Source organism: Chiloscyllium punctatum, chromosome 6 (genome assembly GCF_047496795.1).
Source record: "Chiloscyllium punctatum isolate Juve2018m chromosome 6, sChiPun1.3, whole genome shotgun sequence".
NCBI lineage: Eukaryota > Metazoa > Chordata > Chondrichthyes > Orectolobiformes > Hemiscylliidae > Chiloscyllium > Chiloscyllium punctatum.
Genome location: NC_092744.1, coordinates 75158956 through 75280851, shown reverse-complemented (window position 1 = coordinate 75280851; position 121896 = coordinate 75158956). Strand labels below are relative to the sequence as shown.

At 44.8% G+C, this 121896-nt stretch overlaps 2 protein-coding genes across 2 annotated transcripts; both read right to left on the bottom strand.

The window, feature by feature from the left end:
- Positions 1–345: 345 nt before the first annotated feature.
- Positions 346–75500, bottom strand: LOC140479087 (espin-like protein). The gene is made up of 10 exons (XM_072572944.1): positions 74860–75500; positions 67598–67788; positions 48472–48658; positions 40876–41058; positions 38428–38559; positions 20553–20711; positions 19708–19828; positions 18260–18366; positions 15192–15392; positions 346–6657 (listed from the first exon to the last, which is right to left on the bottom strand). Exons 1-10 carry the CDS (start codon positions 75175–75177, stop codon positions 4936–4938), a joined length of 3321 nt encoding a protein of 1106 aa, XP_072429045.1. The 5' UTR covers positions 75178–75500; the 3' UTR covers positions 346–4935.
- Positions 75501–94347: 18847 nt separating this feature from the next.
- Positions 94348–119128, bottom strand: LOC140479085 (protein mab-21-like 4). The gene is made up of 5 exons (XM_072572943.1): positions 118505–119128; positions 107560–107782; positions 104430–104583; positions 101536–101901; positions 94348–95696 (listed from the first exon to the last, which is right to left on the bottom strand). The coding sequence occupies exons 1-5, from the start codon at positions 119016–119018 to the stop codon at positions 95595–95597; spliced, it is 1359 nt and encodes a 452-aa protein (XP_072429044.1). The 5' UTR covers positions 119019–119128; the 3' UTR covers positions 94348–95594.
- Positions 119129–121896: the final 2768 nt, after the last annotated feature.

Here is a 121896-nt window from a genome sequence, read left to right as displayed (position 1 = left end):
GTACAGCTAAAGTAGTATAGAGTACCATACAGCAAAAAATTCTTCTAAAATGAAAAGACCACAGCAGTTCCTTGATTACTGTAGATGCAGAGGAGAAACTTTGAAAAATGATTTAAATTAAGCTTATTTCAATACATGAAGAGAGAGATGTTTAAAAAAACAATGATCTTAGACTGCAGTGTACAGTCACAATTATGCCAACTCTAGAAGCACAGTAAGAGACATTTAATGATGCAGTGATACAAGCCACATGATGATCAATGAAGTACAATGACCTAGATAGCACAATATTGCAAGATGTGACTTGTTCAAAGGAGCAATGGTACTTTAAATGAGGTGATATAGACATTAAAAAGAAGGTTAAAACATAAAATGGATTAAAAGCAGAGATTTAAAATAAGGACTCCCTGTACTTATGTCTTTTAACACAGACCTTCAAGTTCACAGAGATCTTGTGGAAATGAGCTGAATTTGAAATGATTAATACTTTGACAATGAATTCACCATTACACAACCTAAGATATTGGTCAATGAAGCAATGGCAACACCTGGGAAAAGTTTTGCCCCACAGCAAGAGGTCAGTGTCTGAAATTCTCTGCCTGAGAGTACAGTGCAGTCAGGTTCAATCAAGGCATCCAATGGTCAATTGAATTATTGTCTGATAAGGAAGAATATACAAGATTACTGGGAGAAGTGGGTAAGTGGCACAAGGTTTATCATTCCTTGGATGGCTAGTGCAGTCAGAAAGGGCTGAATGGCCTTCTTCTGGGATGCAACCATCCTTTTTTTTGTCATATTAGCAAAGCATTGGCTTGGCCGTATTTTCAGTCACTGAAGTACTTTTGCAGCAATTTTCACCTTGCATTACTGAGTCATTATAATGGGCTTCATACTGAAGTATTGATTCAAGAAGGCAGCTCAAGATTTTTCATGATAGACCACCTGAGGAAGGAGCAGCGCTCTGAAAGCTAGTGCTTCCAAATAAGCCTGTTGGACTATAACCTGGTGTTGTGTGACTTTGTGTGACTTGGACCCCAATCTCAGAGGGTGTATCCAGAACCAATTATTGGATTGACATGGATTATTCATGTGATAACCTTCACATTTAACACAGGATAAAAAGAGCACAGGCAAAAACCTAGCTTCAGGTCACAGAATTTAAAAAAGCACAATAACCACCAAGAACATAAAGACATCCTATTAGAACCCAGAGAACAAAGCAGCCTCACAGCAAGACGTAGACAGGAAAAGGCAGCAAGGGTCATGCTGAGTAACCTTCTCCACACCCAAGGTTAACTAATACTTGTCGCAGCCAGTAAAGCTTGCTTGCTTTGTGAATTTTTACTTAATGTTTCTGAATTGTCACAAATTAATCTGACCCTCTGACCATGTGATTTGACAGACTTAAGAACCCTTGAAGTTAAATCAGATTCTCACAACATGGAAAATACTTACCATCAACATCTTGGTCATTGCAGACATGCCAGTCGTGTTGGATAGGTAGAAGAATCACAAAAATTAAATTGCATAGATTGTTAATCTTGGTCATCTGATTACTGCCACGGTCAAAGATATAGCCCCTTGTTTAAGAGTCTCCAGCCTCCTGCAGAACTTCACATTGGTAGGGTTTCTATTTGTCAGAAACCAAATGAGCCCTCCCTCGCTCTCTCCTACGAAGGACACATGCACATGTCCTAAACCAGAGAGTTTAAGATGTTTTGGTACAGTCAAGGCTTGGTTATGCAATGAAAGCTTTTAATGGGCCGCAGATTGTAATATTACTCAGTTTGTTACACATTTTTGATGGCTACCAAATTAACCAAGGGTCAACCGACCCCAAACACATGCTGTACCCCAGCTGAATTTCAAACCATACCACTGTAAGAGGTGATACATTCCATTCACAAGCAACAACTTTTCATTCAAATAATGAGAAGGATTTTAGAATCATTTACTAATTTTTAATTACTCAGCAATCAAAAACTGACACACAAAAACAAGAAGATCCACATTTTGCATGAACTGACACCACTGCCTCAGCAAAATCTTTCCTGAAACCAATCCAACCTCTTCATAATGACCCTAAAAGGCAATAATTTTTTAGAATGCTTGTGCTGTCAGGTTAAATTATTGAATAAAGTGGACAATATTCCTGATAATTGCCGTGAAACAGGTCGTGCCTACTTTGAATCATTAAATAGCCTGGTCCATTAGTGGTCTGAATTATGTCACAATAAGAGATCATCTGGCCATTTCTCTCAGTGGTGGTTAGGGATTCCTCTGATTGGAGAGTTGACATTTACAACTGCATTTCCTACATTGCAACAGTGACTGCCCTTCAGAAGTACTTTACTGGCTGTAGAGTTCTTCAGAATGTTTTTGGGTCAAAAAGGTGCTAGTTAATGGAAGTTCTTTCAGATCCTTCTCTCTTCTTATCTGTGTCTAGGCAAACTCATACATGCAGAGGTAGTGAACCACAGACAAACAAATCAAAAGGTTACTCCACCTTCTAATCAAATAAGTTGAAATTTATTTTGATTTTTTTTCTCAATTAATACTTTTTCTCTTACTTATTAATTGTAGTATTGAGCAGGACTTATACAATTAATGGTAAGGTCCTAGGGAGTGTTGCTGAACAAAGAGACCTTCGAGTGCAGGTTCTACCTGAAAGTAGAGTCACAGGTAGATAGGATAGTGAAGAAGGTGTTTGGTATGCTTTCCTTTATTGGTCAGAGTATTGAGTACAGGAGTTGGAAGGTCATGTTGCGGCTGTACAGGACATTGGTTAGGCCACTGTTAGAATATTGCGTGCAATTCTGGTCTCCTTCTTATCGGAAAAATGTTGTGAAACTTGAAAAGGTTCAGAAAAGATTTACAAGGATGTTGCCAGGGTTGGTGGATCTGAGCTACAGGGAGAGGCTGAACAGGCTGAGGCTGTTTTCCCTGGAGCATCGGAAGCTGAGGGGTGACCTTATAGAGGTTTACAAAATTATGAGAGTCATGGATAGGGTAAATAGGCAAAGTCTTTTCCCTGGGGTCGGAAAGTCCAGAACTAGAGGGCATAGGTTTAGGGTGAGAGGGGAAAGATATAAAAGAGACCTCAGGGGCATTTTTTTTTCACGCAGAGGGTGGTACGTGTATGGAACGAACTGCCAGAGGATGTGGTGGAGGCTGGTACAATTGCAACATTTAAGAGGCATTTGGATGGGTATATGAATAGGAAGGGTTTGGAGGGATATGGGCCGGGTGCTGGCAGGTGGGACTAGATTGGGTTAGGATATCTGGTCGGCATGGACGGGTTGGACCTCTATGACTCTATGACCCTATGTACCAAGTGGAGTTGAATGACTTAGAAAAGTGAAGGAGAGTTTCTGTGTTCGATGCACTTTAGGCATGACTATATTTAGAGCTTCAAATAAATTAGTTTTTTCTGGTATTAAGTTAAAGTTGTCCAACTTCTACCAGTGGTGGCATATGAATGGTCATTCATTTTTCTGCTGATTTTGAAGCTACCATTGTTTATAAGAAAGAGTGTTAGCTCAACTTTGGTTCGATTGGCATCATTCCCACCCAAGTAGGAAGATTATGCTTCAAGCCTTGTTTTAGTTAAAGGTTTCCAATAACACACTAATCAGAGATACAGTCTGTCAATGAAGAGATTTACCTGTTGTCCTAAACAATATTCGTGTGGAATTATTTGAGGAAACTAAATGGATTAATTAGACATTAATTCCATTTATTTTTATAGTATCTTGCTGTGTGCAAATCATCTGCAACGTTTGCCAAAATTATACTGACTGCACTGCAAAAAAAAGATTCCCAAGTATAATATGCTTCAAAGTATTCTGAATGAGGTGGTAAGATGCAATATAGATGCGTATCTCTTTAGTATGTAGCAACATGGATTCTTTTCACAGCTGGAATCCGAGATACATGTCTGGTTTTTTTAGATTAGATTAGATTAGATTATTTACAGTGTGGAAACAGGCCCTTCGGCCCAACAAGTCCACACCGCCCCACCGAAGCGCAACCCACCCATACCCCTACATTTACCGCTTACCTAACACTACAGGCGGGAATTGAACCCGGATCTCTGGCGCTGTGAGGCAGCAGTGCTAACCACTGTGCCACCGTGCCGCCCACGGTGTTGTGCTTAATCTAGAGTAATATTATTCCAGACCTTGAACAGTATTAAACCAAAGTACACTAAGGGACCAATGCATTTTTATTGTATCACATATATATTTTAACGGGTGAAACCAGAACCAAGTATGCGATTGCTTGGTTTCCATGATAGGTTACATTATAATAATAATGCATCTCATTGCACCAAGCTTGCAGTGAAGGAAGGCAGGTTATATTGCGATTTATGAGTTTGGTAGCGCGTGTATTACCAGGTAATTCTACTTAGTGCACTGAATCTTTTGGACCACTAACATTTGTGAAAAAGAATAGTTTTAGTAATACATGCTATTCCATTGGTGTTTAGTTTAATTAGCCCATTCTTACAAAAATAAACCATACTCGTGGATGTCTTGAGCAACTGGATGGCTATCATCAGGAATTACACAATTATTTTAGCTAGATACATGGATAGAATGCATGTAAGATTCAAGGTTATTGTAATGGTAGAGTCATTATGGAGAGGAGAGAACTGGCTTCTGTTCATTACGAAGAGTGAATCACAGGATTTTGCTGATTAGTTGGGGTTTGTTAACACTTCCATTGTAGTTAAGGGGGCACTAGTCAGGACTCAATATAATGCAGTCAGTAACAGACTATACTAGCACCAAAAAACGTGTCCCCTTTTTTTCTTGGTCACAAAGGTTCAACTTATAAAACCTAAGTCCATTTGGGCCAGAGAACTAACCCAACAATTCTCCCATGAGCTGTAGGAATTCGAACCACACCATCAGATGGACGATAATCCTGAAGCTACTTCTCAAAATCAAAAATTTCAGCTTCCTTGTCCTTCCAGAAAGTAAAGCTTCTATCAATGTATTTGCAAATCTCATCATTGCTGAAACCTCCGAGGTCAGAAGAATAGCCTTGCCCTATTGACATTTCATCCTCTTCAGGTGTGGCACTTTGCACGACAACTTTAGGCACTGCTCTTACAGCTGTCTTGGGCTGCGTGGGCGTGTTCATTGCAGCTGCCATGTTTTCAGGGTGGCTGAAGAACCTCTGCTTAATGTCGTCAAACCCATCTTTCCAGTCCCTTTTGCCAGCATCGATCTCCTCAATGACAGCCTTGTGGAACGCACGGACCAAGTCCCAACTGAACTTCCCCAAGTGGTCAAACACCTCGAAACACAGAAGATGCCTCATTTTCCTTTCATCTGGGGGCAGGTCTAGCTCGAGGATGTGAAAGTACCCCAGCATAAAAAGATCAAGGGTCAGACTGTTGTGATCGACAGGAACGCCATTGACACGTGGGAGAAACTGTTCAGGGGAATAGGTGATCCTTTGCCTGTTCAGTCTTCTAATCTGTCTGGATGGAACATGGGATATTATATTTCTCCAATTACTAATGAGCTTGGTGATAGTCCTTTGCTGTAGGAGCAGGTGCCTAAATTTTCCATTTTGTATGGATTGTTTAGATTGGGGCTCCAGTTGTCTTTCCAACTCTGGTGTTTGTCTACTCTCCCCTGTTTCTACCATCTTGCCATTATCTGGTAGTTCACTGCTGTCTTCAACACTGGCAACTTTACACAGGTTTCTGACTTTCGTTCCCAAGGACATGGCGTAAGTTGACTTTTTCCAGTGACCAAGGAATAATACAACAATTCTTTCTTTTCTCAGACTAGTTGACTCAGTCACTGGTGAATGTACAGTGCTGTCTTCAGCTATGTTAGCCTGTGAAGGGATTCTTGACTCACTTCTGTCCTCCATCCTGCCTGACTGCTCAGGGTCAGGCAATTGTTCTTCACATGATTCACTCTGCTGACCCCTGGTAATAACCTCATGGAGAGATTCATCCTCATCATGCGTAGCTTCTACACTTTGACTCCCATCTCCACATTCAGAAAACATGGAGTAAGAGCCACCATTGCTGTCATCCTCTTTGCCGATACCTTTCTGGTTTCCCTGTGTGTCAGAGCACGTCAATGCTTGTTCTTTGCTCACACATTGCTTTTCAAAGTTTGCTTTGAGTGTACGTACAGAGACACCGAACTGCTGAATCTCTTTCTCCACTTTGTTTCGGGAGGACGTTTGGTTGGGCTTGGATGAGAAGGGGACAGCTGCTAATTCCACATTTGGCATTCTGGTGATTTCCTTGCTGTCGTGTTGCTCTGCGCAGTCTTTCTCATTCAAATTTGACAGAAGCAGTGACATAGTCCTCACAATGCCAGATATCCTGCTGCACCACACGGGCAAAGGTGAGTGTTTATCCTTGCCTGAATCCTGACACAAAGGCTGAATACTGACTGTTAGGTTGACCATGGGAGCAGGGAGAATGGTCCGCAGCTGCACCGCCAACTGATTCAACTCCCCTTCGTATCCCTGGCACCTCTTCATGACTTGGACTGTCTCGATCTGCTTCTCCAGGTAGATAAGGTCTTCCTCAGTCAGAAGCTCTCCAAATGGACCCAGTATGGCGTTGTGTTCCTGGGAGTACCTCCATATCTCCGTCTGTAGATAACCATTGCCGTTGTGCTTGATGGAGCAAAGAAGATTTGAATGGAGCCTCAAACAACATCACAATCTATGATTAAGGATAAGACAATCTTCCAAATCAAACGTGACTGAATACTCTTAAATGAAATTAGAGTTTACAGAGGAAGTCACTTGATATCCTGTGTCTAGCTGAGGCATCTCAATTTTAATTTGGATTTTTTAAAAACATTTAAAGGTCACATGTTATGTTTCTCTCAGTTTTTACAGCTTCCAGCTTTACATTATCACTTTCTCCAGCTTACTCATGTCATATCCCAGAAAATATTTGTTCAATGTTAATACTTTTACTTCCTAAATTGCAAATTGTCAGAGCTCTCAACCCATTCATCATTCTAACTTAAGGAACACACTGGACCATCTTTCCCAAGTCACTCTAACCCAAAAATGTTCTAATTGGTGGTTTGCTGTCACTTCCAAATTTACTGTTGCATCCCCAAGTCACTAACTGTTGAGTAACTCTACTGTCCCAGGGTTACTCAATGCATGCTCTGGGTTATTCTATAACACCAAGCCATTCTTAGTCAAGTTTCATTCTAACCAAAAAGACACTTTAGTGCCTGCCCCAGTCTAACTGCCAGATCAAGCTAATCTAACAGACTAAGACTTAGTTAGTTAGACTCATTTTAACTTTTCACACACTCTAACCTTTGGGTCAATCTAATTCAGTTATTTTGAGAATTTAGATATGGTCAAATTATAACAATATGGAGGAACTTTAACTAATCGACACTGCATTCGCTCTGTAAAAGCTCAAATGGAGAGCATTGAAAAGATCTTTTCCTCTGATCTTTGCATGTGTAGCTTGCATGTTTTTGGCATTGAAAGTGAAAGCACAAGTGGAACAATTCTCTTTCCCAGTACAGGTACACAATCCTTTATCCGAAATTCCGAAATCCGAAAATGTTTTTGTGAAGTTTTTTTTTGCATAACAAAGTTGTTTGTACGAACAGGTGACCCAACTCCACACCCACTCGACCCACATCACTCAGATATGACATAGCAGTGTGGCTCAGCACTGGAAGGCATCAATTGTGTCTCAGCGTTCATATTAGTCACACGTGGGTCTGCTCTTTGGTAATTTTTTTTAATTTCACTGTGAAAATGTCACTTATTCTGAAATCCAAAAGATTGCAAAATCTGAAAAACAACTGGCCTCAAGGATTTTGGATAAAGGATTGTGTACCTGTACTGACATCTCCCCACCCAATACCATCCCTTGAAAGTGCAATGTATATACATCCTGTTATTGTATCATGTAGAATCCAATGTTTTGTTTTGCAAGATTAGCCTTATCCTTAAAAGTGATGCACAAATACAAAGCAAGGGTTAAAGAAAATACATCAAAATGCAATCTCAATTCAAACTGAAATTCCAAGTCAGTAAAACACGCAGGAACACACTCCAGCTGCAGATCTGCATAATGCACGTTGTAACTGGGTGTGTTTTGTGTGTTTTACATGTGTGCAGAGATGCATATCTATATGATGTAGACAAATCCCCAATGAAACATCAGGTTGGCAAACCACACAAGTGCGCAATGTGAGGAAATCCAAACATAACAGCAGGTATGCACAATGCATAGAAACACACAGCAACACATTCCAAGACTGCAGGTTTTCAGTACACAGAAAGATTGCAGCTTTGTAAATACCCAGTTAAGTATATGGGATGTGCAGCTTTGTAAATACACAGCTATGTCCATGAGATGTACAGCTTTGTAAATACAAAGTTATGTATATGGGATATGCAAGTTTGTAAATGCACAGCAATTCATATTTCAGGTGTACAAAACACAAAGCATTGACGATAGATACAGAATTTACATTATATACAACACAGGTGTGCAGGACATATCACCACACATCCCAATACGGCTGTTCTTCACTTTGGTCTTGCTTATGTTTAAATTTCATTTGACCCACATTTCAATTCTATTCACCCACCCCTGCTTCATGTCCCTTGATAACCATATCTAACAATAAAGCTATCAATTTCAATCTCGAAAACTGCAACTATCGCAGTATTCACAGATCTTTACAAAGCAAGTTCCAGTTCATTACTTACCTTTTGTGGACAAAGTATTCCCAATTTCAATCCTAAATGCCAAGCTTTAACTTTAAGATTATGTCTGTTTGTTCTTTATTCCCTTGTGGAGGGCATAGTTTATTTAAATCTTACCCCACTGAATCATGCCATTATTTTAAGGGCCTTAATAAATTTATACCGAAATTCAAAAGAAAAAAGAGAGTACAAAGTAAGTGTAAGCTGCCCTTCTACTTTAAATCTCCAAGCCTTGGTATTGCTACATAAGATATCAAAGTTATTGTGGTACTGTGATAGAATCCCTTCCTCTGAGCCTGAAGCTCTGGATTGAGTCCTGGCCTTGGCAGATCTGATGGTGAGCTGGCCAGATAGATTATCTTTGAGCTTATAAGTCCTTCAGGACTTCGCCCATCAAAGTGAACCAACCCAAGGGAAGTCTATGGCTCAACCCTTGGACATGAAAACAGGAGAAAAGATAGCCAGTGGAAAGATATATGGCACAGGAACAGTCCATTCAGCCCGATGGGTCCTTGGTGGTGATTACGCTCCACTCTAGTCGGCCGCCATCTTTGCTCAGCTAAATCTACCATTGTCATCCCATTCCTTTCTCCCTCAAACGCTTGACTTATTTCCCCTTAAATGAGTCTATACTATTCATTTCAAACTCTCTACGTGGGAATAGGTTCCACATTCTTCCTGCTCTTTGGGTAAAGGCGTGACTTGCAAATTCCCCATTGATTCCTTGATGACTATCTTATATCAACAGCCTTGAGTTACAATCTTCCCCCAAGAATGCAATAATTAGGAGCACGAATAGACCATTTGGCCCCTCAAGGCTGCTATGCCATTTGATAAGATTGCTGCTGATCTCATGATTTCTCATCTCGATTCCTCACAAGAGGAAATATTCTCTCTTTACAACTTTCAGTGAAAATTTCATGGCCATTGTTATTGAGACTAGCTTTCAATCAAATTGAATTGGATTGGTGGAGCACATTAGATGGGCCGAGTGGTCATCAGCTTCTCCACTTCCTGATCAGATTGTGAGCAGCCAAAACCTTGCATAATCTTTGAGACCACTATGAGGTTTCTTATTTGAAAAGAAAAAAGATCCAACCTCTGAATCCTTTCTAGATACCCTGGAAATACATCCAGGGAAGTTATTTGAGTGGAACTGAGAAATAAGAAAGGGATAATCACCTTATTGGGATTGTATTATAGACCCCCTAATAGTCAGAGGGAAATTGAGAAACAAACTTGTGAGGAGATCTCAGTTATCTGTAAGAAAAGTAGGGTGGTTATGGTAGGGGATTTTAACTTTCCAAACATAGACTGTGACTGCCATAGTGTTAAGGGTTTAGATGGAGAGGAATTTGTTAAGTGCGTACAAGAAATTTTTCTGATTCAATATGTGGATGTACCTACTAGAGAAGATGCAAAACTTGACCTATTCTTGGGAAATAAGGCAGGGCAGGTGACTGAGGTGTCAGTGGGGGAGCACTTTGGGGCCAGCGACCATAATTCTATTAGATTGAAAATAGTGATGGAAAAGGATAGACAAGATCTAAAAGTTGAAGTTCTAAATTGGAGAAAGGCCAATTTTGATGGGATTAGGCAAGAACTTTCAAAAGCTGATTGGGCACAGATGTTCACAGGTAAAGGGATGGCTGGAAAATGGGGTGCCTTCAGAAATGAGATAACGAGAATCTAGAGAAAGTATATTCTTGTCAGGATGAAAGGAAAGGTTGGTAGGTATAGGGAATGCTGGATGACTAAAGAAATTGAGGGTTTGGTTAAAAGAATGGAAGCATTTGTCAGGTATAGACAAGATAGATCGAGTGAATCCTTAGAAAAGTATAAAGGAAATAGGAGTATACTTAAGAGGGAAATCAGGAGGGCAAAAAGGGGACATGAGATAGCTTTGGCAAAAAGAATTAAGGAGAATCGAAAGGGTTTTTACAAATACATTAAGGACAAAAGGATAACTAGGGAGAGAATAGGGCCCCTCAAAGATCAGAAAGGCTGCCTTTGTGTGGAGCCACAGAAAATGGGGGAGATACTAAACAAGTATTTTCCATCAGTATTTACTGTGGAAAAGGGTATGGAAGATATAGAATGTAGGGAAATAGATGATGACACCTTGAAAAATGTCCATATTACAGAGGAGGAACTGCTGGATGTCTTGAAACACATAAAGGTGTATCCTAGAACTCTGTGGAAAGCTAGAGAAGTGATTGCTGGACCTCTTGCTGAGATATTTGCATCATCGATAGTCACAGGTGAGGTGCCGGAAGACTAGAGCTTGGCTAACATGGTGCCACTGTTTAAGAAGGGTGGTAAGGACAAGCCAGGGAACTATAGACCAGTGACCCTGACGTCGGTGCTGGGCACGTTGTTGGAAGGAATCCTGAGGGACAGGATGTACATGTATTTGAAAAGGCAAAGACTGATTAGGGAAAGTCAACATGGCTTTGTGCATGGGAGATCATGTCTTACAAACTTGATTGAGTTTTTTGAAGAAGTAACAAAGAGGATTGATGAGGGCAGAGCGGTAGATGTGATGTAGGGTGTTCGACAAGGTTCCTCGTGGGAGACTGATTAGCAAGGTTAGATCTCATGGAATACAGGGAGGACTAGCCATTTGGATACAGAACTGGCTCAAAAGTAGAAGACAGAGGGTGGTGGTAGAGGGTTGTTTTTCAGACTGGAGGCCTATGACCAGTGGAGTGGAGTGCCACAAGGATCAGTGCTGGGTCCTTTACTTTTTGTCATTTACATAAATGATTTGGATGCGAGCATAAGAGCTACAGTTAGTAAGTTTGCAGATGACACCAAAATTGGAGGTGTAGTGAACAGCGAAGAAGGTTACCTCAGATTACAACAGGATCAGATGGACCAATGGGCTAAGAAGTGGCAGATGGAGTTTAATTCAGGTAAATGCAAGGTGCTGCATTTTGGGAAAGCAAATCTTAGCATGACTCATACACTTAATGGTAAGGTCCTCGGGAGTGTTGCTGAGCAAAGAGACGTTGGAGTGCAGGTTCATAGCTCCTTGAAAGTGGAGTCGCAGGTAGATAGGATAGTGAAGAAGGTGTTTGGTATGCTTTCCTCGATTGGTCAGAGTATTGAGTACAGGAGTTGGAAGGTCAAGTTGCGTCTGTACAGGACATTGGTTAGGCCACTGTTGGAATATTGTGTGCAATTCTGGTCTCCTTCCTATCGGAAAGATTTTGTGAAACTTGAAAGGGTTCAGAAAAGATTTACAAGGATGTTGCCAGGGTTAGAGGATTTGAGCTATAGGGAGAGGTTGAATAGGCTGGGGCTATTTTCCGGGGAGCATCGGAGGCTGAGGGGTGACCTTATAGAGGATTACAAAATTATGAGGGGCATGGATAGGGTTAATAGACAAAGTCTTTTCCCTGGGATTGGGAAGTCCAGAACTAGAGGGCATAGGTTTAGGGTGAGAGGGGAAAGATATAAAAGAGACCTAAGGGGCAACTTTTTCACACAGAGAGTGGTACGTGTATGGAATCAGCTGCCAGAGGATGTGATGGAGGCTGGTACAATTGCAACATTTAAAAGGCATCTGGATGGGTATATGAATAGGAAGGGTTTGGAGGGATATGGGCTGGGTGTTGGCAGGTGGGACTAGATTGGGTTGGGATATCTGTTTGGCATGGACGAATTGGACCAAAGGGTCTGTTTCCATGCTGTACATCTCCATGACTATGACTCTATATGTATACCTACACATTGCTGTTCTCATGGTTGTCAATCATCTCTGCACACTCCCCAGATCCTCTTGATCTTTTTATGACAACCAGAACAGTACACGTACTATAATTGAAGTCTAATCAATTGAGACCGGTTTGAGACAGGTTTAACATAGCTTCCCCAGTAATTTCAACAAGAAGCACCCTGCCAGGGCTAATATTCCATTCCTAAGTGCAATACCCAAAACTAAGCCCAAACTAAATTCGTCTCGCCTGTCTGCTCCCAGCCCACATCCTTTAAAACCCTTCTTATTCATGTACTTATCTAAACCTCTTTTAAACATTGTAATTGTACCCATATCCACCACTTCCTCAGGAAGTTCATCCCCCATGCGAACTGCACTGTGTAAAATATTTCCTAAATTTTTAAATCTCGCTCCTGTCACCTTAAAAATGTACCCTCTAGTTTTGAAATCCCCCATCGTAGGGAAAAGGCAACTATCATTAACTTTCATGTGTGAGTTTTAAGTCTCTATGACCCAAAGAGCTGTCATCATCACTAGTGGTCCTGCTAAGGTGTGTGGAGCATGACAATCTGAAGTTCTCACACAGGCCGTGCACATGAATGCTCCTTTAAGCATCCGCAAACTCAAGCCTAAACGTTTCAGTATTCATGCACTCTCAAATATTGCCCACACGCTAATAAACAAATATTAGGCACTCATTGATCATCACTGGCTCTGAAAACAAAATAAGCTTTAATAGTATATGCACAAAAAAATCAGAAAATATACATTAAATCTGAGATTTTGTTTAACTAACAGAACTTATTACAGGAGAAAGTGAGGACTGCAGATGCTGGAGATCAGAGCTGAAAATGTGTTGCTGGAAAAGCGCAGCAGGTCAGGCAGCATCCAAGGAGCAGGAGAATCGACGTTTCGGGCATCGACGTTCCTGAAGAAGGGCTCATGCCCAAAACGTCGATTCTCCTGTTCCTTGGATGCTGCCTGACCTGCTGCGCTTTTCCAGCAACACATTTTCAGAACTTATTATAGGCCCTGACTATCAAATGAATTTAGTGATCAGTGGATGGTAAGTTTGAGAATGTGATCACCTTCCAATGCATTTCTGTTGTTTTTATGATGATGATTTTCTGATACTTTTTTTGTTTTCATTTCTCTCTTTCCTTTCTTCCTGTTTCTCCTCAGCACTCTTAGAGTCCCATCATGTCTTTTATTTTTCCTCTTTCCTTTCAGTGTTGTACTGTAGTTGTCAAGATACAGAATGGAGCTGCTGGGAAGGGACATGGTATCTGAGTGGTAATGTCATGGAACAAGTAATATGGGGTGGGGGTCCATGCCCTGGGAGACAAGATCAAATTCCACCGATTCAATTCAATTTGATTGAAAGCTAGTCTCAATGGCAATAGCCGTGAAATTGTCATCGAAAGTTGTAAAACCCTAATGCTACTCAGGGAAGGAAATCTGCCACCGTTACCCAGTACCTGCCTGTGTGTGACTCTAAGTCCACAACATTGTGGTTGACTGTTCAACTGCCCTTTGAAACAGTGGTGAGCCACTAAGTTCAAAGGCAATTGGGGGCAGCATAACGAATGCTGGCCTTGCCATTGATGCCCATATCCCCAGGAAAGAATACATTTAAAAAGAAACTAACAATTGCAGGCAGCATTTTCCAGGGAGCTGCAGGAAAATTGTGGTCTTCAGCAGGTTCCATCTCATTGTCAACCATTACTTATGTCACCTCAGCCGTACTTTCAAGCCTTTGTCTTCCCACTATCCTGCTGTCCTACTGACTTGTCACTTTTATTGTCCTCCACTCACTGCATGATTACCTCCACAGACATTTTCCCTTGGGACTATTCAGGCCGACTGTTGTATTATCCCCACTTCCTGTTTCTATTCCCCCATGGACCCATCATCTACTCTCTCCTTAATCCCACTCTACTCTTGATATCAAGTCAGCTGAGCTTTATGCAGAACCTTTGCCCCAAGGTTTTCATTGATCTTTGGCACATTGCTGTTTGAGGGGCTCAACTGAAGAATATGAGAAAAGCACCAAATTTCCAGTATGCTTGTTCATAGCGGTGATTCCAACATTCTTTTGGAATGCAGATAGCCTCCTTTTGATATCAAGGAAGGTTTATTGGGAAATCTTTTGTCGTCTACTTTAACAACTGTGATGCGAGTGTATGTCTTGTGTAATATCATTGTAGTGAGAAATCTGACACAGGCATGATGCCCGTGAATGATACCCACACTGTGCTTGATTATTTTGTTCATAAAGGTGAGGCTGCATTGTCTGAGAACTTACCTTTAAGTATGGAGTGATAAACATTTGATAAAGTACACATTGGACAGCAGAACTTCAAAATAAAAGCAATGCCCAACAACAAGCCATATCCATTTATAAAGACCAACTACATCTACCCACTCTTTCTCTATTCCCTCAGCCCTAACCCATCTAACCCAATAGTTGCTTTTTGACGATTTTCATTGACTGTTTGATTGTCCTTCCTATGTAACTTATTTCACAGTTCGATCACCTTTTAGATGATAGGGTTCCTCGTGGAAAATATTTGTTCCTGTGGTTTGAGCCGCTCACCACAGAAAAACAATTTACTTGGATTAGTTTCGCCAATTCACAGAGGTTCAGTCTTTTTCACTGAGTATTTCATTCAGATTGATATGGCGGTCTCACACACACACACCATGCTCCTCAGTCAAGCCTTCCCCTTACCATCTTCCGTTGCCTTTCCTCATCCTTGAGTCGTGCCTGTAGTTTTCGCACCATCACTTGACGTTTCCACTCCGGGATGGGATCTCCCCTCTCATCATGAGTGGGCACCAGCAAATCAACATCGGTAGTGGGGACCTCATCCACAGGGAGTGACGCGATTCTGTTCTCTTTTGACTGCTCTTCGGATGTTTGACTTTGGCTCTGTGAAAGAGGAGGGTACAACAAAATGCTTTCAAAAATTTAGGATTGGGGGAGAGAGAAAGAGGGGGATTAGATTGATTTCCATCACTCAGTAATTCTGGCCTTTCTTCTCACCTGCTGTCTTATGAGAAGCACTACACTATAAGGAACAATTGCATTTATGTAGCACCTTATTCCATCTCTTACAATTCCCCAAAGCACATCACACAATGGATTAACTACTAAACTTCACGCACATGTTAAATTGTAGACCCTCTTTGTTTGAGTAAATATTCAACCAGCAAGAGTGAACAAAAAAGGAGGATGAGGTTAAAAGCTGGACCACTGAAGAATGAGCAGGATTAAAATCAAATGAGGTGATAATGAAAAGGGAAAAAAAGACAACTGGCCTACATGATATTTTGGCCATAGGTACACTTGCATCACCCAGCCTCACTGGCATTTCTCCCCAGTTCCTCCCCTCCAGTCTCCTCCTTTGTCATCTCTTCCGCAACTGCTGAAATGTCAGTCTCGTAAGACCATAAGAAATAGGAATAGGAGTAGGCTGTTCAATCCCATTAGCCTTCTCCACCATTCATTAGAATTATTGCTTACCCAACATTCCTCATATCCATTTTCCTGCATTTTCCTCCAACCCTTGATTCCCCTACTGATCAAGAATCTCAGCCTTAAGTAGGCACAAGGTCTCTGCAGCCAACCTTCTCTCCATGGCAAGGAATTCCAAAGACTCTCAACACTCTGAGAGAAACATTCCTCGTCACCTCAGTCTTAAACTCATAGACCTGTGAGTTTGACATCGGAAGTGGATAAGTTGTTGGAGGAGATTCTGAGGGATAGGACTTACATACATTTGGAGAGGCAAGGACTGATTGGGGTAGTCAGCATGGCTTTGTGCATGCGAAATTATGTCTCATAAACTTGATTGAGTTTTTGAAGATGTAAACAAAATGATTGAGGGCAGAGCGGTAGATGTTTTCGACATGGACTTTAGTGAGCCAATGACAAGATTCCACGTGTTATATCACATGGGATTCAGTGTGAGCTGGCCAATTGGATACAAAATTGGCTTGACGGAAGGGGACAGAGGGTGAAGGTGGAGGGTTGTTTTTGGACTGGAAGCCTGTGACCAGCAGTGGTGGGTCCACTTTCGCTTGTAATTGATATGAACGATTTGGATGGGAATGTAGGAGGCATGGTTAGTCAGTTTGTGAATAACACCAAAATTCGTGGTATAGTCAACAGTGAAGGAGGTTCTCTAAGCTTATAAAGGAACCTTGATCAATTGGATCAATGGACTGATGAGTGGCAGATAGAGTTCAATTTTGATAAATGTTGAAGTATTGTATTTTGTTAGACAGACAAGGGCAGGACTAATACACTTAAAGGTAGTGCCCTGCGTAGTGTTGTCTAGGGGTTGACCTAGGGGTTCAGGTATAAAATGTATTGAAAATTGCATCACAGGCAGACAGGATGGTCAAGGAGGTGTTTAGCACACTTGCTTTCAATGCTCAGACTATTAAATATAGGAGTTGGGATGTCATGTTGAGGTTGTACAGAATGTTGGTGAGGCCACCTTTGGAGTCCTATGTACAGTTTTGGTCACCTTGCCAGAGGAAGGATATTATTAAATTGGAGAGGGTTCAGAAAAGATGCACCAGGACATTGCTGGCAATGGAGGGTTTGAGCTATGTGGATACATTGGATAGCTGGGATTTTTTTCACTGGAGCTTAGGAGATTGAGGGGTGACCTTATAGGGGTTTATAAAATCATGAGGGGCATAGATAAGCTGAATAGCAAAGGTCTTTTCCCTTGGGGATGGGGTTGAGTTCAAAACTAGGAGGCATATTTTTAATGTGAGAGGAGAAAGATTTAAAGGGGACCTGAGGGACAACTTTTTCATACAAAGGGAGTTTGGTGTCTGGAATGAACGCCCAGAGGAAGTGGTAGATGCAGGTACAGTTACAACATTTGGAAAGGCACATGAATAGGAAAACAGTGAAGGATGTGCCCAATCGCAGGCAAGTGGGACTACTTTTGGAAAACTTGGTCACCATGGACGAGTTGGACAGAAGGATCTGTATCTATGAAGTATGACTCTATAAATTGGTGCGCTTTATTCTGAGACTATGCCCTCTGATCCTAGGCTCTCCCATGAGGAAAAACATCCTCTCAGTTCTTAGCCTGTCAAGCCTTTTAAGAATCTTAAATGTTTCAAAAGATCACCTCTCATTCTTCTAAGTTCCAGTGAGTAGAGTCCCAACTTGTTTAACCTTTGATCATAAGACAATCCCTTCATACAAGGGATCATCATCGTAAACCTTCTCTTGCATGCCTCAATGAAATGATATCTTTTCTTAAATGAAGGAATTAAAACTGCTCACAGTGCTCCAGATGTGGTCTCACCAGCAGCTTGTACAGTTGCAGTAAGGCTTCCTTCCTCTTATACTACAACCCCTTTGAAATAAGGGCTACCATTCCATTCACCTTTCTGATTACCTGCTGCTCCTGTGTGCTAGCTTTCTGTGCTTCGTGCACAAGTGCCCCCAAGTCCCTTTGTGTTACAGCTTTCTGCAGTTTTCGTAAGATTTAAAAAAATGCAGTTCTCCCTCCAGCTAATTCCTAAGCATTTGTTCCTTTGGTCAGTCTGGAACAAGTGAAATAACTTTGCAAGACATCAACTACAGTCTCGCATACATTCATTCACAACTTAATGAACATGTGCCGCAGTACTTAGTCTGTGCTTGCGCGTGTGTGTGTGTGTGTATTTGTCTGTGTGGGTCTTTGTGTGTGTATGTGCCTCTGTGCATATATTGTAGTATATCACGGTTTTACAGAAGATGAAAGTACCTTTCTTCAAATGACTTACTGTCTGAGCCACAGTCCCACCAAAACCTGTAGACTTTAGTGTCTTGCCTGACTTGAGCTCCGCAATGAGGGCTGCGTAATTGTTTTCTGTGTCGAATGACTTCCCACCTGCAGAGAGAGAAAACAGAAGAGGTCTGCAGCTGAAGTAGGAACACAGTCTCAACCTGGCTACTCATGAGGCCTCCCATTAGCCTGGCCACAAGTAGTTGCAGCTTAGGCTGGATTCAGGAGGCCTCACATCAGCCTGGCTCTTCCTGATGAAGGGCTTTTGCCCGAAACGTCGATTTCGAAGCTATTTGGATGCTGCCTGAACTGCTGTGCTCTTCCAGCACCACTAATCCAGAATCTGGTTTCCAGCATCTGCAGTCATTGTTTTTACCTCTAGGAGAGCTGCCATTAGCCTCACTGTGGGCAGCTTCACATCATTCTGACCACAGAACACCTCACATCAAAGGTAATCACAGGAGGAATTCAAAGACATGGACTACCCATGGCAAAACAAAGGATACAGAGATTTTGTTTTCAAATTATGTACCAATGCACCAGAGCTCTCCCATTTGTTGTTAGCTGCCAGTGGCATTCGCAAGTGGATTTTGCCACAACTTGATCCAATGAATTAAATAAAAACAAAGAACTGTGGATGCTGGAAACCTGAAACAACAACAGAAATTACTGGAGAAACTCAGCCGGTCTGGCCCTAGACTATGGAAAGATGGCAGGGTTAACGGTTTGAGTACAGTGACCCTTCTTCAGAACTGATGGTAGCTTGGACAAGGTGGCATGAATGTTGAAGACAGATGGGTGGTGTTTGGTTGGGGTGGGTGGGGAGGCAGGAGAGAAGTGAGCGGATAGGGGGAGGTGTGGCTCTGAGAAAGAGAGAGAACAACAGGATAAAGAGATGGATGATAGTATGCCAGGGAGAAAGAAAAGCTGTTGATGGGGACCATACGTTGGTGAGAGTGGGTTGGCTGTGTTGAAAGCAGCCTGGTGACATGTGTGCCAAACTGACAACCTCAAGCTTAATCCTTCTTTAAGTCATAGGGCAGGACAAGTCAAATCTGTTTTACATCTGCAAGTGTATTCAACTTAGGCTCAGGCAAGGAAGCTACAAGCATTCAATGGTGAGTGATAATGGCAGGCTAACTGAGACCGACAATGCATTGCATTGCAGCTTAGTGTGCGCTCAGTTGGCTGCCCAGTTGTTTTGTGATGCAGTGACGCCAACAGTGTGATTCTATTCACGCTGAAGTCACCATGAAGGTTCTGCTTTCTCAACCTTATCTCTAGCCTGAGGCATGGAGAGATCACCAGTCATCTCTCTCCAAAGAGTGAGCAACACCATGGTCCCCTGGGACTATGGCGACATTACTTTTCCCTTCCCCTTAGCTGAGCAGAGGGAGAATCTGAGTCAGACAGAGACAAAGGGAGTTGAGCACTGATCCTACTCACCAGTTGGGTTTGGATGGTTCTGCCTTGGTAACTCAGGGGCTGCTGGTTGAAGGGGTGATAGTGGTGGGGCTGCTGGCAGCTGCTGTGGAGATATTTGAGTGGGTTTCACCAGAACTGTATTCTGAAATGAAATCAGATGCAGAATGAGACAGTACACTTGTTATGACAGCACAACCCTTGACAGGACAAGATCTGTAAGCGACAAGACTATCTGCAAATCTCTGTGTGAACGAATCCATCCATTAACTTCATTCAATGACAGCACCGGCTACTATAAACAGTTTGAAAACATTAAATTGGCAATGAATGCTGACTGCATTTACACACACACATACAGACACACACATATATACAGATACACATACACACATATACGTACACACAGACACATATATACAGACAGACAGACATATATACAGATACAGACACACACACATATACACATACACACAGACACACATATACAGACAGACACACATATATACAGATACACACACATGCGTACACACAGACACATATGTACAGACACATATACACATGCATACTGACTTGTATGCCCCCTGCACCCTCACAGACTTAAACTTAAACCCTCTTTGTCTAAGCCCAGGGAACGCAATCATCACAAGGTATCTCCTGATTAGAAGAGGTCAGTAAATATAAACATATGAACAAGAAACATGAATAGTCTTCAATCCTGATCCACCATTCAATATGGTCATAGTTGCTCTGATTTTAACATCTCCTCTACATTCCTGAATACTCCTGACCATCTATCATGAGGACACTGTGGAAGTCTGGTTACAGAGTTGACCTTTTAAAGATCCAGTTGGAAGCCCCCTTCCTACCTTGCCATTCTCCATTCCTTTCTGAAAGTCACGTGACTCCCTGCGGCCCTCGTTGATGGATCTGTAGTAGTCACTGTCGCTCTGCTGCCTCACAATGCTCTTTGTTTTCCGGAACGATTCGTGTCTCTGAACAGAAGCTGGAGGGTCATCTGGTACTGGCTGGAATTGAACGAGAAGCCAGAGCTCAACATTAACCTGCAGCCAAACCATCAGCTAAAAATCTAATAGTAATTAACAGCAATATTAACCAGTACAGAAGGGTGGTACACAACCATGACAGCCATTTTTAATGTGCTCATAACATTGAAAAGGGTGCTTCATTGAAGCCAAAGATATTCTTCTCTCTTTCCCCTTTCTCCTGTATATATTTTACCTTCTTCAAAGCCTTTGGACATACCGCCGACTTTGTTTCTGGCACCCAATGTATTGCTTTAGTGAAGTTTTTATTAATGCATGTGAAGTGGGCACCTTCTGGCAAGTCCTATTGCATTGCCAATCCCTAATTGCCTTTGAGAAGATGGTTGTGAGCTGCCTTCAAATCAGAGTTTTTAAAGTATGGAAAGAGGCCATTTGGCCCATCGTGTTCTTGCTGTTCATTAAACATCCACCTATTCCAATCCAGCCTTGTACGCTATAGTGTATCACGTGTTCATCTAATTAGTTCTATCACCATTTTAGACAGTGCGTTCTCTCTTGATTACAGCTGAGAGGTTACTCGGCTAAGTTGGAGGGCAGTCAAGAATCAACTACATTGTTGTGAACTTGGAGACTCGGTTAGTCCGACAGACTTCCTTACCCAATCAATATTAGGGTACACTTGCTGTCGTTTCATGGTCATCATTGCTCATACAACTGTTAAAGACAGCAGTGCTAACCACTGAGCCACTTTACCACCCTAAATGGAATGTACAAAGTTAAAAATCACACAACACCAGATTATAGTCCAATAGATTTAATTGGAAGCACTAGCTTTCGGAGCAACGCTCCTTCATCAGATGGTTGTGAAGTACGCAATTGTAAGACACAGAATTTATAGCAAAGGTTTACAGTGTGATGTAACTGCAATTATACATTGAAAAATACCTTGATTGTTTGTTAAGTCTCTCATCTGTTAGAATGACCATTTTAGTTTCACTTCATTCATAAGTAAATCACAAAACTTTTTTTTAAATGTTAAATTCTCAGGTTAACTGTAACAATTGGTGTCAGCGCAGATAAGATGTTGCGATGTTGAAGGTGTTAGCCCCCCTATGTTCCCTGTCTGTGCCACAATGTTCAGACTGATTCTAATCTAAAATGTGAGTTAACAGAGTCTTACATTGATTCATGTAGTTTTTGAGCAAAGTACAATGTAACGCTGCAAGTACAAATTCACCTCACAAACATATATGTGCGTGTATGTGTGTGTATATGTACATCCACGCTCACCCATTTACATCAAATCAGTGTACTGTCACATACTCAGTCTCACACACACACACACTTACACCCACAAAGATGGGATACAGATAATGACAGTGCAATTCTCCCTGAGGATTCTCAGCTCCACGCTCTCTGCCATTAGGGACACAAGGTTTCAACCCAAAACATTGACTTTCCTGATCCTCGGATGCTGACTGACCTGTCGTGCTCTTCCAGCTTTACATCTATTGACTAATGACAATTCACTTTCAGTAAATTCAATCTTTGATAAATGACCTCCAGCCTCATTCCTGAAGAAGGGTTCCAGCCCGAAACGCCGATTTTCCTGCTCCTCGGATGCTGCCTGACTTGCTGTGCTTTTCCAGCAACACACTCTCAACTCCAGTCTCCCATGTGGCAGCCCAATGGTTTCTTGAATAGATTGAATGCTTTAAAGTTCAAATGATGATTTGTAAAGCAAAGTAGGAGGATTCGTATCATGAAATACCTTGGAGGTTCCCTTTCTCGTAAAGTTTCAAACAGGAATAGTTTACATACTCTGGCTGCTTCAGGGTCTGGTTCTCTGACTGGGTGATGACTGAAGACTCTGATAAGTCTGCTCGGTGCTATGGAGATAGGGTACTGTCCCCGAAACTGTTTTGATCACATGACTGCTAGGTTAACGTGTCTATGGCGCACACTATCTATTTTGGATGGGAGAAACCTTCACGAAGCAGTGGGAAGTTGCTCGTATCATTACATTTTGACCTTTCCTTTTGGCCGGTATGAAATATGGAAACAGGTCATGTGGAAGCTCTATTGTCTTTAAGTGGTGATCCATCCTTAAATAATGATGCATCAGGATTTCACCAGATAGCTGGGAGATGCCCTTGCTGATGTCAATTTTTAATTAGACAATCACTAGAGTACAGACCATAGTCAAAAGTCACATGATTTGTGGCAGCTATTTTAATGGCTTGCTGTATCTAATTTTTACGTGTTGAATAAAAATTCATATAAGGACATACCTGTACTAGGCACGACACTAACTTTTTATTGTAGATTTCAATTAAACTTGGGGTACCTGGGGGAAGGGGCAATGTTATGGAGCCTGTGGTGGGAATTGTGAGTAATTAGCAATTAGTAATCATTAGTAATAAGTTATTCTTTTCTTAGTTAGGCATGATGAGAAATCTTGATTTTCAGCTTGTGGATTGCAATGTTGAGATGGAGCCAACATCGCAATCCACAGGCTGAAATTGTGGATTCACCAGTTTCCCCATTTCCCCTCCCCCATCTCATCCCAGATCCAACCCTCCAACTCGGCATCGCCCTCTTGAACTGTCCTACCTGTCCATCTTCCTTCCCACCTATCCACTCCACCCTCCTCTCCAACCTATCACCTTCACCCTCACCTTCATTTACCTACCACATTCCTGGCTACCTTTCCGCCAGACCCAACCCCCTCCCATTTATCTCTCAGCCCACTTGGGCCATCCCCCATTCCTAATGAAGAGCATATGCTTGAAATGTCGACTCTCCTGCTTCTCGGATGCTGCCTGACGGGCTGTGCTTTTCCAGCACCACACTCTTTGACTCTGATCTCCAGCATCTGCAGTCCACACTTTCTCATAATGTCAGACAATGTCCTTTACCTTGGACAGAAGGAAAGGCTAGCTGAAGCTACAAACAAACTGGCCACTAGCATGGACATTCAATAAAATGTGAACAAAAAGCATGACATTATTTCTCCCACAATTAAGGAAATATGCCTGGCTCCCCTATAACAATCAATATGTGTTAACCATGAGGAGAACCAATACATTTAGTTCCCTGACTCAGCTTTCTCAACAAATAATGCTGACACACGTATGAATAAACTGAAAACAGTGCATTGTGAAATAATTCCAAGTGAAATTTAATTTTGAGTCACACTGGTATCATCTTTGTGTTTCAAAATCTTATATTAATGGCAATGGGTTTGGGCAGGCAAGTTGTGTTTGTGATCAGAGCTCCTCTGTTTGACCAGGGGCCTCCATCTATAACTGTGTTATCAATAGATGGTACAATGAAATGCTTTCTCCACGTGATCCCGTCACCCATGTACACCACCAACACTTTACATTTTATTGTAGTTGCATTAGAAAGGAGATAAACATTTGAATCTTTGACCATAAGATATAGGAACAGAAATAATCCATTCAGCCCATTGAGCCTGCTCCACCTTTCAATCAGAACATGGCTGACCTGATAATCCTCAACACCACTTTCTTGTTTTTTCTCACCTATGATTCCCTTTCTGATTAAAAATCAGCCTTGACTTTACTGAATGACCCAGCCTCAACAGCTCTCTCTGTTAAGAATTCCACCAATTCTCTACCCTCTGAGAGAAGGAATTCCTTTGAGTTTGTCTAACTCAGAGGATTGCAGATGTTCCATCATTAATCACTGTAAGGCTGAGATTGAGAATTTTCTTTGGTCTCTCAGTAAATCAAGTGATGGAGGAGAGGGCAAGAGAGTAAAGTTCAAATGGAAGATCATCAATTATTACACAGAATGGTAGAGCAGGTTTGAGGGGCCTGAAGTGAATGGATCTTGGGTGAAAATCCTCTGATGTTTGAAGTAATAATTAGCATAAAGGAAACTCCAATTCAACTTCATTTTATGGTCCATATGGAAATACATTTTGAGTACATTGTTAAAAGTATTACATGTAATTGAATAATAACAATGAAAGACGAGAGTTACCCTATCGCAAAAATATAATTTTAATAAAATATCTATGGTTGGGGTTATTGGAAGTTAACCCATGGTAGGCTACTGCAGAAAATACAGAGATATGGCATTGAGGGTGAGTTGGAGGTTTGGATTAGGAATTGGCTCTCTGGAAGAAGACAGAGGGTAGTAGTTGATGGCAAAGGTTCATCTTGGAGGGCCGTCACTAGCGGTGTTCTGCAAGGATCTGTTTTGGGACCATTGCTGTTTGTCATTTTTATAAATGACCTGGAGGAAGGGTTAGAAGGTTGGGTGAGCAAGTTTGCGGATGATACGAAAGTCGGAGGAGTTGTAGACAGTGAGGAAGGATGTGACAGGTTACAGCGGGATATAGAGAAGCTGCAGAGCTGGGCAGAAAGGTGGCAAATGGAGTTCAATGTAGCTAAGTGTGAGGTGATTCACTTTGGTAAGAGTAATAAAAAGATGGGGTACTGGGCTAATGGTCAGATACTTGGTAGTGTGGAAGAGCAGAGGGATCTTGGTGTCCATGTACACAGATCTCTGAAAGTTGCCACCCAGGTAAATAGTGTGGTGAAGAAGGCATATGGCGTACTGGCTTTTATTGGTAGAGGAATTGAGTTCCGGAGTCCTGAGGTCATGCTGCAGTTGTATAAGACTCTGGTGCGGCTGCATCTGGAATATTGTGTGCAGTTTTGGTTGCCATACTATAGGAAGGATGTGGAGGCACTGGAACAGGTGCAGAGGAGGTTTACCAGGATGTTGCCTGGTATGGTAGGAAGATCCTATGAGGAAAGGCTGAGGCACTTGGGGTTGTTTTCATTGGAGAAAAGAAGGTTTAGGGGTGACTTGATAGAGGTGTACAAGATGATTAGGGGGTTAGATAGGGTTGACAGTGAGAACCTTTTTCCACGTATGGAGTCAGCTATTACAAGGGGGCATAGCTTTAAATTAAGGGGTGGTAGATATAGCACTGATGTTAGGGGTAGGTTCTTCACTCAGCGAGTCGTAAGTTCTTGGAATGCCCTGCCAGTAGCAATGGTGGACTCTCCCTCATTATGGGTATTTAAGCAGGCATTGGATAGGTATATGGAGGATAGTGGGTTAGTGTAGGTTAGGTGGGCTTGGATCGGCGCAACATCGAGGGCCGAAGGGCCTGTACTGCGCTGTATTCTTCTATGTTCTATGTTCTATGTAACATTTTAGATCCAGGACATCTCTGTATGCATTCCTCAGGTTAGTGCCCTAGGCTCAACCAACTGCAGTTGCTTCATCAATGATGTTCCCTCCATAATAAGGTTACAAGTGGGGATGTTTGCTGATGACTGTACAGAATTCAGCACCATTCACTGATACTGAAAGACTCCATGTCTAAATGCAACAACAGCTGAACAATATTCAGATTTAGGCAAGTGGCAAGTAACATTTGCAGCAGGCAAGTATCAAGCCATGACCATCTCGAACCAAAGAGAATCTAATCATCTTCCTTTGACATTCAATGGTGTTACCATCACTGAATACTCCACAATCGACATCATGGGGGCTACCATTGACCAGCAACTGAATTGGATTAGCCACACAAATACTGTGGTTGTAAGACTGGTTAGAAGCAAGGAATCCTGCAACAAGTAACTCCCCTCTTGATTCCCCAAAGCTGGGCCAATGTCGACAAGACAGAAATCAGGAGTGTAATGGAATACTCTCTTATATCATGGAATGCAGCTCCAATAACACTCAAGAAGCTTGACACTAGGGCAAAGAGGTCCATTTGATTGCCACCTCCCCTTTAATCATCCCTGTGGCAGCAGTGTGTACTATCAAAAAGATGCATTGCAGGAACTCACCATACCCAACTTTGACAGCACCTTCCAAATCCACAAGCTCTGTTGTATCAGGTAGTTGTTCTAGAGGTCTCTGTCCACTTCTGTCACATACAGTCTTAGGTGGAGATAAGGAGATCTACTCTAGCTTTTGGAGAGAACTGATGTGTCTGTACCAGCTCCCTAAAGTCCCAGTAATAAGGCCCAGCTAACAGTGGTTGTACATATTGCTATCATGTAGTGACTCTTGTTTTCTAAGAACAGTGTCTCTTTTGAAGACACCCTACAGAGGTGTACCCTGATTACTTGATTTACCCAAGAAAAAGGGTTTGAGAACAACCTCAAAAAATCCTTAATTTCACATATTTGATGTATTTGTCACCTCTACCTGTATCAGAGATGATCATCTGGAAAAATACTCCAATCTCTAGTACCATGAAGGGCAAAGGCAGCAGATACATTGGAGCACCATCAACTGCAAGTTCAAGTCACTCACTATCCTGAGTTGGAACTCTGTCTCCATTTCTTCACTATCGCTGGTTCAAAAGGGTGGAAATCCCTTCTTGGCTGTGTCTACCCAATGGACTGCAGTGACTTGAGAAAGCAGCTCTCCAGGATTTTCTCAACAGCAATATTAGGGATGGTCAATTAGTGCTGGCTGAGCCAATATTATAGACTTGCCTGTTCACAGTATTCCTGAAACACACAATGCTCGTCAGGTAGACAGTGCTCATCACCCACTTGGCTCTCATCTACGAAGCAGATGAACGAGCATGTGATAGATTATTTCTGGAACCAACCATTCACTGGTGTGAATCTTCTCACCATGTACTTGTTCCTGATGGCAGTTAGAGGGAAGGCTCCCAGGATTTGCAGACAGGTTGCCCACATTACCTGAGGTGGCACTGATGTATATCCCTGCCACAGAGCTGCCAACAGTCTGACCCAGGTTCAGTTGCAATACTCACGTTCTTCGGCTGTGCACCATTTAAGGCCCTTACTTCAACAACTGTTGAACTCTCGGATGAAGTCAGCATCGTTCGACTCGCTGATATGAAATGTTAAACTGGCTGAATAAAAGCTGAATGCTTTCTAAGTGAGCAACCTCTTGGCGTATTACTCCATATGATACAGCGGCTGTTTGCATTCCCGCATCCCCTGTGTTTTGGAGTCATCTCAGCTATGAGGGCTGCAATGCCAGTTTATGAAGCTGCAATTAGTAGTCACTCAATTATTTAAGGTCGGTTCAAGTGACGAATTAGATCATCAACCGTAAGTCAGTTAGGAGCAATTTATTAAAGCTATTGTGCTGGGTTGCCATCTCCCTGCTCTGCATCACTGCTCTCCTCTTCTCTTGTGTCACTCTGAGACAATGCAAGGGATTTTAAATAAACTAGATTGCTTCCTACTTAAGTGATGGTCCCTGTTACCCTCCAATAATCAAGCCAGGTGCCGATTGACTCCCATCTATGTGACCAAACAACCAAAAACAATACAGGGACTCTTGTAGCACAGTGGTAGCATCCTGACCCCTAGGCCAGGAGGCCAGGGTTCAAGGCCCAAGTGCTCCAGATGTGTGTCATAACAGGTTGATCAGAAATATCTATAAAAGCAACATTCTGCCCATGTGGCTCTCTTGTGACACTGTGGTAGTGTTCCTACTCCATGAACCTGGTTGGCCTGGGTTCAAGTCCCACTAGAGGTGTGTAATAACATCTCTGGACCAGTTGATTAGAAAAATAGGTTAAATTTTTAAAAAACCCAAATACAAACCCAACATAGCAAGTGTTCCTGCCACAGCCTTCTCTAGAAATGGCGGTGATATGAAGGGCTGACCAATCAGATCACAATTGTCCATATTGGATTTTAAAGCTCTCTTACAGTATGGTATCACAGAACATGGCCGAAGCTGCTATGGAAGATAGATATTAATCAGCAAAAACAATCAAATTCAATCCAGCAATCCCAGTTCACCTTCCAATATCTAATACTTCTGCACCTCTCCAATTCTGGTCTCTTGTTTATCCCCCAATTGAATGGTCCAAACTTCCAAACCACAATGCATAAGAACTTCCTCAGCACAGAGAGCTGTAGAGAGAATCAGCATATTCCCTTTTTTACAGTTGTAGCTGCCGTCTGTTATGTTTAAATGTCCAGTGTGAAGAGAGGTGAGTGGAGACTGGCTCAGTGGGAAAGCTGGGGAGTTAAGTGGATTGGATGAATGAGATAAAGGGGAGAAGTAGGGAGGATGGCAAATGGGTGAGGTCGGGCCTGGGATAGAGGTATATCAGGGCCCAATAACCAGGGTCTGGTGCTGTAGGATCCTGCTGTACCCATGACATTGTAATCTGGAGGCAGAGCCAAGAAACAACACCAGGACCTTACCTGGGTGAAGTGGTAAGTAGATGAGTGGGTAGGTGGGTCACAGATTGAATCAGAAAGGGTTGTCAGGTCAGAGGCCAATTAGATCGGGGGGGGGGGGGGGCAGAGTGGGTGTTGGAGGGGGCAAGGTGTGCAATTCAGCATGCAATAACCCAGGACCTTAGCACAATGTTCTGGAGAACTGGGAAATTTCCTGTCAGAGGTTTAAATTCCCAGACAATTCCAATGGAGTCATTACATCAGGAATTCTGAGGAGTTCCATAGTGCAGCTTGGTCTGATTTTAACCCTCTGGAGACGGGAAGATCTGGGTGTCTAGACCAACAGCAATCATGTGTTCTGTTCACTATTGGCTCATTCTTGTGGAATTCCACCTTGAAGCCTCTCCACCTTATTTGCATCCTGAACACAAATCTGAAGCAGACATCCTTGACTAAGTCTTTGCCATATATCCCAATCTCTTCCTATGTGGCTCAGTGTCCAATTGTGATTGTAACACCATTGTGCAACACTTTGTGACAGGCCATTACATTCAGTGCTATATGCAAATAGTTATTGTTGTTGTAGTTCAGTCATATAGAGGTGGGCTCCAACCCTACTGCAGAAACTTGAACACACTATCCAGGCAGACAGACCTGTCCAGCTTTCAGGTGGTGTTTCAGGTAAGATGTTAATTTTAGGACTTATCTTCACTCTCAGCTTGACATAGAGGATCGCATGGCACTAGTTATAAAAGAACAGGCCGGTTCTTGCGATCTGATCCTTGTCCACCCTGGATCTAAAGCATCTCTAAAAACTTAATTTGGTCAGCAAACCACTGCTGTATGTAGATTGATTCTCATGTTTCCTATATAGCATTTGTGATCACATTTCGAAAGAAATTAATTAGGACTACATTGATTTGAGATCTCTTGAGGTTGTGAAAGAGGCAGTATAAATAAAGCCTTATGGAGAGCAGTTCCAGTCACTCAACACCCCAGACTTTGCTGAAGTACATTGGCAATGTTTCCGTTTTTAAATTCTGATCCTTGTTTACAGATCTCTCCACAGTCTTAGCCCTTCTTTTGCTTGTAAGCTCCTCCAGCCCACAACGCTCTCCTCCAGTTCAGACCTCTTGCATCACCCAGATAGGAATTTCTCTACTATTGGCGATTCAACCTTTAGCTTCTCTTAAACCTCTTTGCCTTGTGAACTCTCATTCAAAATATTTCATGAAACTTCTCTTCGTCCAAGATGTTGTGTACATGTCCCAATATCTCCTTATACGACTATGTCAAATTTGTTCAAGAATTTTCCTGAGAGAACTCTTTGGGCTTGCCTGCTTCAGTGACAGCAACACATAAATATTGTTGTACCTGAAAAATGGGCCTGAGATACCTTGGGTTATATGCAAGACTGGAATAAATATTTTCACTCCTGTGTGCAGTGGCTGGGGTTTTCCACCTTACCGCTCCTTGGGCAGGATCTGTGGGGACTGGCGAGATGCTTTCATGCCAACTGACCCCAATGCTGTCTTCATGAGCACAGTTATCTAAACAGTGTACCAAGGGCCACTGGATAGAATGAAGAGTGTTGGAGTCCTGCACTCACGGTCCAGCTTACAAGAGCTCATTCGGGGTTCAAGCGGGCATCAAATGCAGAACTTTCCAATGGTAAATGATTCAGTCATGAAGCGACTTTCGGATGCCTTTAACTTTCATCTGCGGCACTAACCAGGACTGCATGAGCTTCGCTCTGAGAATCCAAGCGATTTGAACCTGCCTGCATAAATTACTAATCAAGTTCCAGTCATGTTGCTTTAGCTGATTTTTCCATGTGTCACTTTACCGTGCGGCGGCCCATCCACACTCAAGGGGGACCCAGTTCATAAAGACACTGAGCAATTCACAAAGGAGGTCAACACAGGATCAGGGAAAGCAGGTCAAGGCAGCTGCAGTGCTTGCACATTTGGTATCACTCCAGCCTGTCATTCCCCTGTGTCTTCAGTTCACTAGTTCCAAATTGGTATGATGCAAAACCTGCCATTTCTCCTCCTTTCAAACAGAAAATGAAACAGTGGCGGATGAATGGAAAATCCAATCTTTAATTCCAGTTATTTACAATGAAATAGTCTCAATGCAGTGGTTAAAAGGATTGAATCCAGCAACTGACTGTGATTGTTTCTGTGGTCACTCTGTCTGAGCACTGTAATCCTATAGGTATTCCATGTTTAATGAGGAATGTGATCTGCTTGTTACATCCTGTTTGCTTGTGTAGCTATTCAGTAAATACAGAGCTTAAAGGAGCGCAGTAATGACAGACATTTGCCATGAAAACTGTGGTATACACTGCCACTTCCTTCAATGCAGATTGTATCCAAAAACATTCAATCGCCTACAAGGAACAGATGCATAAAGGCAAACCACCTCTTCAATTGAGTTGAAACAGTAGCCTCTCTAGCGACCAGCATTGGTCAGAGACAGTTCACTCACCCTCTGAGTCAAAAGGCCATAAGGGTCAAGTTCCAATCCAGGACAGTAAACAAGGCTGGGCAAAAGTGAGGACTGCAGATGCTGGAAACCAGAGTAGAGATCAGAGTGGTGCTGGAAAAGCACAGCAGGTCAGGCAGCATCTGAGGAGCAGGAAAATCGACGTTTAGGGCAAAAGCCCTTCATCAGGAATGGAGGGCTGTCATCAGCAAACAAGGCTGACACACCAGCACTGTATTGTGGGAGTGCTGTATTGTTGGAGCTTCCATCTTGTCGATGAGATGTCAGCCCCTCAGTCCTTTCAGAGGGTTGCAAAAGAGCCACTGGCACTATTTCAAAGTTTACCCCAAATGCTAACATCTATTCTACAAACAACATTAAAATCTGGTCATTGCACATCACACATTGTGGGATCCTTCTGTCTGCAATTTAACTCCTGCGATTCCTGCGTTACGACAGTGACTACTTCAAAAGTACTTCATTGGTTTGAGGTTGTGGGAGGTGCAATATAATTGCAACGTTTTCCTTCTATGGAATAAAGGGACTGTTTCCACACTGTAGGGATTCAATAATAATAAAAAAATTTGGCCAGCATTCAGACTCCAATATTAACTGTGAGCTAGCGAGGTTGTAAGTGAGCAGGAGGACAGGAAAAAAAGGGAAGAGAGAGGATGCCTGCAGTTATTGGCCCTGCCCCATAGATACAAAGTACTGTAGTTGCTGCCTTTAAGGATAAAGATGTCACTTGGCTGCGTCTAATCTGTTTTTAGTGATGTTGATCGAGGGATAAATATTGGGCCGAACACTGGAGAGAATACTCCTGCTCTTCTTTGAATTATGTCACAGGATGTTTATCGTCTACCTGAGAGGGCAGCCAGGGTCTTGGCTCAATCTCTCAGCCATCAAGTGTGGAGGCAGTACCTTACTCTGACACCAATTAACACCTAGACTTAAACATGTTGCAGCAGCGGTCACAGCATAGAAGCTGATTTTCTCTTCCCACTAGCCTTCCCACTGAGCTCCATTGGTAATGTAGGTATTTGTCCTGAACATTTTCTGCGATTCAACAGAGAATTGCCTGGGCCACACATTGAAGCACAAGACAGACACAATCAATTTAAAAAAAAAACATAGCAGCTACAATTCATCTTTAACTTTCCTTTCAGCTCAGTGTCAGATCCAATGGGACATCCTGGACTGGAGGGGGTTCACTCAGTCTGGGGCTACACAGCTTTTCTATCTCAGTCATAGCAGGTAAAGGAATGATTCGTTCTATCTGTTTACTGTACGGTTCCCATGTGCCTCAGTATCTGCTTGCATGCCTGCACCCCTTCACTTTGTGTGAGCTAATATCTTTCCTCATTGTCTCTTGTCACTAGGGCTGTGTTACCCTGGCTCTTTCTCACACAAAGGCGATGAGTAAGTGTCCAGCTAACTCTTTGTGTCAGGTGTCATTGATATTGAACCAACTCAAACAATTTTACACCACCGATTCCCTTCCTGACAAGAACAATAAAGCAAAGATCTATTGAACCGAACTGCCCTCGGGCCTGAAAACTGAACCTGCTGATCTTACAGCAATTGAAAACACAGATCATGGAACATGGAATGACTGAAGGGTAAGTGGATAGCCAGCATGATAGCACGCTGTACAATAGATAGGTTCTTTGATTCACAACAGTCACACATTTGTTACCAAAACCTTTCTTCGTAGCATTTTATTTTCTCTATATCACCCTGAATTAAAGAACTGATCGTGATGACAGAGGTTAACAACTCACCACGCCTGGATTACTTCATGAGGTATTGCAAACACCTGTTATCATTTTATGGGTTTGAGTTTGGTTGGTTAGAATTGATAGACTAGGCTAGGCTGTCAGTACACTTTTCCCTTCATTAAACATTGTCTTCCAGGATATACAGAACAAGGCTGGACATACGACTTCACATAGAACTATCACTTGGTGGACTGTTGTCATATGATCTTACATCATGGATTATGTAGACTATACATATTTAAGATGAATTCTTCCCACCACATCTCCCCCAGGACTCTGACTTCATTTAATACAGAATCCTATACAATTCAGGCCAGTCAAAACACAAAGAACTGCAGGTGCTGGAAATCTGAAACAAAAACAAACATTTCTGGAGAAACGCAGCAGATCTGGCAGCATCTGAGGAGAGAAAGCACAGTCAATATTTCAGGTTCAGTGACCCTTCTTCAGAACTTAGTCAGCACTTTGCACCTAACCATTATCTCCCAAGCCTGAGCAATAATCTCAGCAGTTATCATAGAATGACAGAGATTGCAGAAGGTTAGTCATTGTCTGCGTGCTAGTGTTAACGTTGTATTTGAGCCGTCGCCTCTAATATTAATTCCCTGCCTGTCTGGTGGCACAGTGGTTAGCACTGCTGCCTCACAGCGCCAGAGACCCGGGTTCAATTCCCGCCTCAGGCGACTCTCTGTGTGGAGTTTGCACATTCTCCCCGTGTCTGCGTGGGTTTCCTCCGGGTGCTCCGGTTTCCTCCCACACTCCAAAGATGTGCAGATCAGGTGAATTGGCCATGCTAAATTGCCCGTAGTGTTGGGTAAGGGGTAGATGTAGGGGTATGGGTGGGTTGCGCTTTGGCGGGGCGGTGTGGACTTGTTGGGCCGAAGGGCCTGTTTCCACACTGTAAGTAATCTAATCTAATCTAATCAATATTGTTTGACATAACTCAATTTCATTATTCTGACTGTCTTTAATAATAGTGCAAGGGCCAGGCCCCAATCCCTTGGAAAGAGACTGACTACATAAACTCCACCTAGATTGGTAACAGGTCTTTCAAATGGCTTCTGGTGGTCCATATGACATCATTGGGAAGTTTCCGAAAGTGTTACAAGAGGGCCTCGGGAGGATAAAAGCCTCCAGGAAATAAGATCTCTGTAGGGCAAGAGACCCATGGCCTGATGTGCCAAAGTATAGGCTGAATTGAAACATCAGGATATATTGGCATTTTATGCCCAGTACAATTTGCTGAGTGGGTGGCACCAGTAGTTTCAGTTGTAAAGCCTGACAACTCAGTCAGTCCCTGTGGGGATTATAAATTGACGGTCAACAGATCTTAGACAGATATCCTACGCCACGCATAGAAAACTTGCGTGCAAAGGTGTCTGGGGGTCGAATATTTTCTAAACTGAATATGAGCCAGCCATGCCTACCTCCAACTGAAGCTTGACGGGGCATCCAGGGAATATGTAACTATAAATACTCACAAAGGACTGTGTGAGCACACTTTGGCCTGTGCTATCTTTCAATGGTAATGAATATTCTCCTAGTGATGCCCAGAGTGGCAGCCTGTCTGTATGACAGGAGTCGCTGCAAAGGAACATGTGGAGAGTGTGGAAGAGGTCTCATGCTGTTTGTCTGAAGCTGGCATCCAGCTACAAAATGTGGATTCTAGGTGAGTGAAGTAAAGTACCTCAGGTTCAGAGTTGACAGGAACGGATTACTCCCTGTCCTAGAGAAGGTGAAAAGCCATAAAAAGGGGCTATGACTCCAAGGAGCATCAAAGTTGAAGTTTTTCCTACAACTCAAAAATCATTCGGGGGAGATATGGTCCACGTAAGGAACTTTGGTGATGATTCTCCAGGGAACCCAGGAGTTACCCTTAAGGGTCCCAAAATAACAGGAGCGAGGGGGAATTCTTGGACTGGGTGGTGGAGGAATGTGATCACTCCTACAAGATCCATGGGGAGTCACTAATTAATCTCCTCGTGTAGTTCACTGAGTATGAGTTCCTTGGGTAACAGGTACATAGAACATAGAACAATACAGCACAGAACAGGCCCTTCGGCCCACGATGTTGTGCCGAACTTCTATCCTAGATTAAGCACCCATCCATGTACCTATCCAAATGCCGCTTAAAGGTCGCCAATGAATCTGACTCTACCACTCCCACGGGCAGCGCATTCCATGCCCCCACCACTCTCTGGGTGAAGAACCCACCCCTGACATCTCCTGACATCTCCAAGTGGCTTACCCACTTGGAACTCATCATCTGAGCCCTTTATTCAGTAGATACAGGGATGGGCCTGCAGAATTGTATGTCCTGGGTTGGGATTAGCCTATGAACAGCACAAGTAATGGCTCTGTTTTGATGTCCAACAGTAAATGTCGTTCCTTTCCAGCCAGCCTTCCTGAGTTATTACACTGACAGTCTCATAAGCATGTAATTGTACCTTGCACTTAACATTCCAGGAAATGCCATCACTGCCCCTGGCTATGACCTCTCTCACCAGTGGCACTGCTCCAGCAGCAGCACAACTGCAGTCTCAGTTCTACTTCCAAACTGTACTTGGTGGCATGACCATCACTGAATATCCCATTATCAACATCTTGGGGACTAGCACTGACCAGGAACTGAATTGGACGAGCCATATAAATACTGTGGTTATAAAAGCGTGTCAGAGGCTATGAGACAAGAAACTTGGAAGGTAGCAAATTCTAGTCTTAGGTTTCTAGCATTGAAATAACTAAATTACTGGATCTTCAACTAACAAGGCAAAAGAAATAAATTCAGCCTCCAGTAAGGAATTGTAAAGATATCAATAATTTGTCAGCTGTGGACTAGGTTGGTAATCTCACTGAATCGTTCACAATTATTCAAGAATTGAATAAAGTTGATGAATAAACTATTTGTTTTGGTAGGAGAGTTCAGGACTCTGGCTTTACAAGGGGGCATCAGAAGCAATTCTTCTTTACAAAATCTAGCAGGAATTTATAATTGTCTTCCAAAAAGCTGTTGATGCTGAAAATCAACCGACAGAGTGCAGACTAGGATTCCTGGTTTTTTATGAGGTAAAGATGTTGGGGAATATGGGACTCCAGGCCAGTAGATGAAGTTTAAGTATATGATCAAACTCAATGGCAAAACAAGGATTGATGTATTGAATGGCCTCCTCTTCCTATGCACACTATAGCTACCTGTCTTCAGCCAGATACTTAGCACACGGCGTTATTTCTAACAGGAAATCCTGGAAGTGGAGGCAGGAGTTAGGGAGCCAGTGGAACGGGTTCCCGCCCAATGTATTTTCCCATCCCACCGCAGTTAGGAAAGGGAGGCAGCATAATCCCAGAGGAAGCCTGGGCCTTTTCTTCCTGCCATCAGCAGGCCAACTGGCCAATAAATAAAATGGAAGATGACAATAATCTTCCTGCTCAACATGCCAACGGGAAACATATTTACCAAAGGTGTTGTTGAACAAATACTAACAAGGAGAACACAGACCAAAGAATGGCGTGTCGTCGAGACCCTAAACAATGCTGATTGAACACGATATTCCCCTGAGCTGTGAATATTGTAAGAGAAAAATGAAATGTGATTGTTCTTCCATGGCTTGTCACTGTTAAAACCTCATCTGTTTCCTTCCATGATTAATTAATTGGAGTATGTTTATTTGAAAAGAGGTCACCATGCAACTACACCTCTATTAGCCTGGCTAAAGTATGCTTCTGCCATGCAAATTTATTCAGAATCTGATATCCTGGACCGGCCATTCTTGTTCCCAGCCATAAAATGCTCATGTAAAATGCTAATTTGTGAAGTGACAGCCCATCCTTTCCCCTCACTCGTTACCTTGTGCTTTACCTCATCTTTTCTCCTATTATTTCCTTAAGATTAGAGGACGTTCACTAGATTGATCCCAGAAATGAGGGGATTGCTGTATGAAGGGAGATTGAACAATTTAGGTCTATACTCTCTGGAATTTAGAAGAATGAGGGGAGATCAAATTGTGGTATTCAATATGATAAAAGGATGCTTCCTCTTGCAAGGCATTCCAGGATGAGAGGTCATTCTCTAAGGATAAGGGTCGGCAAATTTAAAACAGACTTGAGGAGAAACTACATCTCCCAGAGGGTTGTGAATCTGTGGAATTCCCTACCCCAAAGTATGGTGGATGCTGGAACAGTGAGTAAATCTAAGGAGGAGTTAGACAGATTTTAATTGGTAATGGATTGAAGGGATATGGAGAAAAGGCAGGAAAATGGGGCTGAGGAGCATATCAGCCATGATCAAATGACAGCATAGACTAGATGGGCCAAATGGCCTAATTCTGCTCATATATGCTATGAACTTTCGAACTTATGAACTTATAAATGTCTTTGACTGTCCAAGAACTCTGTGATCCTTCAATCCTGGTCTCTTGTGCATCTCCCTCTCCTTCTGCTACGTCACAAGTGGCCATGCCTTCAATTGACTAGATCTGAAGATTGAGTGTTTCATCTGTAATCCTAACCATTGCTCCAATTCTTTGTCCTTATTTTATGGTTCTCCATAAAGCCTATCTTTTTGACCAGTCTCCTGGTCACTCTGTTGTTGTCAGGTGGTACCTTAGTGATGTTTAAGGTGCACAACTCTATGAAAGAGACATGATAAAGTCTGAGGACTTTTCAATGTAACTATTTATCTGCTTTACACTAACCATCTGCATTCTAAATGCACAGTGTCCCCTTTTAGAATCCTGCATTTGTGTAGCTTAGTGTCAAGGTTTTTCTGAAACTGGGGGTCTGGCTATGTGACTTGAGATGTTTTAAAGGTGCTATATAAACGCACCTTGCGGTTGTAATGCATCTGCAACACTTCACTTGAGTTATTCAAAAGACATAAATGTCAGCAGTGCCAAGGGCCCTGAGCACTGCACATGCTCCAATTGTCCAATCACAAGAAGCAACAATGGCACCACAAAGTATTTCAGCTACAACATTGACTTTAGTCCCTCCCATCCTTTCCCAATGACCAACACCACTGTCCTCACAGCACCCATTGCCTCTCTTCAAACCCAACAGAGTCACTGGGCAGTGATCAGCAGTAGAAACCAGATGGTTTTCATTCAAGACCAACCCGTAGCCAATTTCTGAACCCTCACCCCAAGAAGTGAAAGGTGTGCAACTCTGACCTGTGTCATTAGGATAGGAATTAGCTCCAATAGTTTCAGGCCAGGAAGGACAGATGCTTCACTGTTGACGGCTACTTGAAATACAGTCTACACAAAATCCCACTTGATCAACCATCCCCATGTTCCTTACCATTATCTCAACTTGCTTCAAGTAATTGGCACAGTCCACATTCCCATTGTAATCTGCCAGCTCTGCGGCAGTGTAGCCATCATCATCTCGAATGGTGGGGTCCACTTGATTCATGATGAGGATCTGGCAACACTGCAATTCAAAAAGAGTGACCAGTGGATACAGGAACACCATGATGTCTGAGCAGCAACCAAACCTACCTTATTCACAGGTTCCTATTCTTCACTTGGCTGGCCAGCTAGTACACAATGCAGCGTGGGTTCAATTCCCATACCAACCACCATGACGGTCTGCCTTTCTCAACCTCACCCCTCACCCGAGGCACAGTGACCCTCAGGTTAAACTAGCACTAGTCGTCTCCCGCTAATGAGACAGCAGCCGTGTGGTTGTTTGTTGATTGCGGTGACTTTATTTTTACTTTGATCTTTTGTTCTTGACTCAGCTGATAGGCTCAGGGTAGCCAATCCATCCTCAGAAATGGGCCTCAGCACTCGCACACCCGACTCACTCTCTACTGTTCTATCTATCCTTCCATTCCCAAGAAAACTGCCTCTCTCCACTGAAAAACGCAGAGAGAAACCCCCCTGAAATTTGTAGGATCAGTTCCCAACTGAATATGGTTGGCAAGCCGACTCTAAACCTTTGAGAACCAACATTGTAGGATATGCACTGCTGTTGCTCCTTGCTTTCCCTACATTTGTCAGTATTAAGGTATTATTAAGACCATACTGAGGCTCTGTCAAAGGCTGAATCGGACATCATTGAGATCATTCTAAAGCGGGGAACCACAAAACCTGACTATTCTGTTTCCCCCTCTTCGTCGCATAAGTTAATGGGAAGGGGCAGAAACTTCCATACATAAAAATAATTTGAAAGAAACACATCACATTTTCCATAGCTGACAATGTCCAAATAACAGGTCCTGATGAACTCAGAAATTCCTTCTGTAGTTGCAGCAGGACTGGCATCTTTCCTTTTACCTGGGCGAAAGGGAGGATTGCAGGTGCTGGAGATAAGAGTCAAGATTAGAGTGGTGCTGGAAAAGCACAGCAGGTCAGGCAGCATCCAACGAGCAGGAAAACCGACATTTCGGACAGGAGCCCATCATCAGGAAAGTTTTATATACCCACCTCAATAACCAGCGCTCCTCGAAAAAAAATCCTCTTGCAAGGATGCCTACCTTGAAGATGTTCTCCTCACCTCTCTACAAAGATGTCAGTGAGTCTCTCTCTCTCTCTCTCTCTCACTCACTGCAACCCCTAAGTCATCTCCTCTTCCCTGAAGCTATTCAACCATGTCCTGAAACAGACTCGCTACCACAGCCACATTGGCTTCCTCGGTGACTGCGTCCGCAACCAACTGATCCCACATGGACTCCGGACTACATTCAGACCAGCACAGTTGGGATTTGAACAGGACAACCAATACAGACTACAAATTCAAAACCACTAGCAACGGTTCTCCTCCTGGATCCTCCGCTCCACACTCGCAGCCATGTGCTGCCACCTAACCTCTCTACAGTCAGCTATGCCTCAACTCAGGCGACTGACTGTGTGGAGTTTGCACGTTCTCCCCGTGTCTGCGTGGGTTTCCTCCGGGTGCTCCGGTTTCCTCCCACAGTCCAAAGATGTGCAGGCCAGGAGAATTGGTCATGCTAAATTGCCCATAGTGTTAGGTAAGGGGTAAATGTAGATGTAGGGGTATGGGTGGGTTACGCTTCGGCGGGGCGGTGTGGACTTGTTGGGCCAAAGGGCCTGTTTCCACACTGTAAATAATCTAATCTAATCTAATCTAATCTAAACTGAGGGCCACGCTCTCTCAGAACGTCACAAGACCCCTTCTGTACTATATACTAAGGAGAATTCAAAATCTGAACAAACAATATTTCTACACCATTTCAAACATCAAAAACTGTATGTGCAACAACCTTTTAAATACCCACCTCAATAACCAGCTTTCCTTTTACCTGTACAGGCCATTCTGGAAAAGAAAGTTGCCTAAAATAACAAGTTATTGGGAACCACACGATAAAAAAAATCAGCATTTCAGTTCCAAATACTGGACAAAATACCAACTATCTCGGGTAGAATTTATAATTTGCTTAACTAAAAATTTAAATATATTGAATCTATATATGAACAGACAAAAAACTTTAAGTAAGACATAATTGAACTATCATTGATTTCTGATTTCCTTCCTATAATTTTGTCAGTATAGCTATCTGGAAAACAAATTCCACTTTAGAGATGTGTAATATTGAGATTATTTCTCAATGTTAAAGCTTCCAATAGCCCTTTGAGAATAACTAATTTTCTCAGCTTTCCCAGGGACAACAGCTATGACCACGAAAGCAGTTTCACACTAAAGACATTTCTTACAACCACTGAGGAGTTATGTGACCATGCACAGTGATGTTTCTGGTTAAAATAATTGTGAGTTAATAACCACCTCCAGTTGTCCATTCTCAGCAGCGTCGTGTAGGGGTGTCCCACCCCAATGGTCTCTCAGGATCCTTGCCCCCATCCTTATTAATCGGTCCAACGTCCCAACATGCCCTCCGCTGGCAGCAAAGTGCATTGCAGTCGCTCCCTCATTGTCCTGTGCAGATAGATCTGCATCCGTGAAGGATTTCTGCATCATACAGGCAACAAAACAAGGAAAGATCACGCTGGAGGAAGATTGATTACAATACAGCTTGTAAATAAAATTAAATTTTCAAAGCATTTTAAAGGGGCATAACCAGATGAGGTTTGCCCTGAGCCACCCAAAGAGGTATCCAACTGCTGATAACATTTTACTGGAGGGAGTTGTGTGGAGTTTCAGGAGGTTGGGAATGCATGGTCACCTTATTTTGGATTTGATGTGGTTTATTATTTTTATGTAACGAGATACATTGTGAGATGGAGCTGGGTTAACGTCAGGATTCATAACGTCAATCAGAGAGAGGGTGGGGAGCAGAGGAAAGCAACATACACAGACACACATTTGAGCATACACGCACACACACATGCACACTTGTGGGATCGTGTTCAAATAATGATCGAAATCAGTGAGTGGTGAAAATAGTCTATTTTATTCAGCAATCACAGCATAAGTTCGAGGCGGCAACAGTATCCCGAAATACAGTTCTTACAAGAGCCCCTTTATACACAGTCCTTACATATATTAAAATCTCATTACTATGGTGTTACCTTTTTCATCCATTGTACACAAAGGTTGGAAGGACTTCTGTCCTTGGAGACAGGAGATGGGTTAGATGGACGGGAGGTGGGTTTGGTGGATGGGAGATGGGTTCAGTGGACGGGAGGTGGGTTCGGTGGACGGGAGAGGGGTTCGGTGTGCAAAAGATGGGTCGGTGGATGGGAGATGGGTTCGGTGGGCGGGAGATGGGTTCGATGGGCAGGAGATTGGTTCGGTGCACAGGAGATGGGTTCGGTGTTCGGGAGATAGGTTCAATGGGCGGGAGAGGGTTTCGGTGGGCAGGAGATGGGTTCGGTGGGTAGGAGATGGATTCGGTGGACGGGAGATGGGTTTGGTGGGTGGGAGATGGGTTCTGTGCCGGGAGATGGGTTCGGTAGGTAGAAGATGGGTTCGGTGGGCAGAAGATAGGTTCGGTGGACGGGAGCTGGGTTCGGTGGGCAGGAGATGGTTTCGGTGGGCAGGAGATAGATTTGGTGGACGGGAGATGGGTTTGGTGGGCAGGAGATGGGTTCAGTGGGCAGGAGATGGGTTCGGTGGGCGGGACATGAGTTCAATGGGTGGGAGATGGGTTCGGTGGGCGGGAAATTGGTTTGGTGGGCAGGAGATGGGTTTGGTGGGCAGGAGATGGGTTCGGTGGGTAGGACATGGTTTTGGTGGGCAGGAGATGGGTTCGATGGGCAGGAGATGCGTTTGATGGGCAGGAGATGGGCTCGGTGGGCAGGAGATGGGTTCGATGGGCGGGAGATGGGTTCGGTGGGCGGGAGATGGGTTCAATGGGCAGGGGATGGGTTCGGTGGGCGGGAGATGGGTTCGGGGGTGGGCGGGAGATGGGTTCGATGGGCGGGACATGGGTTCGATGGGCAGGAAATGGGTTTGGTGGATGGGAGATAGGTTCGGTGGGCAGGAGATGGGTTCGATTGGCGGGAGATGGGTTCGGTGGGCAGGAGATGGGTTTGGTGGACGGGAGGTGGGTTCGGTAGGCGGGAGGTGGGTTCGGTGGGCAGGAGATGGGTTAGGTGGGCATGAGATGGGTTAGGTGGGCAGGAGATGGGTTCAATGGGCAGGAGATGGGTTAGGTGGGCAGGAGATGGGTTAGGTGGGCATGAGATAGGTTAGTTGGGCAGCAGATGGGTTAGGTGGACGGGAGATGGGTTCGGTGGGCAGGAGATGGGTTCGGTGGACGGGAGATGGATTCGTTGGGCGGGAGATGGGTTCGGGGGTGGACGGGAGATGGATTCGATGGGCAGGACATGGGTTCAATGGGCAGGAAATGGGTACGGTGGATGGGAGATGTGTTTGATGGGCAGGAGATGGGTTCGATGGGCGGGAGATGGTTTCGGTGGGCAGGAGATGGGTTTGGTGGACGGGAGGTGGGTTAGGTGGACGGGAGATGGGTTCAGTGGGCAGGAGATGGGTTAGGTGGGCAGGAGATGGGTTCGGTGGGCAGGAGATGGGTTCGGTGGACGAGAGATGGGTTAGGTGGACGGGAGATGTGCTTGGTGGATGGGAGATGGATTCGGCAGGCGGAAGATGGTTTCGGTGGGCAGGTGATGGGTTCGGTGGGCAGGAGATGGGTTCGGTGGGCAGTGGATGGGTTCAATGGGCAGGAGATGGGTTCGGTGGGCGGAAGCTGGGTTTGGTGGGTGGGACATGGGTTCGGTGGGCATGGGATGGGTTCGGTGGGCGGGAGATGGGTTCGGTGGACGGGAGATGGGTTCGATGGTCGGGAGTTGGGTTCGGTGGGCGGGAGATGGGTTCGATGGGCGGGAGATGGGTTCGGTGGGTGGGAGATGGGTTCGATGGCCGGGAGTTGGGTTCGGTGGACGGGTGAAGGGTTCGGTGGACGGGAGATGGGTTCGGTGGGCAGGAGATGGGTGTGGTGGGCAGGGGATGGTTTCAATGGGCAGGAGATGGGTTCGATGGGCAGGAGATGGGTTCGGTGGGCGGGGTTGGGTTCTGTGGGCGGGAGATGGGTTCGGCGGGTAGGAGATGGGTTCGGTGGGCAGGAGATGGGTTCAGTGGGCAGGAGATTGGTTCGTTAGTAGGAGATGGGTTCGATGAGTGGGAGATGGGTTTGGTGGGCGGGAGATGGGTTCGATGGGCAGGAGATTGGTTCAGTTGGCGGGAGATGGGTTTGATGGGTGAGAGATGGGTTCGGTGGGCGGGAGATAGGTTCGGTGGGCAGGAGATGGGTTCAATGGGCAGGAGATGGGTTCGGTGGGCGGGAGATGGGTTCGGTGAATGGAAGATTGGTTCGGTGGACGGGAGATGGGTTCAATGGGCAGGAGATAGGTTCGGTGGGTAGGAGATGGGTTCAATGGGCAGGAGATGGGTTCGGTAGGCGGGAGATGGATTCGGTGAATGGGAGATTGGTTCGGTGGACGGGAGATGGGTTCGGTGGGTGGGAGATGGGTTCGGTGGACAGGAAATTGGTTCGGTGAATGGGAGATTGGTTCGGTGGACAGGAAATGGGTTCGATGGGCAGGAGTTGGGTTCAGTGGCAGGAAATGGGTTAGATGAGCAGGAGATGGTTTCGGTGTGCGGGAGGTGGGTTCGATGGGCAGGAGATGGGTTTGGTGGGCGGGAGATGGGTTCAGTGGACTCGAGATGGGTTCGATGGCCGGGTGTTGGGTTCGGTGGATGGGAGATGGGTTCGATGGGCAGGAGATGGGTTCGATGGGCAGGAGATGAGTTCGGTGGGCGGGAGATGGGTTCGGTGGGGGGGAGATGGGTTCAATGGGCGGGAGTTGGGTTCGATGGGCTGGAGATGGGTTCGGTGGGCGGTAAATGGGTTCAATGGGCGGGAGATGGGTTCGGTGGACGGGAGATGGGATCGAGGGGCAGGAGATGGGTTCGATGGGCAGGAGATGGGTTCAGTGGGCGGGAGATGGGTTCGCTGCATGGGAGATGGGTTCGATGGGCGGGAGGTGGGTTCACTAGGCGGGAGATGGGTTCGGTGGGCAGGAGATGGGTTAGGTGGTCAGGAGATGGGTTCAATGGCAGGAGATGGGTTGGATGGGCAGGAGATGGGTTCAATGGCAGGAGATGGGTTCGATGGGCAGGAGATGGGTTCGGTGGGCAGATGATAGGTTCGATGGGTGGTAGATGGGTTTGGTGGGCAGGAGATGGGTTCAATGGCAGGAGATGGGTTCGATGGGCAGGAGTTGGGTTCGGTGGGCAGGTGATAGGTTCGATGGGCGGGAGATAGGTTCGGTGGGCAGGTGATAGGTTCGATGGGCGGGAATTGGGTTCAGTGGACGGGAGAAGGGTTCAATGGACAGGAGATGGTTTTGGTGGGCAGGAGATGGGTTTGGTGGGCAGGGGATGGTTTCAATGGGCAGGAGATGGGTTCGATGGGCAGGAGATGGATTCGGTGGGCGGGGTTGGGTTCTGTGGGCAGGAGATGGGTTCAGTGGGCAGGAGATTGGTTCGTTGGCAGGAGATGGGTTCGATGAGTGGGAGATGGGTTTGGTGGGCGGGTGATGGGTTCGATGGGCAGGAGATCGGTTCGATGGGCGGGAGATGGGTTAGGTGGACGGGAGATGGATTTGGTGGGCAGGTGATGGGTTCGGTGGGCAGGAGATGGGTTCGGTGGGCGGAAGATGGATTCACTGGGCAAGAGATGTGTTCGGTGGACAGGACATGGGTTCGCTGGACAGGAGATGGGTTCGGTGGGTGGGAGATGGGTTTGGTGGGCGGGACATGGGTTCGGTGGGCGTGGGATGGGTTCGGTGGGCGTGAGATGGGTTTGGTGGACGGGAGAGGGGTTCGATGGCCGGGAGTTGGGTTCGGTGGGCGGGAGATGGGTTTGGTGGGCGGGAGATGGGTTCAGTGGACTCGAGATGGGTTCGATGGCCGGGTGTTGGGTTCGGTGGATGGGAGATCGGTTCGATGGGCAGGAGATGGGTTCGATGGGCAGGAGATGAGTTCGGTGGGTGGGAGATGGGTTTGGTGGGCGGGACATGGGTTCGGTGGGCGTGGGATGGGTTCGGTGGGCGGGAGATGGGTTCGATGGGCGGGAGATGGGTTCGGTGGGTGGGAGATGGGTTCGATGGCCGAGAGTTGGGTTCGGTGGACGGGAGAAGGGTTCGGTGGACGGGAGATGGGTTCGGTGGGCAGGAGATGGGTTTGGTGGGCGGGGTTGGGTTCGGTGGGCGGGAGATGGATTCGATGGGCGGGAGATGGGTTCGGTGGGCGGGAGATGGGTTCGTTGGGCAGGAGATGCGTTCGGTGGGCAGGAGATGGGTTCGATGGGCAGGGTTAGGTTCGGTGTCCAGGAAATGGGTTCGTTGGGCAGGAGATGGTTTCAATGGGCTGGAGATGGGTTCAATGGGCAGGAGATGGGTTCGATGGGTGGGGTTGGGTTCTGTGGGCGGGAGATGGGTTCGGCGGGTGGGAGATGGGTTCAGTGGGCAGGAGATGGGTTCAGTGGGCAGGAGATTGGTTCGTTGGCAGGAGTTGGGTTCGATGAGTGGGAGATGGGTTTGGTGGGCGGGTGATGGGTTCGATGGGCAGGAGATGGGTACGGTGGGCAGGAGATGGGTACGGTGGGCAGGTGATAGATTCGATGGGCAGGAGATGGGTTCGGTGGACGGGAGATGGGTTAGGTGGATGGGTGATGGGTTCAATGGGTGGGAGATGGGTTCAGTGGATGGGAGATGGGTTAGGTGGACAGGAGATGGGTTCGATGGGTGGGAGATGGGATCGATGGGTAGGAAATGGGTTCCGTGGGCAGGAGATGGGTTCGGTGGGTGGGAGATGGGTTCGCTGGGTGGGAGATGAGTTCGATGGGTTCGGTGGGCGGGAGATTGTTTCGGTGGGCAGGAGATGGGTTCGGTGGGCAGGAGATGGTTTCAATGGGCAGGAGATGGGTTTGTTTGCCAGTAGATGGGTTCGATGGGCAGGAGATGGGTTCGATGGGCAGGAGATGGGTTTGGTGGGCAGGAGATCCGTTCGGTGGGCAGGAGATGGGTTCAATGGGTGGGAGATGGGATCGATGGGCAGTAAATGGGTTCCGTGGGCAGGAGGTGGGTTCGGTGGGTGGGAGATGGGTTCGATGGGTTCAGTGGGCGGGAGATTGTTTCGGTGGGCAGGAGATGGGTTCAGTGGGCAGGAGATGGTTTCAATGGGCTGGAGATGGGTTTGTTTGCCAGTAGGTGGGTTCGATGGGCAGGAGATGGGTTCGATGGGCAGGAGATGAGTTCGGTGGGCAGGAGATCCGTTCGGTGGGCAGGAGATGGGTTCGATGGGTGGGAGATGGGTTTGATGGACAGGAGATGGGTTCGGTGGGTGGGAGATGGGATCGGTTGGCGGGAGATGGGTTGATGGGCAGGAGTTTGGTTCGGTGGATGGGACATGGGTTCGGTGGACAGGAGATGGGTTCAGTGAACAGGAGATGGGTTTGATGTGCGGGAGATGGGTTCGGTGGGCGGGACATGTGTTCGGTGGGCAGGAGATGGGTTCAGTGGGCGGGAGATGGGTTAGCTGGACGTGAGATGGATTCGGTGGGCAGGAGATGGGTTAGGTGGGCGGGAGATAGGTTCGGTGGGCAGGAGATTGGTTCGGTGGATGGGAGATGGGTTCGGTGGGCAGGAGTTGGGTTTCCACAAACATGTGCGAAGTGCTGGCTGTTATTCCTAATAACTGAGGGTGTTTGGTCTGGTCTGCTTGCATAGTCAAGTGGTGTTAGTTCTTTTGTCTTTTAAGTTAGTTAATTTAGTAAAAAAAAACTAGGTATATATGCTCAAAATAAGTTAAAAATTGTAACAAAAGGCTAAAGGAGATTAAACTGATTACTGCAGCTGGGTTGTGAGATTTATTTACTATTTGTGGGTATGAGTTTCATTCATTCATGCAATATCATGGCAGTTAGTTTCTTAAAGGGATAATGGCCCAGTTAAAAGGTATTTAACTGGAACTTAGTCTACTCAGATCCAGGAGATGATTGGTAAGGACTGATTAATATTATAATGTTTCGTAGATACTTGTTGGGGATGGTATTGTTCTGTACGCTACACTTATTCAGAGGTAAACACTGCTATAGCAATGGCTGATAAGGTGTGGAAATGCAGTAATGGGTTTGAAAGGGTTGTATTTAAATTTGGAAACTATAGTACAGTGGTTTTATGAATAGATGAATAAAACTTATTATAAATAACAGGTTAGTAAAGGGTTATGAATGAATGACTGGGAATTCAGTATTAACGAGTATAGTGAGCTGCTGAGTGAGTTAATAAAGATAACCTATGACATAATATCTCATATACACACTCTCACACGCAGATACATGTATTCTCTCACACAGATTCACACACACATAAATACACACATCCACACACACACAAAATCACACATATGCAGATGCATACCCTCATACACACACACATACACTCTTGCACACACACCCCCAGCCCCAGCGAGAGAGAGTCCCCCAGTCCCGGTGAGAGAGAGCCCCCCAGTCCCAGTGACAGAAACCACGTCCTCCCCAGTCCCATTGAGAGAAACCATGCCCCCCCCAGTCCCAGGGAGAGAGACCCACCCCCCAGTCCCAGGGAGAGAAAGCCCCCCAGTTCCAGGGATAGAGATCCCCCCAATTCCAGTGAGAGAGAGCCCCCAGTCCCAGGGAGACATTCCCCCAGTCTCAGTGAGAGAGTTCCCCCAGTACCAGTGAGGGATGTTGTCACAGGGAGACAATCCCCCAGTCCCCGTGAGAGAGTTCCCCCCCGTCCCAGTGAGGGATATTGTCACAGGGAGACAATCCCCCAGTCCCAGTGAGGGATATTGTCACAGGGAGCAGTGACAATAAGGTGGTGGAGCAAAGTCACACGGATGGCATCAACTTACCAGCCAGACCACCAGTGCACAATGCCCCATCTGGGCAGCTGCATGGAGAGCTGTCATACCGTCATGGGCCCGGAGGTCCAAGTTGGCTTTGCACTCCTTCACCAGGTACTCAACGATGTGAAGGTGGCCTGCCTGACAGGCCAGGTAGAGAGGGGTGGCACCATTCTGAGTCTGTTTATTCAGAGCCCTATGGAGAAAGAGTAAAGACAGCCCTTAACACAAATCCTACAGCGAGCTTCAAGTTAAACCTTGGAACAATGGCAAAGCACTACAATCTAGGCAATCCAGGATAGCTCTCCAGAGCTTCAGTGGAATCAATGCTGAGAGGCTGTTTCCCATTGCATATGAATGTAGAACAAAGATAAATTATTTAGAAATATAGGAGGGTGGGAGGAATTTCTTCTACTGTAGGATAGCTCGTGTTTGAAATTCTGTAGCCAGGAGAGCATTGGTTTTGGGACATTGAATAGACAGATTTCTGTTATGGAAAGTGCTGTGTAAACCTGTTGTGAGGTTGAAGAGGGAATTACAGAATTGTGATCGTGCAGACTGAGGCTTTTCAGTCTTAGGTCTGCAGAGAGAGGCTAGTCTGTGCTCATAATGATGAACATGAACTTTTCTTCACAACTTATACCATAGACATGAGTCAGTGGGAGAGAGCCTTCCAAGATCATCGCAACTCAATCCTTGGTGGATTCTGGGTAATCCAAGATGGAGGACGGGAAAAGTTGTGGCTGTAAGACCTGCTCCTTTTTTGAGGTATTTTAGGTGTCGGAGGTGATTTCCTCAAATTCCATGAGCAACAATTACTGTTTTATATGCTGATGCACTGTTTTGGATCTTTGCAGAAAAAAGACGTCAAAACGACGACACTTTTAAAAGGAAGAAAGGCAGACAAAGAAAGCAAGCACATGGCCAGGAGGGAGAGAGAGAGAAAGAAACCTGCTAACTGACACCGCAGTGAATCTGCACAGTTACTGCTTTTGCTGTTTGAGGTCTTTTCCCTGGGGTGGGAGAGTTCAGAACTAGAGGGCATAGATTCTGGGTGACAGGGGAAAGATATAAAAGGCACATAAGGGGCAACTTTATCATGCAGAGGGTGGTGCATGTATGGAATGAGCTGTCAGAGGAAGTGGTGGAGGCTGGTACAATTACATCATTTAAAAGGCTTCTGGATGGGTATATGCATAGGAAGGGTTTAAAGGGATATGGGCCAAATGTTGGCAAATGGGACTAGATTAGGTTAGGATATCTGGTCAGCATGGACGATTTGGATTGAAGGGTCTGTTTCCTTGCTGTACATCTCTATGACTCAATGTCTCACACCAGCATGCATCACTAATGATGTATCCCAACTTGCCAATTGCAGTTCTGCATCTTCTTCTGGAGGTACCTCAAGGGTTTCATCATGGCTGCCCAAATGAAGCGGGTGTTTCTCCGAGTAATTTATTATCCCTGAAGTGTTTTTTTTAAGTTACTAACTGATTAGCAGCCTTTGTTTTCTGTGGATCTATCATTATTCTATCACTGTCACCATTGTGTCCCATGAAGCAAATCAATTCCTTGCAGAATTCACACTGGTCATGAAGGGCGAGCCCTTCAGCTGGTAGCCATTTTAACATTGCATGCAGTCTCTGGTCCTGCTTCTCCGCTGCTTCACTGTGCGCCAACGTGTCAGCCAAGTATACGGCAGATCTGACAGAATATTGGAGACAGACTATTGGAAACCTCTCGGGCTGAAGTGATGCCATTAGGTGTAGCAAAACTTCCAAAATGTGATTCAAAATGAGGTGGGCAGTCGTGATCATTCATCTAATGGCATCTACTGGAATGCAGAGCATGCATCACATTTCCTGAAAGCTCTACTTTTAAGTGATTTGGCTGGGCCCTCCTCAACTATAAGCATGTGGTGAATCTTCCTCTTCACTATCTTGTTGAGTTTTGTGGGATCGTCAAAGTCAGAGGAGCCCATTGGGTTTGGGGACATGAAGCAGGCTCAAACACAATGCAAATGGCTTTATTACAGGGGAAATGATACTTATTCTTCAAGTTGTTTCGTAACTTCTTCCATTAAAGGATCCTGGGCGTATAGAGACATTATGGCTTAGAGTCAGTCTTTCATCTGATGCTGCACTCAGTACTGAGCATCCTTAATCCATGCAATAATGTAGAATATTGCTGTTCAAACAAGCTATGTATTGTTTGCTGTCTAACCATTTTGATCTGTTGAAGAATATTGAGGGCATGTGTTCCTTCTATAGAGTGAGAAGCTGCTCCCAGACCTTGCATCACACAGTACCTGAATGGTTTGCTCTGTTTGGGACGATGATGCATCTGACAAAGATTCATGACCAGTTCCAACAAACTTCCAACTGTAATGAATTCCGATTTTAAAACTCTACGGTCATATATTTCCATTAACCAGCAGAGATCATTAATTAAGGAAACAACGGGTTGAATTGGATGCCAAACTCTTCCAAAAAATCTTATTCATTCAATAATTTTATTTATGGAAATATCAAAGGCTTTCAGAACATGACAATTGGGTCTGTGTTTGGGAGTGTGTTATAATCAGGTCAGTATTTGGGGGGGGTGTGTGATAGTCATGTCTGCGTTGGGGGGTGTGATTGTCAGGTCTGTGTTTGGAGATGTGTGTGATAGTCAGGTTTGTGATGGGGGTGTGTGTTATAATCAGGTCTGTGTTGGGGGGTGTGATTGTCAGGTCTGTGTTTGGAGGGATGTGATAGTCAGGTCTGTGTTTGTGGGGGGTGTGATTGTCAGGTCTGTGTTGGGGGGTGTGATAGTCAGGTCTGTGTCTGGGGGTGTGTGATAGTCAGGTTTGTGATTGGGGTGTGTGTAATAGTCAGGTCTGTGTTTGGGGTGTGTGTGATAGTCAGGTCTGTGTTTGGGTATGTGTGATAGTCAGGTCTCTGTTTGGGGGGTGTGTGATAGTCAGGTCTGTGTTTAGGGGGGTGTGATAGTCAGGTCTGTGTTTGGGGTGTGTGTGTGATAGTCAGGTCTGTGTTTTGGGGGGGTGTGATAGTCAGATCTGTGTTTAGGGTGTGTGTGACAGTCAGGTCTGTGTTTTGGGGTGTGTGTGATCGTCAGGTCTGTGTTTGGGTGTGTGTGATAGTCAGGTCTGTGTTTGGGTGTGTGTGTGATAGTCAGGTCTGTGTTTGGGTGTGTGTGTGATAGTCAGGTTTGTGTTTGGGGGGTGCGATAGTCAGGTCTGTGTTGGGGGTGTGATTGTCAGGTCTGTGTTGGGGGATGTGATAGTCAGGTGTGTGTTTGGGGGTTGTAATAGTCAGGTCTGTGTATGGAGGGATGTGATAGTCAGGTCTGTGTTTGGAGGGTGTGTGATAGTCAGGTCTGTGTTTGGGGGGGTATGATAGTCAGTTCTGTGTTTGGGGGTGTGTGTGATAGTCAGGTCTGTGTTTGGGGATGTGTGATAGTCAGGTCTGTGTTTGATGGGGGTGTGATCGTCAGGTCTGTGTTTGGGGGGTGTGATAGTCAGGTCTGTGTTTGGGTATGTGTGTGATAGTCAGGTCTGTGTTTGGGTGTATGTGTGTGATCGTCAGGTCTGTGTTTGGGGGGTGTGATAGTCAGGTCTGTGTTTGGGGTGCGTGTGTGATAGTCAGGTCTGTGTTTGGGGGGGTGTGATAGTCAAGTCTGTGTTTGTGGGCTGTGTGTGATCGTCAGGTCTGTGTTTGGGTGTGTGTGTGATAGTCAGGTCTGTGTTTGGGTGTGTGTGTGATAGTCAGGTTTGTGTTTGGGGGGTGCGATAGTCAGATCTGTGTTGGGGGTGTGATCGTCAGGTCTGTGTTGGGGGATGTGATAGTCAGGTGTGTGTTTGGGATGTGTGATAGTCAGGTCTGTGTTTGGGGGTTGTGATAGTCAGGTCTGTGTTTGGAGGGGTGTGATAGTCAGGTCTGTGTTTGGAGGGTGTGTGATAGTCAGGTCTGTGTTTGGGGGGGTATGATAGTCAGGTCTGTGTTTGGGGGTTGTGATAGTCAGGTCTGTGTTTGGAGGGGTGTGATAGTCAGGTCTGTGTTTGGAGGGGTGTGATAGTCAGGTCTGTGTTTGGAGGGTGTGTGATAGTCAGGTCTGTGTTTGGAGATGTGTGATAGTCAGGTCTGTGTTTGACGGGGGTGTGATCATCAGGTCTGTGTTTGGGGGGTGTGATATTCAGGTCTGTGTTTGGGTATGTGTGTTATCGCCAGGTCTGTGTTTGGGGGGGGGGGGGTGTGATAGTCAGGTCTGTGTTTGGGGGCTGTGTGTGATAGTCAGGTCTGTGTTTGGGTGTGTGTGATCGTCAGGTCTGTGTTTGGGGGCTGTGTGTGATAGTCAGGTCTGTGTTTGGGTGTGTGTGATAGTCAGGTCTGTGTTTGGGGGGTGTGTGATAGTCAGGTCTGTGTTTGGGGCGTGTGATAATCAGGTCTGTGTTTGGGGGGTGTGATAATCAGGTCTGTGTTTGGGGGGGTGTGATAATCAGGTCTGTGTTTGGGGGGTGTGTGATAGTCAGGTCTGTGTTTGGGTGTGTGTGTGATAGTCAGGTCTGTGTTTGGGGGGTGTGTGATAGTCAGGTCTGTGTTTGGGGCGTGTGATAATCAGGTCTGTGTTTGGGGGGGTGTGATATTCAGGTCTGTGTTTGGGTATGTGTGTTATCGCCAGGTCTGTGTTTGGGGGGGGGGGTGTGATAGTCAGGTCTGTGTTTGGGGGCTGTGTGTGATAGTCAGGTCTGTGTTTGGGTGTGTGTGATCGTCAGGTCTGTGTTTGGGGGCTGTGTGTGATAGTCAGGTCTGTGTTTGGGTGTGTGTGATAGTCAGGTCTGTGTTTGGGGGGTGTGTGATAGTCAGGTCTGTGTTTGGGTGTGTGTGTGATAGTCAGGTCTGTGTTTGGGGGGTGTGTGATAGTCAGGTCTGTGTTTGGGGCGTGTGATAATCAGGTCTGTGTTTGGGGGGGTGTGATATTCAGGTCTGTGTTTGGGTATGTGTGTTATCGCCAGGTCTGTGTTTGGGGGGGGGGTGTGATAGTCAGGTCTGTGTTTGGGGGCTGTGTGTGATAGTCAGGTCTGTGTTTGGGTGTGTGTGATCGTCAGGTCTGTGTTTGGGGGCTGTGTGTGATAGTCAGGTCTGTGTTTGGGTGTGTGTGATAGTCAGGTCTGTGTTTGGGGGGTGTGTGATAGTCAGGTCTGTGTTTGGGGCGTGTGATAATCAGGTCTGTGTTTGGGGGGGTGTGATAATCAGGTCTGTGTTTGGGGGGGTGTGATAATCAGGTCTGTGTTTGGGGGGTGTGTGATAGTCAGGTCTGTGTTTGGGTGTGTGTGTGATAGTCAGGTCTGTGTTTGGGTAGGGGTGATTTTGGGGGAGGGCATTGTTTTGTTGGATCTGTTCGAGGTGGATAGTTTGGGTTGAGGGGTGCGCGGATGGGGGAGTAGGTCCTCGGGGCCAGCTGTGGTGCGACATTGAGTGAGCTGCCCATTAGATCTGTCAGTAAACTGTGTGACATTTCACATTGGTGTATCCAAATGTGTCTATGGCAGGTCTCCATTCTGAGGTAATTGTCGTTGCCCATTGGGGAGAGTCCCAGGCAGTGGGGAATCAGCTCGCTGTGCAATTAAACTCCCTAGGAATCCTCCACGTGTGTTTCTTGTCAGGGGTTCCGCAGTTTCTGGACCAAATCTCCCAATGTATGCCCCATCGCCAACAATCCGGAGACAGAAGATTGAGGCCAAAAGACAGCAATATATGAGGAAATCTTAAATATGAAACAGCACCAAGAAATGGGAGTGGATGCAAACATTGCTACTGACACTAGGTGGCAGTAATCACCATGCAAAAAATGTCTGGTTGTGACCTGCAAAACTTAGACTTTTTACAGAAAACATGGGGAGCAAAAAAAGCACAATCGTTGCAGACGCGTCTGCTCTGAGTCATTATACTACAACAATAGTATAATGTTGTATTCCTTTACCTTCATGTGTTCCTCTAGCTTTCTCGTAGATGCACCTACAGATTTGTTTCTTCATTCATGGTATGTGGGTGTTGCTGGCTGGGTCAGCATTTATTGCCCTGCCCTTTCTTGCCCTTGAGAAGTGTTAGTGAGCTGCTTTCTTAAATCTCTGCTGTCCATATTGTGTAGGGGCACCCACAGTACAGTTAGAGAGGGAGTTCCAGGGTGTTTGATATATTTCCAAGTCAAGATGGTGTGTGGCTTGGTGGGGAATTTGCTGATGGTGATGTTGCCATGTATTTGCTCCCTTGTCCTTCTGGATGGAAAACGTTGCTAAGTCTATTCAGTCCTTGTTATAATTCTCTAGGACTCTAGTCCCAGTATAGTTCAAGCCTACACTATCCCAGCAATCTAGCCCAGTTCCCCAAGAACCAAAGCCCAGTCCTCCCCAACCACATATTCAACTCTCTGAACCAGCAACCATTACCTTTGCGGTTCTGCTTTCTTAGTTCCTAGATGTTCACATTCAGTCAGCAAAACCTTTCTGTTAGCCTTACAAATGCCACTGGTGCCATTAAAACTGGATGCATTCCCTCTCTCTCGGTCCCCTCCAGCTTCAAGGAGATGTCTTTAACCCTAGGCATGGGACAGGCAACACAGCCTTCAGGACTCACCCTCCCAATTACAGTTTCTATTCCCCAGACCCTCCCTCACCATACAGTCCATGCTACAACAATATTCCTATTTATTCCCCATCACCGCCCCGAGCTGAATGGTCCCAAGCACCACAAAGTTGAGTGGTCAGATTGTTAATCCTCCTTGCAGCTCCTGTACTTATTGATTCAAAGTGCACAATCTTCAAAGCTGTCAGACGATTGCAGGAGTTGAGGGTGCTCGCCATTTACCTTCTGTACCCTCTGCATCACACCCTCCCGTCCCTGAGGTACATAGCAAAGGACGTGACCTACACTTTCCCCTCCGTGATGTATCCATGGTGATCGGATCTCAGACTTCAGCTCATCAGCTCCGTGCTGTCAGAGATGCCCTCTTTTAAATGTGACATTAAAAGGCTCTACCATCCTTCTCAGGCATATATGAAAGGTCCCATTGCATTATTTCAAAGGAATTATCAATGGGGTTTAGGCCATTGCTTCTCTGCTAACTGACATCATTAAAACAAACTGTCTAGTAATTATCAGGTTACTGTACAAAATGTAGTTGCATTATGCCAACACCACGTCTCTTGGGACACACTGAGCTTGCAAAAAGACATTACAAAAAATTCAAGCTATTTTCCTTCATGTCAAAAATTCAGCAATTTGTTTTTGAGTGTAGGGAACATCCAGCAACTGTCCACAGAAGCTGAACTAAGCTCACAACCACCTGATGAAGGAGCAGTTGGACTATAACCTGGTGTTGTGTTATTTTTGACTTTGTACACCCCAGTCCGACACCAGCACCTCTACATCACAGTATGGACGGAATCCCAGGCTCCAGCTTACAGTGCAGTATTCCTGAGTAAGACGCTATCTTAAAACCCCAAAACCACAAAGAAACATTAAACACTGTAGCTCAAAAACTGACAACCTCCAATATATAATAATGATTAATAGTTACTTGCACTCCCCCAGTCACCCCCCACTTGCATTTTCCAATGCTCATATGCATTAACCACCTCACTTGGAAATTTTTGCAGCAATGCCAGGCTCTGTCAAACACACAGGCACATTCCACAAACTTCCCTTGCTAGCAATTCAAAACCAAAAGAACTGCGGATGCTGAAAATCAGAAACACAAACAGAAATTGCTGGAAAAGCTCAGCAGACCTGGCAGCGTCTGTGGAGAGAACGCAGAGTTAACATTTCGCCCCACTGACCCTTCCTCAGAACTAGGGAAAATGTCAGTTTTTATGCAGAAGGTAGGGTGGAGGAAGTGGGTAAGGAGTAAACTATAGGCGGAAGTAGAGCCCAAAGAGAGAGGGTGAATTGGACAGACAAGGGAGTGGATAATGATCAGGCTAGGAGAATGAATGGCTCTTAACGGGCATTATTAGTGGTTAACAATAGTGTGTGTGTAATAGCAGACCATGTGATAACAAGGCCTGATGTGTGGGGGAGTTGGGTAAGGACATGGGAGAAGGTGCCTTAGTCGTAAAGTTATTGAACTCAATATTGAGTCCAGAAGGCTGCAAGGTTTCAAAACAGAAAATGAGAGCTGTTCTTCCAGCTTGCACTGAGCACTGCAGCAAACCTGAGACAGAGATATTGACCAAGGAACACGGTGGGGTGTTGAAGTGACAGGCAACTGGAAGCTCAGGGTCTTTTTTTGCGGGCAGAAAGTAAGTGTCCTGCAAAACAGTCACCCAGTCTACACTTCATTTCTCCAAAGTAGATGCGACCTCCATCTCTCACCATCAGTCCGTCATGGAGGAGGGTAATGAGTTCACATTCAGTGTTGGAAGTAGTTTTCACAAACAGTTGAGTGTAACAGCTACACTTTTTACACAAGTGGTCCCTCCCTCTGCCACTGGTGAAGGTGGACTATGGTGTATGTTGTGTACAGGATGTATCTACCAAACCCCTGATCATTGCCCATTTAAAAGGACGAGGGCAGCAGACACAAGAGAGGCTATCTCTGAGCAGTAAAACATTCTGACTTGGAGATATATTGCCTGCCTTTCACTGGGTTAGAGTCCTGGAGTTCCCTCCCTAACAGCACTGTGGGTGGAAGGAAACCACATTGATCCAAAGTGGTTGAAGAAGGTGCTTCAACATCGCCTTGCTGAGGGACATTAGGAGCAGTTAAAAACACCCACACCCAAAAACAAATAAAAACACTACCAAATATACAACACAGACCGCTGCATGCAATGCAAAATGCCCTATTAAACTCCAACAGTTTCATGCAACTCAAGTTACAGTGTATAGTTCCTGAATGATTAGATTAGATTAGATACAGTGTGGAAACAGGCCCTTCGGCCCAACAAGTCCACACCGCCCCGCCGAAGCGTAACCCACCCATACCCCTACATCTACCCCTTACCTAACACTATGGGCAATTTAGCATGGCCAATTCACCTGGCCTGCACATCTTTGGACTGTGGGAGGAAACTGGAGCACCCGGAGGAAACCCACGCAGACACAGGGAGAACGTGCAAACTCCACACAGTCAGTCGCCTGAGGCGGGAATTGAACCCGGGTCTCAGGCGCTGTGAGGCAGCAGTGCTAACCACTGTGCCACCGTGCCGCCCACAAGAAAGCACATATAGATTTACATAAAGAATAGCATGACCTACAGAGAGCCCTGGGAAGATTGACAACTCACTGGGTGCCAGCACATAGAGATCTGCTACAGTTGGTTGGAGCTGAGCACTGCCCTCGCGATCCTGTCACAGCACTCAGACTGGAACATCCTGAGTGGTGAAAGGGGGAGGAATGGGGTGGCTGGGGGTTGTTAATGATGATAGCACAACTGCAAACAATGTGTAAGGTTCAAAAGTAAATTGCTCGAAACCACACTGGCAAGTAAAAGGAGAAAAGCTCAAATTCCTGGACAGATTCATTCCCTGACAAGTTGGAGCATGGCAGCTTGAGAGTTAATTGACTTGATAGTGGCATCTCATATTCCCTGAGAGTCTTGTTGAACCAGGCCACATGCTGAGCTCCTTAAATTACTGCAACTGCACTGGGAACTCAACCCAGCCGCGAGTGCATTGTATCATGTTAAACTGGGTAAAGAAAGGGCTTTTGTGAGCCTGGATTGGGTTTTGACTGCCCCACCTTGTTTAAACCTCACCGCCCTCCTCCCTAAAGCCAAGCATTTGTCCAACCTTCCTGATATTGCCCCCTTTGTTCCAGTGTCAGCTTTTGTCTGATCTTGATTCAACAAAGTGCTTCGGATATTTTACATGAATAGGAACATCAACTCCACACTTTGAGATGGATAGCGGCCTAAGGGTGTGTCAGGAATAGCAATATGTCAATGTTTTTTAAAAACTAGCCTAATGGTGAAACTTATTGCTGAAGAGGACACTGCTACGGATTTCCCGTCTGGGAATCCTGGACATTGTTTGCATCAGACAATGTTCTGGACTGATTTTGATCATCTCCAGGAGGAGGGGAGAAAGGTGGTGTGGCAGTTGGAGAGGAATTTGCATTATTGCCCCTTGGTGTTCTCTCTTTCATCGACTCCCTCAAAGAGTTACCAGGCTGGCAGGTTTGATGGACTAGTTGCTCTATGTCTGCCAGTCATTTCCATATGTTAAAGGTGATTTGCAAATGTACCAGGCTCTTTAAGAGAAGGCAATGCTCACCATTTGTCATCTTGCAGCCCAGTGGCAATTATCAGCAGTTGAAGCTGAGACCTTTATTGCCAGTGTGTTCAGAAACTATGGAAACTTTCTCAGTATAACCACTGTTGCACTTCTGCTTAAAGCATAGTTTAGGGAAATCCTTGTTATTTTGAAGGTGTTTTTCTCTCTCTCTCAAATCCATGTTAATGGTAGGCCAGTACCTTCTGGAGACCCTACTTCTGTGCAGACCCTGCTCCATGCTGAGCTGACTGGTCGGTCGAGTCAGGAGGAAAGACATGGAGAATATGGACATCAACCATAGGATTCTGGCTCCTGGCCACTTTCTAGGGACTCTTGCTGGGAAATTTATTTCCCTGTGGGTGTCAGGTGAGGAGGGTTGGAAACAAGCTGTGAGCCACCTCACAGTCAAATGGTCAGACCATCAAGGTAGAAATAGAGGGAGGTTTCAGGAAACTGTCTGTGCCAAGACACAGAAGATGATGGGACAGTGGAAGTCACCGTAGTCCCAAAGGACCACAGCTGCTCTCTGTTGAGAAAGAGTTACAATTTAGTGGCTGGTTTAAACCAAGGGTCACCACATCCCAGGTGAAGGGTGATACTGAGAAGGCAGGATCTTTATGGTGATGTCAGCTAGGGACCAAACCCACGTTGTTGGCAACACACTGCAAACCAGCCATCCAGCCAACTGAGCTAGCTGGCCACATAGGCAGAGTGATTTGGAATGAGATCTACTTCCTAGTGTATGACAGGGAGATGGTGGCGCCTGACAGTGCTTGGAAATTGTCTCGACCCAAAACGTGCGGACATTTTGGATAATTGCTCACACGGGCACCAGTCAACCTCAGCAAGGAGATGTGTAGTTATTTGATCAATAGCATGAGGATAAGTCTAACTGGACCAAGATCCTGTTGATTCACCGGGGTAACAGTAAGACGTGAAGATTGATTTTCCGGATTGTCACCTAGTTTCTCAGAAGCATGTACACACACACGCACGCACGCACGCACGCATGCACACACACACAGGAAAAAGCCACATTGTGTCATTCCCACCTACTGAAAGGTCGTCCCTCACCCTGGCATGTGATCTATGTTCCCACCAGAGTGGCCCCTGACACCACTCCAATTTGCCCTATCCTTTTGGGGGGTGGGGATGGCTTGGGGTTCCATGTGTGCTAAGCACACCACAATTTCCTATCCACACTGGTTAGAACCTCAAAAAATCAACATTTCATGTGCAATTGTTTGTGCAAGTGTTGAATGTTCAGGACACAAACTGAATACATGTTGAGAATGAGCTGAAAATGTGTTGCTGGAAAAGCGCAGCAGGTCAGGCAGCATCCAAGGAACAGGAGAATCGACGTTTCGGGCATCAGCCCTTCTTCAGGAATGAGGAAAGTGTGTCCAGCAGGCTAAGATATAAGGTAGGGAGGAGGGACTTGGGGGAGGGGCGTTGGGAATGCGATAGGTGGAGGGAGGTCAAGGTGAGGGTGATAGGCCGGAGTGGGGTGGGGGCGGAGAGGTCAGGAAGAAGATTGCAGGTTAGGAAGGCGGTGCTGAGTTCGAGGGATTTGACTGAGACAAGGTGGGGGGAGGGGAAATGAGGAACATAGAACATAGAACATAGAACAATACAGCACAGAACAGGCCCTTCGGCCCACGATGTTGTGCCGAACTTCTATCCTAGATTAAGCACCCATCCATGTACCTATCCAAATGCCGCTTAAAGGTCGCCAATGAATCTGACTCTACCACTCCCTCGGGCAGCGCATTCCATGCCCCCACCACTCTCTGGGTAAAGAACCCACCCCTGACATCTCCCCTATACCTTCCACCCTTCACCTTAAATTTATGTCCCCTTGTAACACTCTGTTGTACCCGGGGAAAAAGTTTCTGACTGTCTACTCTATCTATTCCGCTGATCATCTTATAACTGGAGAAATCTGAGTTCATCCCTTGTGGTTGGAGGGTTCCCAGGCGGAAGATGAGGTGCTCTTCCTCCAACCGTCGTGTTGCCATGGTCTGGAGATGGAGGAGTCCAAGGATCTGCATGACCTTGGTGGAGTGGGAGGGGGAGTTGAAGTGTTGGGCTACGGGGTGGTTGGGTTGGTTGGTCTGGGTGTCTCAGAGGTGTTCTCTGAAACGTTCCGCAAGTAGGCGGCCTGTCTCCCCAATATAGAGGAGGCCACATCGGGTGCAGCGGATGCAATAGATGATGTGTGTGGAGGTGCAGGTGAATTTGTGGCGGATATGGAAGTGTCCCTTGGGGCCTTGGAGGGAGGTAAGGGGGGAGGTGTGGGCGCAAGTTTTGCATTTCTTGCGGTTACAGGGGAAGGTGCCGGGAGTGGAGGTTGGGTTGGTGGGGGGTGTGGACCTGACGAGGGAGTCACCGAGGGAGTGGTCTTTTTAGAACGCTGACAGGGGAGGGGAGGGAAATATGTCCCTGGTGGTGGGGTCTGTTTGGAGGTGGCGGAAATGACGGCGGATGATACACTGGACATGGAGGTTGGTGGGGCGGTAGGTGAGGACCAGTGGGGTTCTGTCCTGGTGGCGTTGGAGGGGCGGGGCTCAAGGGCAGAGGAGCGGGAAGTGGAAGAGATGCAGTGGAGGGCATCGTCGACCACGTCTGGGGGGAAATTGCGGTCTTTGAAGAAGGAGGCCACCTGGGTGGTACGGTTTTGGAACTGGTCCTCCTGGGAGCAGATGCGGTGGAGACGAAGGAATTGGGAATATGGGATGGCGTTTTTACAGGGGGCAGGGTGGGAGGAGGTGTAGTCTAGGTAGCTGTGGGAGTCGGTCGGTTTATAGTAAATGTCCGTGTCGATTCGGTCACCCGAGATGGAAATGGAAAGGTCTAGGAAGGGGAGGGAGGAATCTGAGACGGTCCAGGTGAATTTGAGGTCAGGGTGGAAGGTGTTGGTAAAGTGGATGAACTGTTCAACCTCCTCATGGGAGCACGAGGCAGCGCCGATACAGTCATCGATGTAGGAAGGAAAAGGTGGGGGGGTGGTTCCAGTATAGCTGCGGAAGATGGACTGTTCCACATATCCTACGAAGAGGCAGGCATAGCTGGGGCCTATGCGGGTGCCCATGGCTACTCCTTTGGTTTGGAGGAAGTGGGAGGATTGGAAAGAGAAGTTGTTCAGAGTGAGGACCAGTTCAGTCAGTCGAAGGAGGGTGTCAGTGGAAGGGTACTGGTTGGTACGGCGGGAAAGGAAGAAGTGGAGGGCTTTGAGTCCTTCGTGATGGGGGATGGAGGTGTACAGGAACTGGATGTCCATGGTGAAGATAAGGCGTTGGGGACCAGGGAAGCGAAAAGCATGGAGGAGGTGGAGGGCATGGGTGGTGTCCCGAACGTAGGTGGGGAGTTCTTGGACTAAGGGGGACAGGACCGTGTCGAGGTATGCAGAGATGATTTCGGTGGGGCAGGAGCAGGCTGAGACAATGGGTTGGCCGGGGCAGTCAGGTTTGTGGATTTTGGGCAGGAGGTAGAAACGGGCGGTGCGGGGTTGTGGGACTATGAGGTTGGAGGTGGTGGATGGGAGATCCCCTGAGGTGATGAGGCTATGGATGGTCTGGGAGATGATGGTTTGGTGATGGGAGGTGGGGTCATGGTCAAGGGGGCAGTAGGAGGAGGTGTCCGCCAGCTGGCGTTTAGCCTCAACCGTGTAAAGGTCGGTGCGCCAAACTACTACCGCGCCTCCCTTGTCTGCTGGTTTGATGTTGAGGTTGGGGTTGGAACGGAGGGAATGGAGGGCTACACGTTCCAAGGGTGAGAGGTTGGAGTGGGTGAGAGGGGTGGAGAAGTTGAGGCGGTTAATGTTGCGGCGGCAGTTGGCTATGAAGAGATCGAGGGCGGGTAAGAGGCCAGCGCGGGGTGTCCAGGTGGATGGGGTGTGTTGGAGGTGGGAGAAAGGGTCGTCAGAGGGTGGGAGAAGTAGGCACGGAGGTGAAGGTGGCGGAAGAATTGTTCGATGTCACGCCGCATGTGGAACTCGTTAATCCGAGAGCGTAGGGGAATGAAGGTGAGGCCTCTGCTGAGGACATGTTGAGAATGGGCAGGGTGTTTACAGTTGAATTCAGCTCCCTGTGTTACAACAGTGATTACATTTTGAAAGTACTTAATTGCCTGTAAAGCATTTTGGGGTGTCCTGAAGTCACAAGAGGCAATGTATAAATGCAAAGCTTGTTTCATACAACTTTAAAAGGTCAATGTGTGATTCCACATATCTTAGAAATGCTGCAGGGAGAGTTTACTGGAATTATACCTGAAATGAGAACATTTACTGAGCTGGAGACAAGCGAGGACTGTTTTCCTCGAAGCAGAGGGGGCTCAGAGTGACTTAGTAAAGGTGTTCAAATAATGTAGGCTTCTGCATGGGGAGGAACAGTTCCAAGTGGCAGGAGAAGACCAGATTAGCTAAAGAAGTTACTGTACTGTTTTGCATGGCAAGTTATTCTGACTTGGTGTGTAAAGCCTGAAAGAATGGTAGGTATTTCAAAAGGAAATTAAACACTTTCTTGGAAAGGGAATATTTACAGGATTATGGAGACAGAACAGAGGAAAGGGAATGACTGAAGAGTTAATTCAAGCAGTTGGCAGTACCATTCTGTGATTCAGTCTAATAGATTTATCAGAGAGCATAAGTGTGTAAACGACTGTTAAAATAAAAAAAAGGAGAAAGCTATACATTGAGAGGCAGTGTGGAAATCACCATGTTGTTACTTAAAGTCTGTGAGAAGCATGAGCCTGTTGAAGTGGAACCAGTCTCAAAGTGGACCCATTAAACAGGAAAATCTTTGGACCTACCTCAGGTCAGAAACCTGAAAAGTTTCATCTCATCAGGATCTGTTGAGGGAACTTCAGTTCCCACTTCCGATCCATGTGGATGTATAAATGTCCCAGGAAAGAGGGGGGACATAGAGTTTGACTTAAGAGGAATTGGGAAGAATATAACACAACTGAATGCTTCTTATGAACAATGAGCAAGGACTAGATGAATTTCAGCTACAATATTCGGCACGGTGGCACAGTGGTTAGCACTGCTGCCTCACAGCGCCGGAGACCTGGGTTCAATTCCTGCCTCAGGCGACTGACTGTGTGGAGTTTGCACGTTCTCCCCGTGTCTGCGTGGGTTTGCTCCAGTTTCCTCCCAAAGTCCAAAGATGTGCAGGTTAGGTGAATTGGTCATGCTAAATTGATCGTAGTGTTAGGTAAGGGGTAGATGTGGATGTAGGGGTATGGGTGGGTTACGCTTCGGCGGGGCGGTGTGGACTTGTTGGGCCGAAGGGCCTGTTTCCACACTGTAAGTAATCTATTCCCCACTGTTTATTAGTTTATCCACATTCCCTGCAGTAGAATTGTATGGAAATGAGGTGGGTCACAAAGCTGACACACTGGCAATCCTGTGGCCAATTGACAGGCATGTTCTGGCCGCCTCTAAATTCATCAGGCACAATATTTTGGCCAACACAGATACTTGCAGAAATCAGACATTGGGCTGCTTGCTTCTGTTCATTAGTTAGATCATTTCTTGGTTAGGGACATAAAGACTGATGAAACCTCCACCAACACCACACTGCAAGAAATGTAATTCCAACAAGGGCAAAAGGAGCATGTCCTGGGTATGCCACACTTAGGGCTCACTGAACAGGGGTTCACAGAAGCAATAAGGTGCAGATAAGGTAGTGTGAGCCTCAGAGAAACTGTGAGCATCCTCTCAGCCCTACTAAAGCACTTTGTTTAAGACCAGAGTACTCAGAAAGAGTTCAAAGTCCGGAAGAAGGGTTACACCTGAAACATCGACTTCCTGATGCTGCCTGGCTTGCTGTGTTCTTCCAGCCTCCTGCCTGGCTACCAGATATAGTTCAAAGGCAAGCCATGAAGTATTTGTGGCAGAATAGCAATGTTTCCATGTCTTTGAGTTGTGCTGCTCCACATTCTAAAGCACAAGGAGCCGCTGAAATAGATCAGCAAGTGGCTGAAAGGGAAAAGCCTGCATTAGATATGAAGTATTGATTGATCCCTGAACAGACAGCAGCCGAGAATGGGGCATCAGATCTATGAGAGGCTACAGCTGTCCCACGCATCATTAGTCAGCTACACAGCTGATGAGTAACATGTTACAATGACAAGACAAAGACAGCAAGCAAGGGAGCCACTTAGCAGATGTCCTGCAGCTATCGGAGATCAGTCTGTCAAACAGGAGGCTTTTCACATTTCCTTACCAAAATCATTTGCTTCACAATTTCTTCACAGTGACCAATTGAACTGAATTTAAGTCAGTTTGTTTCTCCTGTATCTTTTACATGCACTTTTTTCCCTCCTTAGAGTCATAGAGATGTACAGCACAGAAACAGACCCTTCTGTCCATCTCATCCATGTCCATCAGATATCCTAACCTAACCTCGTCCCATTTGGCAGCACTTGGCCCATATCCCTTTCAATCCTTCCTACTCATGTACACATTCAGATGCCTCTCACATGTTGTAATTGTACCCCAGCCTCCACCACTTCCTCTGGCGGCTCATTCCATACACGCACCACCCTCTGCGTGAAAAAGTTGCCCCTCAGGGCCATTTTAAAATTTTTTGCTCTCACCTTAAACGTACACCTTCTAGTTTTGAACTCCCCCACCCTTGGGGAAAAGGCCTTGGCTTTTCCCTCAATTCTTCTTGAATAATAAGGAATCTCTTTGGAAGGTGTAGGTGAGGAAGTGCTGGAATGATTAGCACCCTGCTTATGAGCCCCACAACGAAACATGTTATGAAGACTCCTACGACCACAATGTCTTGGAGTAGGACTCGAACCCAAGAGTTGTTAGCTCAGAGACAAAGCTGCTGCCTCCCACAGAGACAAGCTGCAGGGAGAGGGGAATTGATCCCACTGTGCTATATCAATGGAGCACAGTGATGGCTCAGAACTTGCAGTTCCCTCCCTGTTCAACATTCAAGTGCCTCTTTCTCCCTGCATGGTGACCAAGTACCATAGAACATTCATCATCGAAACCCTTGCACTCCCTAAGCTCATGAGTATCCACACAGAGCTCCTTTGACAGCAATATTTTCCAGCAGACAGAACTGCTGAAGGGTCCTGCTGAGCCAGTTACTACCCCTCAACCATCAGCTACAAGGAGATCCAGATTACCATCAGTCACTCACTGCTGGGGGGTTTTGGGAGTGTCAGGGTGAGGGGAGAGGTGATAAACATGGGACAACAGTTGTGATCCACAACATACTGGAAAAGCGTTAAAAATCACACAGCACCAGGTCATAGTCCAACAGGTTTATTTGGAAGCACTAGCTTTCGGAGCACTGCCTCTTCATCAGGACGACCATCTGATGAAGAAGCAGCGCTCCGATAGCTAGTGCTTCCAAATAAACCTGTTGGACTATGACCTGGTGTTGTGTGATCTTTAACTTTGTACACTCCAATCCAAAGCCGACACATTCAAATCATACTGGAAAAGAAGTATAATACCTGAGCATCCCCCCGCACACACTTAAATGAAAACAAGCTTGAATTAATATTGTGCCTATTGTGATATACACACAATGGCATCTAGAACTGACTATTTTGTTCTGCAACTTCACAGTACAACATTTTTCCTCCACTTTTCTTACATTTCCCATCTTCTTCCAGCTGTGTCTTGTTTGTTTCCTGTTGGCTTTGCTTTCAACAGAGCAGACCTATTTTCTCCTTCTTTATAGCCAACATTCACACCTAGTTTACATCTCTATCACTCCTTTACCATTGTTATTGTCTTTTCCTCTGGGCTTTGCTTCCCCCTCTGTCTTTAAAAATACGAATCACCATTTTCCAGCTCCTTTCAGCTTGTAAGAAGAGTCATATTAGATTTGGAATATTAGCACTTTCTTTCTTCACAAATGCTGCCAGACTTGCTGAGTTTCTCCATCATTGTCTGTATTTCAAATTATAAGCATTTGCACTATTTTGATTTTATTTGCATATACACACACTGCATCTTGTTCGATTCAACGAAATATGTGGCGGCCATTCTTGGGTTAATTTATCAGGTCAACCTTTGGAGAAAAGTGAGGACTGCAGATGCTGGAGACCAGAGTTGAAAAATGTGGTGCTGGAAAAACACAGCAGGCCAGGCAGCATCCGAGGAGCAGGAGAATCGACCTTTCGGGCCCGAAACGTTGATTCTCCTGCTCCTCGGATGCTGCCTGGCCTGCTGTGTTTTTCTAACAGGTCAATCTTTGACCAATCAGAGCCAATTTGCCTGGTTTAAAATGGAAACCAAACTTGGTAATTAACTGTCATTCAGCATTAGCTGTTGCACATTCCATGTCAATGCTTTAATTAATCAGAAACCAGTTGCCAACCAACATCCTCTCATGCAGTATAGATACTGCTTTCCTTTTATAATGTTCATTCTCGTGAATTGTCCTGAAGAGTGCAATTTGAACGTCTTCCACAAAATGTGTCTTTTTTCAGCTGTATTCAATTTCATTTCAAGTATAGTTTTTGTAACTTAGGAAACATGATAACTGATTATCACTTATTAAACTCCCATAAACATTATTATGACAATGACAATATAATTTGCAGTTGGCTAATCTTCAAATTGACTTAATGATTAATTTTGGCCTGGATGCCAGAAAGAACGTTCCTCTTCTTCTTTGGAACAGTGCCATGAAATGTTTATCTTTACCATCCTGAGACGGTAAACAGTGCCTCAGGTTAAAAGTCAATGGGCCGAGATCAGGAGCAGGAATCCTGGAATGCACCACTTCCAAAGCAGGGGAGTGGAATGAACCTGCACTCATTCAACGTTAAATGCTGTCAGGTGCAAAACCTGAACAAATGGAATTTTGCTTTGGACACCGCTCTTACCTTGGGGAGTGGGCAACGAGGAGTTTCAAACATGACGAGTCTCCCTTTGCTGCTGCGTAGTGCGCTGGCACTGCACCATTGTCTGTCTCCATCGTGGCGTCACAGCCCTCCTGTAGCAACCACTGGACTGTGTCTGGTCGGCCAAACCGAGCTGCCAGGTGGAGGGTAGACGCGCCGTAGTCATCGCGGGCCTAGAGAGGAAACATGTTGGTCAGCATGCTTCACGAGACCCCACCAGAGTTCCCAGCTCTTCCTGTGCAGGCTAATATACTACCTCTGCTGATTCCAGTGGGAAATGTGTTCAGTTTGAATCCAGTTCTGGGAACAAGTTGAACTGCAGCTCCATATTGCTTCTAATTGAGTGTTAGTTCATTACCATTTTAATAATTTCTCTGAGTCTGACCCCAAACCTAACCTGAGCATCTTCAGATCAGGATGATTTTCTGCAATCTCCAACACAAACAGCCATTTACATGGGGAAACTGAGGGACCAGAACAGAATCAGCACTATTAGAGGTTTAAGAATCAGTTGGCAAAGCATTACTGAGGGATATGAGCCAAGCCGCAGACAGGTGGGATAAGTTTAGTTTGAGATTATGATTTGCATGGACTGGTTGGACCAAAGGGTCTGCTTTCATGCTGTATGACTCCAGAACTGATTCCACACCAGAACATTTTGCCCCAGATCACTAATCACAGCTACACTGCAACTTTCCTTTATAAATGAAGCTGCCCCACCTTCTTTTTGCTGACTTTTGGGGCAAGTTAAATACTCTTTAAAATTGTTCAGTCCTGGTCACCCTGCAACTACATTCCTGTACTAGCTATCAATGGCATATATTTTCCATTTGTAGATGTGGTGAGCTGCTGTGGTACAGGGACAGCCATTATGAGCACGAGGAATTTCTGCAAGTCTTCAGGCTGTTGAGTACTCCAATCAGCATTGAGTGTTATTATTTTCAAATCCAATTCTTCAGGTGTGTTATGATACATCACTGGAGCTGGTGGGATTTGAACCCTGGCCTCCTAGCTCACTTTAGGGACATAAGCACTGCAGCACACAACAGCCATTGAGTGTTTGAGTGTAAATATTCTCAGCTTCTGTTCCCCTTCTTAAAGGTCAGTGTTTAACGTAGTACTATTCTTCAGTAGATCCTCTCTCACCATCGGGACCAGAAGTATACATTGTCCACTCTCTGAGACTGAACCACTTGAAGCTATTTAGTTTGGCCTAATCTTGCTTGCTGTGGTAGGGATTAGCAGAAAATGTCTCCAAACTCTTCCTGTGACTTCTAGAGAGGTCAGTTTGCACAATCTCAATCTTCAAAGAAAACAGAACAATTTGTCATTGGTCAGTGCAGCTTGCCAACATCGTTTTTGTTCCTGGTCCATTCCTTCCCAGATGAAGTATGAGGTGCTGTTTCTCCAGTTTCCATTTGGTCTCACTCTGACAGTGGAGGAACCTAAGTGAGTGGGAGGGGGAATTGAAATGGACGGTAACTAGGGCGACTGAATGCAGATTCGTGGGCACCAGTTCACAGAGTATCTAATCTCTGCAAGCATTAACAAACCCAACCTTCTGATTGCCATCCATTTTAATACACCTCCCACTCCGTCAGCAATATATCCATCCTTGGCCTCCTCCACTGTCAGAGTGAAGCCAAACAGAAACTGGAGGAACAACATCTTATATTTTGCCTGGGAAGCTCACAGCCCAGTGGCCTCAATATCAACTTCACCACCTTCAAACCACCCCTCCCCCCACCCTTATCTCACCACCTTCAAAACTCTCCTCCCCCACCCTTCTCCCATCACCTTCAAAACCCTCTTCCCCCATCCTTATCTCACCAGCTTCAAAATCCTCCCCACCCTTATCCCACCACCTTCAAAACCCCCTCCCCCACTCTGTGCTGGAGCCTACCAGGGAGAAGGCAATTCTGGATCTGGTATTGTGCAACGAACCAGAATTGATCAGGGACCTCGAAGTGAAGGAGCCATTAGGAGGTAGTGACCATAATACAATAAGCTTCAATCTGCAATTTGAAAGGGAGAGAGTACAATCAGTAGTGACAATATTTCAGTTGAATAAAGGGAACTATGGAGCTATGAGGGAGGAGCTGGCCAAAGTTCAATGGTGCAATACCTTAGCAGGGATGACAGTGGAGGAACAATGGCAGATATTTCTGGGTATAATGCAGAAGATACAGGATCAGTTCATTCCAAAAAGGAAGAAAGATCCTATGAGGAGGCAGGGGTGGCCGTGGCTGACGAGGGAAGTTAAGAAAGATACAAAGTTAAAAGAGAAAAAGTATAACATAGCAAAGATGAGTGGGAAAATGGAGGACTGGGAAGCTTTTAAATTTACAACAGAGGATTACTAAGAAGGAAATTAGACTAGATTACCTACATTGTGGAAACAGGCCCTTTGGCCCAACAAGTTCACACCGACCCTCCGAAGAGCAACCCATCCAGACTGATTCCCCTACACCTAACACTATGGGCAATTTAACATGGCCAATTCACCTAACCTGCGCATTTTTGGAATGTGGGAGGAAACTGGAGTACCCAGAGGAAACCCACGCAGATACGGGGAGAAGGTGCAAACTCCACACAGATAGTTGCCTGAGGCAGGTATTGAACCCTGGTCTCTGGCACTGTGAGGCAGCAGTGCTAACCACTGTGCCACTATGCTGCCCATATATGCAGAGAAAAAATGAGGTACGAAGGTAAATTGGCCAAAAATATAAAGCTTTTTTAGGTATGTGAAAGGGAAAAAAATGGTTAAGACTAAAATTGGGCCCTTGAAGACAGAAACAGAGGAATATATTATGGGGAACAAAGAAATGGCAGAAGAGTTGAATTGGTACTTCAGATCTGTGTTCACTGGGGAAGACACAAGCAATCTCCCTGAGGTAACAGTGGCTGAAGGACCTGAACTGAAGGAAATTTATATTTGCCAGGAATTGGTGTTGGAGAGACTGTTAGGTCTGAAGGTTGATAAGTTCCTGGGGGCCTGATGGTCTAAATCCCAGGGTACTGAAGGAGGTGGCTCGAGAAATCACGAATATGTTAGTGATTATTTTCCAGAGTTTGATAGATTCAGAATCAGTTCTTGCGGATTAGAGGGTGGCTAATGTTGTACCACTTTTAAGCGAGAGAGAAAGCAGGAAATTATAAACCATTTAGTCTGACCTCAGTGGTGGGAAAGATGCTGGAGTCTATTATAAAGGATGAAATTATGACACATCTGGATAGTAGTAACAGGATAGGTCAGAGTCAGCATGGATTTATGAAGGGGAAATCATGCTTGACTAATCTTTTGGAATTGTTTGAGGATGCAACTCTGAAGATGGACAAGGGAGATCCAGTGGATGTAGTGTATCTGGACTTTCAGAAAGCTTTTGATAAAATCCCATGTAGGAGGTTAGCGAGCAAAATTAGGGCGCATGGTATTGGGGGCAAAGTACTGACTTGGATTGAAAATTGGTTGGCTGACAGGAAACAAAGAGTAGTAATAAATGGCTCCCTTTCGGAATGGCAGGCAGTGACCAGTGGGGTACCGCAAGGATCAGTGCTGGGACCGCATCTTTTTACAATATATATTAATGATATAGAAGATGGTATTAAGAGTAACATTAGCAAATTTGCTGATGATACAAAGCTGGGTGGCAGGGTGAAATGTGAGGAGGATGTTAGGAGATTACAGGGTGACCTGGACAGGTTAGGTGAGTGGACAGATGCATGGTAGATGCAGTTTTATGTGGATAAATGTATGGTTATCCACTTTGGTGGCAAGAACAGGAAGGCAGATTACTACCTAAATGGAGTCAATTTAGGTAAAGGGGCAGTACAAAGAGATCTGGGTGTTCTTGTACACCAGTCAATGAAGGTAAGCATGCAGGTACAGCAGTTAGTGAAGAAGGCTAATAGCATGCTGGCCTACATAACAAGAAGGATTGAGTATAGAAGCAAAGAGGTTCTTCTGCAGCTGTACATGGTGAGACCGCACCTGGAATATTGTGTGCAGTTCTGGTCTCCAAATTTGAGGAAAGACATTCTGGCTATTGAGGGATTGCAGCGTAGGTTCACAAGGTCAATTCCTGGAATGGTGGGACTATCTTATGTTGAAAGATTGGAGCAACTGGGCTTGTATACCCTTGAGTTTAGAAGACTGAGAGGGGATCTGATTGAGACGTATAAGATTATTAAAGGATTGGACACATGAAACATGTTTCCGCTGATGGGTGAGTCCCAAACCAGAGCCACAGCTTAAAAATAAGGGATAGGCCATTTAGGACAGAGATGTGAAGAAACTTCTTCACCCAGAGTGGTGGCTGTGTGGAATGCTCTGCCCCAGAGGGCAGTGGAGGCCCAGTCTCTGGATTCATTTAAGATAGAGTTGGATAGAGCTCTCAAGGATAGTGGAATCAAGGGTTATGGAGATAAGGCAGGAACAGGATACTGATTGAGGATGATCAGCCATGATCATAATGAATGGTGGTGCAGGCTCGAAGGGCAGAATGGCCTACTCATGCACCTATTATCCATTGTGTATTGTCTTATCCCACCACCTTCAAAACCCCTTCCCCCACCCTTATCCCACCACCTTCAAAACCACCTGCCCCACCCTTATCCCACCACATTACAAAACCCTCCTCCCCCACCCTTATCCCACCACCTTCAAAACCCCCTCCCCCACCCTTATCTCACCACCTTCAAAACCCTCCTCCCCCACCCTTATCCCACCACATTACAAAACCCTCCTCCCCCACCCTTATCCCACCACATTACAAAACCCTCCTCCCCCACCCTTATCCCACCTTCAAAACCCTCCTCCCCCACCCTTATCCCACCTTCAAAACCCTCCTCCCCCACCCTTATCTCACCACCTTCAAAACCCTCCTCCCCCACCCTTATCTCACCACCTTCAAAACCCTCCTCCCCCACCCTTATCCCACCACATTACAAAACCCTCCTCCCCCACCCTTATCCCACCACATTACAAAACCCTCCTCCCCCACCCTTATCCCACCACATTACAAAACCCTCCTCCCCCACCCTTATCCCACCACATTACAAAACCCTCCTCCCCCACCCTTATCCCACCACATTACAAAACCCTCCTCCCACACCCTTATCCCACCACCTTCAAAACCTTCCTCCCCCACCCTTATCCCACCACATTACAAAACCCTCCTCCCACACCCTTATCCCACCACCTTCAAAACACCTTCCCCCACCCTTATCCCACCACCTTCAAAACCTCCTCCCACACCCTTATCCCACCACCTTCAAAACCTCCTCCCACACCCTTATCCCAGCAGCTTCAAAACCTCCTCCCACACCCTTATCCCACCACCTTCAAAACCCCCTCCCACACCCTTATCCCACCACCTTCAAAACCTCCTCCCACACCCTTATCCCACCATCTTCAAAACCCTCCTCCCCCACCCTTATCCCAGCAGCTTCAAAACCTCCTCCCACACCCTTATCCCACCACCTTCAAAACCCTCCTCCCACACCCTTATCCCACCACCTTCAAAACCTCCTCCCACACTCTTATCCCACCACCTTCAAAACCCCCTCCCCCACCCTTATCCCACCACCTTCAAAACCCTCCTCCCACACCCTTATCCCACCACCTTCAAAACCTCCTCCCACACCCTTATCCCACCTTCAAAACCCCCTCCTCCCACACTCTTATCCCACCACCTTCAAAATCCCCTTCCCCACCCTTATCCCATGTCTAGCCACACCCCTTCTCCTCCTCACCTCCCTTCCTGACCTCACCCGTCCATCTTCCTACTCATCTATTCGCTCCAACCTTCCCACTGACCAATCATAATAGCCCCCCATCTGCATCCATCTATCACCATCCCACCTACCCTTACCCCCGCCCCACCTTCCATGTACTTCTGGGCTCCTTCCCCTTCCCCACACCTGACCAAGGGTTTTGTCCCAAGACGTTGGTTTTCCTGCTCCTCTGATGCTGTCTGACCTGCTGTGTTTTTCCAGCTTCACATCTATTGACTCTGGCTTCCAGCATCTGCTGTCCTCACTGTCTCCCAGTTCATCCCTCTCAGTTTGATGAACGGTCTATAGACTGGCTATGATTCTGTCTTGAATTTGGAGATATTAAGACCGCCCCAATTCCTGATGGCCCTTCACATCCACTGATGCTATGTGTCCCCAGTCTAGAGCAAAGTGTTTGCCGATATCCAAAGCTTCCGGTGAGTTCCCCTGTGTGTAACAGTGTTTAAGGTTGGTTAAGCCCCCACCAGAAACTTCAGAGTGTGTCCCCTGCTGTAAAATCAGATTGGGTTCTATCTCTTAGGCCCCATTCCTCTCTATTCCCCCAGTCCTTCAGAACACCAGCCAATGTAACTCCTGACCAGCTTCCTCAGCCAGTCTGGCCCTATCATTCCCAAGGTCTTCCCTTTGATTACTGTCACACTTTCTCTCACATCCACAGACCCATTTCTGAACATGTCCTTCCCGAAACAAGCTTTTTATTTGTTGCCATTGCTTGAACATATCCCAATAACATGCAAATTCCCAAGACTCCCAACTTAACACGGTTTTTCTCTCTCCACAAATGTTTTCAGACCTGCAGAGTTTCTGCAGCGTTCTTATGTTTATATCCTATTAAAACGTAAATGCAATGTCTGACCCATATTAAATCCCTAAATAGCTGCATCAGCAGGACTGGACTATTTACTTACATAGGGTGTAAGTCTTGTTCTGAAATATAATTAACAATTCCTGTATATCCCCTATATCAGTGATAGCTGTTCTGTTATATAAGGTGCAGCTCCTGTAGCTCTAGTTCTGAAATATAATTTACCATTTCCATATATTTCCTATATCAGTGATAAACGTTCCCACACAAAAGGTACAGCTCCAGTGGTTTTAGTTCTTACGTATACACTAATTTACTATTCCTGGACATTTCCTACCCTGGTAATAAACGTTCCCATACATTGGCTACAGCTCCCGAGGGTCTAGATCTTATATATAGTATAATTTACAATTCCTGCACATTTCCTACACCAGTAATAAACGTTCCCACATATTGGGTGCAGCTCCTGAGGGTCTAGTTCCTGCAGAGAGTCCTATAACAGGACGGTCCATTCCCTGTTTACTGTCTCTGACCCTCTCTGCCTGTCACTTACTGACAGTAAGTCCAACTTGCTGGGAGTACCTGCCTGGCTGGAAGTAACTAACTGTTGCAGTGTTTACTCGCGGTGTCTGGAGTCACCTACATTGATGTCACAGCCAGCGACCCGGGTCAGCCACTGCAGCGCCTCCATGTTCCCGGTGGCCGCGGCATCGTGGCAGGGAGTCGCTCCGTTTTTCGCTCGCTTGTTCGCCGGCAGCTTCGCCTGGGTGACCAGGAACTTCAGACAGTCCAATCTGCCCGCCCTGGCGGCGTGATGGACCGGGCTAGCCCCCAGCTGATCCTCGATGCTCTCGGTCAGCTGGCCACTGGCTTCCAGGCTCTTCAGAGTCTCCAGGTCACCATCCTTAGCAGCAAGCAGGCAGCGCTGAGAAACCATGGCTGGGGGAGCAACATGAACCATTTATCCTTGTGCCGGCTCCCTGGTCCCCTCACGTACTGAGGAGCTGCTTCTGTCAGGGCACGGACACTGGCTGTTCCGTGACTGGCTCGGCTGCTGTCAAGTACTCAGGTTAAAGTGCAATGTTCACTCAACTCGCTATAAAACGCATGACATTAACAATGTTCCCAACCCCTGCCCTTGTGAATAAACGTCAGCCTTCCTGACCAACTCAAAGCTCATCGTTCGCTTTCTCCAATGGATCCATTTTCTGGCTTGCCTCTGTGATATCACCTTGATGTTCCCTCCTCCCTCTCTGTCTCTCTGACAGGCTGCTGACCTGTCACTCTGAGTGCAGGCTGAACAAGAGGGAGTGATGCCCCTCAACTGCTGGTTCTATAAGCCAGCTATTAAAGTCAAAGGCAAACACAGAGAATGTTGCAGAAACTCAGCAGGTATGGCAGCATCTGTGTGTGTGTGAGTGAGAGAGAGAGAGAGAGAGAAATAGAGTTAACGTTTCCAGTCTGAAATAGCTTGCTGGGTTTCTTTTATGTTTCAGAATTCCACCACCCACAGTATTTTGCTTTTATTTGACGGTGGAATATGGGGACGGGGTGCCAGAGCATCTGCATCTTTAAAAAATACATATACAGTGGTTTGTCGTCATCGCTGGCTGGGCCAGTCTTTATCACCCTCTGTGAATTACCCTGGAGAAGGTGCTGGTGAGCTGCCTACTTGAACTCTTACAACCTATGGTATGGGTACACTTACACTATAGGGGAGGGGAGTCTCTGTATGTTGACCCAGTAGTGCTGAATAATAAGTGGTACAGGTCATGGTGCTGAGTGGCTTGGAGAGGGACTTGTGGGAGGTGGCATTACCATGTCTCTGCTGCCCTTGTCCACGCAGTTAGCAGAGGTTGTGGGTTTAGAAGGTGCTGTCTAAGGAGCCTTAGTGAGTTTCTGTAATGCATCTTGCAGCTGCTGGACACCATTCATCAGTAATGGAGGGAATGAACGTTTATGCATGTGGCAAAATCAACTGGGCTACTTTGTCCTGGATGGTTTCAAGCTTCCTGAACATTGTTGCAGGGAGCTACACTCATACAGCCAAGTGAAGAGTATTCCATCACACTCCTAATTACTGTCTTGTAGAGAGTTGACAAGGTTAAGGGAGCCATGAGGTGAGTTACACAATACTGAATTCCTAGACTCTGACCTGCCCTTGAGGTCACAGCATTTATATAGAGTCACAGAGATGTACAGCACAGAACCAGACCCTTCGGTCCAACTTGTCCATGATGACCAGATATCCCAACCTATGTTTGGTCCAATTCAATTTCTGATCAAAGGTAACCCCCAGGATATTGACAGTAGGGTGTCTAATAATGGTAATGCTATTGAATCATAGAGTCATAGAGATGTACAGCACGGAAACAGACCCTGCAGTCCAACCCATCCATGCCAACCAGATATCTCAACCCAATCTAGTCCCACCTGCCAGCACCTGGTCCCTATCCCTCCAAACCCTTCCTATTCATATACCCATCCAAATGCCTTTTCAATGTTGCAATTGTACCAGCCTCCACCACTTCCTCTGGCAGCTCAATCCATACATGCACCACCCTCTGCGTGAAAACGTTGCCCCTTAGGTCTCTTTTACATCTTTCCCCTCTCACCCTAAACCTATGCCCTCTAGTTCTGGACTCCCCCACCCCAGGGGAAAGACTTTGTCTATTTATCCTATCCATGTGCCTCATGATTTTGTAAATATCTATAAGGTCACCCCTCAGCCTCCGACGCTCCAGGGAAAACAGCCCCAGCCTTGTCAGAGGCAAATGCCTAGATTCTCTTTTGTTGAAGATGGTCACTGCCTGATATTTGTGTGATGTAAATGTTACTTGCTGCTTATCAGCTCTAGTCTGAATATTTCCAAGGACTTTGCTACATATGGACATGACCTGAACAGTATCTGAGAAATTGCAATTCGTTTTTTACTTCATGTTTAACACCAAATCGTGATGATGCTTCCCAGTTTGAGAGAGTATACCCCAGGTGTGGAGGGATGACCTCCTCCCTGTCTTTATTCACCCATCTTCTCAGTTGATCACAAGATGAATTTAAAAATGGATCCCTTTCCTTTGGAAATCTTTCTCCTAAACCCAAATAAACCTGCATTTTAAAGGATCAATTGTGTTAGGGGATTCTGTAGTCCGAGGTACAGACAGACGTTTCTGTGGCCAGCAGAGAAAAAGCAGAATGGTGCGTTGTTTCCCTGGTGCCAGGATCAAGGATACCTCAGAGAGGGTGCAGAATGTTCTCAAGGGGGAGAGGGGCCAGCAGGAGGTCATTGTCCACATTGGAACCAACGATATAGGAAGGGAAAAGATTGAGATTCTGAAGGGAGATTACAGAGAGTTAGGCAGGAATTTAAAAAGGAGGTCCTCAAGGGTAGCAATATCTGGATAACTCCCAGTGCTACAAGCGAGTGAGGGCAGGAATAGGATGATAGAGCAGATGAATGCATGGCTGAGGAGCTGGTGTATGGGAGAAGGATTCACAATTTTGGATCATTGGAATTTCTTTTGGGGTAGGAGTGACCTGTACAAGAAGGATGGATTGAACCTAAATTGGAAGGGGACTAATATACTGGCAGGAAAATTTGCTAGAACTGCTTGGGAGGATTTAAACTAGTAAGGTGGGGGGGGGTGGGGGGGGGGAGGGGGGGGGGAGGGGGGGACACCCAGGGAGATAGTGAGGAGACAGATTAATCTGAGAGTGGTACAGTTGAGAACAGAAGTGAGTCAAACAGTCAGGGCAGGCAGGCACAAGGTAGGACGAATAAATTAAACTGCATTTATTTCAATGCAAGGGGTCTTACAGGGAAGGCAGATGAACTCAGGACATGGTTCGGAACATGGGACTGGGATAGCATAGCAACTACAGAAACATGACTCAGGGATGGACAGGACTGGCAGCTAGATGTTCCAGGATACAAATGCTACAGGAAGGATAGAAAGGGAGGCAAGAGAGGAGGGGGAGGGGCATTTTTGATAAGCGATAGCATTACAGCTGTGCTGAGGGAGGATATTCCCTGAAATACATCCAGGTTATTTGGGTGGAACTGAGAAATAAGAAAGGGATGATCACCTTATTGGGATTGTATTGTCGACCCACTAATAGTCAGAGGGAAATTGAGAAACAATCTTGTAAGGGGATCTCAGCTATCTGTAAGAATAATAGGGTAGTTATGGTAGGGGATTTTAACTTTCCAAACGTCGACTGGGACTGTCATAGTGTTAAGGGTTTAGATGGAGAGGAATTTCTTAAGTGTGTACAAGAAAACTTTCTAATTCAGTATGTGGATGTACCTACTAGTGAAAGTGCAAAACTTGACCTACTCTTGGGAAATACGGCAGGGCAGGTGACTGAGGTGTCAGTGGGGGAGCACTTTGGGGCTAGTGACCATAATTCTATTCGTTTTAAATTAGTGATGGAAAAGGATAGACCAGATCTAAAAGTTCGAAATTGGAGAAAGGCCAATTTTGACGGTATTAGGCAAGAACTTTTGAAAGCTGATTAGAGGCAGATGTTCGCAGGTAAAAGGATGGCTGGAAAATGGGAAGCCTTCAGAAATGAGATAACAAGAATCCAGAGAAAGTATATTCCTGTCCTGGTGAAAGGGAAGGCTGGTAGGTACAGGGAATGCTGGATGACTAAAGAAATTGAGGGTTTGGTTAAGAAAAAGAAGGAAGCATATGTCAGATATAGGCAGGATAGATCGAGTGAATCCTTAGAAGAGTATAAAGGAAGTAGGAGTATACTTAAGGGGGAAATCAGGAGGGTGAAAAGGGGACATGAGATAGCTTTGGCAAATAGAATTAAGGAGAATCCAAAGGGGTTTTACAAATACATTAAGGACAAAAGGGTAACTAGGGAGAGAACAGGGCCCCTCAAAGATCAGCAAGGTGGCCTTTGTGTGGAGCCACAGAAAATGGGAGAGATACAAAATGAATATTTTGCATCAGTATTTACTGTGGAAAAGAATATGGAAGATATAAACTGTAGGGAAATATATGGTGACATCTTGCAAAATGTCCAAATTACAGAGGAGGAAGTGCTGGATGTGTTGAAACGGTTAAAGGTGGATAAATCCCCAGGACCTGATCAGGTGTACCCGAGAACTCTGTGGGAAGCTAGAGAAGTGATTGCTGGGCCTCTTGCTGAGATATTTGTATCATCGATAGTCACAGGTGAGGTGCCAGAAGACTGGAGGTTGGCAAATGTGGTGCCACTGTTTAAGAAGGGTGGTAAAGACAAGCCAGGGAATTATAGACCGGTGAGCCTGACCTCAGTGGTGGGCATGTTGTTGGAGGGAATTCTGAGGGACAGGATGTACATGTATTTGGAAAGGCAAGGACTGATTCGGGATAGTCAACATGGCTTTGTGCGTGGGAAATCATGTCTCACAAACCTGATAATTTTTTTGAAGAAGTAACAAAGAAAATTGATGAGGCCAGAGCAGTAGATGTGATCTATATGGACTTCAGTAAGGCGTTCGACAAGGTTCCCCATGGGAGACTGACTAGCATGGTTAGATCTTGTGGAATACAGGGAGAACTAGCCATTTGAATACAGAACTGGCTCAAAGGTAGAAGACAGAGGGTGGTGGTGAAGGGTTGTATTTCAGACTGGAGGCCTGTGACCAGTGGGTCCTCTACTTTTTGTCATTTACATAAATGATTTGAACGCGAGCATAAGAGGTATAGTTAGTAAGTTTGCAGATGACACCAAAATCGGAGATGTAGTGGACAGCAAAGAAGGTTACCTCAAATTACAATGGGATCTTGACCAGATGGGCCAATGGGCTGAGAAGTGGCAGATGGAGTTTAGTTCAGATAAATGCGAGGTGCTGCATTTTGGGAAAGCAAATCTTAGCAGGACTTTAACACTTAATGGTAAGGTCCTAGGGAGTGTTGCTGAACAAAGAGACCTTGGAGTGCAAAGCTCCTTGAAAGTGGAGTTGTAGGTAGATAGGATAGTGAAGAAGGTGTTTGGTATGCTTTCCTTTATTGGTAGGAGTATTGAGTACAGGAGTTGGGAGGTTATGTTGCGGCTGTACAGGACATTGGTTAGGCCACTGTTGGAATATTGCATGCAATTCTGGTCTCCTTCCTATCAGAAAGATGTTGTGAAATTTGAAAGGGTTCAGAAAAGATTTACAAGAATGTTGCCAGGGTTGGAGGATTTGAGCTATAGGGAGAGGCTGAACAGACTGGGGCTGTTTTCCCTGGAGCGTCGGAGGCTGAGGGGTGACCTTATAGAGGTTTACAAAATTATGAAGGGCATGGATAGGATAAATAGACAAAGTCTTTTCCCTGGGGTCAGGGAGTCCAGAACTAAAGGGCATAGGTTTAGGGTGAGAGGAAAAAGATATAAAAGAGACCTAAGGGGCAACGTTTTCACGCAGAGAGTGGTACGTGTATAGAATGAGCTGCCAGAGGATGTGGTGGAGGCTGGTGCAATTGCAACATTTGAGAGGCATTTGGATGGGTATATGAATAGGAAGGGTTTGGAGGGATATGGGCCGGGTGCTGGCAGGTGGGACTAGATTGGGTTGGGCTATCTGGTTGACATGGACGGGTTGGACCGAAGGGTCTGTATCCATGCTACATCTCTGTGACTCTATGACCCAATTTAACCAGGCCTTCTTGAACTGACAAAGAGTGAGTTTATTAAATATTAAGCCTAAAGTCATAGAATCAGGCAGCACGAAAAAGCCCCTTCGGTCCAACCAATCCATAATCCCAAACTAAACTAGTCCCACCTGCCTGTGCTTGGCCCATATCACTCCACACATTTCTTATTCATGTACTCATCTAAATGTCTCTTAAACATTTTAACACATCCACCACTTCCTCTGGAGGATCATTCCATGCATGAACTACAGTCTGCATCTAAAAATTGCCCCTTCATGTCTTTTTAGAATCTTTCTCCTCTAATTTTAAAAATATGCCGTCTGGTCTTGGAAACCCTCACCCTCGCAAAAAGACACTTGCTATTCACCTTATCTATAACCCTCATGATTTTATAAACCTCCATAAGGTCATCCCTCAACCCTCTATGCTCCATTGAAAGAAGTCCCAGCCTATTCAGCCTCTCCTTATAACCCAAACCCTCCAATCACAACAGCATCTTGGTAAATCTCTTCTGAACTCTCTCCAGAACTGGACACAGTATTCCAAAGGATAAAAGTTTAAGAAGTACAGATTAATGTTTGAATTATTTGCAAAAAATGAATAGTTAAATAGTGCTGCTGTTGCAGTGGACGTTATAGGTAGCATGAGGTAAAAACAATGACTGCAGATGCTGGAAAGCAAATACTGGATTAGTGGTGCTGGAAGAGCACAGCAGTTCAGGCAGCTTTATTCCTGATGAAGGGCTTTTGCCCGAAACATCGATTTCGCTGCTCGTTGGATGCTGCCTGAACTGCTGTGCTCTTCCAGCACCACTAATCCAGTTATAGGTAGCATGGAGAGTGGAAGCTGAAGAGTCAGTTTCATGATTCTTAGTTTTGCAGATTGGTTGAGATTCTGTCGTTCGGATTCCTTTGGAACATAATTGAATCCCAGCGCTCAGGGTGAGAGTGTCCCTTAGTTGTCATGTTTCCTTTTGTCTACTTTTCAGCACTCAGAGTCAGAGGATCTTCCTTTTCCTGTAACAGAGGGGAGACTAGAGGGTAGTTCTTCCACTGTGATCCTCACAGTGAACCAGACTGATACATACAAGAGCGAGAAAAAAATATTCACAGGAGGTTGCATGTTATTGAGCAGGGTTCATCAACCCCTCGTTATCTTTATAGTGTTGGCTGCAACTGCAGGAATTATGCATGCATGCAGTTCCAGGTGTTAACAAGTAAAATGTCATTGATGACGTGCACAAAGAAGAAGTGCAATTTTGAAACATGGTTCTAGGTGGGGTGGAGTGAAGAGAGTGAGGTCCAGGAACCAGAGACTGAAGGTCAAGGTCTAGGTCAGGGGAGAGTGTGAGAGAGGGAGGAACAGAGTGTGAGGATTGGACAGACAGTGGGTTGAGAGAGTAAGGACCAGGGACCTGGGGGTTGTGGTTATCTGACTTACCTGGGCAATTTTCCACATTGTGAGGTTGACGCCAGTGTTGTAACTATATCAGAGCTTCTAGGCTAAGGGGTGCAACTACTTCTGGAGTACATATCTTTAGTACTACAGTCAGGATGTTGTCCAGCCCCATAGCTTTTTCTATATTGAATACCTTCAGCCATTTCTTGATATCACAGGGAGTAAAACAAAATGGCTGAAAACTGACATCTGTGATGCTAGAGATCACAGGAAGAGGTCGAGATGTGTTACCTGAAATAGTTCCAATTTCTTCAGCTTTATCTTTACACTGATAAAGCTGGAGAAAGGATGGAGAGGTTGATGCAGCCTAACATCTGATACAGTCTGGACCAAATAATGGGCTGGAATGATCATGGCTGGTCTCAGTCATTTTTACATCACAGTTGCAGAAAGCAGCAAGATTATTGGAGACTGCTAAGAACCCACCAATCTTGGTGAGTGTTTCCACACAGGCAAAACCAGGTCTCAGGAGAAATGCTGACATTTGATTCCAAAGACAAGAACAAATTTCATCATCTTGCACCAAACCAAGTACAACACCAGCTAGATATTAAGAGAAGATTCTCTACACTGTCCCTTTAGCAACTCCATGGAACACCAACATGAGATTTTCCATTTTTCAAATACGTTGTCTGAAATTGTTGATGCTGGCTGAGAGGCAATCGTTTTTAATGTGGACCCATTTCTACCAGAAACTGGACTGACTGCTTGAAGAACTGATTGTCATCTATCAATTAAAACTGCATTTGACTCGTGGTCTGAGCATCTGCAAAGACAAAGTCTAACCCACTGTCCCAGTCAGTCCCAGAGTGCGAAAGGACAGTGTCTGACCCACTGTCCCATTTGGTCCCAGAGTGTGAAAGGACAGTGTCTGACCCACTGTCCCAGCCAGTCCCAGAGTATGAAAGGACAGTGTCTGACCCACTGTCCCAGTCAGTACCAGAGTGTGAAAGGACAGTGTCTGACCCACTGTCCCAGCCAGTCCCAGAGTGTGAAAGGACAGTGTCTGACCCACTGTCCCAGCCAGTCCCAGAGTGTGAAAGGACAGTGTCTGACCCACTGTCCCAGTCAGTACCAGAGTGTGAAAGGACAGTGTCTGACACACTGTCCCAGTCAGTCCCAGAATGTGAAAGGACAGTGTCTGATCCACTGTCCCAGCCAGTCCCAGAGTGTGAAAGGACAGTGTCTGACCCACTGTCCCAGCCAGTCCAGGTGTGTGAAAGGACAGTGTCTGACCCACTGTCCCATCCAGTCCCAGAGTGTGAAAGGACAGTGTCTGACCCACTGTCCCAGCCAGTCCCAGAATGTGAAAGGACAGTATCTGACCCACTGTCCCAGTCAATCCCAGAGTGTGAAAGGACAGTGTCTGACCCACTGTCCCAGTCAGTCCCAGAGTGTGAAAGGACAGTGTCTGACCCACTGTCCCAGCCAGTCCCAGAATGTGAAAGGACAGTGTCTGACCCACTGTCCCAGCCAGTCCCAGAGTGTGAAAGGACAGTGTCTGACCCACTGTCCCAGTCAGTACCAGAGTGTGAAAGGACAGTGTCTGACACACTGTCCCAGTCAGTACCAGAGTGTGAAATGACAGTGTCTGACCCACTGTCCCAGTCAGTCCCAGAATGTGAAAGGACAGTGTCTGACCCACTGTCCCAGTTAGTCCTACAGTGTGAAAGGACAGTGTCTGACCCACTGTCCCAGCCAGTCCCGGAGTGTGAAAGGACAGTGTCTGACCCACTGTCCCAGCCAGTCCCAGAGTGTGAAAGGACAGTGTCTGACCCACTGTCCCAGCCAGTCCCGGAGTGTGAAAGGACAGTGTCTGACCCACTGTCCGAGTCAGTCCTACAGTGTGAAAGGACAGTGTCTGACCCACTGTCCCAGTCAGTCCCAGAGTGTGAAAGGACAGTGTCTGACCCACTGTCCCAGTCAGTCCCACAGTGTGAAAGGACAGTGTCTGACCCACTGTCCTAGCCAGTCCCAGAGTGTGAAAGGATAGTGTCTGACCCACTGTCCCAGTCAGTCCCACAGTGTGAAAGGACAGTGTCTGACCCACTGTCCCAGCCAGTCCCAGAGTGTGAAAGGACAGTGACTGACTCACTGTCCCAGTCAGTCCCACAGTGTGAAAGGACAGTGTCTGACCCACTGTCCCGTACAGTCCCAAAGTGTGAAAGGACAGTGTCTGACCCACTGTCCCAGCCAGTCCCAGAGTGTGAAAGGACAGTGTCTGACCCACTGTCCCAGTCAGTCCCAGAGTGTGAAAGGACAGTGTCTGATCCACTGTCCCAGTCACTCCCAGAGTGTGAAAGGACAGTGTCTGACCCACTGTCCCAGTTAGTCCTAGAGTGTGAAAGGACAGTGTCTGACCCACTGTCCCAGTCAGTCCCAGAGTGTGAAAGGACAGTGTCTGACCCACTGTCCCAGTCAGTCCCACAGTGTGAAAGGACAGTGTCTGACCCACTGTCCCAGTCAGTCCCAGAGTGTGAAAGGACAGTGTCTGACCCACTGTCCCAGTCAGTCCCAGAGTGTGAAAGGACAGTGTCTGATCCACTGTCCCAGTCACATCCAGAGTGTGAAAGGACAGTGTCTGACCCACTGTCCCAGTCAGTCCCAGAGTGTGAAAGGACAGTGTCTGATCCACTATCCCTGCCAGTCCCAGAGTGTGAAAGGACAGTGTCTGATCCACTGTCCCAGTCAGTCCCACAGTGTGAAAGGACAGTGTCTGACCCACTGTCCCAGTCAGTCCAAGAGTGTGAAAGGACAGTGTCTGACCCACTGTCCCAGCCAGTCCCAGAGTGTGAAAGGACAGTGTCTGATCCACTGTCCCAGCCAGTCCCAGAGTGTGAAAGGACAGTGTCTGACCCACTGTCCCGTACAGTCCCAAAGTGTGAAAGGACAGTATCTGACCCACTGTCCCAGTCAATCCCAGAGTGTGAAAGGACAGTGTCTGACCCACTGTCCCAGTCAGTCCCAGAGTGTGAAAGGACAGTGTCTGACCCACTGTGCCAGCCAGTCCCAGAGTGTGAAAGGACAGGGTCTGACCCACTGTCCCAGTCAGTCCCACAGTGTGAAAGGACAGTGTCTGACCCACTGTCCCAGTCAGTCCCAGAGTGTGAAAGGACAGTGTCTGATCCACTGTCCCAGTCAGTCCCACAGTGTGAAAGGACAGTGTCTGATCCACTGTCCCAGCCAGTCCCAGAGTGTGAAAGGACAGTGTCTGACCCACTGTCCCAGTCAGTCCCAGAGTGTGAAAGGACAGTGTCTGACCCACTGTCCCAGCCAGTCCCAAAGTGTGAAAGGACAGTGTCTGACCCACTGTCCCAGTTAGTCCCAGAGAGTGAAAGGACAGTGCCTGACCCACTGTCCCAGTCAGTCCCAGAGTGTGAAAGGACAGTGTCTGACCCACTGTCCCAGTCAGTCCCACAGTTTGAAAGGACAGTGTCTGACCCACTGTCCCAGTCAGTCCCAGAGTGTGAAAGGACAGTGTCTGACCCACTGTCCCAGTCAGTCCCAGAGTGTGAAAGGACAGTGTCTGACCCACTGTCCTAGCCAGTCCCAGAGTGTGAAAGGACAGGGTCTGACCCACTGTCCCAGTCAGTCCGAGAGTGTGAAAGGACAGTGTCTGACCCACTGTCGCAGCCAGTCCCAGAGTGTGAAAGGACAGTGTCTGACCCACTGTCCCAGTCAGTCCCAGAATGTGAAAGGACAGTGTCTGACCCACTGTCCCAGTCAGTCCCACAGTGTGAAAGGACGATAAAAACCAAAGGAACTACAGATGCTGTAAAACAGAAACATAAACAGAAATTGCTGGAAAAGCTCAGCAGGTCTGGTAGCATCTGTGAAGAGAAATCAAAGATAGCGTTCACGTCCAGTGACCCTTCCTCAGAACTGATGGTAGGTAGGAAAATTTTTTTTATATGCAGAACACAGAAGCTGAGTGAGGGAGTAAGGAGTAATCGTTAAGCAGGGATTGAGCCCAAAGAGAGAGAAGAACAATTGGACGTCAAAGGAATCGATAACAATCTGGCGAGGAGAGGGAATAGCTGTTAATGGAGACTGTTAGTGGCTAACAATATGTAGTGTATAATAGCAGACTAACTGATAATAAGGCCTGGTGTGTGGGATATGGTGCTTGGACATGTGAGAGTTGGGGCCCTAAAATTATTGAACTCGATATTGAGTCCAGAGGGCTGCAGGGTCCCCAAGTGGAAAATGAGGTGTTGTTCTTCCAGCTTGCGCTGAGCTTCGCTGGAGCACTGCAGCAAGTCTGAGACAGAGATGTTGGCCAGGGAACAGGTAGTGTGTTAAACTGGCAGGCAACGGGAAGCTCATGGTCATTTTTACAAGCAGAATGCAGGAAGGAAGAGTAGACTAGGGTGTCCCAGAGGGAATGGTCCCTGCAGAAGGCTGACAAGGGAAGGGAGGGGAATAAGTGTTTGGCAGTGGCATCCTGCTGGACATGGCAGAAATGGTGGCTGATGATCTTCTGGATGTGGATGCTGGCGGGATAGTAGGTAAGGACAAGGGGAATCCTGTTGTAATGCAAGAGGGTGAGGGCGGACGTGTGGGAGATGGGTTGGACTTGGCTGAGGGCTCTGTCAACAATGGTACTGGGGAATCCTTGGTTGAGGAAGAAGGTTTAGGAGGCTCCTTTGTTGAAGTTGGCTTAATCGGGACATATGCAATGGAGATGGAGGAACTGGGAGAAGGTAATGGAGTCTTTTACAGGAAACGGTCTGAGGACATATAGTGCAGGTAGCTATGGGAGGACAATGTCTGACCCACTATATTGGGCAAGTGTGTTCATTTTTTATAATGATCACCAAGTAGATACAGGGACAAGAGTGTTGTTCTGGAAAAGCACAGCAGATCAGGTAAGCATCTGAATAGCAGGAGAATCGACATTTTGGCCGTAAGCCCTTCATCAGAAATGGATGATGAAGGGCTTCCTGATGAAGGGCTTATGCCCGAAACGTCAATTCTCCTGCTCTTCAGATGCTGCCTGACCTGCTATGCTTTTCCAGCACCATAGTCTCGACTCTGATCTCCAGCATCTGCAGTCCTCACTTTCTATCAAGTAGATACAGAGAGAATCAGCAGTGAATTCTTTTTTTATGTACACCAGTTCCTCCCTCACAACACCATAAAGTGAATGTTTGGGCTATTCATTGCAGGTAGTGAGAATTATCTCATTCCTCATGTTAATAATTAAGAGAGCATTCCCACATGTTTAATCAACTTTTTATTGTACAATTGCTGCCTATTACCCAACAATAATGATAAGATTAAAATTTGTATATCCACAGCCTGGTCAGAGGTCAAAGTCTGCCGAATAAATTTGCAGCCTCATGATCACATTTCCATACTTGCCAACTAAAGTGTTTAAACAATTTGAAATGTTTGTACAGAACAGAACCTGTAGGACTGGCATTGTTTTCCGATGGACTGTAAATACACAACGTGAATCCAAGACACAGGGCAATGGCACTCCCCTGTGTATTTTCACAAACCCAAAGTTGATGCAGCCAGATAGTGTAGGATTTAGCACAATGGCAAGACTTCAGACCATTCATTCAACCTGGCGAAAGTGAGTACTACAGATGCTGGAGATTAGAGTCAAGAGTGTGGTGCTAGAAAAGCATAGCAGGTCAGGCAGCATCCGAGGAGCAGGAAAATCAACATTCCTGATGAAGGGCTTTTGCCCAAATCGTCAATTTTCCTGCTCCTCGGATGCTGCCTGACCCGCTGTGCTTTTCCAGCACCATTACTTCAATCTGCCCATTGGGAGACTGATTCAGGCATTACCTTGTACAAATACCTCTCTCACCTCAAGACCTCTATAGTGACACACAGCTGCATTCTTTTGTACAAAAGCCCTTCCAAACCATACTCCCCATATTTAGTCTACCCACATCGCATGTTGCACATGGAGGGTAGAAGACAAGGAACTTGTCTAAAAAAAATATTCATGAAACAGAGAAAATTATAAAAAGCGCCAGTCTGGCATTCTGAGCTGGAAGACACAGTCATTCATTACTATTAGTATTAGAATGCTACCATCAGGTTGGTGATAAGTTTAATTTTAATTCCAACATGTGGGCATCATTGGCAAGGCCAACATTTATTCCCCATCCTAATTGGCCTTGAACTGTGTGGCTTGCTAGGCCACTTTTGAGGGCAGTTAAGAGTCACATTGCTGTGGGATCAGAGTCCCAGGTCGGTCAGGCAAGCTAAGGATGACCGATTTCCTTCTCTGGAGGACATTAGGAGAACTATAGGTTTTCCAGTAAATGATAATCCAGATTCCTTAATTGATTGCATTTAGTTTCCCCCATCTGGAATAGGGTTATTTGAACACATTGTCCCTTGGCCATTTGCCTTGGGCTCTGAAATACTGGTCTCGTAACAATACTGCTCTGCCAGTTACTATTTATCCAGTTACATCTGAGATATTCTAAGCTAAATGTTGGGTTTACAGTTAGGGAAAAGTGAGGTAACGAAGAAATGTTAGGACTAGTTTAGCATCAAGACAGATATGAACATTTCACATATCTATAAGCGATATCTCCCAATTTATCATGATTCCAGATGAATACCCCAGATCATCAAGCTTTCAAGGGAAGAGGAATGAAAGGAGGCAAAAGACAGGGAACTATAGGACAGTTAGCTTCATGTCTGTTATTGGTATAGTCTGTTAATAAAGGATGTAATAGCAAAACATTTAGGAATATATTTATGACCAAGCAGAGCCAACATGGCTTCATGAAAGGGAAATCATATCTGACAATTTACTAGAATTCCTTGAGAATAGATAAAAGTGAGCTAGTAGATCTAATATATTTGGATTTTCAGATAAAATTACCACATATTACACAACTTAATAAGTGCCCATGTTGTTGGAGATAGTGTATTAGCTTGAATACAGAATTATCTAACTATCATACAACAGAGAGTTAGGTGAAGGGAGGCATTTTCATAATGGCAACCTGTAACTAGTGGAGTTGCACAGGAAGCAGTGCTGGGGCCACAATTATTTGCAATGTATAATAATGACTTGGATGAGAAAAGTGGATGAACTGGAGAAAACTTTGCAGATAATATAAAAATAGATGGGGAAACAAGTTGTGAGGATGACAGAATGAGTGAGTAAAAGGGTATAAACAGGTTAAGCAAGTGAGCAAAAACATGACAGGTGGAATGTAATGTGGGAAAATATAAAGTTAGACACTTAGGAAGAATAGAGGGGCTGACTACTATTTAAATGGAGAAAGACTGTGAATGCTATGGGACAGAGGGACTTGGAAGTCCCTGCAGAAAGCTAGCATCCAAGTTCAGCAGATATTAGGGAAGTCAAATGGAAGGTTGGTCATTATTCCAAAGAGAATGTAGTGTAAAAATAGGGAGGATTAGCTATAAACTATACAAGGCACCAAGTCAGACCACAGCTGGAATATTGTAAACTGTTTTGTGCCTCTTATCGAGGGAAGATATATTGGAATTGGAGGCAGTCCACAGAAGGTTCACTGGGCAGATAGCAGCTATAGAGGGACTGTTTTATGTAGAGATGTTCAGTTGATTGGGTCTGTACTCATTGAAATCTGGAACAATGAGAAGCGATCTGCAGAAAAGTTGTTTCCCCTCGTGGGAAAGTCCAGGACCAAAGGGCATCATCTCAGAATAAGGGGTCAGCCATTTTAAAGCAAGATGTTTCTGGGGCTTCATTGTTCTTTTAATGAGGTAAGGTGGATGAGCAGGAAACAGCCCTCCACTCCACCTCCCAAAGAACTGCACTCTCTTTATTATTTACATTTTGGACAGCATTTGGGAGATAGTCAAAGGTGAGATTTTGTTTCAAAGCTTCCAAATACTACAATTTGAGCATTGAAGTCGTTGTAAGGACTGCAGTAAATTTTAAGAATCCTGTTTCTTCTTTTGGTAATCAGACACTATTCATAAATTTGTATGATACATTGTTGTCTTAATTGGTGAAGCAAAGCCTTTTCAAAAGAATGCAGCTACAGTAATCTCAACTGGTGCTCTACTTGACATGAGCCAGATAGAATTGGCTCACAACTATAGTGTCCCATGGGGCAGAGGAGGTTTTGCTAGAATTAAAAAATTTTTTTCAGTATTTTAAACAGGACACTTTTCTTTTAAACCAGGTGAGATTAGTAACAATGCAACAAACTTGCAGAATGGAATCTGCTCCATGACACACCCAATTTGCTAATTCATTTCAGCCCCGCTGTAAGTTTTAAACATTTCCTGCTTTTGAAACTGAAACTGCAAACGTCTAGAAATGACTATAGAGATAAGAGCAGACACTTGAACTCACTATGTGGCATTCCTGTGCTCGTAACTTCAATAGACGTGAGCCCATTTAAAATGAATAACTCCTCAAATTGATTCAAGTCTGACAGTCTCAAACTGATCCAATTGTTTGACATTTTCCAAACCAAGTAAAAATAAAGGCTGGTTTTATTTTTGAATAAGTTCACCTGTGGGTTAAAAGGCTTGAACAAGGGTTAGAGAGAAAATGACAAGAATTAGTGGGACATGGAGAGAAAATACAAGCCAGATAGACTGAGACTGAGGAAGGAGAAAGCAAAATAGATTTCAATGCAGTGTGAGACAAACTCAGAAAGATTGCTGAAATATATTTTGCTGGAGGAATATTGACAGTATTAACTACAGCACTGAAGATGCCAAATTACCCAACCATGTGGATTTCCTTTCCAAATATTCTCCCACCTTATGCTTTAAGCAGGTAGAATTTCTTTACCTTCCCTCCCTCCAAGCCCTTTTTACACCTATAATACACTATTCATAATATCACAAATTCCTATCCATTGGGAGGAGAATCAACACCAGGAGTAGTTTTGCTTGGTGCCAGCTAAGAATCGTACAGGTTCAAATTCCACAGTAATAAAGGTTTATCATACAGACTGACGCTCCAACATTCCTCTATGGGTGGTACAGTTCCTTAGTAAACTTGAAGATGACGATGGGAAGTAAACCAAACTGCAGGTCCATCCAGTGATGTTATTAAATGAAGATTGCAGCGACCTCCAATGTTGAATGTTAGCCCAAAGTTGCAGTCTCCTCACTGGTGCACCTTAAATCTAATAAATGGATTGACTGTGAACCTTGTGTTAATCAGCCCATGTTGGTGAACTTAAACAAAGTCTGTCTGCACTGCTGGGTGCTAACTGCAGCTATGTGGGTAGGTATAACCCAATGTTAGGTGTGGTACATGTTAACTCTAGGCTTAACTCTTTTCTAAGCTCAGTTCAGCATCAACAATTATAAACCACTTTGTCACTCAGCATCAATAAGAACTACAGTATTTACAACATGGGATGGACATTTGGCTGACGTTCTCTTGTTAAAGCAAATTGCATTTTCATGGCATCTTTAATGCTGTAAAATATCCCAAGATATGTCCTAGGAATGTTACCCAAAGAAAATTTGACTGCGAACCGCATAAAGAATGTTTTTCTCTGCTCACAAGACGTGAACATCATTGGCAAGGTCAACATTTGTTATCCATTACTACATGCTGTGCAGAAAGTGGTGGTGAGCTGCCATCTTGAACTGCTACCATCCTTGGGCTGGAGATACAGTGCTGTTAGGAAGGTAGTTCCAGGAAGTTTACTCAGTGACAGTGAAGGAACATTAATGTATTTCCAAATTCAGGATGATGAGTAGCTTAGTGGGCAAATTGCAGGTGGTGGTGTTGTTTCCATGGTGACCTTATGAAGTGTAGTGATTGGATCCTGGTGGACTTCATGACTACAAGGTTCATGATTGGGGTAGTTAACCTGGGCCAACCAGGAAAGCCTTGGAGATTAGAATATAACCAGGAGATAAGAATCTCCTCAGTTGAAGATTGACTCTGAGCTGGCTGGTCACAGCCAGTGTACTGTGCATTAATAAATAAAGGGTTTCTTGATGATGGGATAACGGCCTCTGCGGAGTTATTTCATGAGGGAAGGTCATTGATGAAGCAGCTGAAACTGGTTAGGGGCTGAGGTGATTGCCCTGAAGAACTCTTGCAACAATGCTCCTTGCCTGAGATAATTAGCCTCCAAAAACCACAACCATCTTGTTTTGTGCCTTCTTAGTGCATAAATTCCCCTTAATTCCCATTGGCCTTAATTTTGCTATGACTTATTTGATCAACTGCTGCCTTAGTGTCAGAATAGCTTTCCCCTCATGATAGCAGTTCAACTCTTTTCTCCATATAAGAATGTAATGAAGTCTGGAGCTGAATGACAGAACACAAACTGAGGACTGATGTTTAAGTATTTGAACAGTTGTCAAATCACTACATTTAAGGAGGGCCTTAAAGGAGGGAAGAGACACAGCAAGATTTAAGGAGTGAATTCCAGAGTTGAAGGCCTAAGAAGCAGAATGCGTCGCTACTGTCAAGAGATTAGTTAAAGTAGGCATAGAGGACCCCAGAGGCAAGAACTGTAGGGGGTTTTAAAGGAGTGAAGTTGTGGAAGGAACTGATTGTGATGAATAGAATTTTAAAATTGAGTTGTCATCCATAGATCAATATGGGTCAGTGAACACAGGGGTGATGTGTGTATGTGAAGTAACACAAGTTTGATATGGCCAACTGGGTTTTAGATAAGCTCAGGATTATGAAGCATGGAAGCTAGGGTGCCAACCACCATGATATTGGTCTTGTCAAAACTAAAGATAACAAAGAAGAGGGATTCTCACACTGATGAGCATTTCAGCACTAGGTTCACAAAGGTGAGAGTGGGGTACAGTAATGTGATGGAGGTGCAAGTAGGCCTTTTTGATGATGGTTGCACTGTTATGCAGTTGGAAACTTGGCTTGATGCCAAACATGACACCATCTGTTACCCCATTCTTCTTGCTGGCAAACTGTGGCTGAATCAGCTCATGTGCAACTTTCATTTTCCCAATGTTCAGCTGGAGGACGTTTCTGCTGATGCAGTATTAGATGGTGGACAAGCAGTCTAACTCAAGTTAGTGACAGTGGAGAGAATGATGAGAGGTAGGTGGTGAGGTAGACCTGGGCATCATGAGTATATATGTGAATGTTATGTTTTCAGATGAGGGGCAGTATGTAGGTGAGAAACAGGCAGGTACGCAAACCCAAGAATGGCCGCTTAGGGTTAACAAAGATAAAACTGTGAGAGGGCAGAGGGAAGTCATTTCAACTGATTCTCCAGCTGAGACCGAATACATTAGAGTTGAACCAGGTGAGTATGGTCCCATCTAGCTCTACAATGGAATTGAGATGATGGAGGACAATGGTGAACCATGTCAAACACTGTAGACATTCTGGGATAAAGGAGGGATAGTTTTCCATGGCCACGTTCCCAGAGGATATCATCTGTGTTGTTAATAAGAGCTATTTCAGGACAGTGGCAGGATTGGAAACTTGACTGGGGGATTCAGCAATCTGGATGCTGGAAAAATGGAAAGGAATTTGAAAAGTGACAAAAACTAAAATTGTTGGAAAAGCTTAGCAGGTCTGTCAGCATCTGTAAAGAGAAATTAGAGTTAACGTTTCAGGTCTGGTGACCCTACCTGAGTTCTGAGGAAGGGTCACCAGACCCAAAACATTAACTCTGACTTCTCTTCACAGATGCTACAAGACCTACCGAGCTTTTTCCAACAATTTGTTTTTGTTTTTGTTATAGTTCTTTCAGTTTTTATTTTGAAAAGTGACAATGTGTTCAAAGACTTTCGAGAGGGGAGGGAACTTGGACCAGGTCTGTGAGATCCTTTTAGATTCTTCCTTTTCAAATGCTTATCCCTTTTCTATTTCAAAACCACAGATGATTAATAGTCCCGTGTTCAAGAAATATGCCGCTGTGATTTTCCTAGCGGTAATGCTTGGTTTCTCTTCTTTAATTCTGTACTCGCCTGGTGTATGAGTGTGCAATACCAACATACATTGGGTAGATTGCTGCTATTGTTCTCATTTGCTGACTGGGTGTACAGGATTAACTTAGTCTAAAGTGGTAGGGAAAACCACTAGGCACTTGATGAGAAAAGGATCTTGTCTTAAACATGGTGCAGTTTATTGCATGTAACACAAGTTACATCTGTAAGATAAATTGTGTTCCTAAGACTATGAAGAGACTGAGGATAACAGGTCTATTCTTTTTGCGATCCTAAGATATTCTGCCTTTGCCCAACTGAGTCCCTTGCCAGCATCAGATTGGGTGGAGCTTATTGGAGTTTTCACCATGGACCCTTTCAGTATCATTACTTTATACAGCATCACCCAATAGCAGACATAATTTTTCAATATTTCCCATCAGTAAAGTCTTCACATTTTGCTGACTCCTTTTAACTGGTTTGTCAGTGCTCCTCCCACTCACCACTTTGCTGCTGTTCCTTCCAAAGCAGAAACTGCTGTGCCCAGTCCTGCCCCCACCCATTCTCTCCTTCCCTCTGCAGCCTCCATTCCCAAAATCATGGTTCATAATAATAACCAGATGGGGTATTTGATCAATACAAACCCCGCTCCCCCTTCCCCCAACTGAAGCTTCACTTAGCCAAACTGTATAATCAAACGTCATATGAAGAACCATTTCCCTAGTCTGCCGTCAGACTCTCCAACAGCACACAGCCCAGTCATACCCCTCTGTAGTAGTCATATTAAAACACTGAGCCTGTTGCTTCCCAGAGAGCCATGAGCCTGTTGACACTGGCACTAGGATGAGACAATAGATTTGCTCAGATAATAGACTTGTAATAAGTACTTGGAAATCGTTTGTCAAGTTAGTTGAATGCAGCGACATAGATTGTTGCTACAAAACATTTCACAATTGCAAACCAGGGATGTATAAAATAAAAGAGCAATTTTCATCAATAGGAAGTTTGTCTAGAATTAGCTGGTTAATTTGTGTTGTCTTGTTGTATCCCCAGCCTCTTTACTCTTTTCCTTGGAATTGAAAGACCGTTTTTTAGAGATCCAACATACAGGTAGTGTGGACATGAGGTTGTAATTCAGTCTGCACTTGATGTGGACACAGGGTTATGATGCAGTTCTACAATTGAAGTGAACATGAAGTTGTGGTCCAATCTACATTAATGTGGACACAGGATTGTGATCCAGATTGCAGTTGAGGTGGACATGACATTGTGATCCAGTCTGTAATTGGTGTGAACACAAAGTGGTGATCCAGTCCATAGCTAGTGTGAATGTGACATTGTGATCGAGTCTACAGTTGATGTGGAGAAGAGTCTTTGGTCTAATCTGCAGGTGGTGTAGGTATGTGTTGCCTTTCATTCTGGTTTATGATGAGCATCCTTCATCAGTCACTAGTTTGGTAGTCTTGGCCCAGGCAAGTTGCATGGCTCCAATTCTATCAGCATCTGGGACGTGATAAACCTGAAACTAGAGACAGTGCAGGAAAATGAATATTCAATTGCCAATACATTTACAGTTCATCCAGATTGTCACATGCAACTGATATTTACAGCTCTTAAGTTTAGTTGAAAAATGTGATGCTGGAAAAACACAGCAGAATAGGCAGCATCCGAGGAGCAGGCGAATCGATGTTTCAGGCATAAGCCCTTCTTCAGGAATGAGGCTGGTGTGCCAAGCGGGCTGAGATAAAAGGTAGGGGGGAGGGGATTTGGAGGAAGGCCGCTGGGAATACGATAGGTGGAAGGAGGTGAGGGTGAGGGTGATAGGCCAGAGAGGGGGTGGGGGTGGAGAGTTCGGGAAGAAGATTGCAGGTCAAGAGGGCGGTGCTGAATCGGGGGGTTGGGACTGAGATAAGGTGGGGGGAGGGGAAATGGGGAAGCTGGAGAAATCTACATTCATCCCGTGTGGTTGGAGTGTTCCTAGGCAGAAGATGAGATGCTCTTCCTCCAGGCGTCATGCAGTCAGGGTCTGGCGATGAAGGAGGCCAAGGGCCTGCATGTCCTTGGCAGAGTGGGAGGAGGAGTTAAAGTGTTCAGCCACGGGATGGTTGGGTTGGTTGGTGCGGATGTCCCAGAGGTGTTCTCTGAAACGTTCCGCAAGTAGGTGGCCTGTCTCCCCAATGTAGAGGAGACCACATCGGGTGCAGCGGATACAGTAAATGATGTGTGTGGAGTGCAGGTGAATTTGTGGAAGGATTCCTTGGGGCCTTGGAGGGATGTGAGGGGGGAGGTGTGGGTGCAAGTTTTGCACTTCTTGCGGTTGCAGGGGAAGGTGCCGGGAGTGGAGGTTGGGGTGGTGGGGGGTGTGGACCTGACGAGGGAGTCGCGGAGGGAGTGGTCTCTCCGGAATGCTGATAGGGGAGGGGAGGGAAATATATCCTTGGTGTTGGGGTCTGTTTGGAAGTGGCGGAAATGACGGAGGGTGATACGATGTATCTGGAGGTTGATGGGGTGGAAGGTGAGGATCAGTGGGCTTCTGTCCTGGTGGCGATTGGAGGGGCGGGAAGTGGAAGAGATGCGGCGGAGAGCATCGTCGGCCACGTCGGAGGGGAAATTGCGGTCTTTGAAGAAGGAGGCCATTTGGGTTGTTCGGTATTGGAATTGGTCCTCCTGGGAGCAGATGCGGCAGAGGCAAAGGAATTGGGACTATGGGATGGCATTTTTACAGGAGGCAGGGTAGGAGGAGGTGTAGTCTAGGTAGCTGTGGGAGTCGGTCGGTTTGTAGAAAATGTCTGTGTTGAGTCGGTCGCCTGAGAGAGAAATGGAGAGGTCTAGGAAGGGGAGGGAGGAGTCTGAGACGGTCCAGGTAAATTTGAGGTCAGGGTGGAAGTTGTTAGTAAAGTGGATGAACTGTTCAACTCCTCGTGGGAGCATGAGGTAGCGCCAATACAATCATCGATGTAGTGGAGGCAAAGGTGGGGAGTGGTGCCAGTGTAGCTGCGACACTGTGAGTTGTTGAATATACTCAATCTTCTTTTGACACTAATATTTAATGTATAGCTTTTATATTCATGGCAACAATCTATATTTACCCTAGCAATCAAATAAAACTAAAGGAAATGGAAGATTTTAGGAGCATTGCTTGATTAAAAGCTAATCAAATCATTGGCGTTTAAGGTGTGTCTAAAGAGAGGGCCTCAGTGGTTAAAAGTGGTGAGATGAAGGGAGGGGGGAAGTGGACAAAATCAGAGCAAATAGTCCTGCTGCAGGGCATTAGCAAAAGGAAAGTGCAAGACCATGGGCAAACTCGAGTTTAATAGAAATTATTACTCCAGAGATGGCAAAGGAATAAATGAAGGTTTCCACAGCAGATGTGATGAAGCAGGCTGTTGCTGCAAAGGTGGAAGAACAATAAAGGTTCTGATGGTGATCAACGCATGACACAATCTTAAGGCACTATTCTGAAATGAGCAACGTGGTTCTCCCTGGTGTTCCAGCCAATATTTATCCCTCAATCAACATCACTAAGCCAGACTGGTTGATCATTTGTAATTCCTGTTAACGGGAATTTCTGTGCACAACTTAGCTGCTGTGTCTTCTACATTTTAACAGTAATCACAGTACAAAAAGTACTTTGGTTATCAAGCACTTTAGGTAATCTTGTGGATGTTGATAATGTATCAGTCTACTGCTTTAATATTACTTCATCCACCATTCCACCACCACCTCCCCAGAATGTTGCTAATGGTTGTCAGAGTTTGCCTTCAGTCATAGCTCATTTTGATTCTGTAATTAGTATCTATGCTGGATCAAAGCCTTGTCTCTCTATAACCTCTTGAGGAAATCTCCCTTCACCTTTTCCTAGCCCACTCTGCTGTTCCATTTGCCCCTTCACCCTTTCTAATAGCATAAAACCCTGTCTTTTGCACCCCTCTTCAGTTCCAATGTAATTAGATGCGAAACATCAATCAGAGGTGCTGCCAGATTCATAACCTTTAGCTAGCTCTTTCTGTTTTTATTCGACCTGAGTTTGTGGGAGTCAATAAACATTAATTAATTCATTTGTTCTCTTATGGGTCTGGAAGCTGGTGATTTCATAGGACACCCAAGGCTTAGAAATCGATAAGATTTCATATATGTTATTGCAGAAATTAAATCTCATGGGATAGGGGCTAGTGTATTGGCATAGATAGAGAAGGGGCTGGCTAGCAGAAAACAGAATGCATAAACGGTCTTAGTCTGATTGGCAGGATGTGAGAAGTGGAGTCTTTGTGGAGTCTCTTCTGAGGCCTCAACTCTTTCACAATTTTCATCATGATTTTGATTTAGATAGATGGCCTAGTGGCTGAGTGGTTGGCACTGTTGCCTCACAGCACCAGGGACCTGGGTTTGATTCCACCCTCAGGTGTCTGTGTGGAGTTTGCACATTCTCTCCCTGTCTACATGGATTACCTCTCAGTGTTCCGGTTTCCACCCACTGTCCAAAGATGTGCAGGTTAAGTGGATTGGCCAAATTGTCCTGTAGAATTCTGGGATGTACTGGCTAGGAGGATTAGCCATGGGAAATGCAGAATTACAGGGATTTGATAGAGATGCGCTTTGGAGGGCTGGTGTGGATGGCTGAGCGGCTGCTTTCACACTGTAGGGATTCTATTATTCTAAGTGGAGCAAGGGCATGGTGTTAAATGTGAAGACCTTACAAAGATAGGTAGGAACATATGTTGTAAAGAAAACTGAAGGGTTTTGCTGAAAGATGTAGACAAGTTTAATGAGTTGTCATAAAATCTGACAGATGGAGTGTTTTCATTTAATATAGCCTTGAAGGAATGCCTGAGACCTCAAGGAATGAATGAATAGGTGGTACGTATATTAACTAAGAGTTAATTGGCTTTGAATGATTATATAAATATGAGATCTGGTAATTAATTGCTTATGAGTTTGACTGAGGTGCAAGACGTCCTGGGTTCAAATCCCGGACAAGCCTCCAAACTGTTACAACACTGGGTAAACCACCCCCCCCCCCCCCCCTCCCCACTTCCCCCCCAACTAATTTAAACAAGCATCTACTAATTTGTCTCCTAATTTGTCTACAGAATGGCCTGGCTTTGATTTTAAGGTTATGATTCTTGTCACACATGACCATCACAGCAGAAAAATGTTGCCCTCCATCTACCCTTCAAATTCCTTAATACTTCAATCAAAACACCCTTTTAACCTTCAATATTCCAGAGAATACAAGTTTAATTTATGTAATTCTTCCTCATAATCTGATTCTTGGAAATATAAATTTATGGGTCTTCCTTCCAAGCCCAGGTCTATTCATTCTACACCAGATGGAGTTTATCTAGGGCTTTGTATTGCTGTCATAGCAAGCTCTCCTTGTATCCCAGCCCTCTACGGCTAATATTCTGGTCAGCTTTTTGATCTTTTTCAAAACCTGACTTTTACATTTTTTACTCTGTGATGTGAACTTGGAACATCCACTGTTCCTTAGTTCAGTATTTAAATTATATCAGATTTAGTCATTTTTGATCCAAAAAGGCTAACTGCACACTTGCTTGTTAAAATTCATTTGCCACAGCTATACCCATTCACTTACAATTACAAGAGATACTGATGGATTGTGCTCCCATCTATGTGACTTACTAGTTCACCAACTGTTGCATCATTGACAAGTTTAATATATGATTCTACATTGTGTTAACTAATATATTAATCAATATTATGAAAAGCTGAGGCCCCACATTTGTTGGACAATACTAGTCACTTTCCAATTTGTACAAATACCAATAATTCCTACACCATCTCCTATGGACTGATGGGTTAATAATTTACCTAGAGTCTATAAGCTTTAATTTTTGATGGCAATCTTCCAGGTGAAAGGAAGTCTGAAAGTCCATGTGATGTCCGTAGATGTTGGTCTACTTATTTTCAGCAATTCCTCAGAAATTCAACTAGGTTTGTTCAACATGACCTGTCTCTTTAATCAGCTTGCATTTTACTAAATGGGAGAGGCTGAATAGGCTGGGGCTATTTTCCCTGGAGCGTTGGAGACTGACAGATGACTTTATAGAAGTTTATAAAATCATGAGGGGCATGGATAGGATAAATAGACAAGGTCTTTTTCCCAGTCGAGAGTGTGATGCTGGAAAAGCACAGCAGGTCAGGTGGCACCCCAGGAGCAGGAGGGTTGACATTTGCCCAAAACGCCCTTCATCAGGGGTCCAAAACTAGATGGCATAGGTTTAAGGTGAGATGGGGGATATTTAAAAGGGACCTAAGGGGTAACCTTTTTCCACAAAGGGTGGTGTTTTTTTTGGAATGAGTTGCCAGAGGAAGTGGTGGAGACTGTTACAATTATAGCATTTAAAAGTATCTGGATGGGTATGTGAATAGGGAGGGTTTGGAGGGATATGGGCCAAGTGCTGGGAAATGGGGCTAGGTTTACTTGGGATATAGTCAGCATGAACGAGTTGGACCAATGGGTCTCTTCCTGTGCGGTACGTCTCTGAGTCTAAGATCAGTCACTCTCTCCTTGTGTAGATTCCAATAACCTCCCCACAACAGATCCTATACCAACAGGCCGATAAATTACATGCTTCACTTGCGCTTTTCTTAAATAATGATGTCACTTTTCAACATGCCCTACAACAGGAATTATTCTTGAATCGACAAGGTTTTGGAAGATTGTTGCTGATACAATTGCAATATTATCTCCTACTTCCTTAAAACAAGGGGTGGAAACTCTCAAACTCTGAGAGATAAAGAGATGGAACTCCAGCTTTTTAAGGAAAGGTCTCATTGTCTGCACACCCATCAGACGATGCGATCAATAAGCCGGCAATGCTAACTGTAACATCCAGCCGTTTATTCATTGCCCATTTATTTTTGTAAATTGGGAGTGATTTAATCATGTTACCATCAGTTGAAGAAAGAAAGTGACATTCCACTGACAAACAACAAGTTCTGACCATACCGGACACATCATTAACATAATCCTGAGGGCTGGGGATGGCTTTCCCCATCTCTGAAGTGCAATCCCAAGAAATGTTTATCTGAAAATTGAGGTGCCAAATACAATTGCTGCAGTGAACACAGCATTTCCTGTTTTTTTCCCAAGAGACCATGGAAGAAATTGGATATCAAACTGGCGACAAAGCCTGCGTTTGAGAGAGTGTTGGGAGAGCTCTGTTGTGTTCCTAACCTGTGTTGTCTCTCTCCTGGCAGCAAGTGATAAGAGGTGTCCTCCATTAAACGCCCATGATGTCTCTGACCTGGGACTTTTGATTAAATAGAGGCGTTGATTTGTTCATCAGTCTCCCTTACTCACTGCGCGATCCCCTCCACAACAAGACCCACAGGTTTACCTTGTTTAAGATGATGTCAAAGTAGGCTGTGTTCCAGTAGAGGCCCTCATTGTCCTGGATTTGCAGAAGCATCTTCAGGTAGCTGTCAATGTGCTGGCGTGGGGCAGGCAGGAGGTGGGTCAGGTGTATCTGCAGGAATTTCTCAGGAGTGTCAGCAAATTGTTCCACCTTCTCGTAAATGGCTTGGAAGTCGAACTGGGCCTGAAAATCTTCCTGGAACAGGTTGATCTCGTGCATGAAGTAGTTGGGCAGATTCTGGAGGGCAAGACACCGGAGCAGCACCACTACCACCCGATAAACCGATGATTCCAGGTCGATCCAGTCTTCCGGAGCTGGGAAAAACTTCATGGCCCACAGTAATACCATCTGATAAAATTTAGCAAAAGAGAAATTATTGAAAATTAGAAAATTTAGCATAAGTCTAATGTAAGGACTATGCCAAAATTGATATTTAATAGATTTTTGCAAATAATACACAAGCTCGGGTGGTACATTTTCCCCCTCTCTATTCATTTATGGCTGTAAGGATTGTCTAATATTTAACTGCCCTTGAGAAGGTGGTGGCGAGCTGCTGTCTTAAATCACAGCTGTCCACACAGTGTGGGTCCTTTTAGAGAGGGGGTTCCAGGTGTTTGACCCAGTGACAATGAAAGAATGGCAATACATTTTTAGGTCATGGTGAGGTGCAGTGTAGAAACAATCTTGGAGATAAGATTATCCCAGGTATCCTTCCCTTAATAGTGTCTGTGTCTGTCTATTCATCTGCCTATCAAGCCATCCATCAGTTTATCTGTCTGTCCGTCTGTCTATCCAACTGTTTCTGTCTCTATCTCCTACTCTCTCTTGTTCAGATGGTTGGAAGTTAGATATGGAAAGTGAGTTCAGTAGCTCCCCCCCATTGATCGTCCTGATGTTTATGTAGTGGATTTTGAATATGTAATTCACCTTGCTGGGCTTTTCCATCAATGGATGTGCTTGTTCTCTGACCCCATCATTTGCGATACATGACACCCAACAGGGCCAATGGGCAGATCGGACACCCCCTTTCCCTGATACAGTAATAGGATATGCCTGCCTTGTTTGGCAGCCTCACACTGTGACCATTTATAATCGTCAAGCCTTGATTTGGCTTGAGGGGAGACTCTCCCTTCAACTGGAGAGGAAAGCCTGCTTCCATGATCTGCAAGCCAATAGAATGGTAGCAGCACTGTTGCCTCGGCAGCACCACCTCATTCTCCCCGTGTGGGGCGGCACGGTGGCTCAGAGTTAGTACTACTGTCTCAAAACACTAGGGACCTGGGTTCGATTCCAGCCTCGTGCAAAAGTCTGTGTGGAGTTTGTAAATTCTCCCCATGTCTGCATTGGTTTCCTCTCACAATCCAAAGATGTGCAGGTTAGGTGAATTGGCCATGCTAAATTACCCATAATGTTCAGAGATGTATAGATTAGGTGCATTAGTCAGGGGTAAATGTGGGGTAATAGGTAAGGGGGAATGGGTCTGGGTGGGTTACTATTTGGAGAGTCAGTGTGCACTCGTTGGGCTGAGGGGCCTGTTTCCACACTTTAGGGATTCTATGATTCTACGACCAGGGGTGGTCGTCACTCCTGGCACTACATGTTGTCCCCAAGACCCATGGACTGGGAGCTGACAGGCCCTGACAAGGACATCTGAGATGTGGGTTCTGGGACAGGCAGGGTGAAAAGAAACATGGGGAGGGGATATAGTTGTGTGAGGAGAAGAGTGGACCCTCCAATGGGAGCAGTGTGACCAACAGAGGGCACACTCATCCAGCCCAGTCACGATGCTGTAAGATTTCACTGGATAATTACATTTGGATAATGGCAAGCCAGCTCTGCCATAGATAAAACACCCATGGGGACATGGCACCACACCCCATGGTGCTCACCACCACGTTCTCCCACAACCTGTCCGCAAGGAAATGTAAAAGTCTGCTCATTATGTTCTGGATTTTTCCCACTGGGGGGATCAGTCTTTCTGTGAACGTAGAGTAGCTTCTGTATTGCTCAATTTACAATCTGAAACAAGGCTGATCCATCAATTCTGTTATATTCCTGTCCTTGTTGGTTAGCCATTCCTGATCATGCCTCCATAGTATTAGCAGACTATGCACACAGTGGCTGTAAAGTAATTCAAGTTGACAGAACCCTGAAGATTCTTGGGATATCATTCTGAGTAACATTTCATTCCAGGTCTCGGGGATATGATTAGATAACATTACATTACAGTGTGGAAACAGGCCCTTCGGCCCAACAAGTCCACACCGACCCACCAAAGCACAACCCACCCATACCCCTACATTTACCCCTTACCTAACACTACGGGCAATTTAGCATGGTCAATTCACCGTACCTGCACATCTTTGGACTGTGAGAGGAAACCGGAGCACCCGGAGGAAACCCACGCAGACATGGGGAGAACGTGCAAACGCCACACAGTCAGTCGCCTGAGGCGGGAATTGAACCTGGGTCTCTGGCACTGTGAGGCAGCAGTGCTAACCACTGTGCCACCGTGCCGCCCACGCTGTGTAGAGCATCCAGCTGCCATCCGAGTCATGACTTATTTAAACCCATCAACCAGCCTACCCATCTGAGGGAGCAAGGGGATAGTTTGAAATTGTTTTACCTGGTGTTAGTGTTATAATTGAGTGACTAGTAGACATGAAAAATGTGTTGCTAGAAAAGCACAGCAGGTCAGACAGCATCCAAGGAGCAGGAGAATTGATGTTTCGGGCATAAGCCCTTCAAGAACTAAAAATCCAAATGACTTCACTCATTAGGGTAAGAATTCCTTCTGTCTCCTCACCAGGATCTAAAGGTGAAGGACAGTCTTGACAGATGCCTGTACAGAGTTTACAGAAAAACAGTTCGCTCACCTTGAGCATGTTAAATGTGATTCCCCGCTTGTGTTCCCCTGGAAGCCAGTGGTCAGTTTTAATTCTGTCCAGGAGGCACAGGCTGTCCAGGCGATGGCCCCCATCTGCATCTGCTTTCTCCAGCAACTTCCACATCGGTCGTTCAAAACAAAACCTGCTTGCAACATACAACATGGATCACCCTCAGTGAAGTTGCTTGGTTCTTCCTTAGCAAAGGGCATGCAATGGCTGAGAGGTATTATCACCAGACTATTCTTGAGAGATCCAGGTTACGTTTGAGGGACCTGGGTTCAAATCTTGCCATGGTTGATGGTGGAATTTGAATTCAATAAAGATCTGGAATGATTATCTAATGATGATCATGAAATCATTATCGGTTGTCAGGAAAAAAACGATCTAGTTCACCAATGTCCTTTAGGGAAGATTGACAGTGAGGAGAATATAAGCGGATTGGTCAGATGGACAAATCAGTAGTGAATGGAATTTAAACCTGATAAAGGTGAAGTGATGCAGTTTGGAAGAAGTAGCAACACAAGAGATTACTTAATGAGTGGCAGGAGACTAGGAAGCTCAGAGGAACAGAGGGATCTTTGAATTCTTGTCCACAGATCCCTGAAGGTGACAGCACAGGCAAATAGGTTATTTGAAAGGTAAAAAGGGCACTTGCCCTTTATCAGTCATGGCATAGATTATAAAAGCAGGGGGATTATGTTGGAGCTGTACAGAACTTTGGTTAAGTCACAGCTGAAGTAGTGTGTGCAGTTCTTGTTCCTGCACTTTAGGAAGGATGTCGTTGCGCTGGAGGAAGTGCAGAGAGAAGTCTCCAGAGGATGTTGCCTGGGGTGGAACAGTTTAGCTTTGAAAAGAGGCTGGATAAACTTGGGTTAGATTACTTGGACTGGAGAATTTTGCGAAGGTACCTGATAGACTGAGTAGAAAGCAACTATTCCTCTTAGTTGAAGGGTCAGTAAGAAGGGGCACAACTTTACAGTGAAAGAGAAGGGGTTTAGAGGGGATTTGAGGAAAAAGCATGTTCACCCAGAAGATGGTGAGGGTCTGAGATGCAATGCTTAAAGGGGTAGTTGGGATGGGTAACCTCTGAGGGGTGACCTTATAGAGGTTTATAAAATCATGAGGGGCAATAAATAGGATAAATAGACAAGGAATTTTCCCTAGGGTAGGGGTGTCCAGAACTAGAGGGCATAGATTTAAGGTGAGAAGAGAAAGATTTAAAAGGGAACAACTTTTTCATGCTTAGGTGGTGTGCATATGGAATGAGCAGCCAGAGGAAGTGGTGGAAGCTGGTACAATTACAACATTTAAAAGGCAACTGGATGGGTATATAAATAGCAAGGGTTTAGAGGGATATGGGCCAGGTGCTGGCAAATGGGACTATCTAGTTTAAGATATCTAGTTGAGAATGTGTATAGGGTGTGAGCAGGTAGGGAAAGAGTTAAGTTTTGAGGTTCTGCTGAGCATGATTCAGATCAGATAAGAATTTGCAGTTAACAATGGCATGCTGGAGGCAAGGGTAATGGGTTAATTCGGTGGAAAAGCATTCACTATGTAGGACTATTTAACAATATTAGAAGCATTCAGTATGTACAGTCAGTTAACCAGATGAAAAGTATTAATTATGTGAAGCCAGTTGTGTAACAGCAGATGGCTTAATCTTTCCTACTGACACTCGCTGATTGTAATGGTCACCCTATCAATATGTATGTTGCCTTATCTGGATACTCATCCCTGTAAAATTACGATATAACTCAGTAAGAGACTACTATTCCAGAGAGAAGACCAATAACTCATGTCCCTGTGCACATGGGTGATTGTTCTCTCTCCCTCCAGGGCCCGGAATAAAAGTGAAGGAGGTAAAACTACACTGTGTCTCTGAGCGTTTTGCTTCGACTGAGGGGGGAAATGGGACGACTTAGTTGGCGTGGATGATTTAGACCAAAGGGTCTGTTTTCTGTGCTGTACATCTCTATGACTGTAAGTACTGCACATGAAATGTCATAACATTCAAGTCTATGGACCGAGGTTGGACATATGGGACCAGTGTAGGTAGTTGTGTAGGTTTTGGCAGTACTGATATGATGGGCTGAAGGGCCTATTCAGTACTGTATGGTTCTATGAGATGATACTGCTGGCCTTACCCAGTCCAGCCTACATGTGACTCCAGTCTCACAGAAATGTAGTCAATTAGGAATGCACGATAAATGCATGATGCTCAGATCCCATGAACAAAATTTTAAAAAGCAGACATGAGGTAGGAATTGTCCTTGATAGCAGAATTTGTGATTAATAAGTATTGACATCCAGCAGCATCCAGATATTATATCTGACGGTGATTTGTTATTACTGTGGAGATGGGTGGTGATGAGAAATCATTTCTTCAGGGTAGCTTTTCATATGCATAAGTTAAATCCTTAGAAGGCACTTCCAAATTACAACTCCTTCCATTTCAAAGGACAAGAGCAGCAGACATGGGAGTACCACCACCTACAAGTTCCTCTCCAAGCAATGCGACATCCTGTATTGAAAATATGTTGAGACCTTCACTGGATTCAATGTGTGCTAGCACAGGGAGTCACTCAAGCTGTGTTGGCCTCAACATCTCAAAAACAACCCCCATAATTTCTGAGAGATGGATATCTACCAAATTGGACAACCCACACTTTGTCCATTAACACAGTTAATAATTACTTTAAATAGTGTATTCCTTATATTGATGCAACTAACCAAGAAGTTCAAATTGTTCAAAACTGAGCTTCCTGTCACTGAAGACAAATACAAATGTCAGTGAAAACAAACAAGGTCAAAAGCCAAACTTGACTTTGGCAAAGGGCAAGATCCCCTGAAAGGTTACTACTGTCATCATTGATTAACATAATTTCATTTCTAGCACATTACTTCAAATCCAAATCATGCTGAGTTGATGGAATTGAAATATAAGCATCAATTTATTTTCAAAGTTTTATCTGCATCATAATTGACAAAAAAAGTTTAATTTCAGGGGAACATGAAAAGAATCCCAGAATTAGATGCCCCAAAACACTGGCAAAAAATGTGACAATTTTAAATAAAGTAGCTCAACTTGCAGTATCATTCATTCTAGCCAATACAATACCTCCATCGGTAATAAGTTCCATTGCTGATGTCTAGGTTCTCGGGTGTTGTTTGGCTGGTTGTCTCTGGAAAGCTGTGCCCGTTCTGAAATCCATTTTCAAGTAACTTTGCTGTGGCTCTCCGAAGTACTGGAATGATGTTAACTCGTAAGGGCTTTGTCACATTTCTGAGAACCAGTGTTAACCGAGGGCCATCGAAATTTAGCAAGAAAGCATTCACATCTCCTGTGGAGAACAGGAAATATACTGCAGTGAGAGATTAAGTAAACTGTGAGATGTTGTGTTATAGGTTACCTTTATTAACTCACTCACTAGTTCACGATATTCATTAATACCGGGTCCCTGTTCATTCATTCATAACCCTTTACTATCCTGTTATTTACTATAACATGGTTTCATTCATAAAACTGTGATTCTGTAGTATATGTTACTATTATAAGGTAGACCAAATTAAAACAACCCTTTCAACCATTACTGCCTTTTCACATCTTCAATTCTTATCAGCCCTTGCTACAAGCAGTGTATAGGCTTATTTACCTCTGAATAAGTGTAACATATTCAAAACAATACCAACCCCACCATAATGTCTGCACAAAAGATTATTATACTAATCAGCCCTTATCAAACACAGACCTGAATAAATTACAGAACACCAAACATTTTCCCCAATTTGTATGTACTAACTGGACCACGATCCCTTTAAGAAACCTACTATCAAAACAGCGTATATGTGAAATTGCATGAATGGATGAAATGCACACAGCAAAACCTAACACTGGGGAGACAGGATGCCAACTTACAGATCATTTCAGGGAACATCTCTGGGACACCCAAACTACCCAACCCAAACTACCACCCTGCGGCTAAACACTCAACTGCCCCTCCCACTCCACCAAGGACATGCAAGTCCTGGGCCTCCTCCATCGCCAAACCCTAACCACCTGAAGGAAGAACGCCTCACCTTCTGCCTTGGCACCCTCCAACCACACAGGATCAATGTGGATTTCATCAGTTTCCCCATTTCCCCTCCCCTATCTTATCCCAGTCCCAATGGTCCTACCTGTCCACCCTCCTCTCCTGCCTATAACTTTCAGCCCCACCTTCATCTACCTATCACTTTCCCAGCTACCTTCCTCCCAGCCCCACCCTCCTCCCATTTGTCTTTCAGCCCCCTTGGTCCACAAGCCTCATTCCTGATGAAGAGTGTATGCCTGAAACATCGATTCTCCTGCTCCTCGGATGCTGCCTGACCTGCTGTGCTTTCCTAGCACCACACTCTTTGACTCACACAGGAAAATAGTAGACAAATCTCACAACCTAGCTGCGGGAATCAGTTTAATATCACTTACTCTTTCATTAAGTACAAGTACAATTTCTAATTTATTTAGAGCATATAAGCCTAGTAGGTTTTACTAACATTTATTAATTTAAAAGACAAAAAGACTACCATCTCTTAATTAGGCAAGCAGACCAGACAGACACTCTTAATCCGATCAGAAGTAGCAGCCAGCATGAAAAGTCGTAGAGTCGTAGAGATGTACAGCACAGAAACAGACCCTTCAGTCCAACTCATCCAAGCTGACCAGATATTCCAAACTAATCTAGTCCCACATTCCTCCAAATCCTTCTTATTCATATACCCGTCCAGATGCCTTTTAAATGTCGCAATTGTATTAGCCTCCACCACTTCTTCTGGCAGCTCATTCCATGTCCCTTAGGTCACTTTTATATCTTTCCCCTCTCACTCTAAACCTATGTCATCTAGTTCTAGACTCCCCACTTTGTCTATTTATCCTATCCATGCCCCTCAGAATTTTAAAAATCTCTATAAGGTCACCCCTCAGCCTCCAATACTCCAGGGAAAACAGCCCCAACCTATTCAACCTGTCCTGTAGCTCAAATCCTCCAACACTAGCAACATCCTTGTAAAACTTTTCCAAACTCTTTCAAGTTTCACAACATCCTTCTGATAGGAGGGAGACCAGAACTGAACGCAATATCCCAACAGTGGCCTAACCAACATCCTACACAGCCGCAACATGACCTCCTAACTCCTGTACTCAATACTCTGACCAATAAAGGAGAGCATACCAAATGCCTTCTACACTATCCTATCTACCATAGTGACTCCATTTTCAAGGAGCTACGAACACACTCTCCAAGGTCTCTTTGTTCAGCAACACTCCCTAGGACCTTACCATTAAGTGTATAAATCCTGCTAAGATTTGCTTTCCCAAAATGCAGCACCTCACATTTATCTGAATTAAACTCCATCTGCCACTTCACAGCCCATTGGCCCATCTGGTCCAGATCCTGTTGTAATCTGAGGTAACCCTCTTCACTGTCCACTACACCTCCAATTTTGGTGTAATCTGCAAACTGACTAACTGTACCTCTTATGCTCGCATCCAAATCATTTATGTAAATGACAAAAAGTAGAGGGCCCAGCACCGATCCTTGTGGCACGCCACTGGTCACAGGCCTCCAGTCTGAAAAACAACCCTCCACCACCACCCTCTGTCTTCTACCTTTGAGCCAGTTCTGTATCTAAATGGCGAGTTCACCCTATATTGCTCACCAATGTCCCATGGGGAATCTTGTCGAACACCTTACTGAAGTCCATACTAATCACGTCTACTGTTCTGCCCTCATCAATCCTCTTTGTTACTTCTTCAAAAAACTCAATCAAGTTTATGAGACATGATTTCCCATGCATAAAGCCATGTTGACTATCCCTAATCAGTCCTTGCCTTTCCAAATACATATACCTCCTATCCCTCAGGATTCCCTCCAACAACTTGCCCACCAGTGACTTCAGGCTCACTGGTCTATAATTCCTTGGCTTGTCCTTACCACCAATATTAAATAGTGGCACCATGTTAGCCAGTCTTCCAGCACCTCACCTGTGACTATCAATGATAAAAATATCTCAGCAAGAGGCCCAGCACTCACTTCTCTAGCTTCCCATAGAGTTCTAGGATACACCTGATCAGGTCCTGGTGATTTACCCACTTTTATGTGTTTCAAGACATCCAGTGCTTCCTGCTCTGTAATTATTCAAGATGTCACCATCTATTTCCCTACATTCTATATCTTCCATGTCCTTTTCCACAGTAAATACTGATGCAAAATACTTGTTTAGTATCTCTCCCATCTCCTGCAGCTCCACACAAAGGCTGCCTTGCTGATCGTTGAGGGGCCCTATTCTCCCCATAGTTATTCTTTTGTCCTTAAATGTATTTTTAAAAACCCATAAGATACAACAATGTAACACCATGGTAATGGAATTCTAATATTTGTAAGAACTAAAGAGGCTATTGTAAGACCTGTATTTTGGTATTCTATTGCTGCCTCGATCTTGTGTTACTGCAGTTGTTGAATAAAGAAGCTACTTTTGCCACTCACTGATTTCAGTCATCATTTGAATGCAATCCCACAAAACAAAGTGAGATATTGGATCAAACGTGTATTGAAGTAGAGTTATTATAAGACTCTTGACATCAAGTAACATTGTCATTAGGGTTTCCTATTGTCTGGATATGAATGGACATCATAGAAACACTTCATATCAGCAATCCATGTCAGCAATGTTATCCATCAAAATTTGACACCAAGCCATGGAAGGAAGTATTGGGGAAGGTCAGAAAAACTGGGTCTGAGTTTGGGTCTTGCTGGAGGACGGAGTGGTAGTGAGGTGGAGAGGTATTAAACCCCTGAGTAGGAGCTGAGCTATGACCCTTTCAACATTCTTCCTTACTTATCACTTCAAAGGGAGTTGATCTGTAACACTTTCTTGTATGTATTACCACAGAGCAGAAGTAAACCACTGTTCCAAAAGACCTTATGTATATTTTGTCCCTTGATGGAAGCTGGATCAACAAGCTGTTGAATTGACTGCAGCAACTTGCCTATAACTTTCCTGAAGAAGGGCTTATGCCCGAAACGTCGATTCTCCTGTTCCTTGGATGCTGCCTGACCTGCTGCGCTTTTCCAGCAACACATTTTCAGCTCTGATCTCCAGCATCTGCAGTCCTCACTTTCTCCCCTATAACTTCCCCAGCCCTACATATGTTACTGCCTTCCTTTGATTGTTATATTAACCCTTGGAGCAAGCATGAAAGATAGTCAATGCTAGCCACAAACTCTCTATTATGGCTGAAAAATGATGCACCCCTTCACAGCCCTAAGCACTATAGGAAACAACATCGCTCTGCTACACTATTAAAAGCCTTTAAGACAAGGAACGTGAAACATCATTGATGTCAGCAGATTTAAAACCCTTTTGGACAAAGAGAATAAAGCAATACTGATATACTGAAGAATGAAAATCCTTTAGAGCAATGAGGGTGAAGTAGCACTGAATCACTGGAGAACTGAAAAGCTTTAAAGTAAGCAGAGTAGACTACAATAGGAAGAAATAGTAGCATAAATAATATTGTTGGGAAGATTTATTTTCAGAGATGGGTCAAAAAGAACACAGAATTGGAGAAAACAAATTTTGACACATAGAATTGCTTTCAAACTAGATACTAAATTAAATGATGAACAGGTAAACAAACATTTTGTATTAATTTGAGACTGCAGCTGATGCCATTGCAGTTTGCCAAGGCATAAGAAAATGCATAGGTACATTTGATTAAGTTTTATAAGTTTTTGATCATTACTTAGAAACTTTACTCCTTAAAGAATTTTAATTGAAGAATTTGACATGCAGGAGAATTGATAAATAATCTCATTAATGACCTCTACAGATGAGTGGAAAATTGTGACTATGAAACTTTAAGAGATAGAACTGTAGTTGAAAATACTAAGAGTCTTTGTCAAATTTATTCCATTCCAAAGAAGATTTAAGCTTTGGAGAAAGCCATTTTAATGGTAAGTGAAGCAAAATTCTGTAAGCAGCACAGATCAGTCCTCAGTGGAGAAGGACAAACCGATCACAGGAAAGCAACAGAATCCATTGAGTTCTTCATGTATAAAAGCCTGAAAGATGCACATGATAAAGCAATACAGACCATCAGCCAGATGTGCAGTTACTAAGAGTCAGTCTCAATGCCTTGAGTAAGGAAATATGCCAATTTATTAAATGAAAATTATATTATTTTGTTTACAGTATGACTCCTCTTCACAGCAGCTCTGGCTTGAAACAGTTTGACTCGAAATGTTAACTTTGCTTCTCTCTCTTTGGACACTGTTGAGTTTCTCCAACATTTTCTGTTTTTATAAAGGACCAAATGTCCGTGTAGTGATTAAGACCGGGTGGACATCATTGACTATGAGGTCCTTGATTGGCTCAGGTTAACAACCCCAATCAAAAGACACTGGATGATCAATATTAACTAGGGATTTAGAATCGCCTCAGTCCATTTGGCTGACTTCAAGCTGGCTGGCTCCAGCCAGTATACTGTGCACAAGTAAATAAAGAGTGACTTGGTGCTAGAATACCACCCTCTGTGCAGTTATTTCAGACTGGCTCAGCAGAAATGACATTTTCCACAAGGGACATCCAAGAGATAAAATGTCACTCACCACTTAACAAACCTCATAGGATCCAGAACAGAATCAAATTCAACAATCCTCAGGCCAAAGACCCACTGATCCTCCAAGTCTGAAAAGTATGTATTCTGAAAGAATTGTGAAACCAACAAACTGTCTGAATTTGTCAAAACAAAGACTCTTGGGTGACTTTTGTTGGAATAGTGGATAAATGTAATTATATACATGATTGTTAATTTTAGTTAAAACAATACTGTAAAATGTTCTGAATGGGTTAATACTGAAGACTGTATTAAGCGCCAACCATTCTCATAATGTTAAAGGACTTGATTGAAGAAAGGCAGAACAACTTAGGAACTCAAACGGGATAGATCTGTTATCCTAGATCTCCAAACAGTTTTAGAAACTCACTAATGTAACTTGTACCTGATTGTTATCATGCAATGAAGCGCATTTTGCTTACGGTGATAGCCTGTTCTCATTAGACTATAAAATAATTTCCTCTAACTGCTATAGACCAAACAAGCTGGCAGATCCAGTCAGAAAAGGAGGATGGTGGTGTCTATCTGGCTAGCCACCTACTGGCTGTGGTTATCTTCACATGCTGATATGATGGAGTTTTAACAGTAGATGAGCTGTGAGAGGGGTGAGGTCAGACAATGTAAGAGGTAGATGCAAGTGGTCACACTGTGAATATAAGGGTAGATACTCATTGTAGTGTCAAGGTAGCTAATAATCTGTTTTAATTTAGACAGCTACTGGGAAATGACATTTCAGAGAATCTCTACACTGTGGAAGCAGACCATTCTGCCCATCAAGTCCACACCAACCCACCATATCCAGAGATTCTATGGGAAATTTAGCATGGCCAATCCACCTAAACTACACACCTTTCGACCGTGGAAAGGAAATCCACACAGACATGGGGAGAGCATGCCAACTCAACAATTGCCCAAGGATGGGATTGAACCCAGGGCCCTAATGCTGTGAGGCAGAAGTGCTAAACACTGAGCCACCGTGCCATCCCCAAGTTATAATGCAACACGTGCACCTCCCAGTGCAGAATTTGGGGAAGGCACACCAATAACATTCCAAACCTCCATTTCCAAGTTGCTGATAGGAACATTTTAGGAACCTGCACTCAGACAATGTAACATTATTTCTATTTGGGTTGGGCTGGGAAGACAGGATAGGTTGAATTATTGGCATTTATGAATTAATTACAACCACACCAACACACTGCCAAGTTAACACCTGAAGTACTGTGTAACCCCAGTGCTTCACCCAGTTTGACCTCTCGTTCTTCAGACTAAAAGTGGAAGACATTCATTCTCCTGTTTTGTCAGAATGATAATTAGTCAGAGTACTATGTAATTAAAGAAAAATTCAGATTCTCATCCTTAATTGCATTTAGTCATATGCCGAAACTGGGATAGTTGACAAGAGCTGAATTAGTCACTGGATGAATTAGTAAATCTCAACTTCAATTGTGCAATAAAAACAGAAAATTCTGAAAACACTCAACAGGTCAGATAGCAAGGGGGAGGAAAAAAAGACTAATTGCGAACTAATAAATTTTGTAGCAAGATCAATACATTAGCAATAGTATGGGACAATAGATGAAGAAACATCTGTGAGAGGGAGGAAGAAGAGAAAATAAAACCATGGTGGTGTACTAAGCAAAGGAAGATGGTGGAACAAATGTGGAAGTAAAATAAGGTCCAGGGGCATTGTAAATGGTTACAGAACATCAACAGGAGTGTGAATGATGGTTAAAATCTAAAGCTGCTGTTTTCAGAAGGCTGCAAGTTGACCATAGCACAAAAATGAGGTGCTGTTTCTCAAGCTTAATGAGCTTCATTATTAAAATTGAATTATTCAACACTGAGAGGTCATTGAAAGACAGATGGAAATGAACTGTTCTCAAATTAATTGAAAGTGATTCAGTTTTTGAACATTTTAGGTGTAATGTACATTATGATCAGGTGAGTGCTCAGGTAACACAATACTGAATGAGATAAAACTCCCACTCGCCGTGCTGTGATGTCATCTCCCAGCAGATAAACCAGTTTTACAAAGTTTCTTTGCAAACCGTCTGGCCCAACCTGTTTTTGGAATCCTTGAAAAGAAAGCTAAGCATTAACTTCGTTTAGGGACTTTGGAGGCGGGGAAGGAACGTTTACACAGCAGCTATGAATACAGAGAGTTTTCCTTCATTCCATTTTTAAAAAGTTAATCCAAGATTGAAACTAATCAACACATTAACCCAGGAGAATGGTTGAGAAATCAGTGTCCAAGAAGCATAGTATCATGGAATTTGTAATACAATAGGCAATCATTTAGTCTCTCATACCTAGTGTTGCTTCTATCTGTTTCAGCTATCTACTCATGTTCACACATACATTCCTCCTTTTCAAATACTAACCCAATTCACCTTTCTATTAGGCTGTAACCTCCTCCTTAGATGACCTTCTGTGCTGATGCATTCTGCATTCCAATACACCACTGTGTAAAACAATCCCCTCTTCAATCTGCTATTATCACTTGTCAATGAATGGAAGAACTGTATTTGTTTGTCAAAATGTTTGTCATTTTAAAATCCCTATTAGATATTTTAATTTTTTTTTCTGTTGAAAAAAGCCAAATTGCTTTCATTTCACTTAATAGCTATAATTTCTCATTTTTGTCATCACTTGGTTGCACCTTCTCGAGTTGCGTGGTTGCAGTAACTATGCAGATATAATCTGATTAAGCAGTGATTGCATTCCAAAGGCAATAAATGCATGCTGTTTTTATTTATAAGCATAATTTTAAAGGTTACCTGACTTGAAGCTTGACATCTATTGATTTCCAGTTGACAAGCCTTAGCTTTAAAATTCTCATCTTTGTTGCAATAAACCCTCCAAGGGCTTGTCTTTGTATATAACCTTTGCATTCTACAATCCTTCAAGATCTGCGCATTCCTCCAATTCTGGTCTCTTGCAGATCCTTGTTTTTAAATAACTCTAACACTGGTAGTTGCAACTGCCTATATTTTAAGTTCTGCAGTTCCCTCCCTCCACTCTTCCACCTTTCTGTCTCTCCTCCTTTGAAGATGCTCTCTAAAACCTACTTCACTGCTTAAATTATTGACTGATGCATTGTTCTGTGGCTAGGAGTTGAATGCTATTAGATAATTTGCTTCGATGTTTAGTTGTACTAAGTTGATGCCACCAAGAATTCAATTATATAACATAAAGTTAAAGGGAGGATGAATGGTAAATTGATTGATGGGCAGGGAATGACATAGGTGTTGTTCCAATTAGACGGGAATTGAAAGTGATGTAAACTAGAGGTTACTGCTAGGTCATAAAAGTATACACGCACAACCACACAGATATATTTCAACATGGGCAAAGACATTCTCAAATTGCACAGAATTGGGATGATCAGCAAACAGTGGGAAGGATCTAGAGGGATGAAGCAGGCGGGTTAGAACATGTAGTTTCTGTGGAATAATAATTTTGAGAGTAAACAACAAAGCAATGTACAGTTTCAAATATTTAATATTCAGAAAGTGAGAGTGCAGGTTGATTAAGCATTAAGTAAAGGCTTTCAAGGTTTCAAAAACAGTTGTATAAGCCACAAAAGAAAAAGATTTTTAAAAAGTCATGGAGGGCAATCATAACTAGAAGACTGATTACTTCAGTATAATACACATATTAATACCAGAGGGAATAGACAATGTAGATTCATTAGAATGGCTCCAATGGCTCAGTGATTAGCACTGCTGCCTCATAGCACTAGGGACCCAGGTTCGATTCCAGCAGTGGGTGACTGTCTATGTGGAGTTTGCACATTCTCCCTGTGTTTGCATGGGCTTCCTCCCACAGTCCAAAGATATACAGGTTAGGTGAGGTGGCCATGCTAAGTTCCCCAAAGTATTCATGGATGTGTAGGTTAGATGCATTACTCAGAAATAAATATATGGTAGGGGGATGGGTTACTCTTCGGATGGATATAATGTGGGCTTGTTAGGCTGAAGGGCCTGTTTCCACACTGTATGGATTCTAGTTCTATAATTAAATTATAGCTATAATGAGAGACTTTAGATTCTTACATTGGTGTTCAGAAGGCGAAAAGAACATTTGGCAGATGATATTTCGGTTCTACATGCATTTGATTGCATGAATCAGGAGTTGATAACATGAAGTTGCCAAATATAAAATCGTCACTGAAGAGAAATGTATTTTCTGATCAAGTATGGGATAATCTTCTTCACTTGTTTTTCAAGTAAATATTGTTACAACTTCTAAAAGAGTTTTGAAGTAGAAGACAATAGGATGAGTTCTGCATTGTTGTAACAAAGAGAGAGCACTGACAAATGAGCCTAATGGTTCTCAATCTGGCCTGGAGCCATTTTGATGGCAATTCTTTTCTCTTACTAAGTTTTATGCAGAAAAAAAAGTATTTGTTCATGGATTGTGGGTGTTACTTGCAAGGCCAGCATCTATTGCCCATCCCTAACTGCCCTTGTGAATGTAGCTGTAAGTCATCTTGAACTATTGCAGTCCATGGGTGTAGGTTGACCCATTGTGCCAAGAGGGAGGTAATTCCAGAGTTAAGGATTACTGTTTTACTGTTGGCATTAGCTGATCACTGAAAGAGAGGGCTAACTGCATGAGGCATTCCTACAATAGTTTGATACGCTGTGGGGTCACAAGCAGCACTTGTCCAGCCTTGTAACTGGCAACAATGGATTGTGGTTTGATTGACAGCAAAGAAAAAGAGATAAGGGACAAGTCTGACAGCATATTTTGAGGTAGATTTATTTTAGGTGATGGAACAGAATGTCACCCTACATTTATGTAGATCCATTGCATCAGAGGTATTACAGTTCAACTGTATGAACAATGATAACAGAGATGAAGGAAACACCGACTGCAGTTCAATCAACTGTCAATATACCTGTAAACAGGTGATAGAGAAGGATAACATAAATAAAATGATAGACAGATTCTACATTGGGTGCTCTGTTAGCACCTGAATAAACAGTGGAGCTCAGAAAGCCTATGTTTTCAAATAAACCTGTTGGACTATAGCCTGGTGTGTGATTTTATTTTACTTTTTTCTACACCAGCACCTCCACAACACAAATATCTGCATACTTAGGGTTCACCTTCACCAATGAGCATTTCAATGGATCGATGTTCAATAGTGTATTGACAGTATTCATTACTCTCCATATACACCATACAGGAGCTCGATAGTAGTGCACTACATAACACGACTGGTTGTTATTCCCTCATTATATAGTCTATCTGATCTCTGAGTGGAGCACTAGTTTGTATTATACTGACCCACGAGTCCTTAACTTTGTCATGTTTCAGGCCATATGTTCACCATAGAGTTGGTAATTTTACGCCAGCTACTTGTTTAGAGAGGCTGAGAGCTCTCACATCGGCTTCTTACCTGGGTTAATAAAATTGTTCTGTTGACAGTAAACAATGGCTCCTTTAAGAAGCTCCTTCAGGACGTTTATGACTCTGCCAGGGACGATGTGCCCACAGCACTGGGACGACTCTGGAAGTGGATGGAAAATGTCACTCCCAGTCCATTTGCTTTCACTCTCCTTAGGGACAGTCAGGTAAGCCACCCCTTTCTTCGGGACGGCTTGATGGCTGATTCCATCTGCAATGTAAGGGGTGTCGCAGCTCTCTTCAACCCGCAAGGACAAATCGTTGAACCACAGACACACCTCCATATCCAGCTCATCAAACTGTGTTCTGATGGTGTAGTCAAAGCAAGCATGTGCTCTTGAGTAATCCACCTGGAACCTATAGTCCTGCTGCTGGACCCTGTCGAGAATCGTGAAGAGTATGTCTTCACATTTCTGTATATCAATGACCTTCATATCGTGGTAGGCTTTTATCCCTGACAAGTATCTTTGGTACCAGCCCAGCCTGTCACTATTTGAAGACCACATGCTGGCAGTGTCCTGAAGAATACCTGCAAACCTGTGGCCTTTTCTGAGCGTCTCTTGTCCTCCTACGAACAGCCGAGGTGTGTAAAAGTGTAAAGTTAACAAAAACTTGAGGACTTTTTGGTAGCTTTGGGCGGGATTTGGGAGTGCCACTGCTCAGCTGGAACACCGTAATACCTGTAAGTGAGGGCCAGCCAATTTTTTTTCTGGGAAGAAAAGGGGTTGACACAAGAAACAAGGAGGAGAGACAGCCGGGGGAAATCTTTAAATTAGTGAAGGGAAGAACAGCCCTGACCTTTTACCTTGGAAAAGTAACCTACTGCCTACCCAGACTGATGGGAGTAATGTCACTTTCATGTGCCTACTAAAAAGGGGAAAGGGATTGAAGGCTGAGCATCTAGAGTCATAGAGCCATACAGCACAGAAACAGACCCTTCGGTCCAACCAGTCTATGTCAACCCAAGCTGAAGTAGTCCCCCCTGCCTGCACTTGACTACCACCGCCCCCCCCCCCCCCCCCCACCCACACACACACACACACACCTGCAAGTGGCCCATATCCCTCTAAACATTTCTTATTCATGTACTTATCTAAATGTCTTTTAATAACTGTAAGAAATCTAGAAATAAGCCTGAATCTCAGGAGCTGCATGATCCACACTATTCTCAGTCCACCATTTTAAAATTTAAAAGGTTTAAATCTGAACTGCTTTGAGACTTCTCTCAGTGGTTTACAGTTTGCAAACTGACAGTGTCTTAATTAGTGGTGGAAGCAGATTCAGTTCAAGTGAAATCAAAAGGGAATTGGATACACAGTTGGAAAGGAAAATGGTGTGGGCTTATGGGGAAACAATAGGACAATGAGATAATTGGATAGCTTTTTAAAGACATGGACACTGTGCTAAATTGAAAAGTGTTGCACTGGAAAAGCATAGCAGGTCAGGCAGCATTTAAGGAGCAAGAGAAGCGATGTTTTGGGCCCTTCATCAGGATTGTGAGTTGGGGAAGGGGACTGAGAAATAAATAGGGGGGTGCAGTTTGGCAGGGGGCCAGGTAGCTGGGAAGGCGATACGTGGGAGAATGAAGATGATAGGTTGGAGGGGAGAGTGGAGCAGATAGGTGGGAAGGAAGATTGACAGGTAGGACAGTTCAAGAGGTCATTGCCGAGTTGGAGGGTTGGATCTGGGATGAAATGGGGGAGCAGAGAGGAGGAAACTGGTGAAGTCGATGTTGATGCTGTATGGTTGGAGGGTCCCAAGGTGGAAGATGAAGCATTTTTCCTCCAGGTGTCGGGTGGCTTGAATTTGGCGGTGGAGGAGGCCCAGGACTTGCATGTCCTTGGCGGAGTGGGAGGAGGAGGAGTTGACTTGGTCGGCCACAGGGCAGTGGGGTCATTTGGTGCATGTGTGCCAGAAATGTTCCACAAGTTGGCATCCTGTTTCCCCAGTGTAGACAAGACAACATCAAGAGCAACAGACACAGTAGATGAGATGTTTAAATGTGCAGGAAAATCTCTGCTGGATGTGGAAGGGTTCTTTGGGGTTTCAGATAGAGGTGAGGAAGGAGGTGTGGATGCACATTTTACACCTCTTCTGGTGGCAACTGAAAGTGATGGGGGTGGAGGGTGGGTTGGTGAGGGGCTGGGGGGTGGTGGACTTAATGAGTGTGCCGCAGAGGGAATGGTCTCTGCGGAATGCTTATAGCGGTGGGCAAAGAATATATGTCTCTGGTGGTGGAGTCTGACAGTAAGTGGTAGAAATGGTGGAGGATGATGCATTGTATCTGGAAACTGGTGGGGTGGAAGATGAAGACATGGTGGGTTCTATCTTTGTTGCGTTTGGAGGGGTGGGGTTCATGGGCTACATGGCCTCTGTGCTGTAGCATATGACTCACAGAGATAGACTATGGGATGGCCATGGAAGAAAATGACAATTTTTTAAAAATAAGTTACCTTTCTGAATGTAAGGTTAGGACATATAGAAAAAGAATAGAGAGAAATATCACAGAATGCAGTCTTGATATCTGTCACACTCCTATGACTCAGTAAATAGATTCAAGGTGTGCATGGGTACAGAATGAGTCTGGTTTGGTTGTGCAATGTGGTATAAATTGGTAAACCTGATACTCCCTGGAAAGAAGCCAGCAGCAGCGAGAGACAATGCAACTATTTTTTCTGGCATGTAAAGAATGGCAACTTTATGTGCAGGAAATTCCACTCATATGATATGATATGATATGAATTTTTACACAATCAGACAATATGGCAACCACTTGTACTGATCTTATGAAAATGCAGTCCTGTACAAATCTGTTCCTTGAAAATAGATGGCAAAAACTTGAAAGGAGGCACCACCACAGCTGTAATTATGTGGGACTGCAACCGGGCCAGCACCACTGCAGCCTCACAGAATAACAACTGGCTTAACTCACTGCAGTTGGTGGCACTGTTACTGAAGCACTGTCCTCTTGCTTAAGGCCCCTATTGTGGTACAGTGATAGTGTCCTTGCCCTGGACCAGAAAGGCATGGGTTCAAATCACACCTGCTCCAGAGGTGTGTAATAATATCGCTGAACAGGCTGATTAGAAAAACAGGTTTCTTTCTTTTTTTAAAAAAAATGTCCTGTGTTTTAATTCCACAAACTCATTCCAGCGTCAGGAATTTGAAAAATGTTATTGAACAATGAACAGAACTCAGGAGCAGACAGGTGAGGCCAGGAGAGTTTCTGAGTTTTATGAACAGCAAAACATTATCAACAACAGATCCCTCTACTACATCTACAGTCCATATTTTGACTGCGGAATTGTGATTTTAACATTACCTTTAACTCTAGATTGAGATCCCAGAGTTGGCAGTAGCAAAGTTGCCGTATTAAGAACAATG

Coding starts and splice junctions, on each gene's coding strand:
- LOC140479087 (XM_072572944.1), bottom strand. CDS start 75,177: ATGGTTCATGTTGCTCCCCCAGCCATGGTTTCTCAGCGCTGCCTGCTT. Junction 48,659..67,597: donor CTCGTTGCCCACTCCCCAAG/GTAAGAGCGGTG, acceptor CTTTCTCCATAG/GGCTCTGAATAAACAGACTC. Junction 38,560..40,875: donor CTGAGAATGGACAACTGGAG/GTGGTTATTAAC, acceptor TTTGAATTGCAG/TGTTGCCAGATCCTCATCAT.
- LOC140479085 (XM_072572943.1), bottom strand. CDS start 119,018: ATGTGGTCTTCAAATAGTGACAGGCTGGGCTGGTACCAAAGATACTTG. Junction 104,584..107,559: donor GGAACTTATTACCGATGGAG/GTATTGTATTGG, acceptor TGTTGCAAGCAG/GTTTTGTTTTGAACGACCGA. Junction 95,697..101,535: donor TTGACATCATCTTAAACAAG/GTAAACCTGTGG, acceptor CACTGTCTCTAG/TTTCAGGTTTATCACGTCCC.